Here is a 144,179-nt window from a genome sequence, read left to right on the forward strand (position 1 = left end):
TAAATACTTTAAGCTCTGAGTGGAGATGTGAAAAGCTTTATGGGGAAACAAAGCCCTGTTCCCGGATCATCAGCCCAGACTAGTGGAAGCTGTTCCAACATGCACAGAAGTCAGTTAAAAGGGAACACTGGTTTAGTTCACTCACTCAGCCTTATTTAGGTTTGTCTTACTTAGTGTGGTCATTTGAATTTTAGCAGGAGTCTTAAATAAAATGTTTTATGTGATGGAAACTGAAGGTCAACTAAAACATTTAAAGTGTAACTCAACCCCGAAACTACTTTTTAGGAAATGTGTTTCTTTGAGGCTTGTTTTGAAAATAAATCCTGTTGTTAGACAGGGCTAAAACAGGACTTACATATAAGCATGTTAGTCTGACTAAAACAGGACCTAAAAAATACATGGAAACATGTTAGTCTGACTAAAACAGGACTTACATGTAAACATGTTAGTCTGACTAAAACAGGACTTACATGTAAACATGTTAGTGTGACTAAAACAGGACTTACATGTAAACATGTTAGTCTGACTAAAACAGGACTTACATGTAAACATGTTAGTGTGACTAAAACAGGACTTACATGTAAACATGTTAGTCTGACTAAAACAGGACTTACATGTAAACATGTTAGTGTGACTAAAACAGGACTTACATGTAAACATGTTAGTCTGACTAAAACAGGACTTACATGTAAACATGTTAGTGTGACTAAGACAGGACTTACATGTAAACATGTTAGTTTGACTAAAACAGGACTTACATGTAAACATGTTAGTCAGACTAAAACATGACTTACATGTAAACATGTTAGTCTGACTAAAACAGGACTTACATGTAAACATGTTAGTCTGACTAAAACAGGACTTAGATGTAAACATGTTAGTCTGACTAAAGGAGGACTTACATGTAAACATGTTAGTCTGACTAAAACATGACTGTATCCTCCACATGAGGGTCTTGGGGCCGAGCTAGCTTTGACCTCTAATTTAGAGTGTCCAGTTAACCTCTGCATGTTTCTGACTACACCCTATCACCCTGTGATGGACTGGTGACCTGTCTGTCCAGGGTGCATCCCACCTTTCGTCCTATGTCAGCTGGGATTGGCACCAGCGCCCCTCATGTGGAGGATAAAGTGGTAGAAGATGGATGGATGGACTGTGGGAGAAAAGAACACAGGGTTATTATGGAAATATTTGTTTAAAATATGTTGCTTAACCCAGCTTTAGCTACCTACGTATGAGCCTAAACATCGTAAACATACTGCATTCGTTAAAAATTAAAAATAACTGCACATTGTACTCACTCTCACAGTCAGTTACAACAAACAGCTCATTTAACTTAACTTTTACAAGACTGCTGAAGAGGAATAGGTTGTTTATTCCTCAACCTGTTCAACAATAAACAAACAAGAGGTGTTTAGAGTTACCTCTAATTATTCCCGCTGAGTGTGAAATGCTGGCTAATAAAGTCAATGGTGGGATAATGTCACAGTCTTCATCTCTTTATTTTCTCTTGATTAAGTTTTCACTGGGAAATTTAGTGGATTTGCACTTTTACCTGAAGGGGAGGACAGAGTCATAGACAGAGACAAATTCTTACAAACTGTACCTTACGTTCTAATAAAAAGTCAAAACCTGCTGTTATTCTTTCCACCGCCTCTGAATAAGAAAGAGTGATTGGACCCAGCTGCTTTCCAAGAGCTGCAAGTCCCATGATTGCAGTGCTAACACACACAGATAAAGTGCAATTCACAGCCATTACAAAAAGAGCTGAGAGGCCAAAGACTGGAGGGTTTCTCCCAAACAAGTTACCAAGAGCCACTTGTAAACCAAAGCAGGAAACTGACCAAAAATAAAGGGGAGAAAAAAGTGAACCTAACTTCTGATGTACTTTTATACATTCCTGGAACAGATGCAAAGGGGGAAATTATAAAGGGGGCGCCGGCGTGCCATCGCAGCGAGAGGGAAACGATAAATCAATGTTATGAGGCTATGAAGACATGGTTTACTGGCTGTTTTATTTAGGCTGAGTTTGGAGGAGGCTGACAGTCGTTCACAGCTGAAGCCAGTTTTCTCCCCGATTGGAAACAGGAAGCGGGCAGCGCTAGCCTAATTACAGCCACGTGACCTTTGACCGCACTCATCAGAGGTAGACGAGGGGGCTGAGGGGATGGCGGCTCACGTAGAAGCAGATGAGGGGACGTTTGTGGAAAGAAAATAATAGAGTAGAGTTGAATATTATTGGGTATGACAGATGGTGCAAGCAATTGGCAATTTCTGGAAATCCCAAAATTACAAGTAGAAAACCCCATGACATGAATTGCTTAAGTCTACAGTTTCTAGATCTACAACTGCTGCACAAACAGAACAGAAAGAAAAGCACAGAGCTGACAATCTTCCTAATAACCTCCAAAGTAAGCAACTAAGGCTGACGAGTTAAAGTCTTTTCTGTGTCACTCTGTCTGCTGATGGTGACACGACTCTTTGTTTTTCTGTGGAAAGTGAGGGTTTCTTGTCACGTTGGGATTGTAACGGAGGATTTGGCCAAACGGCGGCTTTAAAGGGGTTTGTGTGTTCTTTGTTTATGAGATGAGTCCATCTGAACAGAGCAAGAATGCTCTGGGAAAACAAAAATCCCTTTGAGCCAACACAGTTTATAATATGGCTTTGTTAGTGTGACTGAGCAGTTTTACAATGACAAGAATGCAGGTCTTGCTTATTAAAGAGTGGGACTCTGGCAGAGGCAGAGAAGCTCCATATTCAGAACCATAAATGGTCTAGTGTGTAAGAATTAGTGATATCTAATAGTGAGACTGAAAAGGTGAGCTACAGTGACGTTTGCAAGGCAGAAATTATATTAAAACCAAATATTTTAAACTTACTTATCAGCAGTATGTTTAATGTTGCACACGTCTGCCTCCATCTTGTCCCGTCCCTTCTATTACACTAACTGTCCCCATGTTCTCCGTGAACCTTCTCGTGAACTCCATCATCAAAATCAGGTTAGTTATATATATATACTGTATATATATATATATAAACTTTATGCAAGAAGTTATCTTCATTTTATGGGTCAAATAGGTTTTTGCGTCTCCAGATTAATTATATTTGGGTGGAGAGAGGTCAAAAGTAGGCTCTTCTGATACTAGAGGTTGCAGACCTCTGCTGTAGGCTCAGCATTTAAATTAAACTCTGAATACTGCAGAACAATGTGAATTCCATAACATACATATACAGTGTTTCCATCATGGTATGGTTCGGTTTGGTCCAGTATGGTTTGATGATGACCCCGTCAGAGCGGTACGTAGCGTGACAAAAACGACAATTACGACATTGAACGCGACACAAGAGGCATATTCTCCTTCTCTTTCTTTTCTCTAAAATTGCTTTGACTTCCATGGGATGTTTTCACTGGAGGCAAAGGAGTGGCGTTTTTCCATCGCCATGGGTGGAGCCAGTCTAGCTCCACCCTGACCTCACTGTAGCATTTTATTCTGGTACTGCAAGGGAAGGGTGGCACAAAATTGAACGGTAGTGGGCTGGTTATTTTGTACAAAACTGAACGTTTGCACTCGATGGAGAATGCAAACCTTCTAACAAGGCCCCACTCAGTGACGCCGTTGAAGTAACATATGGACCCGGAGAGAAGAAAGGACTCAGTGATGCTTCAGCACAGGAGGAGCAGAAGGTGGGGTGTGGAGAACCTCTGCTGGTTGGTGTTTATGGATTATGGATGGATTTAGCCATAAAAGTGCTGTCCAACGCTGAGCCAAACACAGCTTCCATCAAAGTGTCTCTCTCTTGTCTGTCTTCATCACTCACTCCTTGGTGTTTCCCTCATAAAAGCTTCACCGCCTAATAATCGTGTAACGGCTCTGGAGGAAAAGGTCAGTGGTGCTGGGTGAATCAAACCAGAGGGTGGGGCCTGTTGTTGTTCCACGATCCATTGACTGTACTTTTTCCGAGCAATAAATGTCACGATTAGGATCAGATTCAGGTCTGTAAAAATGAGGAGAAATCTTGTCCTGTGCCAGCAGGGACGATGGAGAACAGCAGCAGTAAAATCTGCAGCCTGCTCATATTCATTATCAGTCCAAGTACTGGCTTTGTTTTGGAGGAATACAATGTGTGAATGGGATTTTCTGTTTTTCTTAAGTAAATTAACCTATGTGTGATTTATAATAAAGAGTGCAGGAATGACATTGAATGTCTCAACTCAGCAAATGTGTCAATTTACCTGACTTATACCTACATGAAAAACTGGCAGAGGCTGTTGGCACCCAACACGGTGCAGGAAAGTGAACGATGGGCTCCCACTGGGAGAACAGAACACTAACCTGAACAAATAATCAAACTGAGCAGAAAAACAACAAGACAGCAACAGAACAGAAGGGAACAGAACAGAACAGTAACTCCAACTAACCAGAACATCCAAACCCAACAGACAGGTGACACACATCAGGGTGGAACCAACAATCACAGGAGTGGGAAAAACTGAGGTAAAAACCAAAAAATATCCAAAATCCAGCGCCAGTAACGATCCAGGAGAAAGTCTATATGCAGACCATGGAACTGCCAACATTAAATTACACTGCTTCAGCTCCCAGACTGCATCTTACTCTGACAGACATGGGGAGAATAAAATTTTCATCACAAAAATATTGTTTTTAAAAGTGTAAAAGAGTCGTGGAATCTGAACAGTGCATTGTTGGAATTAAGGAAACTATATTTTTGTAACCCTGTTTCTTTTACTGTTCAGGATCTTTGCTAAATCTGATTTTGTTTTGAATTGCAGCACAACAAGGCCAAGGCTTTTGTGGAGAATGTTTCCTCTGGCAGATTTGTAGCCAGAAAACTAACTTTTCCACTGTGATTTATCTTTTCTTTTTTATCAGTGGCTTATTTAGTTGTTTGGTTTTCTGAGCCAGAGAATGCAGTTGACAGGGCAAACCTCAAGGAGATGGATTGGATTTCTCCTCTGATCCAGGCACTGATCTGCCCCAATGCACTTTCTGGGCTGGAGAACAAATTTCTGACAACTGAACATAGCGCCCCAAGACAGAATTCTTAATTCTGCTTTCTATACAGTGTGCAGTGAGCGAGTGAGTCGTTTATCTGGTCGATGCTTGTTGAAGAGTCTGTTTGTATAAATGTGTGTGCTCCAAGTGCAACAGCGTATGTGGGTCACCTGAGGATATTTATGCTTGTGTACTAATTAAGAGTCTCATTTGTCAATGGTGTTCTCCTTATAGTTGCATCCTCTGTCTATGTCTTGTGAAAGCAGCAGTGGAAATGACCGTCATGTGATCAGTGTGGAACTGCATTCAGAGAAGAAACGTTTCATGAGACCTCAGAATGAGGAGGTCTAACTCAGTCCTTCTAGTTTCTATACCCTCGATGCAGATCATGAAGGGTCATGAAGGCAAGAGACTTCTATGTTGCCCGAAGGTTTTCTGTCCGCGGAATCCCACACAGTATTTTGAGTTCCCCATCATGTTCTTGGCCGTCCCAACATTGCCTGAATTCCTCCACAGGAGAAAAGGAGGAGGTATATATTCATGAGTGTTCTCTATAGATGCCTGAGCTCCAAACCTTGGATAAATCAATACTTTCAAAACACAAATCTGTAAAACATGTCAAGGCGAGTTTAGCGGAAGATTGACAATCGACAATTCCATCTCCCCTCTTTGTGTACTTGATACCACTTTATGAATCGAGTTGCCTCTTGGAAAACAACTGCAGCCATAGATTTACATACATTTTCTACCAGTTTATCCTCCACATGAGGGTCGTGGGTGGGAGGCTGGAGCAAATCCCAGCTGACATAGGGGGATAGGCGGGGTCACACCCTGGACAGATAGCCGGTCCATTGCAGAGCCAAGATACAGATCATCACAATCTGTTACACCTACGATCAATTCAGGGTGTCTAATTAACCTAATCTGCATTTTATTTGAACTGCAGGAGGAAGAGAAGCCACAGAACCATCTGGCCACCCATAGATATGCCAAACAAAATTATATGCTGAAGCTTTGGTGGCCTTAAAATATGGTATTTGGGTCAGAAGTAGTTTAGAAAAATGGACACAACCGTCCCGTAGAATGGCTACCAATTATGATGCTGCCCCAGTTTGTATCAACTATAGCCAATATACAACCAGCACATGTTCTGTGTGAGAGGGGACTATGTTCCTTACCATCAGGTGGCAGTAGTTTGCATTTCAAATTGAAAATGTTGCCAGCAGAGAGCTCCTGTCAACACCAACACAAGCAAACAGTGCCACACACACACACACACGACAAAACAAGGATTATCGACAGTCGGCTGCCCAGCGGCCGTCCCTCGGGACAATGTGTCCCATGCTTGATGGGAAAAAGACTTTGTTGTCTCTCGATCACAGCTGAGTTTACAAGGATTTGTGGGTTGTGTGAAAATCAGGACAATTCAAGCTGCTGGTATCATCACAAAATGTTATGCGGCTATTTTTTGGGATTTTATTCTTTGAAAGACATTTTTATTTTGGGGAGGTCAAGTGAATGTTAAAGAAAACACTGAGTCATTCAAACAGAGCATTTTATAGTAACCAATAAAATATTGGCCGATTTTTAGATTAGCAAAACATTGGAAGCAGTCTTGCTGGGATTGGAACTCAATATCACATTAAGGAGCAGAACCAAGACTCATTTACTGAAGAGTGCAGTGAGGACAAAGTTGCGGAATCACCAAGGTCAACGGCAATAAATCAAACTATCAAAATATTTCAGTGTGGATCAAAGTGGGCGATGTACCAACCACAGACTGACAGCAGAACAGCTGTAGCGCATTGTTGCTAACATGGCTAATTACAATAGGCTTCCATGAACATTCCTGTTTTCACCATAATTACAACTTCTTAACTTGTCATTTGCTTCCTTGATAGTTTAAATCCCTTTGAGTTATATGTATGTATACTAAACTTGGCTTTATATGTTGAAATGTAAGTTTAAACTCTTTAGCTTACCCAGTTTAGCTTTGCCTCAACAACCAGCCTGTTGCAGCTACATCTCTTGGGCAGGATTAACTTCATACTTTCATACTTGCTCTGCCTGTGGAGCCACAGTCACACTATACCCTGCCCAGAGGTCCTACTGGTGCCGTTACCACCCACAGAAATGGCTCCCTCAGCAATAAACAGGGTTTTACACACATATACACACATACATAAACCTGCTGTTACTCACTCATACACACATTCATAGGTTATAAAAACAAAGTCATGGGCTGTCTGTTCTTTTTTTCTCTTCTTCTTTTTTGGTTGCAAATCACAGTGGTTGGGGGGGTGGCTTAGTAACCCACAGTGGTTTGCCCCAGTTAGCCTGAGGACACATCTCTCTGAGAAACACAGCTTGACTCAAAGAACTGTGCACAGACACACACCACACACAGTTTCCAAAACTGCAGAAGTGAGTACATTTCCTGCAGACTTACTCTAACCTTTACCATCATTACCACTGTCCTACTTCTAACTTTAATTCAATTCAAAACATATCTTCACCTTGAATGTAGTAATTTACGTAATGGGGACTTGATTTTTGTCCCCATAATGTGACTGTGTAAACAGATTTAGGTCCCCATAACGACAGTACATTGACTTACATTCATTTCCTGGAGACTTACTATAACCTTAAACATCATTGGCTACTGGCCTAATCCTAATCCTAACCCTAATTGTAACCAACCTCAACCTCAGTTTAACTTTAATTCAATTCAAATCAATTCAAAACATGTCTTCACCTTAAATGTAGTAATTTACATAATGGGGACTGATTTTTGTCCCCACAAGGAAAACAAGTCCCCATAATGTGACCGTGTGAACAGATTTAGGTCCCCATAACAGCAATCAGGAAATGCACAAACATGCACACACACTCATTAGAACATCCTAAGCAAAACCCTTATCCACAAACAATTAGTGCCAAATCTTAACCTTACACACAACCACTATTCAAATCTTAGCCCTAAACTTAACCACTTCTACAGAAATTAGGTTCTGCCTCATTAGGACCAGGTGTTTGGTCTCCATGAGGATCATACTGGTTGACAGCGTTTTTGTGCCAGAAAACATCCTAAAGAGGTATTCACACCCAAGCACACACATCAATACTCACTGTTATTCCATAGGAACAGAATATTGACTAAATACTCTGCAGAGGCAGAGATAATGAAACACAGGTGCAAATGGCACCGTCCCATGGCGTCTCAGTTTTGCACTGGAACTTCTACTGCTTTACCCTCCACATACATAGGGGCAAATCACATAGGGCCAAACAACCATTCCCTTTGTTCAGACCGGGTCTTGCTGCAAAGGCAACCGTGCTAACCACTACACCAACCATGTGGCCCCATCACCATGCGCCTCATCTCTGTAAATTATGACCATCATATCAATTTTAATGGCGTTCTTAGGTTGCATCCTGCGTAGTAAAACATGCCATCAGCTCTCACAGTTATTACCCCACAAAGAGAAAACTACAGTCTCAACACACAAAGCAGCACCTGGCTGAATGCTGAATGATGGATTATAAAGTCCTGCACTGATGAGGCTGCTTGACAGGGCTCCGCTCGGAGCTTTTCAAACTAAAGGGACTTCTATAAATCAAAGAAAGTAACTTGACTTTGATTTATGTAGCGCACACCATCCCTGACACAGTGTGTCAGTACACAGAGAGCTTCACAGTGTGTAACTGATGTCTTTTGACAAAGCTCCCCCCTGCGACCCTCGCAAGGGTTAGCATTATGGACAACATGTCTGATCAGACAGCAACATTAGCTTAAATTAACTACCAGGGTGTGAGTGGATGCATTTGTAATGTTATCACTGGAGAAGTGTTAAATAACTACCTTTTTTAATAACCGCGACAGTCCTGTGAGAAGGCGGCTTCGTCAGGAAAACTCACGTCACCTGTCCCGCTGAATCAATTTAAGATAGTAGCACTCACCCATTCTGTGTGTTTCTCCCCCTGGTTTACACAGCAGTTTGATTTTCATTCACCGTTTCATCTTCATCACAGAGAAGAACAACCATTCACTCTCACACTCACACTCGCACACCTGCGGGCAATTTAGTGCTCAGTTAGCCTCTTCATGTTTTTGGACATGTGGGAGGAGACTTAAGATGTGAGGCAACAGTGCCTGTCACATGCCCACAACTTGATTTGTTCTTTTGATATTTAGATTTCCTCTGTATTTTTTCTTCATGTAATTCTTAAAACCCTTAAACACGTTTGCGCAAGCGCACTTTGCATTGCAGTATTTGCACGACAGTTTGTGCTATCGGAAACATTCAAACTGTTGCTGGAAGCTGAGAAGTCGCACATTAAACCCTTAGTACACAGAGCTTTTAGGCTTTTTTCCATTACTATGTTTAAACATAGAGTATTTACAGAGTGTCTGATATCCTTTTTTTTTATCAGCAATCTTATCACCTGAGCAAAAAGTACTCAAAATGTTTAAAATACGATCGGATTTATGAAATTTGGAAATCCGTCACAGTTCAACATTCGCTTGGCTTGTTTTTATGAACAAAAATAAAAGAAATAACTGTAAATTTTGTGACTTCTGCACAACTAGTGGTACTTTATATCACGACTAAAAATATTGATATAAAATGAATCATATAAGTTGGACTCAACAACCCAGAAGAAGTCAAAAAAAAACAAACGCATTTTGTAAAGCCTGAATATGTGACCTATAAACACACACCACATGAGCGTCGTTGTTATTGTATGTTTTTATACTGTTCAAAATTCTAATTTAAATAAAATTAATTTTAAATTGTTAGTACGCTATTTTAACATTCAGCAAATTGTAATTAACTGCCAGATCTTGGAAGTTATTCTGGAAAAATGGACAAAAACACTTTTGTGGTTAAAATAAGACTTCCCGTCTTTGTCCAGCCTTAGTTTTACAACCAGCCGTGTGAATCACTACAAGTATACAGCATGTAAACAAGTAAATTGTCAGTTTACTGTAAATCTTTTTTTCACGAGTCACCAAAGTTATATTTAATTTAAAAAAAACAAACAACCGCTGGCTATCGTGAATATTCACAGTAACATTTCCTGACCATCTGCTGAGGAGCACAGCCATTGACTCTGCATTGGTTCTAGTTTTTCATGGCTGTGCAGACAGTAATATTCACATTTGCATGCATATGTACACTCTATGTGCACCGTTCTTGCAGCTGTGTGTTTGCGAGCATCTCCAGACATTCACAGACCTTTGTGTTCGTGGCTCATGTCTCAGCTTCAGACTCAGAAAATCAACAGCAGTGCATTCCTTGGTCAGTGAGTCTGTCACAGCCCAGTCCACTGTGGTTAATCTGGCTCTTAAACTGGACATTAAATGGATTCTCAGATGTGGCCTCCGTCTCCAACCAGCTGGATGTGGCATTGCTTCAAATGACACTTTGCGCTGTGAGCTTTCAAAAGATGGACTTTTCTGTTTGTATATATATATAGTTTTATGTTATTGTTCATTTTTATACACTACTGTATAACTGGCCAAAGTTTGGCTTAATGTCTGACCACACAGGCCTGTGGGGGGCAGTGTTCTGCCGTGCTTCAGTTGCTCAGGTTAGGTGCCAAGATAATGAGGTCAGCAGACGATGTATAAATATAGTGAAGGACCAGTTTTTTTGGGCATATTCCAGGACGACAATGCCAGGATCCCTTGGGCTAAAATTGTAAACGGGTGATTCAGGGAGCATGAGTCATCGTTTTCACACATGGATTGGTCTTATCAAAAAAAGTACCACACTTGGATGCATGTCATAATCAAAGCTAGAGTTGGACAGTAAAGATATTGGATGGCTGTACTCATAACAAAACAGAGACGATGTCAGTACAGGTTGGTTTCTCCTCTCCATATGGTTTTAATGATGTAAAAGTCTTGGTGCAGATGTGTTTCTGGAGGCTATTACACTTTAACAGTCACCTTGCGTCAGTATTTTACAACAGCTTTGGTGGTTATAAGTAAGGCTGGATTACCAGCGGCGGCTTCGAGGCACCGGATAAAAACAAAACCAAACCTGCGTTACCGTGCTGGTTCAGTGCATGTACCTTTGGTTTATAATTTCATTGAGTGGATTTGCATAATTGAGGAATAATAGGGGATGTGTGCGGTTCATTTACTGAGAGTCAGATTAGAAGTTGGTCTTGGACTGGCTCTTTCACCATCATTTAGTTCTTTAGAACACAAACACTTTAAATCCAGGAAGTCAGTGCTTCCAAAAATCCACCACATGAGCCCACAGAACTTCACCTCCTACACTTTATTTATGGATAGAAGATAACATGAACTAACCGTTCCTATGCTCCATATTTATTTATTGGACGGATGAGTTCTCATGAACGAATACATCATTTATATTGTGTATTTTTCAAAGTGTAGGACGACTTAGTGGCATCTAGGGGTGAAGTTGGATATTGCAACTTACTAAATCAATTCCAAAGCCCATTTTCCACTAGCATAGCACGCCTCGGCACACCTCGCCTCGCCTCGGCACTACATGTTTTTTTGGCTTTTCCACTAACATAGTACCTGGTACCTGGTACCTGGTACTTTTTTTAGTACCTGCTCTGGCGAGATCCCAAGCGAGGCCACCGATTGGTCAGAGTGCCGTCACAGGAAGAGTCATGAGCAAGATGTCCGACCCAAGAATCAAAGCCGAACAATGCCGAACTGTAAATCAGTTTAAAAGACTTAAAAATCCTAAAAAAACATGCATTAATCTCCAACATTTAGCACAGAAATGTCTAAAATCTCATCATTTAACAGAGGAGCCTGGTGTATATCATATATATATACAGTCTCATGGGTTTATTTTTTTAAATAATTCTGTTGAAGCATGGTTAAAAAGCAATGTCTGACTTTCATTGGTTAAATTTCATAGAATTTTTATTTATTATTACTTTTGTCAGATTCAAGTTATTTCTGTGGCCATTGTGAGTTTTTCTTTCATTAACCGAAGGGTACAAACAATTTTGTCCATAATATGTCATATATTATAGTTACCAACAGGGCATCAACAGGAACATGCACTTCTCTCCCATGTGAGTGTGTGTTGAGTGTCGCTCATAACTGTCCCTCTGAAACACCGACGGGTAGGAACTAAAGTTATCAGTCAAGCACGGCAAAAATAAAGTGAACTTAAATGCTGCGAACACAATAATAATAATAGTCATAATGACAAAATGAATATATTTATATCATATTAACCACAAGGAAATATTGACATATACAGTGACTAAGGTTCACATAACTATGGTGGCCTTACTGTAACAAAAAGACATGAAAAGCTTCCCCTTGTTGCCAGTGTTTGATTTTGTTTGATCACAACATCGACTCAAGGGTAAGAAAAATGACTCATTCTAATGTGTTTTTTTTTATTATTATTATTACTTTGGTAAGTGATAGACAGACATTATTTGTAATATTGTTTCATATTTCTGTTTATTGAACTAAAACCTGAAACTGGGCCTTTATTTATTTATGAATTGAACGTGTCTTACAGAGCGCTAACTTTATGTTTTGCTCACATTAAGCATACAATCGACTTACAATAAATCAGTCTATTTTGGTACCTTGAATCATTTTAAATGATGCTTTAAAATAAAGTTGTCTGATTTCAGCCTCTTCAGTGTGAATACTTGTTGTGCCTGAGAAAGTGATTATTAATTGACATTTTTAGACATTTTCTGAACGAAACAAGTCATCGATTAGTGGGAAAAAAATAAAAAACACATGACTCGAATCGTTAGTTGCAGCCCTGCAGCTACAGCCATGGACCAATTAGTTATTTCCCAACAAAGGAATGTGTGTTGGTTTGAAACAAGCGGTACTTTAAACCACCGACAGGTTCAATATGGGCCTAATAACACTTTTCTTTATTTTTTATTTTTCAAACCCAAGAGCCTCCTGATGGCTTAATTTGGCCGTGATTACCAGTCATCTGCTGAAACACAACACATGCTTGTAACAGAGGCGTGTACACCAGAGTTATGCTTTGTCATTATTTTTTTTTGTCGTTATTTGTGTTTGAAAGCAGGCAATTTGGTGTAATGTAATTCTTTCTCTTTCCATTAGGAGCCGTGAACATGCTGCTGAAAAAAAAAAAAAATCAATCCTGCATGCAGAGAGTGCTGTGTCCTAATGAGCAGCGAGGATGTGTGCTGCGGTGCTGCCCTCTAGTGAGACGAAGCGTGGATGATGATGCAAATCACCGCAATCCAGGCACCAACGAGGGGGGAAAAAAAACAAAAACATAGAAAAACACACAAAACCAGACATCACTGTTAAAATTTTAAAATTAATTTATTATATGTCTTTGTCATAGAACTCATTACTTTTTGTTCCTGGTTAACATACAGCCATTCATATAGAGAACAAATGATTTTTTAATTCACCATTTTTTTTTCTTTTAATTAACTTAGAAATTTACACTCTTCTTTGTGACCCCAGACATGGAGAAAAATATCCTTTTTTTTGTTTGTTCAAAAGTATCTTTTCTCATTTGTGTGTGTGTGTGTGTTTTTCCTATGCTTCCTCCTCCTCCTCATCATCATCATAATTTTTCCCGTTCCATCTCTCTTTCATTTGGATGAACAGATGTGGAGGCGAGGGAGCACCTGAACACACTGGCACAATGATGAACACGAGCAAAGGGCTGATGAAGAACACACTCGTCCAACAACTCTCACACACACTCATTCCCTAACAGTGCATACACACACACATTCAACAGGGACCCATTGAAACCGTTTCAAAATGACACAAAAAAAAAAAAAACACAAAATAAAAAAATAAACAACGCGCCCCCCCCCCCCCCCCCCAACAACGATATAAAAAAATAAAATTATGCCAACATATACAATCATCACCAGTGCACGGGGACAGAGAGGCAGGGGAAACAGGTTGTTTTTACAGGTCACACATGAACGTGTGTGTGTGTGTGTGTTCCACGTGTTTGCACAAACACGGACCAGTTTCTAAAAAAAACCTCCTTTCTCATTCAGGTTTGACAAAATAAAACACACAAAAAAAAGTGCCGCAATCTGCCCTCTGCTTAAAGCAAAAATAACGAAAAATAAAAACACCCCCAAAAACCACATCATCTCATTTGATCATCCCCCTCTTTACATTGTAAACCTTAATTTAATTATTATTTATTTGTTTTTCTGTCTCCCTCTCTTTTTTTTTATTTTCATCCTTCACCACAACAAAAAACGTCTGTCTGAAGAGTTTTGTGGGCTACATCTGGCAACCCAGCAGGGGGGGGGGGGGGGGATTAGGATGAATATGAACCTGGCAACCGGCCCCGATGGTTAATTGGCTGCAGACACTGTCCTGCCCCGAGGACACGAGAGCGGGTGGCAGTGGCTGGTGCCAGTCATGTGACACAACCGTATTGTGTGTGTGTGTGTGTGTGTGTGTGTGTGAGCAACATGGTGTCCTCTGTCAATTAGTTATTTGTCCCTTTTCAAGGACTGGACAGATGGAAGGCTGAGGACAAACTTGCTTCTGAGTGATGTGTGGAGGACGTCTCCTAGTGGTCACTGTGAGAACTGGCCAGTGTGTGTGTGTGTGTGTGTGTGTGTTTGAAGAGTGGGGCTTCATTAAAGCAGCAGCGATTTTAGCCACGAAGACATGACTACAGTCATTTTGAACATGAGTTTTGAGGTATGTGCTGTCCGTCCTGTTCTCATTCTGTCTTCCACGGTTTTAGTGTCATTTATTTTTTTTATTTTATTGGAATTGCTCTATCCTCTCCGGCTCAGTTCCTGTCGCTGCTTTTACGAAGCCAAACCACAACAAAACAAAAACACCAGTGACTGAAACAATTAAAATGAAAATGTGGCTCCATTAACAACCATGAAACCAAACGTTAAAAAAAAAAAAAAAAAAAACCCTGTTCAAGACACATGCTTGGCCTGACGAGCAAAGTTACATCCTTTTAAAGACAAAAAAGAAACATCTGTATATCTATGAATGCATAAAATAAAAGAAAACAAACAAACAAACATAAACCACATCCCTCCAGTAAGGTGCAATTCATAGTTTTACAGGCAGAAGTTATTTCTGCATTTCAGCATGCAACGCAAACAATAGTAATAAAAAAAAGCTTTCATCCAAAAGTCAACATTCATCTTTTTTCTTCTTGTTTTTTTGTTTGATTTTATTTTGGAGGCAAGGAAGCAGGACACACACAAACAAACATAAACCGATAAACACAAAACTCATCACTTTGCTGTTTGACAGACACAGAACAGTAAACAAAAGACGAGCGCAAGAATGGCTTCTTTTTTCTTTCTTTTTTTTTGCTTCCTGGGTTTCTATCTTGGGTTGCTTGGGGTTCTGGTCCAAACTGGTTCTGAGCGGCTGAGTGATGACAATTTTTTGTTTTTTTGGTCACACAATGGCAAGCCTTCATAGTGATCGCATAACAGCAAGGGCACAAACAGAGCAGCTACAGTAGTCTGACTGTTTCACCAGGAGAGGACACAGCCACAATCACACCACAGTTTAAAAAAAAACAAAAAAAACAGAGGCTGGACTGTGTGTGTGTCTGTGTGTGTGTGTGTGTCATGGTGTGCACCTATGTGTGATAAGCTGAAACGGGAAAATAAGTTAGGAATAAAAAAAAAAGCTCAACGTAAAAAACATCACACAAGCAGTGCTCGTGTGGTGCGTTTAAGGTCACGAGGAAAAGGCGGCGTCATCAAAACAACAGGACAGTCCACGAGGTGTAATCACACACACACACACACACACACACACACGTCACCTTAAAAAGACATTAAATATCAAGCTGCCAAGTGGATTAAGTTACAAAAAAAAGTACAAAACAAAGTTAAATAGAAAAACAGAGACACTCATCGACCCGCCCTCCCCCTCCCACTTCTCAGACGTCTGCTAGAAACAATATTAAAACTTTAAAAAGCAACAAAACCTTAGAGGGAAGGAAAGACAAGACATCGATTGACTTCACATAAAAGCAAAAAAAGTGCAAAACAAGACAAAAGAGGGGGGGATAGAGACGTGAGAAAGAAGAGGGGAACTTGGGATTGTAGGCATCAGTCACTCCCTCTCTGTCTTTGTTGATTGCAGGGAATTCAAACCCCCTCTGGAGGCTTGTTCTCGCACTCCTCCCCTCACTCTTCCTCCCTCCTTCCCTCCCTCCTTTCCTCCATTTGTCAGTTCCTAACCCCATCACCACCCCTCTCCTCCTCTCTCCCCATTGCTCTGCCTCCGTCTCATTTCAGGTCAGGCTGCTTGAAGTTGAATTACACACACACACACACACACACACACACACACACTCCCGATGCACACAAAATGGAGTAAACAGAGATTACATCATGACGAGCACATGTTTGCCAGAACACAACAACCAAACGTCTCCTTCCAGAACCATCATCTCTGAAAGCTTTTTGAAAAGTCTCTTCTTACAGTTACTGCTACAGACAGGTCTTCTATACATCCGTGCTACAATAAAGGCTTGGCAGTTTTTGGATCAGATTTTCTTCTCAGTTGGAGAGGATGCTGGACCACCCACGCACGCACTCATGGACTAAAATTGTCTGAGCATTAAAATGAAGGAAAAAAAAAAAAAAGGTTTATTTGCTTTCTTGCTTGAGAGTTATCTGAGAAAATTCACACACCACTCACCCCTGTCCAAATACAACAAATACCAGCACTGCGCACCACTTAAAGCTAAGGGTTTGTAATGCTTTGTTTCCATCAGGTTTAGTACGGTAAGGTTTTTGGAAGGATAAAGCCATGGGTTGGGCTTGCATTTCAACTGAGAAGAGTACTTGTTAGGCAGGGTGTGCTAGATTTAATGTCAGCGAGATACGTAGTGTGACATTGTACCAGTGCAACGACAACGAACGTCGACAACGAACGTCGTTGATGAGCACGTCAACGAACGTCATCAACGAACGTCTTCAACAAACGTTGTTGATGAGCCCCTACAACGAACGTCGTCAACGAACGTCCACAACGGACGTCTTCAACAAATGTTGTCAACAAGCGTCTTCAACGAACATTGTCAACGCGTGTCTTCAACGGACGTCTTCAACAAATGTTGTCAACAAGCGTCTTCAACGAACGTTGTCAACGGACGTCGCCAACAAGCATTGTCAACGAGTGTCTACAACGGACGTCGTCAACGAGCATTGTCAACGAGTGTCTTCAATGAGCGTCTTCAATGAGTGTCTTCAACGGACGTCGTCAACAAACGTTGTCAACAGACGTCTTCAATGAGCGTCTTCAACGGACGTCGTCAACGAGCATTGTCAACAGACGTCTTCAATGAGTGTCTTCAACGGACGTCGTCAACAAGCGTTGTCAACGAAGGTCAAACATCATCAACAAACTCTGTTTTCTCTGTTTTTCACAAATGTCTTCAACGGACGTCGTCAACGAAACAAAAGTCTTGGTTGACGAATGTCGACACAACAGACAACGATGGAGGACATCGAGCAGATTCACACCGCGTTTGTCTCAGCGAGAAACATGAAGCTTTGTATGAGAATAGACTGAAGGGCGGGAGTGACTTTCCTCTCAGCTCCCAATCAGCTGACTGTCGTGGGTGGAGCTAGATCTTTACCATACCACTCTACTCTGATACACAAGGTAAATTCTTAAAGGTGCGTCCCATTCTGTTTTCCCACCTTTACACTTTTGTAACTCACTCGCAAGATGGAAAAGGGCCAAAGGGTAAAAACGAGAAGTGGGTTTAGAGCTTGGCGTGAATGTAAATCCACGTTGACCCCGTTACAGTCAAGTGTCCTCCTCTAATGTCAGCTGGCTTTGGCTCCATGCGACTGTCAGAGGATAAGTGTTGGAGCTCATGTCTGAAACTGACCTCAAACCATAAGAAACAGCCACAACAGCCCACTCATGCTCGTCCCTTCCCTCCACTTTCTGGTGACATCTGATCGGCGGCCAGGTGTCCGGCCTGTTTATGTGACACCGCTTCCATCTGCCTCGGCCGTGCAACACTGACTTTCATCTTTTTGTTCCTCTGCGGCGTCACAACATATGGACTCCTGGACCAAAGTGGTCCCACGCCCAGCCCTGAGCCAACAATCTGCTCACGCACACATTCAGACGTGTGTGTTGACTCCTGATTTACAAACAGACTCTGTCTTCACAGAGGAGAGAAGAGTTCATGTTGAGTTTCAGGCTTCAAAAAAAACAACAACACATTTATTTCTCCTGTAACTGTGGGTTGTTTGTCCCTGCATATCATTTTAGTTTTTGCCTGGTGTCCTTTTTTTTAATATTTTGTGAAGGTATTTTGAAACCAAACAATCAAACAAAAAAGTAGGTTAAATCCTCGCTTTTGTTTGGGGCGAAGCTTGTGCTCAGTGACACCACACTCAAATTCACTGGTGACACATCGCTGCAGCTGTTGGGAGTTTGTGGAATGCGGACGCTTTCGACAGCTTGAACGAGGAGAAAAAACAACGTTCCGCGCGATTGTGATGCAACGTTCGATCCATAAATATGAGCCAGTGGGTCAACACTAAGAAAAAAAGGAAATTAAATAATCATAATAATTGAAAACAGCAGCAGAGTTAAAGAAGTGACCCTTTTTATTGACGCCTGCAATCCCCGCACCCTCCTCTCTCCTCGATTTCCTGCGCGCTGCTAATGTTTCTTGGAAAAGATCAATTGGTAGAAGCCACAGCTTTGGTGGCGCTTTGCCAGAGCTGTGGAGGCATGTAAGGCAGCAAGTCAGCTGTTCTCCCAGCACAGCAGCAGATGGGGGGGGGGGCGGGGCTAATGGTGGTGGAAACACGACCCTGCAGGAACACATCTGTACATGATTGGCACACGTGCGGGTGAGGTGAAAGGACTCCGAGGCTGATAATGATCATTTTAGCTAAATTGCTTCACTTCAAAGGTGATTTTTTTTTTAACGCATAACGTTCAGTTTAAAAGTGCTGGTTATTATAAACACAGCCTTGTTGTATAATTCCCTGTTAGGCAGGAGTTTTTCAGCTTTTTCCTGCAGGACGTCTTCGGCCTCTGCAACACCAATTTCAGCCATTATTTTTCCCATCCGTCTCTCGCGGGGCGGCCTGGCGTTTATGGAAGTGCGACACTAAATCACTGCAGTGACCCTTTAATCCTTCTGGTATTTAAATATTTGGGCATTTCCAGTGTACAAAGACAAAATGTGGCATTGAGGGTCCCAGTGTGTAAGAATGTGTGACGTCTGTGAGACCACACTGAGCTTTTTGGACTAAATCATAGCTTAATAATATGTCTTCTAAAGTCATAATCCACTGACGGATATTATCTCCCCCAATAAACTCTCCCAACAAAACAGGTCAGGGAACAACCACTTGTTTGGTGTCAATATTTCTTCACAAAACACCGTCGACCAAATGGCTCCAGCTTTATCTCCTGTTGCTAATATCAACAATCATCTTGTAACACAACTCCTAACCACCGCCTCAGTGACAGCTCTGGATTCATCCATGCATTCTACTTATTATTAACGGGCTAATAAGCTTTACTTCGACTACTTTTGCCACGTTATTGCCTTATTGATTCTGTGAACGATCAGGCGCCCGGGACCGCGGCTGCAATTACCGGCCTGTCCGGCAGCATGAATGTCGCAGCTTTAAGTGCGACCACACAAACTGCTGTAGTGTCCTTGAGGAAGACAATGCTCTCCACTTCCTCTTCCTCCCACGACGGCGAGGTGGCACAAACACCGCGTCAATCTGTCAACATCACAGCCTCGCTTTCGCTTTTCATCGACAAAGAAAGAAAGAAAGAAATGTCTCTCATTCATGTTTTACTCCTGGCATGTGCTCACACGCTGGCGGACAGCTGTGCGTCACTATTGTCACCTGGTTGTGGTCATTTCTGTCATTGCGCGCCCTCGTGTTGTCGCCCCGCGTCTGCTATGTCGGTGGATGACCTCAGACTGTTAGGGATCTCAGGAATTCATCCAGAGGACGGTTGCCATGGCGATAACGTGGCAACAGGCCCGAGTGAAGTAACCCTGAGTCGTTTTTCAGCGAGCCAGACACCCTTATCTGGCACGAGTCAGTCTTCCTCCCTCTCTCTCTTGGTCTCTCAATAACACACACACACACACACACTGAGTTTTAGTGTGTACCACATATGTACCGACACACACACACACACATGCTGAATGACCAGATGTGCAGGCTGACTGCAGCAGCTGAGCGCTGGAAGTAAACTGGAGCTAAACGCCTCTTGGCAGAGTGAAAACAGAAACACACACCCTGACTCTTGATGGGAGTGAACTCGCGCCCCCGCGGTCGGGACTCCAAGATTATGTTTGGCTGTAAAAGCATCGGCCTCAAGAGGAGCGGATGTGTTCATTTTTCATCTGACTGACGGACAAAGGGAGAGCGCGGAAGCCGTTGCAGGGCCTCAAAGTCAGAGGGAAGTAGAGTTAAGTGTTTTTCTTTCATCGATCAAACTGTAAACTCCAGGTGTTAAGTTTGGGAATCGATTAGTATCAACTTAGACAGCAGATACGTGTTCTTCAACAGTCTGAAACGCTCTAAAATACAGTTTTAATGTGTTAAAGCCGGGAGAGGTGTTTTTTTTTGCAGATATTGATCAATAATTCCATAATTATGATGTAAAAGCACCTCCTCAACGCAGTTTCCAGTCTTGTCCAAACAATCACTCCCACACTTAGCCACAGCTACAGGTCTGAGCCTGTCATAGATGAAAAGATTGCCTCGGGTCAAAGGTCACGTATGAAGTAGGAGTGTCTCCAGAAAACTGCAGATTTAACCCACGACTAAAACTGCCTTCATCCCATTTTCTGATTATTTACCAATGATTACCTTTTCAGAAGGAAAGGAACAACAAAGCGCCACGTCCTTCTCGCGCCTCCTTCTGTCAAATCCTATTTAAAGCTTGTCCCTCTGACGCCCCTCTGGGTTTGGACTTTGGCTCTCAGCACCAGAACCGAACCCCCCCCCCCGACAGCTGCCGTTAGCAGACTGCACTGGCACCGAGGCAGCAGTGCAGACCCCGCGCAACTGTCGCCTGCCTGTTTGGCTTATCTGATTTTCCCACCATAAGCCCGCGTGGCCACAGACCGAGGCGCACCAACGCCGATGCCAGATCTGCTCATTTTAAGTACTGATTCAATCATGATGCAGAGTTCTTACGCCGTCGACGCGGCGCTGTGCTGTGAAGGATTCTCCTCCTCCTCCACAGCGTCCACGGTCAGCGGACTCTGTGAGGCCCAGACAGACGTTAAAGAAGTGGATTGCAGATGCTTGTCAGTCAGCTGTCGGGAGAGACATCCTCGTGTTTACTGCTTCTGATCAGCACTTATCTGCTGTGTGTTCACTGGAAATATTGCTGCTGTGATTTCCTTGCCCTTGACAGGAATGCAACCCTGCTCCCCCCCCCCACACACACACACACACACACACACGATTGCCAAATCATGGACAGTTCCGGTTGTTTCCAGCCACATCGACTGCCGCCTTTCTTTTTTTTTTTTAACGACAGGGCGAAGACAAAAGGCAGGAGTGCTCATGCCTAAATGGTCAGACAATAGTGATCTGCGGGCATTGCCATGGCGACGGCAGCCCTGTCCTACAGTGACGGAGGGGAGAGAAACGAGGCAGGAGTGAGGATAAAAAAACACCCCCTTTTTGTTGAAATGGGGGTGGAAATTCTTGTGGGGATTAAGTGGAAATAGACACACACCCAAAGTGAAGTGTGAGAGCCAGTGTTTCTATATGTGTGTGTGTGTAGCGAAGGATGAGAAAATACAAAGTAGTGGAGAGAAAGAATGTGTGAAAAAAGACGAACTGAAGACAGGAGAATTAAGAGCAAACAAGCACACGAGGGACAAAATGAGGAAAAAGAAGCTCGGAAGTGTCTCTGAGTGAACGGGCCAATGACAGCGAGAGGAGGAATATTTAACCGGGGCGAGATAAAGTCAGGATTGACCTTATCTAAAAGCTGCAGCTTCACACCTGAACCCCACCCGTCTCTAACTATACTTTAGTTTCCAAGGAAACAAAGTCATTCCAGCTTCCAGACGGACAGTGAGACAAAACTGTAGCCGTGAAACAACATATGTTTTCTGAACGTCGACAAAGCTGCAAAAAACTGAACCGAGACAAAACTGAAGGCCGAAACTTCTCCGCAGCGAGTGTCGTGTGTCTCACATGACATTGACGGGGTATTATTTATTCAGAACTATCTATAAGCACTGAGGGAACACACACACACACACACACTCAATGCTGCAACATCCCTCATGCGTCAGCAGACGCCGCGGGGAAGGGAACGTCGAGAGCGTCTCCTTTTCATCCACGCTCTCTTCCTCCCTCATTATCCTCCTTTCTTTCCCGCTCCGACTCTTGCACAGTTTTTCCTCATCTCACATTCTTCCTTATCCCTCCCCGATGCTTCCGTTTCACTATTTATTTCCCCTGACTGGCTTTCTACTTCCCCTCCTTCACAACCCAATACCTCACAGTAATGACACACACACACACACACAAACACTCAGGCTGGTCTAAGGTGCATGTGTATGTATGAATACATGAATGAGCCCGAGCTCATTGCATCTCCACGGAGGAGTCACAACACTATCCTCTGGCGAAGGGGGAAATCCCTCAGGGTTTTTGTTTTTGTTATATTTAAATACAAAGATAATTACCGAGCGCTTGCCTGTGTCTGGAATGAGGTCACCGAGTATGACAGGAAGACATCTGAAGGTGGAGAGAGTGAAGTTCGTAAACTTTAGTAAACACAAGACAGGAAATAAAACAAAACTCTTAAGTTACTCCGCTCCACAGGTTCCAAAACGCCCCTTTTTCTCTTATATGGCGGGTGATTTCAATCAGATTGGGTGGGGGGGGGGGGTTGGGGTGGACTGATGGAAGAGACAAGGCGGGAGGGGGAACAGGGCTGGGGTGACAAAAAGAGAGATAGCTTGACTCCCTGCCCCCAAAAAAGGAGAGGAATGAGGAAATCTATAATTGTGTTTAATCCAGTGATTGTATCCTATAATATGCGTTCTCCATAAATCCATGGTGGATGTGATTCAGTGTTCCCTTTATGATCCAACAAAAAAAGATTTCGAGGAGATTTTAAATCCCTGCAACATCAGTGCTGCCTGGTGGAGATACCTGGAGCAGTATCTGTCCAATGAGAGAGTTCATCAGTACCATTCTGCTCACACCGCAACTTAGTGCTGAGAGGCCTCAAGTGGGGGGGCCCCCCCCCATCTGGTTATTTCACATGTTTGTTTGTTTTTTGGCCCAGCGGGCCCCTCCTAGTGCTCGATCAGTCTGGACGCTCTGCTGTACGGGTTCTCGAGGAGGTAGCGGAATCTGTCGTAGTGCTCCAGCATGTACTTGGGCGCGTACATGTGCTCTTTGGGGTCCACGGGAGGGTACTCTTGCAGGGAGCCGTCGAACCAGCCCCCCGTCCGGATCAGATCGCGGATGTAGTTGAGGTCCCGCTTGTCCTCATAGTCCCCCCAACGTGGGAAATCTCCGTTCTGCGCCGACACCAGCTTGAAGTGGATCCCCTCCGGACTGAAGCACCAGGAGCAGTGCCACCCGGCAAAGTGGAAGGGGCTGCCCACTGACCACTGCACCAGGATGTGGCCCGTGTCGTTCTCGTACTTGCGGAAACCTGGCATCGTGTAGTACTCGCGCCGGCGCAGCTTGATGCCGTCGCTGTCGTAGAGTTCTTGCAGCATCCTCACTGTGCAGCCGGAAACCACCTCCAGAGAGCCGAACTGCTTCCAGAAAAATCCGTACAGCGACTGGATATGGAGAGAGGTGGAAGAGAAGGAGTTAAGTCATGAAATGATATCCCCAAAAAATAAAACAAGCCGATGTACCTTTCGCATGTGGATGGCAAACGGTTCTGTCCAGCCGTCGTACAGCTTGAGGAAGAGGAGGCCCTCGTGTGCCGGGATTTCGTCGGCGTCGTTGATGACGAACACGTCGTCCGGCCTGATGCCGACCAGCCTGGACATGCCGTTGCGCGTCAAGAATGTGCGCAAGTAGTCGTCGGCGATCCAGCCGTCCTGCCGCCCGCCTTCTGGGAAGTGGTTGAGGAACACGTAGAGGATCTTGTGACGTATGTAGTCATACGTACCATTGAGGAGTCGCTGAAGAAAACTGGAAAAAGGTCAATAAACTTTAGTTTGTTGATCACTTTCAAAAGGACAATCCCAACGGTTTTACACATTTGACTTCCCACCATTGCCAATCATTGTGTAACACATGTTTTACAATAACTTTTCAAATCCAGTCTGAACTTGTGTTCAAAGCATAGAAAGACATTTCTGTAATAGGGGGCAAAGATGACAGGAGGGAGGCTTTTTATGTTGTTGTTTTTGCCAACTGATGGAAGGTGAAACCATGTTGTTTGTCATTTATAAGAAAAAAGTTGCATACTGTGTACATATGACCATAATAAGGAACTAAACAAGTTTATTTCATACAGTCTATGGTTAATTTAATTTCATCTGGAGGAATGTACCAAGTGCTAATGTTTTCAGAGAACCCCTATTTCACAGGTAACAGCTTGTCTTCAGAGGACACGCCCCGTGTTTTCAGTATTTTGGATTAGCCCAACCCACAAGGGACAGATAGATTAAAGAACGTCCGGTGGTTTTATTTAATGTTGAGCTACAGTCAGTCCTCCTCTAACCTCCTCTTTGGCTGTAATTGAGTGTTTCTGCCTCTTTTTCCAAGATAACTTTAACTTTCAACATCTGGCACCATTTAGGAATACGGTACTGAGAAGCTGACGCGCTGGTGAATCTAATCTGTGATTGGACGTCCTGAGGGGGCTACCGTAATGACAAGTACATGGGCGCAAAGCTCCATTTCTCTGCTTTCCGTTATCAATCCATCCATCCATCCATCTTCTACCGCTTTATCCTACACATGACGGTCGTGGGGGGTGTTGTGCCAATCTCAGGGGTCACACCGTGGACAGATCGCCAGTCCATAGTTTTTGAATGTTCTAGACATCACAAACGGTCTAAGAGTTACGGTAATGAGAGGATTGGTAACAGAAGAGTTAACTAGCAAATGTGGACACACAGTTTGGTTACTTTGTGACAGTGACATGCCAAGAAACATGCTGACGTACAAGCAGTGAGAGAAGAAGAATAAACAAATGCACAAATACAGACTTTCAAGTATCTAAAACACTGACGTATACTCGTCAGTGTGACATATTTGCTGAAACAGAACATGACAGGTAAAATGTAAACACAGCATGGTTCAACTCCATAATCATGGAACCGTCACAGGACTGGGCTGTAAACGGCCGTGGCGTCCACACTGTGCTACATCACATTGAACAACAGGTAACGACAGGCCTCCGTTTGACAAACGACGCCTTTCAGCGCCGAAAAACCACTGTCCATACACAACGGCGCCTGGAACACCAACTCAATTAACTTGTCGATATGCACGGCGAAAGGCATTGTTCCTCCAATGTAGCCGCTTTCATGCATTGTCACATCCCATGGTTGAACACACCAATCTCTCCCTTCAAGGCCGCACACGCGCTCAATTATGTCGCTCTTGTCATAATCGGCTGGAAAATTGCTCCTGAGGCATTTCATGTTATCGCCACAGGAAGTTCATTGTTAGTGACGTTCGGGCACAATGATGCTCAAAAAGCATAAAGGTTGGCAGTAAATAAACAAAAAAAAAAAAAATATGAGCTTTAAGCGGGGACTGCTCGCTGCAACAAGAAGTGTCACAGTTTGACAAAAAGGCAGAATGCAGCAAGTTTTAGTACCAGGATAAGTGTTTTTGTTTTCCCTCCAACAGTACTAAACTGGGCTGATTCCACACTGCTGCTCTGTAATCTGGTGCAGGTTAAGCAGCCGTCGCAGCACGACCAGCAGACCAGCATTTAATTACTTTTTGTATTTGTATTTTGGCCCGATTAGGATTTAAATGTCCAGTGTGTAAAATGTGGGTGATATTACAGTAACTCTCTCCTCCCTGGTCTTCAACTGGTCCAGAATCCAGCTGCCCGAAATCATCCCCAGAACCCCCTGATTCCGCCACATCAACCCCATCCTACAACATCTCCACTGGCTCCCGGTCAATCTCAGAATTCAATTCAGAATCCTCATGCATGCGCCTTCAAGGACATCCACAACCTCGCCCCTCTGTATCTCTCCTACCTTCTCCACATCACCACCTCCTCCTCTCTCTGACCTCTGACCTCACTGTGTCCTCCGCCCGCCTTTCAGCCACTCTGCTCCCCATCTCTGGAATTCACTCGCACCAGGCATCCGATACTCTGACTCAAAACCCACCTGTTTGTAATTCCTCTTAGGGCTGGGCGATATGGACCAAAACTGATATCGCGATATTTTTTGTTCGAATGGCGATATGCAATATCATAACGATATTTTGAACGAAACGGGTTAGCTCGCTAGCTCACCGGTTGGCCGCTCAGCTGACAGCTGAAACCCGGCGACCGGAGAGTACAACAGAAACCCGGAAACAGGAGACCAGAAACCCGGAGACCAGAGCCTCGGTGTCGGACACGGTAAACAACAAGCCGCTGGTGTGTTTTAAGTCCACTTGGAGCCGAAATCTGCGGCTAACAGTTGAGCGGCTAACAGCTGGTGTCGCTAAAAACTAGCGACAGGCATTAAGTCACCAGCTCAACTTTTATTTTGTATTCACGAGTAACGAAGATGGTTAAGAAAAATGTATCGGAGTAAAAGTGTCAGCTATGTTTTCGTTCAAATTTGTCTGTTGTGATGCGTAGCATGGGTGGGACAACACTATGTAGGGGGCGTGGCAGAGCAGCTGAACTAGGCTTGTAGGCTTTATTAAATAGCGTTCGCAAGGCAACATCATGTTTTTACAATCACCCACAATTGACAAAGTAACTGAAGACCACACAGGTTCTTCTTCTTCAATTGGAAGGGTGAGGGTGAGGGATGTTCGGTTGCGACATGCAACTTCACCGAGAAATGTTACTACATTTCTTTAGCTTGAGTAGCATTTATTGCATGTCGCACAAGTTTCCTCTCAGCCGCCTGACTCTGCCTCACTGTGTCTGTGCGATAAGGGCCACAGGTTTGAGACTTCTGCTCTAAACAGTGCACCCAGTCCCAAATTTGTGTTATACTCTTTAATCCAGTTTTAATTTTTCTGAATATACTCCTGTCGTGTCGCGTCGGGGCACGGGACTCATCTGCTGACACCACAGAGCAGCTCAGCTGAGGATTACACCTCTGCTTTAAGTACATTTCAACCCTAAGGGCACGGTTTGTATTAATTCAAACACACCCGTCCAGAAATGTGAGTCTTACCTCAAAGGCCGCTTCTCTCCGTAGGCAGTAAAGTTGGATTCACATATGAGAAACACGTCGACGGCGTGGGAAAGCTCGTGAAAGCGCGCATGCAGGAGGTCAAACTCGTGGTTGACGTTGATGGCGTTGATCACCCTCCGTGGCGTCTCTCTTGGCGTCAGCCTCTCCTTGGTTGGCAGGTTGGAGTGATACACCATGGTGGGCACTCCACAGTAAGGTCCGTGCCATCCAGGCCGACACACGCACTTAACCAACCGCTTCCCATTGCCTCTGGGCCTCATCTTGGCTTTGGGCGCTATAGTGGACGGCTGCTGCACCTCCAGAGTTTTCCGTTGCCCAACCCGAGAACCTTCCCCAACTCCATTGGCGACAATGCTCCCCGATCTTGCAGAGTACTCCTTTGGGGTCGCGACCTCTGTCCCCTGCCTGAAGCAAAGAGCTCCAGCTTTGGTTCGGACAAAGTAAGGGGTTTTGTCGTCTTGTAGCTGGTATGTGCGCGTGGAAAGATCTTCCACGAGTTCCAAAGGTTCCTGCAGCTGATCTTTGAGGAACACCGCCTTGTGTTGGCTTCTTTCCTTTAGGACCTGTGGGAGATCTAGCCTGGCAGCTTGAGTGTGATGGCTGGGGGCTCTCTCCTGGAAAGACAAACAAACAGGAAAAGGTTGAGGAAGCTTCATCTTCAAAACAAAAGCTACTATCAGTAATTTTCACAGGAAGAGATCGAGAAAATTTGACACCAAGAAAAACTTTGATATGAGAAGATTGTCATTCATCCAGAGTCATGATCGTATTTGAGATGATAGTTAGGTATATTCCAGGTTTTTTAACCATGTTCTTTCATTCCTTCTTTTTCTTTTCTTTCCTTTCATGAAAGTGTAGACCACAATACAGTACAGTGTTACATAAATCCTAATAACCAAGATAACACTTTTCATGATTGGAAAGGACAAGTGAAAAGAACACAATTCTTATTTATATCTGTCTCAAACATAAACTCAAAGAATCTTAGATGGTATGTCACTTACAGTTAGTTGCACCCTCATCCTCAAACAAACAAAACAACCCATAAGTGTTCATTTTAAAGACCAAAACATCTCAAAATTTAAACATCCAGTCAAATTTCCAATGCATAGTTATCATGTTATCATGCAAGAACATAATAACACTTTTTTTAATAGACATTGTTGATGATTCTCATTAAGAGTAAGCACTGACATTAATGTGTACGTTATAGAACGCATTACATCCATAATTTAAATGGTGATAAATGTGGCAGCCCTCTATTTTATTCTCTCCCCTTCAGATTATCTCGATCCAGCATTTCCCAAACTCCTCCTGGACGCCGCTGATTATTGCTTTCAGTGAGTTTCATCACTTAAACTTCTGCTCTCCGATCATATCACATTAACGGCTGCAGAGGAAAAAAAGGGGGTAGTAACACGTTACAAGGTGATAATGCTGCTGGCAGCACGGTGCTACAGCCACGCAACAGCAGTGGCTATTAGCCATCGACAATTCTAATACACTTAATGGGCTGCAAGGAGTTCGGTTTTGACACCAAAGTTACTTTCCTGGCAGTTGTTTTGCACAACACAGGTTACTGATATCAGGAACAACCGAGTGCTGAGTGGCAGCAACATGAATCAGCATTTATCACCTGAATCAGTCTTCATTATGGGTGTTTTATGCTGTGTTAAAGTGTATATTAATGTGCAGCGGAGCTTCAAATTGGGCGCATAATTGGATAAGATTGTTAGCTTTCAGGGCGCAGTTTCTGGGCTCGTCTCGTTGTCACATATCAGCAGGTTATACGGTGTTACCTTGTCAGCGGCATCAGGCGAGATTAAAGGTAAGCGCACGAAACGAGTGCAAACAGTCTGCAGTTATTGCTAAGTTGTTAAGAAATAAAAGTGCAGCTGCTGCATTCACAGCAACACCTCACCACGACAGCGTCAGTATGAAATACAGGATTTCTCCCACAAACTAATGACTTTTCATACAGTAATTCACAAGGCGACGACGTGACCTCTGAAGGCTCCGTGAAAGCGAACGCACGGAGGAGGAGAGCATTTGCAAAGTGATAAATCACACGTATGCAGAAGGCATGCAGTCACTAATGTGTGAGGTGCTATTACATTATGAAAATATCTCTAATAGCACAGTGCACAATAATACGTTTATAATTGTCTCTATTTCTCTTATCCATTTTATCCCCTCAGTAGAAAGGACACCAAGGATTGCTTTAGAAAATGGCCATAAACAAGTATTGTGTTTGAGACCTAATTATTCTGGAGGTTTGGACATTGAAAAGTGAGGTCCAGGATCAATTTCACGTCTATTTTGCTGCAAACTGCATGTGCAATATAGAGGAAATAGGTAAGTGCCCGACTTTCTAGAAGAGCAACATGGCTCACTGGCTTGAACATCTTGAAAACCAAGATGTTCTGCGCCACGCAAGTGTTTTTAACGGACCTCAGTTCAGTTTTACTCCTGAATTTCCTGGGCCTGGTTCAGGTCTGCTACCTGTTCATGTAGTGCAAGGACTGAGGTTCAGGTACAAAGGGGGGAATGAATCAGTCAGGCAACAAGTCAAGTCAACGACCCATTAAAATGATTTTGAAGGTGATATATTAAGGTAAAAACAACACAACTTGGTTGAGATCAAATTCAAGGACTTTGCAAGGACTTTCCAGGGCCAATTCCCTCAAATTCAAGGAGCAAAGATGGGAGGGCGACTTGTAAGAGCCGATTCACCCCATGGCGTCCACTTTTATTGATTTGCAGCACGCTCTGCATCTGGACAAGTGATTGTCCTTGGCATCTTGGTCAAAGTCAGTCTTTGTCGCTTTCTTTGTTGAGCCAGAGATGTTGGAATTTGCATTTCCCAGGCTTTCACGTTATTTGCTCTCTCTTTGCTTAACGTTACTCGCTCATTGTTCTGCACAGAATCTCACGTTGGCGGCAGAGAGAGAGAGAGAGAGAGAGAGAGAGAGAGAGAGAGAGAGAGAGACAGAGAGAGAGAGAGAGAGAGAGAGGGAGAGGGAGAGAGAGAGAGACAGAGAGAGTTGTTCTGCGTCAAGCATTGCAGGGAGCATGAAGCAGTAGGTCATGTCGTAACAAACAAGGGCATATCTGCGGTGGGAGACATCTAAATATTTACTTTACGTCCAATGACCTTTCAATGACCCGTGTCTATTTAAAGTGAGGGCCTTTCGAAAAGTTATCTTCAAATTCACAGACTTTCAAGGACCTGTTGGAATCAGGTCGCCTGGATTCATTTTAATTTCATGGCTGTAGCATTGTCAAAACATGTCCAATGACTGAGCACCTCTGCCCCTTTCTGCAACCTTCTTCCAAGATGATTTTCCACTTTCATTATCTGGCAGTTATCCAACCGTTTAGGAATCACAGTACTGAGAAGCTGACGTCACAAACGTGCGACATGCTGGTGAATCTTGGACAGTTGTTCCGCGGAAGTCCTCTATTTCTCTGCTTTCCATCCATCCATCTTCTACTGATTTGTCCTCCACAGGAGGGTCGCCATGACAACAACAACGACAAATCATTTTGATAACTTAATTACACCGCCTCACACTATCACTCTTTCATACCTGGTTTGGAGAGTCTCCCCGCTGGTTCTCTTTTGGTTCCTCCCAGGGGTGAGGAGGTGCAGGTTCCTCCCTCAGCCTGATCTCCAGTCCCGCTCTGCCAACAATCCCAGGACCTCCAACTACGACCCCGCCAAGCCCCATCCCTCCTCCGTCCCCTCCTCCACCCAAACCTTTATCTTTAGTGTCCGATTGACGGAGCACAGGTAAGGGTGGCGCCTCTTCGGGGGAGGCCGGGCTGAGCGGGGTGGTGCCCACGCCTTTCTCCCTCCAGAAGAAGCCCGTGACCATGATGAAGGACTTGATGTTGGGGTACGGGGCGGAGAGCTCACGCAGCAGGGAGACATAGTGGAGGGCCTTGTAGTAGTGGAGGAAGGAGATGACGCACAGGCCCACCGTGCAGAGCAAGAACACTCTGTGCCGCCGCATTTTCATCCTGGAATCAGAGGGAGGAGAAGGTAGGTGAGAGAAATGAAGAAACAAGATTAAAAAAAACCCGACTTCCTCTGAAGGAAATTTATCTTTAGTCTTTAGTATGACTTCAGGGATTGTTGCAAAAAAAGCTAAAAAAAAAATCTATTTTTGTCCAGACTTTTAATAAACTACCTACTATAGACTACTATAAACCTGGAATGCAAACACAAAACTGGAATTAACCAACTAAAAGTATACAATAATTCTTTTTTTTTTTTTAAATACTAACGATGCAAATTTATAGTCACTCACTGACAAAGCGTACAAGTTCTCAGTTAAATGAAATGAAATGAAAAGTTAAACAAACTGACAACCAGAGCTCAAACTGCACATTAGGGCTGAAACAATGACTCAATGAATCGATTATTAAGCGGTTACTAAGTTAATCATCAACTATTTTAGTACTCGATGAATCGCTTTGAAGCTTTTTTTCATGATTCAAACAAGATTTCTAACAAGATAGCTTTTATCTAAAGAACAAAACTGTTAATAAATGATATTGTAACAAGTGTCAAATCTTGCATTTGCCATCCGGCGTAACCCTGAACTGAGCTAACTTAACTTTGGTTCCTACAGTGAATTTTTCCTTTGTTGCAGATAAGAAATCATTCAAAGTGAATCATTTTGGTTTACTCGATTACTCAATTAATCGTGAGAATAATGGACAGATTCTTCGGTTATGAAAATAATCGACGATCTCCACACAGTCCGGAGATCGTCATAATCATAACATCTATTACATATAATAATATATTTATATAGAGCAATAGTTTTTAAAAGTTCTACAACTTTTAGAAGCGCAATCGTCCAAATATCACAAGGAAGACGCTGCATGACTCACTATTCAGTGCTTTTTCACTCACTTCTCGGCTAAGAATCAGTAAGTTGTGGCTTAGACACAAACTTGGATAAGAAGTTAATTCACAAACTTAAAAAAATAAAACAAAATAAACAAATGTTCCCGCAAAGCACAATTAGCCACACTGACATTGCAGAGCCTGTTCCGTGGCTGTGCTGTGACCTCTGTCTGCCCACTGAGCTGTCCATGATTTATTCCGATGATCACACTGATTCAATTATTTCATTTCATTCCCATCGTGTAGCTTTTTATTAAGGACGGGAAATACAGGAAAGAGTGAGACTGGAAGAGGCGGAGAGAATTGACATCGTCACCACGTTTTCACAAATGTAGCTCGACACTGACTAATTACAGAGCACCCTAAAACAGTTGTTCGCGCATTAAAAAAAAAACCAGGATTGAAATGACAAATTAGGCATAAAAGTGGATTCTAAGCGTTTGAATAAGAAGTGGGATTTCCCTTTTTTAACTAAATATACACTTAAACATCTCAAATATTATTTTTGCACTGTGTATGTCTTCAAAAATGCAGAATAATAACAACAATTTAAAAATCTATGGTTTGGAAATCACACAATCAGTTTTTGCCCTATAACGCAAACTTTCTCTGCTTCACACATTATACATGATACAAGAATTAAGGACTAATGACGGTCTTCTGTTCAGGAATTCCCCCCCTTTTTTCCACAGGAGCCAGAGCTAGCATAAGGTCAAGGTCGAGGTCAAAAAAACGCTTGTAAAAAAAAGAGCTTTACATGCTTAAACTAAGTTAAAAGAAATAAATAATCCATCCTTGGGTGTATAAACTCTGGAGAAAGTCTAACGCGTTAGAATAAGGTCAGCGAGCATTGGCGTCAGCATGACCAGCAGTACAGCCAAAGATTTGCGCTGTAACAGCCACGATATAGTTCTTCTGCAATGTGTTTTTCCTCGTCCATCTTCATTTAACACACGCAGCTTCTCGAAGCAGCAGTAAGAGTAATAAGCAGCAGTCACAGTGAGCAGCTGCATATCATGTTTCCTCTGTGAGGAGCAGCTGATTGGCCGAAAAAAAATCTCAAGCACTGGAATGTGATATTGCCACTCATGGCGATCAAATACAAAGTTTATGGTTTTAAGACCCACAATACTGTGATCTGAGGCATGCGGTGGCTTCTTTGAAAAAAAAAAACAAAAAAAAACTTTTTTCTTTGTTTATTCAGTGTCGGGTGACATAAATAACGAAGTAAAGTACATAGTAATGTGAAAATTCTACTCAAGTACAACACTGAGTCACAAAATGTGCAGTTTGGGTGACGATGGGATAGATCACGTCACCATACATCACGCCACCGCTCATTATCACCAGTTTAGCAGAAGTTCAGAATTCACAATTCACAACATTCAGCTAAATGAGGAACAGCCACATGGTGCAATGCTCAATTACTCAAAAACAAGAAGCAACATTCTACAGTAATAACCACATCTCTTCTCAGTACACTACAGAGGTTCCTTGTTTTTACTGATACAGTTTGCTTGAATCCGCATCAAATCTGACCAGTTGCGGGGAGGAACGGGGGATAAAGCAATAGCGCAGATTGCTTTCTAAAATTACACAAATTGTGTGAGAAGGATTTGTGTTTTTAAGAATCTTTAGTCTCTATTGTATTTGTATTATATTGTTATTGATGCTTTCTGCTCTTTTTTATTGTGTATATATGTATTGTATAACTGGCTTCTCTTGAGTGTGTATTTCCATTGTTCTGAGGAAGGATTAGTGCAATTGAGAAATATTTTTTCTCTATTTACTGTCATTTTGAGTTTAAATTATATTATTTTTTTCCTCACAGATCTTGTCATACTTGTTTATATTTAGCATATATATTTTAGACGTCCTTGTGGACATATAATAAAACATCACGTTTGCCTGGAGGAGACTGATTGTCATGGGTCAAGCCCACTCTGGTACCCCAAGGGAGGGGTACCAAGGGATGGAACAGTTGGGGCTGGTTAATTTGGTACTAAATCTAATGGAAACACAAAAAAATAGGGACAATACTGTTCCAAAACTGAACCATTCCACTCACTGGAAACTAAAAAAGCTACTGGTGCAACCACGGACTTCACCATAGAGGTACAATTTGTTTAAAAAAGTAGGTGATATCTGTCAAATTTGACATATTCTGAGCTGTAATAAAACCGTCATCAGAGTCAGAGGTGCTTGACATTTAAGGTGAAAGGAAGCTTGGTTTAAAAGCTGTTGCTGCTTCATCGACCACAGACAGAGTGCCCATTTTAGAAAAAAGAAACAGACGACTACCTGTCCAGAGTGTACCCTGCCTTTCTTTCACCCCGTGTCAGCTGGGATTGGCGGAGGATAAAGAGGTAGATAATGGACCGACGTATGGAAACAGATGCCTGAAAAAGCCCTTGAATTAAAAGTAGAAGCTATCTAAAAAACGCTGCTTCTGGGAAAAAAAAACCTTGCTTGTCCTCAATCATATTATCTCGTGATATACCGTCTCCTCACTGCTATGCTATGCTGCTGAACACAGTCACATTTGGAAGAAAAGAAGGATAAGAGAGGTCAGAGGAATAATGGGGGATGAGACGGAAGCTGGTGGTGCATCAATGACGCTTTGAGCCACTTCATCTCCCACCGTCACATCCTCCCTGCAAACTCTCGGTTCACTATCATCCGTCACGTCTAATTCCTCTTCACGCTCACTCCTTCACTGTGCTCTCCTCTGACTCACACACTCATCTCTCTTTCTACCCCGGAACAGAGAGAGAGACATGGAACCAAACTTGAAAGACGGGACACACTTATTTCAATCAACACTCAGAAGGACATGTCAGATTTGAGACGCCACAGTCTCCTGTGAGGTGTGCGTTGCTGTCACGCTCCTAAAACCTCAAGCCTTATTCAAGTCTCCACCACCAGCAGCGCTTAGATCAAGTCTAGTCCCCATTAACTGAATCTGAGTCATCAATGCTGAGTCTGGGTCAAGTTCCAAGATGGCCTCCAGTGCTTCGCTTAGAGCTGATATACAAATAAATAAAAGGTTTCACATGAAATGCTAATGACACATTTGTCACTATTTCACAGAGCTTATTAGTCTGATGGACAACACGGGCTCTTTAAATACCGTAACACTGTAGACTGAACATCGGTTCCTGCAGATTTAATGTCAAATATAAATGATATGAAGCCTATTTAACAAAGATTCCTCATCTTCATCTCCTGACTCTGAATGCAGTCAGTGTTCAAGTCTGAGTCAGAGTATGAATCATCAAAGATTTTATGAAAAAATAGGTTTTTAAAATCTGTTAGTTTCTTTTATGAAGGAAGAAATTGTTTGAATTGCAAAAAACTACTCAGTGAATTAGTAGTTTTATTGTAACATACTTTTACTTGAGTATATATTTGAAGAAAGAACGGTACTTTTACGCCGTTCCATTTGGCTAAGTTACGGTCGTTACTTAATTTTTTTATATATCTTTTTTTTTATTACATGCGCAATCTATTTCTCTCCCCAGGGGTCTATTCTGGGTCTCCTACTGTTCATCATACACATGTAACTTTGAACTTGGAATTCCACTGTCACGCTGATGATACGCAGCTGTTCCTGAGGGCTAAATAACGCGACTATTGAAATACGCTTTTTTTATTGCCACGTTTTTTGTTTTATTTTATTATTTATTTTAGGGGACGAGCACTTCTTCTTATTATTTTTCCTCAAAATGAATCGCATTTTTGAGAACCCGAACATACCCCAAAACTCACAGATTTTTGTGAGCGCATAAGTCCAGATTAAAATGTACGTGTGAACATCGCTCAGCAAAAAAAGTGTGGAAAATTGAAAGTGGGCGGGGCTATAAACTCACGCAAAAAAACTTCTATTTTAGTAGTATTATTTTGTTATAACAAAGGTCCTAATCGCTTCATTTTGAAAGGTGTTAAATAAATAATAATAACCATTGATGAAGTTAATTACATGTATATTATTATCGTTATTATCACCGCTCACGTCCTGAAGCCAGTTTGGCTTCTTGCATCTTCTCTTCAGTACGGCTGAAAATAAATTAAACCTGTTTACGGCGAGACAGGTTTTTACAGTGCAGTGAAGCGGGAGAAGTGAGAGAACCAGGGACTCAGGCAGACTCTGTGATAACATCATCAGCTGGTCGATCGATACAAGTTTCACACCTTGAATGTGGGGATCAAATGTAAGTGGAAAGTTTAGCTGCAGTAGGTTTGCCTTCTTCCACAGACACAGAAGAACCGGATAAGAAGGATCAATAGATATGTCTGAACATCAATATACATGACTTTGAAGTACTTCATGAATCTTCAAGTGATAAAAATGAGGAAAAAAATCCCAGAGAAGGTAAAAAGATGGAAAAAGTCAGCAAAGCCCATCTCCAACCCAGTCATCCCACCACCGATGCATATTCAAAAACACTTACAAACACAGGAACCTCAGGCATCGTGTGGGTGGGCCGGCAGCTCTAAGCCAAGGCATGACTGTAGAAACTATTCCAATGTGCTCACCAGTCCCTGCCAGTCTAATGTTGTGACCTCCGTCCTCGCTTAAGATGCTGCCTGTCAGACAATACACAGTTTCACAGGTCAACAGCAGTCGAATTCATCCAAATGTAAAAATCACTCCTCAGGTTATGTGGATTGTGGACAAGATTGAGGCAACAGTGATGCAGACACAGGAGAGATGAGACGAGAGACGGTAGCCGTGCACATCTGTCTTCCCAGCACGTCTTTCCCACTTGTCCTGACGTCCATTACTACGGTGATTCTGACCAGTAGCTGATAAGATGCCAACGCTGATACCAAACATTAATGGTAAACATCCTTCATACCAAACACACGCTGCAGCACAGTCGTCGGGAGCAACGTGGGGGTAAGTGTCTTGCCCAGAGAGACAGAGAATTACTGTCTCCATCACCTCTTCTCTTGGTCGGTTGGTTAGTTGGCCGATACCAACATAATCATGTTGTCACGGGACGGATAAAATTGTGCATATTTTAACGCGAGTAACTTATAAATGCTGTTGAGCTCTATCAAAACATACACTCCCATTTTTTTTTGTTATTCACTTTTAAATATTCACTAGTTTAAAGGACATATTTACAAAAGCGACAATAAATTGGAAAAATAATAATTCATCTAAATCCTTCGACTGTCGCTAAATACACCAGACTCCTCTGTTAAATATTGAGATTTTAGACATTTACCATTTAGACTAAATGTTGGATTGTAAAGTCTTTTTAACTGATCTACAGTTGGAAACACGCCATATGTCACTTAAGCCACTACAATAATAACAATAATAACAATAAGCACATTTTGCAGGATCAGAAGAAATCACACCGTTTGGTACTTTACTTGAATGCCTAATTGAATGTTTTTAATATTTTGTTCTTGAGTGAAATAAACAATTCGATTTGTGAAAAAATCGTGCCAGAGAATCGTGATCTCAATTCTAAGCAAAAAAAAAAAAATCCTAATCCACAGTTTTTCCAGAATGGTGCAGCCTTTATCTACCTGTGCATTGGCTAAAGTCTTGCTCATCATTCGGGAGTGCATCACCCTCCGCTCCGCTGGTGAGCCACTTTATCAAAACTGGGAATGTTTTCAGAGCCAGAAAGCTCTGGAGCGAGCCGGGACATTTTCCTCAATCTTCGCTTTTTTGATTCCGGCCGACAGGATTTCCTGTGTTTATAAAAGTCAAAGCTTATATTTGCTGACTGGCCTGATGTCAGAATAAAGGTGGAGAACAAAGATATGGCCACTCTCTCTCTGTTTATCTTATCAGACCGGTGTGACTCGTAGAGATCACTCTCTTTCCCTCTTTCGCTCCACACACACACCTCGGTCCGTCTCTGTGGGGATTTCTCTCCGGTTTGAGATCCGAACATGAACCCTCAGGAGAGCTGAGGAACAAAAAAAAAACCTGGCAAGAGGTTTAAATAACACAGACCACATATTTTGGTTTGGAGACGCTGAGGCTGATCCAAATGATAAACAACCACAGAGGGAGAGAGAGAGAGAGAGAGAAAGGAGGGGTCCTCCCAGCTCATAATTTCATCAGTGTGTGTGTGTGTGTGTTTATGCTGCCACTGCTGACCCACTGAGCCACTTTTATACCGGACTTAGTCTAAGTATTTAGGGCAGACAGTTAAAGGAGGGCTGTGGCTGCTGGGATCAGGAGGAGGCAATACTAAATATTTGAAAAGAAAAATACAAACAGTCACTGTGTCGTTGCTTTGTGTGCCGTGCAATACGACTCGAGTCATTCTGAAGGTATATTTAGGTTTAAACTCATTTAATCTGCAGCTGTTTTGATCATTGATTAACCCCGAGTGCTCACGAGCCACAGATCGGTGCCGCAGGTGCACCCTTGGTAAATTGTCGTGGGAATAATACACAACTCCTTAAATGGACATCCTGGGTGTGTGTGTGTGTGTGTGTTTATAGGTCACATATTCAGGCTTTTAAAAAAGAAGCCTTTTTTTCGTCTTCTTACGTGGTGCTGAGACAAAGTTATGATTCTTTTTCACAAAAAAGACAGTTTTTTTCTTTCATTTTTGTTCATAAAAACTGAAAAAGTGAACTTTAAAACTGTGACGTGTTTCCACATTTCACTAATTCAATCTGATTTTAAATGTCAAAAGAAATCATCAGAAAAAGGATATAAGACACGCTATATTGCACATTCTTACTTACATTTTTGAAAAAAAATAAAAGAACACAAGCTTTGTCAGACTTTTCACTTCAGCGTCTTGATTTGATTTTTCTTCCTGTGCGTGTAAAAGGAAATCATTATAAATGAATAATTTTGTTTTGTTGAGAAAACGCGACATATGAGAACAGCGATCAACGTTTTCCAACACTTTATGCTCCAAACAACTAATCGATAAATGGGAAAATAATAGAGGTTATTGAAGAGGTTGTCGGCTACAAAGCAAAAGGTACAAATTCATCAATAATGTATAACACTGTATGCATCCAAATGTGCAATAAAGCAATCAGTGGCCTGTCGTTAATGTCCTGAAACAGTTTAATGAAGCTGATATTTATTGTGTCGCTTCCTGAAAGATTTGCGACACCCCCCGCCCCGCCCCCCCCGTTTCCCCCGTCCCCCGTGCTCGCGAAACTTGACATTTTTATGTTTTTCATTTCATGTTCTATTACTTTTCATGTTGAAATGATGGCTGAAGCACTTCAGACTTCATAAAATGAGATCACTCTCTCAGAAATGCACATTTTTTTCTTTTTTTTAAATTATGGAAAGTAGTGTGTCGGACAGATTTAAAATGCTAATAATGTTTGTTCATACAGTCGTTTTTTTGTTTTTGTCTAATTGTGTCTAAAATTGAACACAACAGGAGCGAGATAGGTCTATCACGATGAACATGCAGTGTGTTATTTTTGTGTTTATAAATTAAATTAAATTAAATTAAATTAAATTAAATTAAATTAAATACACAAGATTTAAGGCTAAGCCGTGACATATTAGGCTTATTTTTATTTATCTATTTTTAAATAAATATAATTCAAACTGAATAACCTGCTACTGTAGTTTCCACAACACTTTGTTTATTACTAATTCACTTATCGGCCTCATAAAGTTGGATAACTTATTATGTCATCATGCGCGAATAAAACAGGCCAAAATGTTACCCAAAGTGTTGATTACAGTGACGAACAGTGAAAAGTCCTCACTTTTGGTAATGACTTCTTTTTCAGGTCTTTCTCTTCTGTGTGAGCAGACTGTGCGACACATGCTGAGATTTACCACTGAAAGAGGGCAACAGTGAGCTACTGAACCAAACACCTCCACGCAGACTGAAGGGTTAACACACACACACACACACACACACACACCGTCATGCAGAGCCAGTTATACAGGCAGAACTGTGTCAGTGCTTAAACAGGGGCGAGGTTCAATACACTGCCTCCAGAGCCAAATACACACACACACACACACAAGTCAGCACACGCAATCTCAAACTCTTGTGATTTATTTTTCTCATTTTGTTTTTTTGCCACGTCAGCTAAACTGTTTCATGGGTGGAATGATAAATGATGCATTGTCTCTCCAAAGTACTTTAAAGGCCTTTGTTTTTTAAGGCGCGGTGTGTGACGACGGCAGCCACCTCGTCTAAATCCGCCCTTTTCTTGTGTTTCAGCAGAAAGTAAACCCACACTCAGCTTCACAGGTATCCTCTCATCTGGACCACAAAAGCATCTCCAGCCTCGATCAGCGCCACCTTCAGTCTCCGGCCGGCCTGTTGCTCTGAGCTAATAAGCACCCGGTGGGGATATCCAAACAAAACAAAGCAACAGAGAACAACTGCAGACAAGAACATTGCAAACTCAGCAACAATCTGAGTCCGCCGGTTATGGCACCGAATGCTGTTGTTTCTTTAGAAAACCTCTTAAATGCAAAGTGTACGTTAAGGGGAAAATGGATAATAAAACTAAATAAATAAAACTACTGAAAACCGAAACACCAAAAGAAATTATTATGCCAATTCTGTATGATTGTTTTTATTAATCTAATTTTGTTGTTACGGCTGTGTACTTACCACACTAAAGTCAAGGCATTGCAATTATACAGATTATAATATTAACGTTTCAAAGAATAAATCATTTAAAGGAATACTTCACCGCTTCCCAGCATTTAATAGGCGCCGTGTGTGTACTCACAACTTCTCGGAACCGTTTTTATAGGTAAAATGCCTTTTTTTGGCCATTTTGGCCAAATAATAATTATTATCTTTATTATTAATCAACTGATTGTATGAATTCTTGCTTTTCATTACCCCTGACTGTGCCGTTTCTATTCATATCAGGAGCTGGGCCATTTCTGCCTCTGATATCTAAAAAAATATTACTTTTAATCTTTAACATCATTCTGCAACTCCGTCCCAAAATGGACGAGTTTCAGAATGAAGTGCTTCGGCCGTTAACTTTTATTGACTTGATCCACTGTATCGAGAGTAAATCTCTCCCCACTTACCCGCTGGCTGCTGCCTTTAAAGCTCGCTCAGCTCACTTTTCTTGTATACACAGTACAGTAGGAGGGTCCTCGGTCAGTGTCAACACAAAAGCTGTTTCACAGACAGATTGTGCGATGAAACCGCAGCCAGGTCGTTCATCCGGCACAAGAGACGGTCTCGTTTCCTCAAAACGCGCCCGATACATGCAAACGGCCGCCAAATCATGGCTTCACTTCCTGTGTTCCTCCCTAGGTATTACTAACAGACACATTTTTTTTTTAATTTGAATTAATGAATTATCTCTGCAAAAAAAAAGAAAAACACATCATATTTATGATTAATAATGTAAACTATGAACTTCTGAGAGACTTGTGCCTGGAGTCTGTCCAGGTCCATGTGGCAGACTGCCAGGCTTGACCGGTGGCTTTTGAGCAATACTGCTCTCACTGTATCACAATACAAGTGAAGCTTTGAGCAGCAGCTGCTGCTGCTTGGACAGACTCCAAATAACGTTTCTAGGTCTGAGTGCATCATATGACCTAAAGCTTTGGACGCACACCACAGAAACTTCTTGGCGGCTTTATTTCTTTATAACCTTTGATTTGTGGGATAAAAGCATCCGCGCTATCACAATCCAAGCTGGATTTCACTGGTATATTGGTGTTCACTGACACTTTTAGCACGGGGCTATTTTATTCTGAAGCTTATACTACCGAGAATCAAAAAAATATATGTCTGCTATGTCTTCCTCTGTCTTTCTTGAACATAAAATGGTGTTACACCAGTTATATTTGTCCAAATAGGTCTTAATTGGGACTTATTATTTTAATTTTTGAGTAATCCAATAAGTAAATAATAAGTTAAGTAAACGGAGTAATATTTACACATTACTTAGTTGATGTACAGGCTGTGTGTGTTCACTACGCAATCGCAGAGGAAGACAAGATATCACACGTATTAAGACCGGTGCAGACAGAAACAACGGCCACTGCACCGGTGGCTTAATTAATAGGTGCCGTGGCCCTTTAAGAGCGCCACCAGTGTGTGATGGAGTTGACGTGCTACGACAATGAACTGCGTCCCGTCCTCTTAAGACGGGGGACACGCTCCAAGATTGTTTTTCCCCGATTTTACCCATGATTCACAGTTGAGCGGAGTCTGTTCCGGTCAGCACTAGTTGGGACATTCAGCATGGCTTACATGGCGAGTTGGAACAGAAATCCTAGATAGTAGATAATAGAAAACTATTAACCAAGATGTAATATGGTTAAATATAACATTTATTTTACAAAACTGTTGACGGTAAATTCACAAAATAATCAGGCGCAACGGAAAATGGGCAGAGGATGATGAAAAACAACAGAAATAAAACTCCACTTGAATTTAACTTTAGAAAACCAAAAATGACAGGGTGGAACAGCATCGCTAGACACTCAGGTCGTGTGTCCTGATTACCGAGCATCCTGCAAACACACGTCGCCAACAGCCTATGAAAATGAGCAGGTGGGACACAGGAAACAGCTAGCTTCAGAAGACAAAGGCGACAGGAAGTCGCTTTAAACAACAATAAACTAGACATGGTCGCTCTCGCGGTGCACTGTGTCTATTAATACTACTCTCTACCTTAACTTGATTGACTTTGCTTTTGACGACTGGAAAAACACTCACAAACGGTCGCTATCCTAGCCTAGCGGGTATAGCTTAGCGGTGGCGGTTCAATCAGAGAGTTACACTGCAAATCCAATCACAGCCTGAATCAACCGCAAGCAGCCATACTTCCCACGGGAAAAATCCCTTGTGCACACAACGTGAGAAAAACACATCGCCGCGCTGCAAAGGTCAACAAGTGTGAGCGTAGCAGAGGAGACGGCAGTGAATAAACAGTGCGTCTGCAACTTCTGCAAGAGCGAGAAAAGCAGCGTAGGTGTTGTGACATTTGAGGTTTTTTTTTTTGTTTGTTTAATTTCTTTGGATAAATGTCAAAAACTGTCAATTCAGACAACGGACACAATCCTAGAAACATTCTTAATTTCAAGCTGGAGCGACTCACATCTTCATGGACACTGGCACAGACTAAATCTGTTGGGTACAGAGATGTGGGCAACAAAGCCTTATGGGCTAATGTGGGATAGCAGGCTGAAGTGACTTATGTTCAGCTTCTGAAATGTGATCATCACTTGGATCACAACAATGGAGGGAAGCTAAATATCACCCACACCTTCAGTTTTTAAATTTCCTCTGCGTTTCCATCCGTTTTCCTATATGCAGCGTGACATTGTACCCATGCAATGACAACAAACGACGACAGCGAACGCGACACAAAAGACAACAGTTGGACAACCAGCAGCTCTTTGTTTTCCTCTTGGGTTTGTGGCCGTTTGTCCCATAGAGACGTGAAGTGTTTGTATGAGAATGGACTGCAGGCATTGGCGAGAAAGGGTGGAGCTTGGACCGGACCGTACCATTTTACTCTGGTACCCCAAGGAAAGGGTGGTATCTTATCATTACTTTCATACCTTCTGTTAAGGACGCATGCAAAGAGGTATTTATTAATCTGAATGTAGTGTTCATTTCTCAGATGGGGCATTTAGGTGCAGATTTCCCATCCGTGTATGTGCTGAGACGGAACTGGAGTTTGGTGGATGTGTATATTGAGAAAGTTGCAGTTAGAATGTGTTCCGCCCTCTGAGAGGAATATTGTTTGGCTGTGTGGGAGCGAGAGAGTGAAAGAGAGAAAGAGAGGCAGAAGGACGGGAAAAGCCAGTGCTAAAGTGCTTCTACTGCTCGGGTCTCATCTATAATTTAGTTCTGTAGCGCTCCACGAGGTCCTCCTCTCATCCCCCGCCCCATTCTCTCACTGCAACCATGGAGGAGACAAGTGTACATTTCATTGTCTCTCCCCCAATCCATCCATCCCAATCTACTGGAACCTCTCTGGAGGCAGAGCATCTGTGAGCAGCAGCAGCAGCAGCAGCTATCTTTGTGCCATTTTGTGTTTTTTAAACATTTGAATATGCCACGTTGCTAACATAATAAGGTTTGAAAAGCCCTCCCATCACTCGATTCTTGCTTATGTTTGTCATCCATTTATTCTTCCACCTCGGAGGTGTGAACCCATTTCAATTTTTTACAACATCCTCTGCTGCTCGTATTCAATTATTGAGCGCTGATTATGCTGTTTGCTGCCGTGGCTCTGTTTCCTGTTGTGACCACTGCTTGGACACGTCAACTACAATTTCAAAAATATATATATTTAGAACAAGAAAGGCTGGCAGTGCCACAGACTCAGCTCTACTGCATCAGCTACCCAGCAACCAAACATCAAAATCAACTCTGTCATAAAAAACATGTTGTTGTTAGAAGCCTTTTTCAAAGAATCTGTATAATGATTCAGTAAAAAAAAAGTATATAGAATAGAATAGAACAGAAAGATTTGTATTATCATTGTATAAAATACAGAGGAGTTGCTTCAGATTAAGCCGACTGACACTCCTCAGGCAGGGAGTTCCGTCGCCGTGGACCTCTGACCGAAAAACACCCATTTCCCTTTCAGTGACCATGACCGTGGAGGGTCAGTCACGAGGCAGCAACTTCAAAACATATTGTTTCCATAACTTACAAAAGGCCAATTGAAACAATAAGTGGCTCCTGCAGTCTGAATGTCAAAGATGTCAACTTTGTCATTAAGCGGTTTGAGAGGTCGCTGAGACACAGCCCAGTAAATGCAAAACATTCAATACATTCTGACTTTGGCCCCTACAATAAAAATCACACTCCGCCAAAACCGGATCCTACGCACTTCCCATAATGCGACTCCATCACATCCTCTCTGTTGAGACTAATGTATCCTGATAAGTCCTCGGATCAATAAAGCTCCTTTACCCCTGGATTTCTTAACGACATCCGCCCTCCCAAGCAGAGCAACTTGAGTAACACTCTCACACTTGACAGAGAAACTAATACTACATACTTGAATATTGCCCAGTCAGTGCATGGGCCTCGTGGACAGTAAAGCCTGGCTCAGCTGAACTCTCTCTTTCTCTCCATCAAGGCTGATTCAGCCGTTCTCTCCATTCACTTCCTCCTGTCCTTCCTTCCTTCCTTTGATTCAGTCCAACTTTCTCATGCTGAAAAACCCTTTGGCACCAGCGGTTCACATGGGGGCAGCGGAGAGATCTGATCACGTTATTCATTGGATTTTCTTTGGCCTTTTGTTAAGTTTCCTTCAAAATAAAAGCTTGCATTTTTGCAGTGCTTTAAAGCATAGGCATAATGATATAATACAAGCTTAAAAGATTACATTTCAAATGGAATGAAGCAAATTAGACATCTGTGGCCTGCTGGAGAACATCAATGCACTACAAAGGCTTGATTGTTTATTTTATTTTCCCCCCCGTTTCCTACAATCTGTCAGCTCTCTTTAAAAGCAATCATCACTCCTCCAGTCGTTCGCAGCATCCGTCCACCTCCACTTCTGCTCGTTTGGAAGCCAAAATGGCTCCAATGGCTCGTTATTGCTCTGCGTGTGCGTGTGTGTGTGTGTGCGCGTGTGTGTGTGTGTGCGTGTGTGTGTGCGGCGGACAGAGCTGACTCATGGCCCGTGTTTGTGTAACCATCTGCGGTAATGACAGGGCTGCGCGGATCATTCTGACTGTAAACAAAGATGCTCTCCTTGTAGCAGCGTGTTCGCCAGGTGTATCATTATTCTCAGGACATAATGAAAACACACATTCACTCAAAGACACGAGGTCTTCCTCCTCTTCCTCCTCTACCTCTCTGACGCCTGATGAATTATTTGCTGCAAGGTCTACCCTCCCTCTGAAGTTTCCTTTTTTTCAGTTCGTGAGAGAGCGAGCTGGAGCGGTGACAGCGGTCGCTACACTGATGCCGTTTATACCCCGCTGTATTTGTACATGTGGGTGAAAGTGAAACAGCAGCAGAGAGCGCGTTTGCTGCCTGTCCACGTGTGAGCACACAGCCTCTGTGGAAAGCACACCTAGATTCCACACTTGTCACGTCTACTTTTTATTTTCAATCTGCCGCGTCCTCTCCAGCCCGTCCGCCAGTGATACGGTAACAATCACCAAGGTCAGGCCACAAACGTCCACTCAAAGCTGTTGACACGGAAATCACAATAACCCATTGTGACACCACCCACTGGTGTGAACGCCTTGTTGGAAACTGTGAGTTAACCACATTTGAGAGCGGTGAGAGAGCGTGGTGGAGCCTGACTCGACCACTTCTACAGAAACCTGGAACCTACACGTGGAGCGGTGCTAGCCCGGTTTAACACTGGTACTTTCACATTATACATGTATACGTGGGGTCGTCATAGCTCAGCTGCACAAAGCTGCCGCGACGGTGTTTTATAACAAAGCGACACAGACGCACACACTATCCACCCATCCTCCGCGGGAGGTGCGGCCAATCTCAGCTGATAAAGGGCGATAGGCGGGGTCACATCCTGGACAGATTACCAGTCCATCACAGGGACACACATAGAGACAAACAAACATTTAGAGCAGGGGCCTCAAACCTAAATGACCTGGGGGGCCACTGAGTGTCTAGTTTGGTCAGCAGGGGGCCGGTCAAGAGGAAAAAAAGTCTTTTTTTTTTAGAAAAAGCCATTGAAATAGTAATATTTATGATGATATTTCACATAATTTCAAAATAAAAGTGTTTGTTTTGATATGGAACGATACATAGTTCAAAATATAAAAAAATCTATCAAAACTAAAAACATATAGTAATTACTATAACGTGGTGGGTCACAAAAAATTGATTGGGGGGCCGCATGTTTGAGACTTCCAAATTACCTAACCCCCCCATACTGCATGTTTTTGGACAGTCCCGAGAAAACCCCACACACACACACACACACACAGGGAGAACATGCCAACTCCATGCAGCAAGGCCCTTGTTCTGACCGGGTAGCAAACAGAACATGGCGCAGTAAAACACTGTTCTAGGGGGCTGCCTTTTCACTGGAAACATGTGTTAAGAGCATCACTTAACTCGTGCTTAGAAATACAGTTGAATCCGGTGAAACTGTTCAAATTTGGAAAAATGTCCTGCACCTACTGCAATTATTTTTTTTATACACGGTTGACATGAGCAACACAAGAAAAACCGAGAGACACAAACGCACTCAAGGATTCACTGCAACACTCTCTTGTCGGTGTGGCTGCTAATTTTATTGCGGAAACAGGAAGATGGAAGCCATTCGGAAGGTCGGCTTTTTTTGCCACATGGTTTTTGCATTAGTGCACGCTCCTCGCAGGGATCGCTGAACGCGTACAATCAGACTTGAACGACCAGGGGAATGTGGTGCCATTGTGTCGAGGACTGTTGCTGTGTTATGCATAACAGGATATTCTATTCTATTCTATTCTATTCTATTCTATGCTATAGAATATAGACAGGACTACACCTGACTGGAACTTGTTTGGCTTCGGCAACTGTTTTTAATTACAGCTCGGCACTTGAGAATAGTTTTGCCCAAGACGGGGAGAAGAGTGCAGAGAGGGAAACTCAGGAATGAGCAAGCCAGTGGGAGAAACTGGGGTGACGAGGAGTTTAAAGTGGGATTGGGGCATGTGTGAGAGGAGAGGAGAGGGACAGTGGTGCAGCAGAGTAATGTGTGACTGAGGAAGGAGGGAAGGAGGGAGGAGGAGAGAAGAGTGTGTGTGTGACGCAGTAGAACATCGCTGAATACAGAAATAGCCGGAAGCTGCTTGTACGAGCGCGTGTGCGTGCGACATCGAGACGGAAGACGAGATCACAGCGAGGAGGAGAGCTGCGAGTTGAACAGGAAGAGATGAAACGTACGACACAAACATCTCCGCGGCAGGAGCGGAGACGCAGAACGAGGATAAACGTCGACATCCTCCGCAACTTTGAAACCTTTGAAACGAATACCAGGGTTCGGTTCAGGGCCAGGTTTTCCACTCGACTGAGACGCAGTATCGAGGCACGTGTCGGTCTTGGTTTGGTTTGGTCTGGTGCTTAAAGGGGTTTGTGCGTGTGTGTTCTTTGTTTGTTAGACACAAAGATGAATTAAAAGCAGTGCCATCTGCAAAGAGGAATGTTTTGTTTTTATCAAGAGTTAAAACCACCTGAAACATGCCGGTGTTGCAGCAGCAGCGCAGTTGACCTTCATCACTGGACGCATCTGTGTGTTGGACCAAGGTTTTGTGGAAAAAGCTTGAAAAAATAATAATAATAAAAAGAAAACTGATAAAAGCAACAATAAATCAACAACTAAATGAGTTTTTTTTCTTTTACAAATGATTAATTAGTTTCAGTATTTCTTTTTTAATTAAATGAATTAAAAAAAAACTCTGATTTCAGCTTCTGAAGTGTGAATATTGTCTGATTTATTTGCTCCTTCAGAACAGTTAACTGGATTTTGAGAACGCTTGGATAATAAAGTAATGATAAGAACCACATAACTTTAATAAGGATCCTTTTGTTTGCCAAACTGAATATTAAAACTAGAAAAATGACGTGCCAAGAAGCACATGCCGGCCGTGTGGATGCAGACACTGGATTGCATGTGGGTTCATATGAAACAGTGTTATGTGGACAAACACATTTTAAAGGTTAAAGATATAAATATAGGATCGTAACGATTCAGCTTATTCACAACTGCTATAATAACCAAATAAAATAAGTTCATCCCGACTTTCAAAGACATTTGAGAGCAAAACAACGACTCACTCTCATGATTGTCTTTGCTATATACCAAAACACGCTATTTTCACCAGAACAAAACCACTTCTAATGCAGAACTACACTTCCCAGCATGCTTTGGGGCCTGTTCCTGGTCTGGATGGTGAGGTGAAGGGAGCTACATGAGTTTATAAGCTCCTAATACACATTTTTAAAGGTGATATTTATTTTAAAATGCAATATTTCTTTGGGCGAGGGACAAAAATCCTTCATTCATGGCGTTGTCCCATCTGCATTTACTCTGGCACAGTGAAACTAAGTGTTATCTTTATTTTGATACCAGGATAATTCCTGCAGAGATAGACTCTATTTAGTTTGATCATGTCATTTTTGAGCAGGGACCCTAAAAAGAAGGTTTTTTTCTCTCCAGAGAAGGAAATCAGTATAAGCTGCATTAGGTGCCAAGAGGAATTGGAGTAATCCAGCTGGGTTAATCGAGTTCTGCCTCCGCGATTACAACCCTAATGCGGGCGAGATAACTCTAAAGGGGTTTACCCGACATTTGCAATATTACCCTGCTGGCTCCGATGAAATTATTAGAGTGCACATAAACACAGATAGATGGAGAGAGAGAGAGGGAGAAGGGGGCGGAGGCGAGTGAAGCTGAGGAGAAAATGTAGACGCAGAGATGAAAGAATTCCCGTCAGCAATGTGATCTTGCAAAAGCTCCAAAAGTGCCTCCTCCGCTTCGCCTGGCTCCGTTCTTCTTTACTCTTTCTTCACCCGCTCAAAAGCATGAAAGGTTTTTGGCAAACACGCTACAAGTCTCTCTATCCTCTCTATCCTCCGTCATCCTCCTGCTCCACAACTTTAGTAGATCAGCACCTTCAGAAGGAAACTGAGACCCAAAATCTGCTGCGTCGGTGAGCGATCACACAGCGTCACAACTGAAGAAGGATTTCTCTATTTATTCACAACATGGAGAGCAAAGTGCAGCGTGGATGGAGCATCACTTAACGTAGCTTTCTCCGCCATAACTTTCCTTCATTTGTTCGAGCAGCGCCACCGTGAGGCGACATGAAGCAGCGACGCCAGGCTGGTGAAATCAGCAAGTAATCCTTTACTTTACTTTAAATATTAAGAGCCCCAATGATGATTATTTTCACAATTAATCGCGTAATCGTTTGGTCCATAAAAATATTGACAAAACCTGGAAATGATGACGTTCTCAAATGTTCTTGTTTTGTCCACAAACTATCAGAAATCCATCAGAAATCTTGTTTTAAATCATGAAAATAAGCTTCAAACCTGGCAGGTTGGCATGACTGGCAGGTGTCCTTATTGTGTTTTTATTTATTCGATCTTTCTGTATTAAAATAGGCCATTGACAAACAGGTGAAATGCTTCAGGTTAAGAAACCGCTGAGATCAAATATGGAAGAGCAGCGTCTTAAAATGACTTTTCCTCAAGTCTCCAGTCCATTGTCCAAAAAAATAAAGAGTATAACTCATCTTTAGTTTACTCCAATTAAAACACTTGCAGTGTGATCTTGTTCTGCTTTACATGGGGGGGGGGGGGCATTCTCTTGGTGTCCGGGGGAACAACGCTCCACTAACAACGCTTGATTGTTGCAGACCATGCAGAGCAATAATTGGAGTTAATGTGGCTTTAAGGTAGTGGCACAAAACCAATACAGATCTGTCAGTGTTCAACATTTGGCAACGAGGGAACGGTTTGGCTTTTTCTCAGCAAAGAGAATCTTTTATTTTTTTTTATATGTTTAGGTTCAAGCTCATTAGCTCATGATTGAAATTTAAAAAAAAATTAATTTGCCCGTCTCATTTTCCCTTTTGGCTCATCTGTAATTTGATCTCTTTGAACTTATCAGTCTCGTAAAACGATCTGACCATACTGTCATACACTTTGGATGGCATTACCGTGGCTTCCAATTCCACCGACAGGATCCTCGGGGAGTTATTTTTGGACCAGGACGCGTCATTGATTCACAGAAGAGCCTTCATCCACCAAATTTGAAACATTCTGTCCCCTTGAAGGATGCTGAAAAAAGCAGCCCAATGCGTTTTGTCTCCATCTACAACCTCGTTACACACATTAAAACTCCTCCTGACTCACAGCATCACCACATAACCCCCACACCTCGACTCACCTCAGACAAAAACATGGCACAGAAAGACGTTCACACCAAACAAACAAACATTTCCTGTCCCACATTGCGACAGACTGATCAGCAGCTGCTGTGGCACACGCGAGAGCCACAAAGTCCGATCAGGTTTGGCAACATTCGAGACCAGCGGTGCTGTCTAGACTCGCAATGAGCCCGGTGCCAACCGCAATCACGCGGCTTGTCTCTGCACTTCACAGCTCACTTATCTGTTACCAGCACAGTTCAGGAGGCACCGTGCATGCTGGGAATTCAGAAGTCGCTGGCACCGAGCGTGCATTTATGAAGCAGAAAATGGTCTACGGGTGTAAAAGAGACTGGAAAACAAGTCTCGGGTGTGCAGTTTTATTGCACAAGTGGAGACACGTTGAGAGAGACACTCGTGTAGAACATGCCTGCATACCACGCCCCAACTCACACGTTCAAACTTGACAGAAAGTTCATTTTAGCAAGAGCACAGATGACTATAAACAGATGGAAAGCAAATAAAATCATACAGGCCCAGAATTTTAAATAACAAATGCCAGGAAATAGATCTTTGTAAAAAGCAAACGTGACTCCCTTTTCCATGATTCATGGCTCAAACCCTCCTTTAACCTCTCCGTGACCCATAGGGAGATAAAAATAGATTTTAAAGACATCTGCTTTGGGAACTGGCTCAGGGCCACTCGAGTGTTTTTATGTGACTTCCAACAGCAACACAACACACACCATGAGGCGTCCCACTGGGCTCTAAATGTCCAAGAATCAACAGTGGTCCAGCAGGTTTGTGGAAAACGCTCTGAACGCTCTCCAACTTCCTGTCAAATGAATGTCGCGAATGTTTCTAATCAGGCAGAGTTCAGTTCACAGGACGTTAACACACACAGAGGTGGATGGAATGCAAGGAAGGTCAATCTGCATCCTGGAAAACAGTCCGATTAAGGTCTTTTTTGCCCCCGTCAGAATGCTATTACGGACAAACTGGCACGCTTTATTTGCAAAGACATGAGGCCGATGAACATCTCGCAAGGGGTCCGCTTTCAAAGACTTCGTCCAAGAGCTTGAGCATTTCAAAGACGCTCAGACGCGGCCCAAACTCGGGAGAGTAGAACGTGAGTCAGTGCTCATCTCCATCACCATCACCACGGACGACCACGCGGCTAATTATATTAACGCCGTCATTGGGCACCTGCGCACCGCCAGTGGACAGAACGTGTAACAACCACACGATATTAAGTTCAAATGTATTCAAATTTAAATAAAAATATTCAAATATAATTCATTACATATAAAAAATAAGGTTTAATTCTCCTACTTTGTGCTTTGACATGCAAAAAACTATGTTTGTCTGAAGAGAGGTGCAGAAACAGAACATTATCCACCGCGGTTGTGTAACTTCAAGTGTCACTGACTGACTGTGCCTCACATCTGCTTCAGGCATTTCCACACAAGCCAGACATTCAAAGCAGCTGATAAAAATTAGTATTAGTATGTCACGTTATCGTCACATCGTCTTTTCTCTGGATTTCACTTGCTGGTGAACAGGAAACGGCTCGACCCGAGTTCAGTTCAGGGGGTGACAGACGATGAAGAGCAAGAGCTGGAGATAATTGCAAAGCAGAGCTGAGGGAGAAAAGAAAAGAAAGAAGAAAAAAGAAAAAAGCTGCTGTCCTTGACCTCAGCGCCATTACATAATAAAGCAAAGAGGCCGACGTGACAGACCGAGGAAGATAATTACTGTGGCTGAACCGTACATGCACGATCTCAGAGGTAAAGTAACATCTGTGTGCATTTCCGTCAACTAAAGACGTAGATTTTGTTCAGTGGTTTTAATAAAGGGGAAGTAGGGACGATGAAAGAGACACGTAAGGGGAAAGATGAAAGGCTAAAACAGTGCAGACGGAGTATGAGACACTTTGAGACGAGGCGAACTCTATTATCCTCTCGGCTGACAGAGCACATGCTGGCTGCAGTCTGTCTCGCCTGCACCAGTCGCTGTCAGAGTGAGACTTTATTCAGCCGGAGATAGTGGCATTACCGCGATAAGACCATTGAAGGAGAGTGCAGGAGACAGACTGATTGATACCAGTGTTAGGGTTTTCCCGCTGCCACTTCAGAGGCTGCCGCGTGGAAAGGCCTCTCTTACGAGTATCAGGGAGGTTTCCTTTATTATCTCTACCGAGGGGCGGTTATGTTTTGAGTGTTGTATCATCTCCGTCTGTCTATCAGCAGGATTACTTAAAAGCTACCGGACGTCTGTGGAGCGTGCGTTCCAAAAAACAGCACCAGTTCAGTTTTGGAGTTGATCTGATCCACACAGAAACGGAAACAATCTTTTTCCTTGTTGTTTTTGGAAATGTTTCCCACAAAACCACTTGTCAGGCCTGCAATGGCGCGTTAAAAAGACTTAACAATCCTAAACAAAATGTTGGTTCATCTCCAACATTTACCAGGGAAATGTCTAAAATCTCAACATTTAACAGAGGAGTCTGGTGTTTTTAGCGACAGTGCAATAATTAACTGATTCTAATGATTTAATTACACTGAAAACAACAACTTTACTTTAAGTCACTGGTCACAGAAGCCAGGGGGATATAAAGAAAGAAAACAAGTCATCGTAAAGCAGTCATGTCAAAGTCAAATACACGGGGGGCCAAAATAAAAAAAAATGGTACAAGTGGAGGGCCGGGCTGGTTCAATGTTTATTAAAACTCACAATTATTGCACATATTGAACCAATACCAATAACACAGCCTATATTGCACTTAACATTAATCATTAAATTAAATTAAATTAAATTAAATTAAATTAAATTAAATTAAATTAAATTAAATTAAATTAAATTAAATTAAATTAAATTAAATTAAGCAAAACATAAATAAAATCAGTTGCAATATTTTCTCAAGGCTCTTTCAGTAACAAATTGAAAACGTTTTTTCTTCTTCTTCTTTTTAACAGGTAAACAGCAAAATGTAATTGTCCTTCAAAGCTCAATGGCGAGATAAATGCAAAAATGAAACAGCATGCATTAAAAACAAATCAGTGTGCTGCTCTGATCCTCACCAATGACTGTCTTTTATAATAAAATTAGAAAAGTTAGTGCAAACTTGGAAAAAGTGCAAAACAGTTGCATTCATTTCTTAGGCAAGATTTGTCTTTCTGTGCGTCTGTGTGTTTCGTTGTTTCATAGTGCCTTCTTAAGTTATATTCTTTCATAACAGACACGCTGTCTCCACACACAAGACACACAGGCTTTCCTTTTACTTCGGTGAACATGTATTCTGTCTCCCACCTGTCTTGAAACCCCCTGTGTTCAGCGTCTACCTTCTACCTTGCCATTTTGGGGGAGAGGGAGATGAAAATTGACGGCGATGTTTAGTCCTCCACTGTGACTGTGCTGCTGCTCATGAAGAGAAGACGCGGGATCGCGCTCGCTTGCGGGCACTCGCCAATGCACTCGCAATGCATCTTGGGATTTGTAGTATTATGGTGCTGCGGGCACATAATACTGCGGGCCAGTTTTAATAGTAATTAAATATCATCCCGCGGGCCAGAGACAACTCATTCACGGGCCGGATCCGGCCCGCGGGCCTTGACTCTGACATATGTGTCGTAAAGCATAAAGCTCCTTTTCATTGACAGTAGTTGGCAATCAACCTCCAAACACAAGAGTATGATGACCACGACAACGACGATAGGGAGAATGAAGGCCAGCGCAAGAGATAGAGGGGGGACTATGATGTCATCATCTTCCCAAAGTAGTGTATTTGTTGTCAACATGATGACGTAAGGTACCCGTGTTCAAAAAACACAATTTCAGGTCTCCCAAAACGCCTGTTTTCATGTGCACGAAAGGGCAATCTATGTATATTCACCTACACTTGTTTCCGCAGGTTATCCTATTGACAACATGTGTGTCTTCGTCCTCTCATCAGCTCCACCCCCAAGTCATTATCTGAAGGGAAACCATGACTCTCTATTGTGGTGTACGCTTCCAAACAGCTTCTATGACTTAATTCATTGATCATAATCAGGACATGAAAATAAAGGAAGCCACTTTTTTTGACTTACAAAAGGAATTAGTTGACTCATTCCGTTGGTCATTTTCTGCCGTGCACATACTGTTGTTTTGTTTGCAGTTGGGTGCTGGGTAGGAGGTGTAAAGTGGGCGTAGCACAAATTTAGCTGCTATTAGGAACAAGTCTGGTAAGAGCGTCGAGAGCGAGAACACGCTCAAGTTCTCTTCAGCTCCACAGACGCCGATTGGAAAATAGCCACTGGTGCAGCTTAAAAAACACAAAATAAACAACCGAACATGCGTCTCCAAAAACAAATTGCCCCCATAACTCTTGATAATCCACTTATCTCAGGGGAAGCAGTTTTATTGGAAATTATTTCAAAGTGTGTGAGTAAAAAAATAGTTCCAAGGCCTACATTTACATAACTTTCTTTCATTACTGATTCTGTTGATTATTGTCTTGATTATTCTAATCGTTTTTGGTAAATTCATCCAATACTTGATTACGGCTCGATTATCTCTTTGCAACCTGAACTTTTAACCTCTATATTTTTGGGTTTGGCAGCATTGGACTGCCAACTGCACTGTCATTGTTTTATTAGACTTAATGATAATAATAATAATGATGACGAATCAGCATTAAACTCAGCCCGCCCCACACTAGAGGATAATTGGCCAGATTTCAGTCCCGATTTTAGGCTGATTTGATTGGATTATCTCTGTTTCTGCTCCATGTTACTCTTTACATTTTTTAGTGGAAAAAAAAACAAAAAACTGGAGAAACAGACAGGACTGACGAGCCAACAGACCAAAACAAACCTGGAGAGCCAAAGCCTGAATACACTGAATATATTGGGAGGTAGGGACACTCAAACACAGGTGTAAAAAAACAAGAGACAGGTGAAACACATTAGCTCGGAGCAAATAATCAGGGAAGACAGGAAGCCAAACTACACACACACACACACACACAAGGTACACAGGAAAGAAAAACAGAGAAAACCAGAAACTCAAGCGACCTGGAAAATCCGGGGGTTGTGACAATATCTCCAAAGCTGCCCGGTGATTGGGTTCATTTGCATTCTATATTGACCCTAGCCATGTAGGGGCCACATCCAGTGTACTCCAGGAAGGGCATACACACAAGGGCATTAAAAACGCAGCAAAATCAAAATATGCCGACAAATGTTGCGACCCCTAGAGAGGGAGCAGCCGAAAAGGAAAACATCACCCTCTCTACAGAACCTTCAAAGGTCCGTGTGCAGCACATGAATGCTAATGTGATCAATCAATCCAGGGTGCTCTTTGTACAAGTCATCAGCTGCTGCTGCTGCTGCTGCTGCTCACACACAACCACCATCCAACTAAGACCCTGTAGCTCCACGTCAAGCTCGTGGAGTCCAGAGTCCACCTTGACCAGGTGGTAGCCCCCCCCCCGGGCTAACTGACTAGCACGTCGAGTGCTCCCGTCTGGGCAGAGCACGAGCTCCACCCTGCACTCTAAGTGCCGACTGCAAAAGGTCAGGAATGTAGACTCAAAAGAAACCTGGGGAGAAAATTGAAAAGGAAAATGTCAGGGACCCAGAGCTGCTTGTCAGCGGGGCGCGTGTTAGGGAGGCGAGGCGGCGTGCTAGCAAGCTCAATCCCTCTGAGAGCCGGGTAAATAACCCTGGGTTGTTTGCACATGTGCTCACACACACACACACACACACCTATTGTCACCATTTTCAATCCAATCCCCGCTGACACCTCATTTTCAGTCTTGATCCAGGTCTCCATTTTTTTTAGAAAGTTTTTAAAACACAGCGCCTCACGCCTTATTTTATTATTACAACACATCCACACAATCCATTATTACTGTAATTATGACACAGAGTCTCAGGAGACGGGGAGAGAGCGCGCGGTCGCGTTGTGGCGTCTGTTCAGGCGGGTCGGGTTCGTTCAAGGACGCGTTTGTGATTAAATGAGCGAGGTACAATTCGATTTATGGATTTTTAGTCATGAACTTGACACCACGCAAGAGATAATTCCATTAAGTCAAACGAGCTCGTCATAAATCCGTCCCAGCAGAAAAAACATTTGTTTCCAATTTAGTGTCGTTTTCCTGCAAATGAACCCACGGAAAAACACATCGAAAGAAAGTGAAAGTGCAGCACAGCGAGTGCACGCCTCTGCTTACTACAGTGCTATTCTAATCAGGTCTCCTTGGAGTCCGAGTGGATGTTTGTGCCCGGTGTAAATACATTTACTCAGGGTCAGGGGCGGGGGGTTAGGGGGCGGCTCAAGTCCCGGATGTTTTGGGAAAAGTGTTTTTCACTCAGGTGCCTTTTGTCTGCATGTAGACTTGCGACGCTGGCAATCAAACCCACAACCTTTGTCATTTTCAAACCACACTTTACTGGTTTATTCAACCTTTACTGCGGGACAATCAGGTTTTAATCAACTCTTAAGATAATAAGTAATAAACATGCTTTAAAAAAGGAAATTACAATATGCAAAGATGTTAACACTTAGACTTTAAAAAATGTGTTAAAAATAGAATGTAGAATATACTTTATAAACACAGTATGGGCTTGATATTTACAGTATAAATGTGTGTATAGGTAAGAATTTTGGCCTTTCCACTCAGTCCTAATAATGTTGTATAATTAGGGATGCACGATATATCGGCATTAATATTGGTATCGGCCGATGTTCGTCATTTTTTAACATATCGGCATCGGTCCAATGAGTAAAACTGCGCCGATTTTTAACAACCGATGTTAATACCCGTCTATTTGCTGTTTGTGTATGTGTGTCGGGAAGGGGAGGCCATGCTGCATTTGTTTGAGCATGTGACAAGGTGTGTGTGTGTGTGTGTGTGTGTTGAGGAGAGATAATGTCAGCGGTGTGGCCGTTTTTTCAGAGTGTCGATAGAAGATAAAGTCGAGGTAATGCGAGGAGGGTTCCGCGTCAAGTCATTCAATACCACAAATTTGATTATGTCATTTGAAAAACCGCCACCCAGAAGTACACAAACAACCAGCCCTCTTCCATAGTGAAGGACCGAGGGTTCCGACGGCTGATAGAGCATATTGAACCCCGCAACAACCTGCCTTTTCTAATGTTTTGCAATTTAATAAATATCTGGTTGCCATGAATACTGGCAAGTTTGATAAAGTAATGTTACATATTTTTTTTTTTATTATGGCAGCTTGTCAGGTATTGTTTCTCATATCTGTTGTGTAGTTTTATTGTTGTTGTTGTTGCCGGGAGGAAGGGTTGTTGACTTTATTTACGTACCCAGTATAGACGCCCTTATCTCGGTTACAGTAACTTTGGCAGGGTATTATTTTTATTTATGTTCATGTTTGTAATTTATGATCCAAACTTTCTCACAGGAGTTTAGTGAGTTGAGGGAGTTAAACTGTACTTTAATTTAGTTACACACTATTGCTACAAGTGCTAAAGGATTCTAAAAACCTTTACTTGTGTCTTATGGTCGCACTGTAACCTTGTTATTTGGAGGTAAAACATGTTTTGAAAATAACGGAAGACATTCAAAAATTCAGCTTGCATGATTTTCAGTCTGTACAAACTTTTATCATCTCAGAAACCTTTTTTTTTTTTTAAAAAACATATATCGATATCGGTAGATATCGGTTATCGGCCATAGCAGCAATAGTAATATCGATATTGGCGGAAATATTCATATCGGTGCATCCCTATGTATAACGTTTGAATGGGACAGGTTTAAGTGAGTGTTTTTGTGACATATTATTTGGAGATGAGTAAAGATTGCTTGCTGCAAACCTGCTGGAATAAATAAACAACCCTTCTTCGCACACGGCGTCACGTGAGCACTAACGTGAGTGACACCGAGATGAATTAGAGCGTTTTGTTCCTCCAAAAAAATTCATAAAATAGCAAACGAGGGAACGTCGGGGAGCCTCATTAAACCCCGACAGACAACTTGTAATTGATGTTAGCGGCGGAGGAGTGCGACACGCGGCTTACCCTTGCCATGATGATACAAGGCGACAGAAAGGTGAATTAATTACAAAGAAAATATAGACAAACGCGGATTGGAAGAAGGAAGTCATTTTCCTAACACGGCTCCTTGAGAAAATCGTTCAGTTACACGTCTAATGCTGCGCCGTCATTCAATAAATGTGGAATAAAGACGTTTTTAAACCACAGTTACCTGCTTTCTACTTGCACTCAGGAGAAGGAAAAAAAAAAAAAATCAATCTTTAATTATCGGACGTTTATCTCGACGACCACCGACACACTGCAGAGGGATTTTAAAAGCGATGATTGTGATTTGTTATCGCATTTTTTGGGCCATCCATACATGCAACACTGTATAATTCACATCGAGCTGTGACGTCTAATTGATTTCCTGGGAATTCAGCAACATCTGTCCTCATCTCGATTGTTCTGCATTCAATCAGCCACACACACACACACACACACACACACGCATGCACGTACAGAAGGGCCATTAGTGCTGTTAACACTTCCTCCATGTGACGGCAGGATGAGCATGTTTGAGTGATGGCTGCTGTAGATTTTTGCCTCTCTCTGATTTGCATTCGGCTTCAAGTGGACCCGGGAGAATTACATGGAGTTCAGTGAACTATAAATTGCTGCAATATAAGCTCCAGTGAAGACTTTTACAAGGTGTTCATGATGTCAAACTAATGTAAACGTGTGATAAGTTGGGGGTTTAAAAGAGTGGATGACAATTACGTTTGCTTTAGTTTAGGTGGACTTTGAAAGAATGTGAGTATTTAAGTATTTCCACTGCTTATTCAATTGCTTTCGTTTTACTTTTTACTTTTTTCCCCCCTTCTTCCGTAAAACTTCGTTTCCTGGCTGACTTTGGTTTAAATCAACCCAAAAAAACAACACCGCCGCGATCTAAACAGAGACGGCTTTAAGTCGAAGTCACGAGGATTTCTACGCGGAGGTAATTAGCATGAGCAGGAGGAGGAGGAGGTGACATGAGGTTTTTAATCATCCTCTCAAGGTCAACTCAACACCGTTGTTTACTTCCACTGTGTCCCATTCACGGTTGTGTTGTTGTTCATTGTTTTCTCTCGGCCGCTGCAAATGAAGTTTCCCGTCCCGCACAAAGAAAGTCTTGGGAAAAACTAATTTACGATAATAGCCGAGGGTGTCGAAGCAGTCCATCTGGTTAAATCGTGGTACAAGTCGCTCACAGACAACTGTTGTTGGCTCAAATAGATAAAGTGGATCATTGAGACGCGCAAAACAACCCCTCGCCTGTTTGCCTCAAAACAGTGAGGGTCACAGAAGCACGGGGGGGGGGGGATTTGCTGCGTCAGTGAGTCTCTGAGAGCAAATCATGGACGTCTCAGTGTGTGGATACATCACACACACACACACACACACACACACACACACACACACACACACACTTCCTGCTTCACACCCAGTCTTGTTTCTCAAAGAAAAACTTGTAATAGGAAGTTTTGTGAATTTGTGAAAGGAGCATTTTCAGCAGCCAACTGTCCAGCAAAAACTCACAGCGAGTACAAAGACGTCATTTTAACACAGCAGTTGATTAAACTGTCAGGAAACTGGACAGAGTGTTGTTTATTTGGTCATTTTGCTGGTTTTTCAGCTTCATGCGGCACAATAACTATCACTGCGTTCTTGACATGCCTACATTTAAAAGTACACAAAGGATTCGACTACTTATTCTAAATAAAGTCATTCCGATTGTGACGCTCTGTCCCATCTATGTAGAGCTGCGACTAACGATTATGTTCACGAATAATCGAGCAATCGTTCGGTCCGTAAAACGTCCGTTGATCAGTGTTTGTCGAACCCTGAAATGACGACGTCTTGTTTTGATTCCGTTTTTAATGATTTTTTTGTTTTATGGAGCAAAGAAACAAAGAAAATATTCAAAATAGTTAATCCAGTAATTGTTTATTTCCACTACTATATCCAATAGGACATTTTAGTCTTATTCAGACTATGACATGTCTACATAATCAATAGAAATGACAAAAAGTGCCCAATACTCTATAAAAAGCACTTCATATTGACATATAAATGTGCAAAACTGATGTATGCTTCAGTAACTGCATGGGGGGAGTATGGGTAGAGCAGCAGCGGTGTTAAAAATTAAAAATAAAACACATAAATATGTAATTATAACACAGATGGAAGATTGGAACCGATGTGACAGTCGTCACCAAGAAGCAGAATACTCTGCACATCTTAATCTGATTACTGCTTATTCTTAGCGTTGCGCTTGAAATAATAAAAGAAAAAAATGTTGTTTACCTGTTGTACTCACACTATTGTCTTAATCTGATTCAAATCTGAATACTGTTGTGCTGAAAAACCTCGGTTCAAGAGCCTCGGAGCACACTCACTTATTAATAGATCCTCCTCTCAACAGCCCTAACGACAGGAGACCTGCAGCGAGCCAGCGTGACGCTTTACAAGAGCAAGACAGAAGGAGAAGGCGACAGGAATAGACAGACATGTGTGTGTGTGTCGGGGGTAGAGAGACGGGTAATGAGGAAAATAATGGGATTCTGCGCGACTTTTTTCAATAAGACGGTGGATGATTGAAAGGCGATACTGAATACATGCTATAAAATGACCATGTCATCAAAGATTAAGGAAACGTGTTGGATTGGAACGCTGGCATCACTGATAACGACGGGGCAGTGCGTCGTTTTTTTCTCTCTACAGAGCTCCCCCTACAGTTTTGGAGGGTGTAAACACGACACTCCCCTTTCCAACCATTCAAAAAATCCAAATCAATTTCAACTGTGGCTCATTTATCGCTGTGTGAGAAAATCAGAAAAATTGAATCACAGAGAACAATCTTGCCGAGTCATTGTGGTAGTTTCACATGCGAGTTGTCGTCGTGGCAAAAGTGAGGCTTCGATAAAGGGGAAGTTACAACACACTGTACGTCAGAGCTTCTGATTTAGAAAACAGTCACTCCGTTTACATGGACACTAATAAGAATAATAACTTTATGCTGATTTAAACGTTATTCAGTTGAATGTTTACACAAGTTTCCTCTTCCATTTATACATGTGACAGAGCATAATCTGATCCACACTAATGTCCACATCGACAACTATTCGGTTTGAAGCTTTTTTCATGATTAAAATAAGGTTTCCAATTGTTTAAGCTTCTTAAATGTGAATATTTTCTACAAAGAAATCATCAAAAGTGCATCATTTTGGTTTGTGGACAAAACAAGACATTTGAGAACATCATCATTTCCAGGTTTGACGAACACCGATCAACATTTTTTAAAAGTTTTCTGATATTTTATGAACCAAACGATGAATCGAGAAAATAATCGACAGATTAATCGATTATGAAAATAAGCTCTACTTAGATTAAGCGATTACTAAATGCTGGTCGAGTGTTGCTTTAATCTGGTGACGAGAACGCTGCAGCCGTTCATGTAAAACAGACTCGTCCCACGACTGTAACGGCACACCATGCCAGCGTGTGTGATCTCTGCACAGGCAGATTACGTGTCGTCTAATTGCAGTCGGCATGAATTCTTCAGGCGTCTCTCTCCCGCTGGCTGATTTATACTTAAGGGGGCGGTTCTACTGTGTGTTTACATACAGTACGTGCACATCATAAACTACATGTTTACAGCGTGTGTTTTTTTTCAAATCAAGGCTCTGCACGCAGTCAGAGAGACAAAGAGGAAGCATGTTTTTTTGTTTTTTGTGTGTGTGTGTGTGTGTGTGTGTGTGTGCCGCAGTGTCAGTGTGGGAAACTATATTTTAGCCAAAGGTCATCAACTACTTTAGTAAAGTTTCACATATTCATCTTTTCTGGCTATTTTTTTTTTAACTGATTTACTGATTTACTGTAGCTGTCATGGTTGAAGTAATAAAAGTCTCGGGGTAGCTTTCTCACTTTAAATAAAATGTTTTCTTCATTCTTGTGTAAATACAATCAAAACCTCTTTACACAAGAAAGGGGTATATTCCGGACTAGGCTAATTTATACTAATTTATACTTAAAGCGGACTAGGCCATAATATACCCGGGGTATAATCTAGCATAGGCAACATCAAAGTCACTTCCTTCAAAGAAAATAAAAGCCCTACACTGCTCTACTTAGTCTTCATTTGACCAAGTGGGGGGAAAAATGGGCGAAACAGCCCTTTATAAGGGATAATAACAGTGATTTTAGTTGTTTAAAACCTGGTCCTAATGAGGCAGGAACTGTGTCATGTTAATGTTAAGAGTTAGGATTGTGGTTAAGGTAAGGATTAATGCTCAGGATTAGGTTTCGGTTAGGCTGTCTGAATGAATGGGAGTCAGTGCTGAGTCCTTACAAGAATAGCTGTGCAAACCTGTGTGTGTTCAAAAGGGAGGATTGATACATCAGATTTGTGCACGTATATTATCAATATCGCAAATACTGTGTGTACTTGTATTGGTTGCACTTTTTCCGGCATAAACACTGACCTTGGCTAAGGCTTGCAGTGTAAAACTGTTAGGTTAGGGTAAGGCATTAACTTATTATGGAGAGGGTTAGGGATGATACTTTGTCTGGGCTGTGTCCAAATGAATGGAAGTAATGTAGTGTCCAAAGAAGAATAGCTGCGCTGTGTGTGTGTGTGTGTGTGTGTGTGTCCTGGCTCGCCAGTCTGTCTCCAAGATAGTGCTGTTAAAACACAATGAAGCCCATTCAACTCTGTACCACCTCCTGTCTCTAGAATAGTGCTGATGAGGTGGTGTTGGTGTGTGTGTATGTGTAACACGCATGCCAACTCACATCCTCATGATCCTCAATAAAGCCATCTCTGAATTGTCATGAAGCTGATTGAATGCCGTCACCAGCAGGTTAGCGTGTGAATAATAACGACAACAACACGCCTTTATCATATTATGTCGGCGCACTGGACCGTGCTGTATGAAAGCGATTCATCATGTCACACGCTACACTCGACAGAGGACAAGTTAACGGCCTTTAAAGCTTAGCGGCGCTTAATAATAATAATACATAGATTCATATTTTCAAAACACAATATAGATTTTTTTTTTAAAAACACGGCTGACCACTGAGTGTTAGAGCTGTAATCTCCTGTGACAGCGTGATATATAGATATATGGAATGGTTCTTTTCTATCTATGAATATAAAATGTACAGATGTCAGTTTTCATCAACGATGTTACGCAAATGATGGAGGAGGGTGACATCATGTAATGATGAAGCCTACGCTACAATAAATGCTGCGGTGACCCACTGTGTGGATCTATACACAGCTGCCACTGTACCAGGTGGTGGGTTAACATTTTTTTCAGTTTTGTTCTATGAAAATTAAAAGATAATCCACTTGGAATGCAACATTTGGTCGGTAATTCAATCATCACACGTCTCCATCCAGGATTTCTTTCGGGCAAGTGTGAATGTCGCAGTAACAGTATCGGAAATGCTTTACGATACTGTCAGAAATGCTGTATAGAGCTCCACATGATGAACTGCCACATCGGCCAAAAACTAACACAACCAATGTTGGATTCAACCCGTGAAGAGTTCACTGCACACTTGAAATCCACGGAAATCGACCGATATATCGCAAAGCTTGACAGACGGATAATTATATATCTAATCCTTACAACTTCCCGTCATCTTACTCCAGAGAGTCGCAAAATGGCTTTGTGACAAACAGCTAAACACAGCATTGTTGTCACGCAATGGGCAGTTTAATGTAAAATAATTGCTGTGTCAATGTTGCCGTGCAGACGTGGGTGTGAGGCCATTATTTACCAAGAGTTAACCACAAAATAACCGTCGCCCTGTTAGCTCCCAACGCTCCGTCTTCTTCTGCTTAAACTACATACTCATACAAAACCACATATTTTAAGTATAACATTTCTGCACAGGTAAAACTAATGCAAACGACATACTTGCATGCAGTCACACCGCGTCAGCACTCGGCCGTCCTCCAGGTATCGAAAACACACAACAACGGGGCCTGCACCGGTGAGATCGGTGTGGCCTTACACGTGGAACAATGGAGCACCAGTGTGGTGAAACATCATATGCCGAGAGGGCGCCGAGGCGTATGAGCTCTTTTTGTGGCAGTTACTGTTACACTGACATCACGCAGGATGTGTGAGAACGTTATACCCTATGAGGTAGTTGACTTTTGACAAAAATCTGGTGCACAGCCGTGGGAAATGGAAAAGAAAATGGGACCAATGGATCCAAGCGTACCGACAACAATCGGAGGTTTCACGACCATTTGATGTTTCTCGTCTAAACGGTCCATGGTTTTTCACTTTCGCACCCATTAAAATGGACCGGTTTGGTTTTGGTTGCCATAGTTTCACTCCGCACATTACATTACGTTACATGTCATTTAGCAGACGCTTTAAATCGGACATGGAGAGATTTGATGCGACTGACGAAACACACCTCACCTTTTACCATGTGAATTTCTATACTACAGCGTAAATAAATAAGAAATTAGGGCTGAACAATGCATTGTTTCCAAATTTAACCACAACTCTCCACAACTTGGAATGTATCAGTTTGTAATGCAGTTATTTATCTCATGTGGCAATACTCTGTCATATAATCTGTAACAAACAAACTTGATAATACTAAGAAAACCAAACCTTAACTATGTTTTAAAGCTGGGGGAGGCAACCTATTTTTGGTGTTACTGATTAAAAATGTCATATTCACCTTTCAGTATAATGTAAATTTAGAAAAAAAACAACTGATCTGAGAGAGAAACAGACTTCTTCACCTCCAGTAGACTCTGAATTCCAGCTTTGAGGAATCTAGCGATGGAAGATGATAGATAATCAGAAAACAGAACAAGGGAGCGCTCCTGTTGTCTGTTCCAGCATTAGCAACCGCTTCTATGGCCAATACAGATACCAAACGTGAGAAATACGTAGAAAATAGGCCCAATTAACAAGTCCAAACAATACGTGTACTAGGTCAAATACTGGCCCAACCTTTAACCAGTCAACATCCCTCTATAAAAACAGCAATGAAGGTTACTGTAGCACCCACACTGACAACAATCATATGTCAATAGGGGTGGAGCCTTTGGGAAATAAAAAGATGACTCCTAATCACCTGCCACGTATTGAGTGCGTCAATGATTAAACTCTTTGTCCCGGTGATTCTCCTATAATTCAAGAATACGAGATTAACTGAATATCTTTCAAAATAAGAGCATCGCTGGGAACAAGTGAACGTAAACGAACATAAGCGACAAAACAGCCGTGTAACATACTGCCTCAGGTGTTAATGTTGCATAAGAGGAGCCATAAACAACACAACACACACACACACAAACAAATATGAACTCTGTTCGTCTTATCAAACAAGCTTTGAATGGTTTGCACTGTTGCAAATAGGCTTTTATTATTGTGATCAAATGTATAATTTGACAAACTCCCATTTTTGATTCACTTCCACTAGTTTCTGCATTGTTTTTACTTTAAAATGTGCGTAAAGAACCCAAAGCGATGTTCATACGTGCAAGTCAAACCACTTGTAGTCATTACTTTTCATCCACATCAGGACATAATCGTGTATAGAATGTGTGAGGGAGAACAGAACAAGTATGATTCACAGATAAATACAGATTACTGCTGTCTGATAAGGACTGAGATGGTGTACAGCTGCACATACCGGTGCCACTTAATAACACCGCACACGTGCTATATATAAATAGCAGCAGTGAACGCTGTAGCTGATAGCGGTATCCATACGTACTGTACACATATGATTAATGGTGTGTTTGAATACTGCATAACTTTACTGACAAGTGTGTCAGTGACGAAAAGAGAACCAAGTACAGTACATGTGATTTTTTGGGGTTTTTTTTCTTCTTAATTCGATAAAAAATGCTAGTGCTGATGTTTTTCCCTAAACAATTGATTTAAATTGAATAGAAAATCCTGGCAGTGTATCAGATTAAGACACCATCTGTGCAAGGACTTTGCTCTCTCTCTCTCTCCCCCTCATTTGATGTTAACACTTTTCAATAAAAGCAGAAACTGCTATAAAAGATTAATTTAACAACATTTTTTTACGACTGTTTAACTAATCTAACACTGATTAATGTAATGTAATTCATTTGGCATCATTACCTGATTAAAAGAACTAAGACAGCAAATATAAGCTCTCTCTTCTCTCTCTGCAGATATATAATGTATCCCATTGCTTCGATGGAGAGACAAGTAACTTCATCTCAGCTACTGGATGTAACGTCATTATATTTATTTCATCTCACTCTTCTGACTGACTGCTGTATGTCATTAATACTTTAACACTAACAGTACTGTTAATATAAGAATTACTAAAATTGTTCAGAAAGTAAAAATTAATTTGAACATTTGTGGATCATTATACTTTTATTTGAACGTAACTTTTGGGGAAAAAGTGGCAGCCCCAAACGTTTGACCATGTTTTGTAGAAACGGGGAGAACAGGTTACAACTTTCTATCAGAGCTCACATCCTTAAAGCCATAAACAAACATGGTTATCTCCCCAAAAGATCCATAATAAACACAAGCCATTTCATTCACACATGGAATGATCGGTTGACGCCACAGCTCCGCGACAGACAATGGCTTCCAGTGTTTTAGGGGTGGGGCTTAGCCAGTGAGAGTGGGAGGGGGAAGCATTTTCTGTCAGAATGTAGCGTGTATCAAATGTCTGTTGCATTCAAATCGTCGTCAAGGGAGTTCACACTGACACTGCTGATGAAGTCTTTCAGCTCCACACGACGCTCTCTCTCTCTCTCTCTCTGTGTTTCTCAGTATAGTGGTGTTTAGATCTCATGTCACCTGGCAACACTTAAGCGCTGCACACAGGAAGTCATTTGTTTCACGTCCTGACAGACGGAGGACAGTGAAGTGAGATGACTGCAAACTGCGAAAAGTTTATATACTCGCGCGTTGGTATACTCGCGCGTCAGGGTAACTGTAGTAATCCCACTTCACCATCGGGTGGCGGTACAAGTCTGGATGCAGGGAATAGGACACATTCCTACCAAAGAAAGAAGACAATGATGCTACAGCTCCCTCGGTCACGTCTGGTTTGCGGGGCTTCTTGTAACCCGCCCCCACCCCTTGCGCTGTTGCTGCTTTCACACGATTGTTCCGTAAGTCAGGCCTGATAGTATTGCTTGACACTAGTGTGACAGAGCCTGTTTATGCACTGCACTGCAGCTTTAAAAATGTATGTAATGTAGCCTACTATTGTTGGCTTTCCCAGACTTACAGACCCTAACCTTAGACCTGTAAACAACGATACAGTCGCCGTGTCCAACTGCAGCTGTGAGAGTTTGGGGACCCATGATGAATAAACAGTTATAATCAAACTGGGAGGGGAAAAAAATCCACTGAGAATCAACAAGGACGTCAAGCTGCTGGGACAAACAAATCAACAGACTCCACAACATCATATGCTAAGATCCAGCAGCAGGGTCTGACAGTGGCCACGGTGTACTGTAGAAGAAGTGAGAGGCTTTAGTGGGCAACCTGAGGTGAAGCAGAGCTCTTCCAGATTTCACGGCCTCCTGCCGCAGAGTGTATTAGTGTTTTGAGTGTGTGTATTTGTGCTCCAGTGTGTGTTCGGCGGGCACTCCGCCACTTTCCCAAATGAGATTCTGCAGGATAATCCTGATGAAAATGTCTTTCCTCTTCCTCTTCCTCTCTCTCTCTCTGTGTGCATCCACAGACAAACAGCTGGCTTTTCCTCCCTCACTCTTCCTCCCTCACTCTTCCTCTCCCACCTCGCCGCACTACCTCTGCTCTGACTCCTCGCTGACGCACGCTCTCTCCCAATGAATGAAAAGCAACGTGAGGCCCTAACGTCACCGTTTTTTTTTTTCTTTCATACAGATACAAACATAACAGTGAAATCAAGCGGTCTTCTTTGTATATGACAAATCATATTCAGGCTGTAAACCTCCTCCTCCTCCTCCTCCTCCTCCCCCTGTAGCGACCTTGGCCTCCATTGTACTCGTTCTAACTCACACTTTTTCTTCCCCTATCACATAACAAATCACATTAACATGCTGTTAAGCACAGACGGGTTGTGTAAAGATGACATCCGTCACAAATCCACCCTCTGCAGCACCAGCATCTAAAAGTACAGTAGTTTATTGACAACTGGTTGGCTTTGACAAGTAGAACAGAATGTCTTCACATTTGTTTTCAGTAAAACAATACCATCATGGTCTACTTTACGTATGGCTCCATACAGTATCTGTGGCCACTTATATGAAATATCACAACCTTGACGGAGATCAGTCCATCGCAGTCTTACCGCGTAACAACATTCGAGCTGACGCATTTACCAACTGCAGCTTTAAGCAGCCATTTCAGAAACAGAATGCTCCCAAGTTCGTGGAAGACATTTGAAGACATTAACCAGGATTCCCACACCCACTTGGTTGAAAATCAAGGTCTTTTCAAGGGCTTTCCAGGGCCAATCCCCCCCAAATTCAAGGACCGAATTTCCTGACACAGCTTAAGACGGCAGGGCAACTTGTAAGAGCCGCTTCACCCCTGGGCGTCCACTTTTTTATTGATTTTCCCGCACGTTCTGCATCTGGACAAGTGGCTGTTCTTGGGATCATGGTCAAAGTCAGTCTTTGTAATTTTCCCCCGTGAGCCAGAGATCTTGGAATTTGCATTTCCCCAGGCATCACGTAAATGTACCCTCTCTTGCTTTTTGTTCCTCGCTCATTGTCCTCACAATGTCACAGGGTCCACAAACAAGGGCACATCCGCGGTGGGAGACATTTACCGAAATATCAACTTAACTTCTTTCTAGCACCAAATTCAAGCACTTTCAATGACCCATGTTTTCAAGGTCGCTTTTCAAACCCGTTTTCTTTTTCAAAATCACAAACTTTCAATGATATGATGAGCATATTTTTATGGGTCACATCAGATTTGACATTTTATCATCTTTTTTCTCATATCTGATCCTGTCATTTTTGTATCGTACTGACACCAATGCAGAGTAAGTCAAGCTACGGCTGACAACGCTCTTTAAAGCTGTGTGGAACGAGTGGTTCATTAGGAAGAACCAAAACAACCAGCATTTACTGTTCCATTTTTTGGCACCCTTCCCTTGGGGTACCAGAGTAAAATGGTACAGTATGGTAAGGTCAGGGTGGAGCTAACCAAACCGAACCATGATTAAAACACAGCATAATAGGACTACTGTCCTTGTCCAAGTATAAAACTAGGAACTTATTTATTGAATAATGTCTGCCTCTTCTGTATTAGGTGTTTCCCAGGTAACCTACAGTATTATGCCACTCATGATAACAACTTTAGCTACCAGCTAGTCATTAGCATGGCAAATTCAGGTCTTTCTACCATTCATTATCTTCAACATATCCAAGTCTTTAACCTGACAGAGCATAAACTCAGTCTAAAAGTCTACCAGAACACACAGACCACTTCAAGTCCAAGTGCACATGTACATACAGAAGTATTTCGACTTCCAATGGCATTATCCGTTTGCCTGACTTCAGTCTTAGTCAGACTAAGATGATATTTAGCTTTTTTTCTAATGCCATGTCAACATACAGAGTGTGTTACATACAAGCGACTAAGCTCTGAGTTTCCGCTTTGCAGAGGAAACAGCTGGGGCAACACGACTGCTGCCCAGGCACCACAGGGAAAAAACAAGTTTCATCCACTTCTTTCATAAAAGCTGTGTCATCTAAAGGGTACACCATTTGAAAAAGGCACCTTTTATGTACCTTGCACTTCCTGAAGACATCGACTGGGGAGTAGCAGTGGTAGTAGCAAGGTGCCAGTATGGAAACAGGTACTTTTCCTCAAAGGCTGGTGTCCAGATTTTTACTGGCTGATCCTTTCAGCTCAATACTCCCTTCTGGAAGGGGCAAACAGAACAAGTACGGCGGGTACAACTCGACTGTCTTTGTGAAGGTTTATTTCACACACACAGTTAGCGGTAGCTAGACAACAGTTAAACTCGTCAGTTAGGTTGTAAAACCGACGAGTCGTGCAGGTAAATAGAACAATAGCTTTGCCTGCTAGAAAGTTCTACAGCTGGTGTCATCATTAGCACAGTGAGTGAAAAATACCATAGATAATGAATGAACCCTATTCTCTTCACTGTTTTGGTCACAAAATACTAATCGGTGTGTTTGTTACTTTGGTAAATCTGAACTAATTCTTCTCAACAAATCCCAAAGCATCACTTTAAAGAGGTTTTTCAGTGTCACTGGGAGGCAGTGAAGATAAGCGAGTTCATCGACATCATTTGCACAAATGATACACAGGTAAATAACCTGCTTAGCCGACTAGTTTCCCACCAGGCTACTGTATGTCCTGCTGCGCCCTCTGCAATTTTCAGCCATAAATTCATTTAAAGCATCACCAGCGTTGGCTTTGAATGCCAAGTGCTGATAACTCTGTTCAGCAACCCTGATGTACAGCGTGTCATTACCAAATCCTTAACAGATTTGTTAGTGCAATATAAAGGTCGAAACTGTATCCGTATTTTCCTAACTTAACTTAAACTTTATTTACACAAACATGGAAATGTCCCAAATGTGTTCCTTAGCCCCTCAGTATATGCATCATCGCTTCCAATGGAATTATCCATATTTAGCCTAATTAAAGGTTAACCAATCTAGGTTTTTAAAAATAATAACTGTTTATTATTACTACATTACACAACAGTGCAATGGTTTGTGTATGGAAATATTAAAAGTGATATGAAAGCTGTCTGCAGACAGCAGGGCTTTTTAAATCCCGCTTTCTAAATGACGCCGCGTCACACAGAGGAAACTACTAGAGGGAAAATCCTCACAGATATTTTTCTCATTAATCTCAAACATGCACTTGATACAAGATTTGAAAACAATGGCACACTCATCACACACTACAGGATACTGTATTATTGAGATTAAAAAGGAGGCACCGCCTCAGGTCGCGTGTGTGCGTGACCTTGTGGGGAAGTGAGGAGATTGGTGTTGTGCAAATAAATAAAAGCAGATAACAAGGAGCCTGGATGAGGAAAACATGCTGCCAACCAGTGGTCGGAGGCTTAAATGCAACACAAATACACATTCATTATTCCACTGTCTAGAATATCCCCATATTGATACCGCACTACACACTGGCATGGAACACTTCTTCTTTCTTTCTTTCTTGTATGATGTTCTTTTGTTCCCACTCTACAGGCTACTCATTTATTAAATGCTGAGTGAGCATAAACACCACTAACACAAACCATGCAGTATTGTAGCACAGACTAAACAAATATGTGCGATTTTCATCTCGTCTCGTGGCACATTTCCAGCCTCCCCCAAAAAAGTGGGGCAGCAACACACACACATATGCTGGGTCGAGCACAGGTCAGCCACATATTCTCTCTCTGCTAGACTGCGTCCCCTGAGGTGTTGACATCAGGACATGACTGTAAGGTGATACTAAGGTGACCAAGAAGGGGGAAAAAGAGAGAGGAAGAAGGTGAGGGAGAGAGAATGCAGGGTACTAGGGAGGGAGAGAGAGAGCGAAAGAGACATCCTCAAGGACAGACTTCTATTTCGGTCTGGTGGTGAACTTGGCTTTGGCCGCCTGACAAGACCACGACACAGTGCCTTATTTAGAAAAAGGGGAGCACCCTCCAAACAGCGAGGACGGGGGGGGGGAGGGATGCGAATGAAGACAGCAAAACAGAGGGATGTAGGTCCATTCAAACAATGGCCCCCCACTGCAGAGAGCTCTTCATCCACTCCCACATAAAAAACCCAGCCCCACTCAGTTTGACCTCCCACAGTAGAAATCCATACTTCATCATCACAACGGCTGCCCTCTCAAGACCCTGAGAAAGGGAGAGAGCCCGAGTGGGAACATGTAAGGCGTCTATGAGACTGGAGCTGTTACTGAATGGCAAAATAACACTGCACTGCAATGCAAGATTCAGAAAGAGCTCGACAGGGCCAGTATCTCGCAGTATAACACTGGATTGTTAGCGCCGTCACACAATAACTGCAAAAATGAAGCGCCATGGTGGGAGCGAGGCCACTGCCAACAATGGCAACAGCACAGGTCCTGGGGCCCTGTAAGAGCAGCAGTGAGTGACAAACCGACGTTTGGCGACAATTTAGGATTGTGTCACTTCCTGTTTTACTGGTGTTGCGCTGCATTTACTACAGCTAGAATATCCATCCATCCATGGTCCTGGTGCCAATCCCAGTCGCAGGTAGGAGAACATACAAACTACGGACGTGAACCAGCAACCTTCTTGCTGTGAGTGCTAGCTAATTGACCTATTTTCTCAATTCATTGAACATAATATTTACAGAGGTCTACCAATGCTTTTTCAGTGTTACGCAAATTTGATTTCGCAGACCCTCCCATCCGGGCTTGCTATGGCCCTCCAATAACTGAGTGATAGTTAGATTTTAGAGTGTCCAATTTACCCAATCAGTGAGGAGCAATTGGATTAGGTGCCTTGCTCAGAGGTGCCCCAGCCCCTGACCTGTCAGGACGTTCCCTTTCCACTAGGCCATGAGCTGCCCATACATTACATAAACATTATATTAGAAGGTACCCAATCTCCATTGCTCCCCATTGATTGAGTCAAATGGACACTCTAAATTGACCGCAGCCACAGGGTGGGAATCACAGGGTACCTCACAATCCAAAAGGATACAATACACAACACAATACCAATAATATCACACTACGACAATTCTCTGATAGTCAATATATTGCTAGACAATCATAAGATCATATAGCTAAACATCGGAAAAGTGTGAAACCTAGCTTTCGCCACCATTATCCCGCAGTAAACTCCCTCTTCTTCAGCCTAAGTGTCTCCATCATTCATTGGAGCAGCGCTGCCGCGAGGAGACATCCGGTGAAACTGGCAGGGACAGTTTACTTCAGAACGCCTTAATTTGTTAATTAATATATCAATATTTATACTGTAATTTAAAGTAATATCAATATTTGCCCTAGCGAGAGGGAGACGACAAAAGAAAAAGATAAACTTGAATCATGAATGACTTTGACGTAGAGTTTGGGAACTTGTTAAACAATTAAATAGAGTATTGCTAAGAATGAGGCCAAATTTAAAACTATTGCTGTTATTGAGGATGAATTTGACAGCAAAGAAAATACCAACACTGTACAAAAATGTAAAAGAATGATTATAAGTCTTGCTTCAGTTAAGTTGGATCATGAATTGTTTATTCATTACACAATTCATGGCATAATAACTTTTTCAAATTATATTATAAGCATTTTAAGTTTAAATAATATTTAAAATGCTTTCAATATTCATAATACATTTTTATGAATTGGTTTGTTGAATTTTCACTCTAAAACAGTGCTGGGAGAAAGACAATTAGGAAAAAATTGATAGATCAGGATTTAAAAAGATAAAGAAAATCTATTTCAATCACACTTCCCCCAGCAGCATTTTATTTTTATTTAGTTTGTGAATAGTGAAATAGCAAAACTACAAACACTCGTAAAAACATGCCAACATCACGTTCAGTTTAGACTAAAAATGTCAGACTGACTGACATGTGATGTGCTTTTATTTTGAAAAGATGCCCTGTGGGATTATTGCCTCAAGAAATGTATTAGCATGTTTCCACTAGCGACAGTACCTGGTACCTGGTCGATACTATGTGTGACGTCACCAGACAGAGTCACAAGCAAGACATCCGACACAAGCCGAACAATGCCGAACTGTAGATCAGTTAAAAAGACTTAACAATCCTAAAAAAATGTGCTTTAATCTCCAACAATTACCAGGGAAATGTCTAAAATCTCAATATTTAACAGAGGAGTCTGGCGTATTTAGCGACAGCACTGCTGATCACTGTATTGTCAGACGGAGTCTGTGCTCCCGTCATGGAGGAAGTACTGAACAAAATATTTGTAATTACCTGATTCTAATGATTCAGTTCCACTGAAAACAACTGCTTTACAAGTCACTAGTTTGTGTGTCGTGTGTGAAACAAAGTCACGGCAGTTTCATGCAGTCGTGCAAGTGAGGAGTTATTATTTGTAGTGGAAAATCAACCTAAACCGTGCCGAGGCGAGCTGGGACCATAGGAGGAAAAGGTTCTTAGCATTCAACTTTGGTTAAAGGAAGAAAAAAAGATTATTGAAACTCATGATTTGCAATAATCAAAATTGTGTCAGTCAGCCATACTTTCAAAATGTTTGTTAATTCGCGCAGACATAAATCACTCATCATCAGTGCATCGATAGATGACAATCTATAAATATCTACGAAGTGTCTGGGTGGTACACAGCTGCAGGCGCCCACCGTGTCATCATGTATCAACACTTCTTTCATCAGCTCGGCCTGTCGTCAATCAAAAAAGAAGAGAAAAAAATAATAATAATAATAACAGCGATTGAACTTTCTTAACCCTGAAATCTGGTTTGTATTAAACAGCTCTGCTGTCAAAATAACTGAAGCCTCCCGTCACCGCGACACCATCAGGGAAAACGCTTCAGACGGCTGTTTCGTTGTCTTCGCGTTGCGTCCCGCGCTCAGCTTCGCGATCTGCACTAACACGTGAGCTTTCACAGTCAAAATGGAACGTCGGAGTGCTACCTTTCATGTGCCGAGCTCAGGGGGGGGGAAACAATATTTTTGTCTCGGGCTGCTTGTCAAGCGACAGCAGGTTACTGAGTGGGAAAAGTCGGGACTTGTTCATGCGCGGTGCCATCAAACGCCCCCGACCGGCTAATGAGGGCTCTGAACCACAAGAGCAAGACAGTGCGGCGGCGGGAAACGTGCATGATCTCAAAGTGCTTTCCTTCCTTTCTTCCTTTCTTTCTTTCCCCCCCAAACCTTCATCCTACACTGTGCTTTCTTGGGAACACAACACAGCGACTGCAGCGTGCGTGGGCAGAGGTTTGCTTTTAATACAGGTACATGTCAAATGTGTGGGCCAATATATATATATACGCTGCAAGAAAAAGATGCATAGGTGTTACTGACTCTGTCTCTCTCTCTCTCCAGGAAGAGTGTGAACACAGCCTGGATCCTCACACTGTGTGTGTGTGTGTGTTCATGCGGGTGTGTCCACAGATGAAAGATCAGAGGTGGAACACCGCTTAATTCCCTCAGCAGCAGCAGGCTGTGCTCAGCCGTACGTAAAAACCGGTTGTCGGGGTTAGCGCGTGCTGCAGTTTTGGACATCCTGGAGACCGGGGTGTCCCTGTCTGCACTGCAGAGATTAACACACAGAGTGGTAATGATGCACGTGGAGAGTGGCTGCACTGCATGATCCAGGTCAATGGAAAATGCTGAAAAACAGACCTCTCCCTGTATCTTGTGTTGCTGTTTTGCTTCTTTCTTTCTTCTTTTTTATTTTTTTTTTATCTTGTAATTACTGCAGCACTCGCCAGGAGTTTCGCCTCCTTGTCTCTGCAGTGAAAACATCTCCTTCTGCTCGCTGATTTCCATGAAAATAAAAAAGCATATTAATACCGAGGACCTTTGTGGTGCTGCTGGGACAAACACGGCCTCACACCTCTTTCGGTTTCACCCCAGGTACATTATAATTACTGGTACCATGAGGCATCAAACCTTTTTTTTTTGTCTGGTCTCAGTCTATAGCTGCTGCTGAGTGAGACCACAACCTTTCAACATCAAGAACCAACAGGAAGCAAACTATGACTTTCAGTAAGTCTTTCATATAGCAACAATTAGCCAGTCAACAACTAGTGCTTGCATTTCTGCTGCAGTTTTATACGTTCAACAATCCCGGCATGTTAAAAGCCCCAACGTGGAGCCTCTATCACCCCCTATGGACGTCTGAGGAATTACCAAAACACTGTAGTCTCTCGATGGCAGTACAGAAGTAGTACTTTGCAAGACAAGAGACTTTTTCCCGTAATTAAAATATGAATATATGTTGATTGTTGATGGCATACCACTGTTGTGCGTCTGATACAGATACTGATATCACAAACTCGAGTATCTGCCGATACCGATATGGTCATTTTTGGACGTTTTAAACCATGAAGCTGTTAGTTGAAACATTTTTACTGTCTGCAATATATAGGATTTTTCGGATTGTATCGGATTTTACATTTTTGTCCGCCTGACAACGGATCTAGTTATTTGGATCAGTATCTGACGGATACCAATACTGAATCATATCCTGTGATTGGCCAAAATCTCCCATCAAAAGTCAGATTTTCCGAAAGAAAAGAAATAAAACCCCCCCAAACCTGTGCTACGTGTGAGCACAGGTTTTCTCAAGTCCAAAAACGTGCAGAGGTGAATTGGACACTCTAAATTAACCCTCGGTGTCAAAGTGAGACTGGTTGTTCATCTCTCTATGTCTGCCCAGCAGAATGGCGACCTGTCCATGGTTGTACAACGCATTTCACCCTATGTCAACTGGAATTGGCTCTTGCATCCCCCCCGTCGTGACCGTCATGTGGACGATAAAGCGGTAGATGAGGAGCAGAGGTCTAGTTTCTCTCCAAGATTCCTTGATTTACATAATAGCAAAAGTTTATTATTGAATTACTGATTACATCGCCAAAAATATGCTGCCCACCCCAGCGTTTGGACAATACAATTATTGTATTTCTTTCTAGTTTGATCCCACTTTTCTAAATCACTTTGTGTAAAAAGACAAATAATAAACTATCCAAATATAACATTTTAAACTATGCCGTCTGTGACCTGTTAATGGGGTTACGGTTTATTTATTTTGTGGGGTTTTGCATTTGGCTTACTACACAAACTCTGTACCAAACCACGGCGTAAAAACACAAGTCTGATTCTCAGGTATTGCTTTTTTCAATCTGATAGATACATTTACATTGGCTATGCAAAAAATGTTTTTTCTCTCTCTCGTCTTGGCCGTCCTGCAGTGGTGTCTACACACACACACACACACACACACACACACGTACTGCAGGATATCAGATGCCGGTATCCATCTGCTTATCACAACAAGCTTGGTTTGTGGTCATTTCCTGCAGACTTTTGCACATTCTCACTTCTACGCTGGAGTCAGACAAGACTTCGGGCAAACACAATTTTCACCTACTGAGAGCAAAAGTTTGCTTTATTCGGCAGTCGGCGAATAAGCAAAAACAAATCTTGATCTAAAAAAACAGCCCCGTGCGTTTGAAATCAGTGTGTTTGACTCGCAAAGAAGGGAGGGTGGGAAAAGTCTACAAAACAGGACGCTGTGGAAGAGGAAGCAGCAGTGAAAAGAGTAAGAGAAAGACAGGAGGGAAAGAAAAAGGCGCAGAGCTGCATGTGACAGGTTATAATGAGATAACAGTGGTACGGGGAAACGTATTAAGTATCGCAATCGTCATCTTATTATGGTTCACAAGATATTTTCTGGACTTGCACCACGTGAGTAAAAGTGCAAACACGTTCTACAGATTGACAGATTGGTGATCGAAAACATCCTTTCTCCGAAGACGGACAGATACTGAAGCCGTACTGCACTTCCTTTATGTAGAACTACACGATTATATCAGACAAACTCATATCTGTGCAGTAAACACGCAAATATGAGTCTTAAAAGTATTGTTTTTAAACCCCAGATCATTTCTTTGCTAGGACTCCAGAAGGTCACAGGCCCTGGACAAGGTACCTAAAGTCTGGACCGATTAAAGACGAGGTCATAACCATCCTCCAGACACGAGTGACTTTCACAGCTTGCCGACAATTGGATGGCACACGATTCTCAAATAAAACTCTTCAAAAACACGGAGAGGCGGACTCAACTCAAGCCAACGGCAGCCAGGAACGCAGGGAAATGCATTACTTCTCATGTGCTAGTGGTGGAATATTGTGTAGTGCTCGAACCCCTGCTCCTGAGGCCATTCTCAAACAAAGCTTGACGTCTTGACAAACAGCCACAAACAGGAAGAGCAGGAAAAAAGTTCTTGAGGCACGTTTGTTGTCGTTGCACCGGCTACGAAGTCACGCTATGTAGCCATCGGGCACAGCCCACACCCCGCCTACCAAGTTTCTCAGCTGAAAACACAAGCCTGACCCAGGTCTAGTTTCTCTCCAAGACTCCTGGATTTACATAATAGCAAAAGTTTATTATTGAATTACTGATTACATCGCCAAAAATATGCTGCCCACACCAGCGTTTGGACAATACAATTGTTGTATTTCTTTCTTTCTTTTTTTTAAGTCCCTAGTTTGATCCCGCTTCATTTCTAAATCACTTTGTATAAAAAGACAAATAATAAACTGACGGAAACACCAGCGCAAGACGCTCTACCTTTTGCAAAACAGACGCATTCATGTGTTTGTATGAGTGAGAGAAGAGTGGAAATCACAGGAGTGTGTTATTCATCAAATCTGGCAAAAAAGAAGGGAGCATCAGCTGTGGGGCTCAGGTCGATCTCCTGAATCCACACACACACACACACACACACACTAACTATGACTGGAGGGGGGCATTCAGGTTCAAAACATGACACCAAAGCATGTGAAAAGCAGCATCAGGAAGCACTTTGGGATCCTACATTACAGAAAACCAACCTGCAAACTCATCCGTTAGCTTAGCAGTTAGCTCCACCCAAGCGATGGAGTGGTTCGTGCATCATGTAATATTCATTCAAACTTGATTTCTGGTGGTTCGAAAAGAAAAAAAGAAAAAGTGACAGCACTAATGTACGTGAAGGTTTGAACGCTGCGTGAACTCAGTGTGTGCGGCCGTCCGAAAAACCATCTTCGTGAGTACACCTTTTCAAACCTGAGGGAGGGAGAGAACGAGCATGCTCATCAGCGATTGCCCCGCTTTCACACACTCGCACCTGGGAACTGGCCGGGAGCAGCTACAGTTGCACCACTGAGCCGCTCTAATGGAGTTATGGCTGATTAATTGCCCTACTCCAGGGCAACATGTCAGGGGAGACGCAGAGGCTTGTGTTTACTGTCCACAGACAGATTTTTCTTAAGTGTTTATCCACAGTCACAATCTTAATGTGTTTCTCTACAACCACCCCCCCACCTCCACCCCCCATTCATTTGCACTTAACTGCCCATCAATGACCAGCTTACTCAATCCCTCATACTCTCAAACCCATCTGGAGTTCAGGATCAATACCTGACCCTATAGCAGCGGGTCCAGCCGCGGCCAGGCCACACTCTCGTGGGAAATCAGAAAATGGATTCTGCAGGCAGTTGGTGCCGGGTTTTGGTTCGACTGTATAGACGGGAGTGGAAAAATGGGTTCGGTCAGTGAGGCTTGCAGCCGCCGCATACAGAAGACAATCGCCTGAGGCAGGGTGATTCAGATGCAGCGAGGTGACGAGCGGCTGGACTTTTCCTCCGGACTGCAAGATGTGACAAGGCAGCTTTCAGCTCAGGTGCCGAGGGCGGAGGCGTGAAAACAGAGGCTGTGTCGCACGCTCGACATGAACAGATGCTCCCATGGAACTTGGATTACCACACATTCACTCAAGGATGGGGCAGAAGAAACGAAACCTGGAATCCTGAATCCTGTTACTGCTACATTAAAATAGCATAGGCCAGGTTGAGTCTTTGGCAAAAAGACGACCAGCGTGGTTTGTGTCAAATACCATTATCACCACTGTATATTCTTACCCATATCAGTCCAATTCAGTGTTTCTCCACAAAACAAACATGCTCCAATTGCGTAAACTGGCAGACATTTTCGCGGCCCTAACTTGTGTCGTGGTCACATGACAATAGTGGCGAACATCTCTGTTTACAGCATGTTACCTGTACGACCATCAAAAAGGGGCAAAAGGTCACCAGTCCAGCAAGGTCAACATTTGGAGACAAACAACCATTGACTCACATTCACACCTATGGTCAATTTAAACATGTTTTGGGGACCGAGGGAGGAAAACAACACGCACATGGTGAACACGCAAAACGCCGTACAGAAAGACCCTTGTTCCAACGGGGTCATGAACCCCCCCTGTTGGAGCGCTAACCAATGCTATTCAAGTCATATTCAGGGTTTAAAGATCTTTTTAAGATGTCTGATCCAATGATTTTTTCATCTCTACTAGTGATACGGTATGTTGTACCATGACGGGATCTAAATGTGGTCGTCGTGACAGTCTCGCGACCAAAGACATGGATTTAGGACGATCAACTCGCCGTATCTTCTTCGCTCACTTGTTCCGTAGCCCGCGATTTAATGGCCGTCATCATCTTACACACTTACACCCCACTTGATATCATGGCCTCAAGTTTATCAGACCAATGTTGGGGACAGTGTGATGTTGTAACGTTCTCATAACACTGTGCTGGTGTCTGTCAGAGGCCTTGTGGAACACAGCTGAACTGTAAGATGAGAGGACCTAAACTACACATACACACACTTAATATGTCATCAACTGACCAGTAGCAAGAGGCCATCTGTTCATTTAAACCCATCTGCTTTGAAGAGCAACTTCATCAGCATCATCCTCATCACACACACACACACCCTTGCATTGCGATTGTATACCACAAGTGCAATGGCAAGGGTCCTTCCTGCTCTCCTTTACTCCTCCCTCACCTCCATATCCCGGAATAGGAGAAAAATAGAAACACACACACACACACACAGGAGCATCTCCTCTTACCCATCTGTGCTTGTGTGAGATATTTTCAGAGGTTCATGGTGGATGAGAGCTGATCCGCTGGGTCTGAGTCTGGGTCTGGTGCAGGAGTCCTTATGCCATCGCGTTGGTGATGCTGGTGATTCGGTAATAACCGGTCTCCCCCTCACTCAGTCATCTTGTAGTGTTTGCCTTCTCCTTCACCTCCTCCTCTACCTCCTCCTCCTCCTCTTTTCATCAGATGCGCCGATGATCGTCCCGACGACTGCTGGAGCCTCCCTCTCTTCACGGAGGATCCTGTCCTCCTCCTCCTGTTTAATTCTGCAGTTTGTCAACAAAGCAATTCAAACACGGAGCCGCTCCGGTGCGCAAAAGAAAAAAAAAGACGGGAGCGAGGGGAGGATGGAGATGGAGAGACCCGGAGGTGGCGGCGGCGGCGAGGGCTGGTGGGTGGGGGGTTGATCGCCGCTGTCTGACGTCCAACTCGTCGTTCCCCGTCGTGTTTATAACCCGTTGTCGCCTCCTATGCCTCCTCCTCCCTCAGCCTTCTCGCTCTCTCTCTCTCTCCGTCCCGGTGATGCGTCTCTTCCTCTCCTCCGTCCTGCGGTGTGACGCCTTCTCCATTCGCTGGGAATTCAAATAAGACACTCTTGCCCTTTATTTCTACTCCTTTTTCATCCTTCTTCTCTCGCGCTCTCGACCAGGCAAGGCTGCACGAAGGAGTAGGAGGTGGACACGAGCGTGTGTGTGTGTGTGTGTGTGTGTTGGGGGGGCAAATGAGAGAGGACGGAGGGGTTGGTGGGAGGAGCCCCGGGAGAAGAGAGCTCCTCCCCGTTATGTTGCTTATCAGAGGCGGAATCAGAGGGGGGTGCGGTGGTTGGAGGGTGAGGGGGGGGGGGGGGATCACAGGGGGGAAATATAAAGGAGGAAATTTGAGAGAAAAGGGAGTGAAGGGAGGGGAGAGCTGGTGAACTCCAGCGCAGGCTCATATACAAAGAGAGGACTGGTGTTATTATTACTGCCACTTCACTCACATGCTGCTTCCCCCCCCCTGCACACAGAACCTCAGCGCTGGAGCTCCACGCTAAATTTATCCAAACCCTGTTGTGCAGAAGTGAAAAACATGCCAAATGCAGCCACAACAGAACAGAGCCCCCGTGAGGCTGTGGAGCTCACTGCACGCGACAGAAGAAGAAGAAGAAGAAAAAGAGTGCATGGATTAAACACAAACAGAGAAGTGGCACTTGGAAATAAGCCAGGCAGCAATTAAAGGACCAGTGTATGCACCATTCAAGAGGGGTTAGCACCAGACCATTGAATATACTACTGTTAAGTAGGTGTGTGTGTGTGTGTGTGTGTATAAGGGAACTACAGTCTTGCATACCAGGTTCTTCTTTATTTGCATAGTGAGCTGTCACATCAGAACGCTAGCTCTCTGTCCATACTTGCTGCTGTAGAAAGAAGGAGGCACAAGTGCAACAGAAACCAAGAGGAGTATAAATCCAATTGTTTTTGCAGCCGTTTTGTATGTGCATTTGGCAAAAAGTCATGCTTTATGAACTCCATGCTTTCTAGAGCAGGTTGGAGCTAACTACACAAACTAAAAAAGACCAGATCCACCAACGTAACCGGCGTAACCTTTTGTTTGGGAAGGCCACCCTACAGTACGTAGCTCTCTGAAGTGTTCCATTTGTAGTCGGAACTCGGAATTCCAAGGTCACAGGGCGTTCCTCAGAGTTCAAACTCACCTCACACACCCCAGATTAGGATTGCCATTATTAGCACCTCAGTCATACACGTGGTCCCTACGCTGTTTGTGTGCATCAAATATCGCGGAGAGCTTCGTTATCGACTGGTGTTGCCAACAATGGCCCAGGATACATTTGCATCCATGGAGGTCAAGTCACTCCCAGCTCCTACTTCCGAGTTCCGAGTGGAGGAGTCCACTCCATTTCTTGCAATCTACAGCTTCACCATTAGATGTAATTAATTCTTACACACTGGACCTTAAAAATCCTTAAAAACAAAACAAAGCAGCTTGTGTGCTGTGAACTGGGTGTGGCTTGTGGTAAAAAAAGAAAAGAAAAAACAGACCATAACTCTATTCTAAGGGCTGTGTGGTTGCTCTAATCTGTTAAGCGAGATGTTTCATCCAGTGTGGCTCCAGGCTAAGTTTGGTGAGCAGGAAGGAACAAGAAATTAAATACTCAAGTATTGCTTCAGATAGTTGAGAAATGTGCATACAAAGGCCGACTGTGTTCACTACCTTCACAAGTGCTGCAGTGAAAACATTAGCGCCTCTGACATGAACTAAATGGAAATTATGACGCCGCAGAAGAGAGTGGTCAGCCGAGTGTTATTAGCTTAGTTAATGATGTTAAATGAGTGTCTGTGAAGAGATTCAGCCTGTGGGGGCAGTGTTATGATCTGGGGTTGCTTCAGTTGATCAGTTCAAGGTTTTAGCAACACTAAGTGCCCCCAAAAAATTAGTTCATAAAAGATAAAAACAATGTTTTCCCTGACATGACTAACCGGAAATGTACCATGTGAAAGTCATCGGATATGATCACACAAAGAATAACACAGATGGTTTTAATCCACCCGATTGTCAGACTTGGTTTAACGTTCCTCAATCTTTCTAACACAACACATGATACTGATTTAAAGCCTGGCTTAGATCTGTTAAATAAGGAGGAATTATCAGACAGTTAATTGTTTAAGGTCATTAAGACCTAACCAAGGGTGGCAGTGGTGGTGTAGTGGTTCTCGATCAGCTTTTTGGGCTTTTCTGTGTGGAGTTTGCATGTTTCATGACATTTCTCTGTAAAGGTGTAAATGTGAGAATGAATAGTTGAGTGTAGTGACCAACTGTGATCCCTAAAATCTGACATGAGGCTTATTTCATGGTCAAATCCTCAGTGAGACATGAAAATACATGCACATGCGAATACAACACAAATTCCATGAAGAGGAAATGGTACAAAGTGTGAACATTTGTGTTGTTTTGACAACCAAGACACTGTCACACCACGACTAGAACCAGGGCGGATGATACTGTATTGCACAAGAATCAAAACTGCTTTTAAAGGTTAGAAAAATGTGGTAATGTTGACGTTTGTGGGATCAAATTATGTTTCCAGAAGTTAAAAGGTACAGCGTTACAATTTCATTTGGCAGAAGTTGAGGATTAGTGATTCCTGATTGCATGAATTGTTGAATTTCAACACCACGCTTGGTGACGTCGTATCAGGTTGTTGGTGCTGACTGCTTGTTATTAGCAATTTGAGCACCATTCCAGTCTTCCTACCATCCATGAACTGTAAAATATTCAATTCTTTCAGCTCACAGAGCATAAAATCGGTCTCCTCATCAGTCAACTGGCCTGAATTTCACCATGCTTTTGTCTTATTGTTGCCTTATTCTTCTGTGTACCCGCTTCTTGCATTGGTGGGTTCAAGCCAGAATTGAGAACTGTGGTGCACGGTCAGGGATTGAGAGATATGCACTGAAAAATATCTAGCAGTTTGGTGGATGTGTCTGTTTTAGAATCTGTACTAAGTTTGGTGTAATACAGTTTCTGACCAGCAGGTCACGCTACGTTACGTTAGGTTACGTTGTCTTACTGTTTGCATCTATAGATCGTCATTCACAACCTGGAACATCAAGGGAATATTTCTGTGTGTTGTTGATCCTAAAGAAGCTTGTGGATCGAAATGTAACTTGGATGTATGGCAAGTGGAAATAAATGTGCAAACCCTTCATGCAACTCTTTCTTGCATTGGTGATTGATGAATTAAAACAGTACCTACGAGTCAAGCCCATAGGAACCTGCCTACAGCTAACGACTATTCAGTGGCTTTGGAATTAAGTGTACCTTCGCCACTACAACAAGTCAAAAAAAACTCACATCGGTTTGGATCTGGGTGCGGACACGATCACCCAAGAAGGACTATATTTCCAGGATAAGTTGGGATCCACTGAGTTTAACTCCTTGACAGGCATTACCTTACTGTTACTGAAACTTTGAAGCCAGCATTGGCAGATTCGCTAAGCGGTGATGAGGGAGGTTCATCAGAAAAGGCCCAGAAGAACCAAGAACAAAGTTAAGATTGCCAACTACAAAATCGCCAAGTTGTGTCCGGCACCTTATGGTGTTGTGAAACTACACTTCTCTGCAGTTTCCACAGGAGATAATGTGTCGTACAGCCCCGAATGGCAAGTGGGTGACGTCATTAGGAGCGAGAATCTTAACACTGATCTCATCAGTACACCAACGGCGTCCTGACACGAAAATCGCGTCTGTGAATTGACTTTGTATAGTTGTAAATCACTCATATACCTTCATCCAGTGTAGCCTCAGGCTAAGTTTGTTGAGCAGGAAGGAACAAGAAATTAAAGACTAAAGCATTGCTTCAGATAGTTGAGTAATGTGCATACAAAGGCCAACTGTGTTCACTACCTTCATAAGTGCTGCAGTGAAAACATTGACATGAACTAAATGGAAATTAGGACACTGCAGAAGAGCGTGGTTAGCCTAGCATTATTAGCTTAATGTTAAATTAGTGTATATGAAGAGATGGCTTGAATAAGAGTGTGGGGCTGCTTTAAACAGACATTTCCATTTAGCCTGTGGGGGGCAATGTTATGATCTGGGGTTGCTTCAGTTGATCAGGTCTAGGTTGAGCAACAAGCCGACTACCTACTTATACTGAATGACCCATTTTTCACTTTGCGTCCAGTGTGAACACAGCATTATGGAACATCGTACCTTTGAATAAAACCCCGTGACTGGACCTGTAACTGTGATTAAAAACACACAGTATGACTCTCATAGTGACATGCTTCCTTTTTCGCACATACAGATTTCAATACAAACCACGGCTGACAATAAAAAACACAAAATATAAAAAAGAAACACTCATGTGCACTCACAAAATATAACAAAGCCTCGAAGAGATGAACAGACGCAATGAAAACGAAAAAAGTAAAAATAACACATCTGACTTTCACAATAAAAGTCATTTTGGCTTGATAACAGAGATTTATTTTATAATGCACACCCACTAGCTGCCTGCCCGCGTTTGGTTAATTTTCACATTTCTGAACACATTAATTCATCATGAATATTTTTTCACCTGTTACACATCCTTTTTTGAAATCACCTGGGCATTTTTGACAAATTCCATTTGGTACAACAACAGTCGGACTGTCTGACAATCTTTTTGTTTTTTACTTATATGAGATAATACCACACGCAGTATTCTTGTAGCTTGTGGAATAACTACAGTCTCTTGAGAAATCATAGACACTTTGAATGAGCTGTACGTGTCTGGACAAGCTTGAATACACTACAAGCACCCATTTCCTCACATTTCTGCATGAGCACCTTTTTTTTTTTTTTTTTTTTGCATTTAAAGCTGCAGTGTGTAAATGTTATATATTATAACATTTTATATATATATATATATATATATATTATAAGCCAATGTTTGTTCCATTCAAACCATAAAATGCAGATTAAGCCTATCAGCTATCAGTAGTACAGTAGTTCACGTTGGATTGTTTTTTAAGATGGTCAAGGTTCAAGGTTCAAGGTTTTTATTAGTTTTTATAGTCATCAAAGTTTGAGTTCTTGTAGCACCCAATGTGTCTCCAATAAATGTAGACACTAGGACATTATGAGTGTTATAAGTTGTGTAACTGTTTTCTGTATTCATTTGAGATCTTTTCATTTCTTTTTTGCTGCACCAAGGAGATTATATTTTTGGTGTCAATCCCGTTTGTCGTCTATTAGCCGAGTAACTCAAAAAACTAATCATGAAAAAAAACGGGACTGTTGATACAGTATATGCAATAGTTTTTGTTGACACAAGTGTAATGAATTCTGGGAGCAAAAAAAATAGTTTTTTAACATTTTATATGCCCATTAAAATTTTACATTTTATCAATTTTATCTTTTAGATGTAAGCGATACTTTCTCAGGAAAAGAACACAGAACTGAGCCCGACTTCATAACTACAATGTCCACATTATAACGTGGGGTGCCAAAACCTGACTTTGTGCTCTTGTGTGGATAGTCTCAGGGAACACCGCCCTGCAGGTTTTACATGTTGCCCTGCTCCAACACAGCTGATTCAGATGAACAGCTTGTTATCTACAGAGCTTGATGGCGAGCTGACATTTTCATATAACAATACAATATTTGCCTGAATAAATGCTGGCGTGACACAAGGTTGTTTGAAATAACTGGAAATACTGTATGACACGAGTATTGAGCCTTCAGTAGCAACCTGCGTGACGCTTGTGCTCAGTGCTAAAGGGGGAAAGCTAACATGCTAAAAATGGCAACGCTAACATGGCAATTTTGAGGATATTCACCTTTGTTTTGAATGTTAGCATGCAAACATTTGCTTATTAGCATTAACTAATTAACTAATAACTAATGAATTAGTAAGTAATTCATTAATTAAAAGTGTAGCTGAGGCTTAGTGGGACATTTTCAGGTCATTTTCTTGAGACAGACGCAAAGCAAACAATTACAATGCTAACACATCAATGTTTAGCATTGCACGCTCTCTTTCTCATGGTCACATCTTATCTTAGAATGTTGCCATTATGCTAATATTTGCTAATTAGCTCCCATAGTCATTCTTTTTTCTGATATTTTGTCATAAAATGAATTTATTTCGTAGATGTGACTAGAAAAACACTGGCAAAAACGTTTACACGTTAATTGAAAAGCGTATATATTCAGTTGCATACGGAATCGTCTCACAGCTGGATCCTTCCCACTGTGCTCTGGCACTCTGGTTCCAGCCTTTGACAGTTTGCAGAGACAAACTTAAGTTGTCCAGTGTAACGTTTGTTATCATTTGTACTGAAAATAGGCTGCTTTGTTTTAACAGTGCAGCCCTTTGTGTTCACATTTTTCAGTGGGTGATGAATGAACACTCAATACTGAAATGTGTGTCTGTTTTTTTTGGCACATATTTAGTTTCAAGACAAGTTTTTCTCACATTCGGGGCTGCACAGAGATTATAATGTACAAATAGTGAATATGAAATCCAGGTTTTCACAATAACAGCTGTGATACTGTTCAGACTCAAAAGCCCTCATGACCAGGTTACTTTTTAACACGTCAGTGTCCATGCAACAAGACAAAGAAATTGGACACCTCAGCTGGCTAGTTATATAATAAATCCAGCTGAATATGTGGCCTCAAGGAGTGTAACGCCGCCCGCCGCTTCTGCCTTTTACGGGATAGTGATACCAGCCTGTCAGCATTGTCAAATGGGCCACATCTTTCTTCCAGTCCAAGGTTATGAAGTTAGTTTTAATGACCGTTAAAGCAGAACAAGGCAGCACAACACAGCTTGTGTTTCTCCCAGCTCCGGCCAGGAGAGGGTAAGGGGCAGGTGTCAGCAAGACATCGGGCGGATGGATGTTTGCGGTGGTGTCGTAATATGTAGTCCGAAACTAGGGCCAAACAATTTTTTTCAAATCACAAGAGGCGCAATACTTTTTTTTAAAGCCAAAACCTGTCAAAATATAATTTTTGATTAATTATTGTCTTGATCTATACAAATCTTATTCTACAGACTGAAGAGAACATCTTCGTTTTTCACACCTCTGCACAAATATCTCACAGTTTTTGAATTAAAATGATTATAATGATGTAAAAATGACCATTCTCTCTGATATCGCAATCGCAATTCCTGTCAAAATAATCGCAATTGGATATTTATTCAAAATCGTTCAGCCCTATCCAACACTACAGGTGGAGCTCCGTGGAGAAAAAGGCAAAAAAAAAAAGCGACCAGACATGCAAAGTTCCACTTAGATTAACATCAATTAATCCCAATCATCATGGGAATAAAACACACTGAAGAAAATTACAGGTCCCGAAAACAACTCACTGTACGTTTAACGGATGGCGAAAATAACTGTCCAAAGTCATAGGTAAATAAAGGATTTAGATACGTGATTTTTTTGCAAACATTCAAGTTTCATTCATTCTTTTTAAGTCTCAGTACAATAATACAACTCCAGCTAGACAAAGAGAACATACCAATTATTTGAGCAATTATTCAACATATTAAACAAACAATAATAATAATATATCATATTCAAAATAAATGGAAAACTCTGCAGATCCTCAACAAGGATCTCATTTTCCTTTATGCACAGGAAGCGCAGAATGTGAAATATTCAGGGGAGAAAAAAAAAGGGCCTTCTCAGATGACACTGGAGATATAAAAGGTTACACTGGACTTTGATTCGAGTCCAAACTGAATCAGGGCTCCGGCGACTCACTTTACCTCTGCGACCACTGAGTTGCCTCGCAGATAAAATTCTTCACTGACAGACGGAAATATGGGCGCTGGAGGCGGGCGGTGCAACTGAACTCCAGGTTAGAGGGAGGAAAGACAGAAGGGACACAATGTAAGACGACCACCTTCCCGTCCATTGAAAACGCTGCTCACCACAGTTATTTTTCTAAAAGTATGTGAACTGTCAAGCAGAGAAATCCCAATTGTTTGGAAACAAATACAAAAGGTTTCCATTTAAAATACATGTTATGTATATTATGCACACGTGTTACTGCTGTACAGAGAATATTGTGTTTGAGTTAAATCACAGAGAAAAGCAGCAGGTGGAGTCTGAGCATTATTTACCACTGTTATAATGGAAGAGGATTAGGGCCAAATGTAAAAAAAAAAATACATGGAAAACAAAAGAAAAAAAATCTGACTTTTTTCTCAAAATTCTGGCTTATTTGTCATTCTTTTTTATTTTGTTTCCAAAAAAAGTCACATGTGGCCATAATCCTCGTCCGTACTTTTATGTAATACTATGCAAAATGTGTTCATCAATAACCTAAAGCAAACAAAACGGAGGTGGGAAATACACGAGGAAACGTTTTGCAGTGTTGCACGAAAACAACGGCAGTGTCACACACTGTACATGTATGTATAGAAGGCCGGAGCAGAAAAGGGAAATGGCTCGATGAGCTATGGCAACAAAACACAACAAAACTGCAGAAAAACTCTCTCCCTCTGAGGATTTGTGAAGCAATGAAACATGGTTTGATATTGATCTTCTCAATGGCACATATTTAAACTGCTGTATTGGTGTATTCAATAATTTGCCACTTGGAAAAAAAAAGGTCAGGCGGATCCTCCATCTGGCAACGTGCTTCAAAATTGTTTTGTATGAAATGGCAAATTAATACTACAACACAAAACAATCGTTGATCAACTTTGAATCTGTTTTGCTGGAAGTTAGTTACGGGCAGATAAACTGAAAACTAACTTTCTTTAAGATATTCATGGAGTTTTATTCTGAGGAACAAGGAGCCACCTGAACATTTCTCCACTACAACTTTGCTCTGCTCCACTTTTGAGGTAATATTCAGACGCTGTGCTGTGGCCAACTGAGAGTGTGTGTGGTTTACAGCCCTGTGTGGCTCCCAAACCCTTTTAAATGGGGACCCACTATAACCTCTTTTTTAACTAGTATTTGAATAGGTAAACTAGACAGTTCCAAGAAATGCCATTGATAAGATGTACATTATTAAGACATTTAAATTCAAATCTTCAGAAAAATCTATTTAACCATCAAAACTATTTATGAGGGGATACATTAAAGGTTTAAAATTGTGTTATTGTGCTTATTTTTTCTCACTTTTTTTCAAAGATCTCACATTATACCTTTAAATGAATACAAAGAACATTCAGACAGACCTTGAAACTGCAGAAAACAAACACCCTGTTCATCTCAGATGTGAACGGGGTTCCAATTTCCTCACAAAAGTGCACAACTTCATTACAGCTACAGTGAAAATTAACAGAAACTTTAACAGATTAAAGGTCTCAACTGCGCTAATCTGTCAACTCCCAGAATATCAGTGTCGTGCCTCCCACACACAGAGCTCTGTGTGTGTAAAAATGACAAGACTGCCATTGTATTTACCTCTCTCATGTCCTTCTGCGCCGTGGTTTTGTTTTAATTCCTTGTGATGTGCAGGATTCAGCAGGTCCAGCTCTATACGTCCCGCCTGCCCTGTCTGTAGTCTGGATGGTGCTCCTGCTCCCAGGTGTCACTAACAAGCTCTACCATCAGAGGTGAGAAGAATCAGGTGAGCATGGGCAGCAAGAAAAAACACACACACACACACACACTGAATGTGTCCAATTTCCTTGGTGGCAAACTGAACCTGCCTCACCGGTTGTGTGCAACCGTGAACACGCCCACAAAGCAAGAGGCAGTGCTGCCGTGTAGCTTGTAACCTTGTATCTACAGAGCAGAAAATAGTTTTTAAAAGAAAGATAATAGAGTAACTTTGACTTTGTTATCTCAATCTCATAGTGCACTCATCGCAGCTTTATCGCACATGCGTCTGTCAGCATGTTTTTATCTTTAAAGCTGCAGTTGTGAGTGTGAGTTTCATGTGCAGGTTATAAAAAAAAAATGTAAAAAAAAAGTGACAAACTGATTCATTCAGATTCAAGAAGGTCCAGTGTAGGTTCTCCGCTGATTTTATTCCTTCCTGGTCTCTCCAAATGAGTTCAGGAGACGCTTTATCAAATAAAACATGATCACTTTCTGATATATTATCGTGCACTTAAACTCCCGCAGATGAAACAGCACAGTAGAATAATACAATTAGCTTCACTGATAAAAAACACACAAAAAAAACCACAGTAATGCATCAGTAAGTGAGTAGAAACCAGCAGCAGGGACCTCTCTGTTGTCTAATGGATACTTTTGTCTCTGATCATTTAAAGCACACTTCGCCTGCTGATGAGAAAGCAACGTGAACGCAGTTCTATTTACACACTACCACACTATCCCTGTTCTGTCAGTCTGAACATGTTTTCAGTGAATTCACTCTCTGGCAGAAGAACAAGAATTGGCGGCTTGACAGTTGACGCATAATCACATAAAGCAAGGTTTAAATCACCTGCCTGCACCCGCAAATCTGGATTTCTCAGAGACAGAGAAGCCGCTGGTCCTACCGCTGTCTTCTTTATGAGATCAGTGAAGTCCCACCTCATGTTAAAATACAGTGGCGTAAAAAGGCCGGGCAAAGTCCGATTACGTACCCTGGTATATACAGTAGAACAGTAGTCCTGATTTTCCTCCAAGTACCACGAGAGGAAAATTGTAATTCAAACACCAACGTCGCAAAATAACACATTTAATAAAATCAAAATGACACCAACTTCACTTGCCATACTCATAAGATACAGTATCACTGAGTGAGTTTGGTGTAAGGACTCCACTCACCTTTACCAAGGACCTGTGGTGGCTTTGCATACCACAAAGGATTTAAACACTCCTTGTCAAGTCACTCTCTCGTCTCCTCCTTCCTCTTCCTTGCCTTCAGGTTTATTTTTGGCTGAGCTATATTTTTATTTACATAGTAGCTTTGTGCTTCAAAGCCCTTGTCTAAAGTACTTAAGTACATTTACTATAAAGGGTTTATACTTAAACCTAAACCTGTTTTTCTTGGTTTCATTCAACAATTCAAAAATCAGAACTGGAATCAGTTGACAAACTCTATCCAACACTTTGCCCAAAGCTAAGTTTCAAAACTAACTGTACTGTACGTGTTAAATCACTGCACTGGAACTGTCATCCAGCCTCACACCCGTAGACCATCCATCACAACAACAAACATACCCACCCCCCCCCCTCCCCCGGGATGGTAAGAGCAGTGAGTGAGTGAGTCAGCCGTGTTTTCCATGGTGTGATGACAAAAGGAGGTGACATTTCAGAGCTGTAATCGCGGAACAATGACACCGTGATACCTTGGTATTTATCACGTCAGCCCTTAAAGAATATACAAACAGCTTGACGGATCATTTTGTGTGTGTGTGTGTGTGTGGTTTCTACAAATAGGTAATAAAGCGGGTGCAAAATAGCAACTTGATTCAGCCTAGGGTCAAATGGTGGCAGTGATTGTGCTAGACTTTTAGACCACCTTAAGTTTTCAGGCACAGGATCATATTCAATGCTGTGACTGAAAGCTGAAACCGTGCTCCGCTGCCACACTGGAGACTGGAATCACCAGAGGGAAGCGATCGCAGACTCTCCGAACGGGAGATTTCCCCCCGTCCTGCAAGTGCCTCGCTTCATCGGGAAAGAAATCCCTCAGCATCTGCTCCTTCTGTACCAGCAGCAGAGCTACACTGACACGGACGCGCTCCGAGGCCTCCAGTCCGCAGCTCTTCACTGCGCTGATGTCCAAATGCTCCGAGGGGAATAATCTTGGGGAATCTCCCAATCTGTGTGGAGATCGGATGTCCCCGTGTGTGTCCGGGTACTCTGAATGTGACACTGAAGGATTGTTTGTTTCTGTGCGTTTGCACTGCAGTGCACTGGCAACCCGTCCAGGGTGTGACACCCACCTTTCGCCCCCTAGGTCAGCCGGGATTGACTCCAGCTCCCGGTGACCCTCATGTGGAGAAAAAAGCGATGAATGAATGAACGAATGAATGAATGAATTATTCATGAGTCTCTCTTCATTTGCCTTTTTTGTGTGTGTTGATTTTCTTCAATTTTCGAGAAGGAACAATCAAGGTACTGAAACCCACTTTTCAAGAAGTACAGGTCTAAGCAGTGGGGGAGGGGGCAATTAGCAGCATTCCCTGTGTCTGCTTTTGGGCTGTCACTGTGATGGGAATGTTCCCCGCAGTGAGCTAAAGTGGATTAATGGAGAAATGTGTGGTATCTTTGCACACACACCCACTATTATGCAAAATGTACGTTTTTAAAGTTCCGGTTAGAATTATCACCTCTGTATGTCTGTAAAATGGTAAATCTCTGTATTTATATAGCACTTTTCTCGTCTTCTTGTGATACACTACAGTTTCGCCATTCATCCATTCACTCGGTGCATTTTCTATCACTCATCTTTCATACTCCCATTCACACGCCGCCAGGACAGCCGTCAGGAGCAACATGGGGTTAAGTGTCTTGCCCAAGGACACATCGGCATGTAGATTAGCAGCGAAGCCGGGAACAGTACCCACAACCTTCAAGTTGAAAGACATTACATTTATGTATAGATCAGTATGTATAGACATTTATCATATACACTAGACCAAAGGGCCACAAAAAGAAAGTAAAAAAAAAAAAATAATAATCTAACATTACCGATATTAATAATAAACATGCATTTTTAAAAGTAAAATGCTGTAAAAAAAAACCAGCATTTTATACTAAAATGTCACTGATACATGCCCTATCCTGTGACTATTTCAAAATAAAAGTCTGGATCTTTTTGGTTTTTTTAAGAGTTAAATGCCATTAATGTGAAGGAGCAAAACTGATGTTTGGTCTGTATTTTCAGTAACTTTGTATAGCTTCACAGATTCACAGATCCTGAGAATATATTGCTAAATCGCAACATTCCGAGGTAACTTTTTTTATTGTTTCCGAGCGCTCATCAAATCTCCATTTCTGTTATCACAATGTTGATTTTTCACTGGAGTTGAGCAACTTGAGGTAACCTGAGGGGACGTCGTGGGCCAGATAATGCTGGTTTGCGGGCCACATCTGGCCCCAGGGCCTTATGTTGCCCATGTATGATACAGACATTTATGTTTTTCATGATGCACCTGGTTGGAAAACCAAATTTTGTAGAATTTCATTAGTCATAACTTTTAATATCTCTAAATAAATGATATCTAATCTCACCAAAACTGTTCCGTGACCTGATGCTGGAGGGAGTTTTTTGATGGACGAACAAAGGACACAACGATCAGGTGACCTATGAGGAAGCAGGAACTTACACTTTAGTCCACTTTAGTGAAGCCAGGTTCCCCTAGTTGGAATAATGACTGGACGCTGCATGACTAACATTGTCAATACCCATATCACTACCAGGATGTTTGTCGTGGCACTAGCTGTGTTCACATGAACACAAGTAATCGCGATAAAGGGTTAGAACAGAATGAAAATATGACATGTAAACATGCCGATCTGAAAACTCTGATCTAATACAGCACGACACATAAAAAGACGACGGAACAAATTTTGCACAGTGTCACACACAAGATATGCTCGTTACTACTGTTGATTTAGGTTTTAAAAGTCATAATAACATATTCTGCCTTGATGCTAAGAAGCTCTGTTACAATAACGCTTTGACCGGCGATTTAAGGGTTTAATGTACCATTTATTTTCTTTCTTTGTTTGTTTGTTTCTAGTCACTTCCCTGATTTCATGATAGTGCGTAACTTAGGGGATAAGATTAAATCCCTACTTTAACGGATCTTTACTGCAATAGGTTTAATTAAAAATATCTTTTTGTTACCAAAGATAGACATAGTAACAAAAGGCAGACAACGCACGCATTAACAAAGGTAAAATTCTAAAATAAATATCAGCAATATCTCAAGGAGAGATCCCTTCAAATTGTGCACAAGCATTCTTCTCTTAGACTGAAGGACGTCGACTGAGTACAATTTAGAGGCCAAAGGACAAAGGTGAAGGTGACTGTGACTCCACAAAGCACATTTACTGGCTTGGGAATTACCCTAAGGTCACAGTGATGTTGACTTGAGAAAAACTTCCTAACATCTAGCACACGTTCACTTGGACTTCTTAGAATCTTCTAAAGACCTCGGGAGAATCCATATTTTAGTGCAAATGTTAACTCCCCACTGAACTGTTGTGATATGGAATAAAACCACTGGATAATTCTAGGTTACATCCATCCGCTTGAATGAATATGAGGTATTTTTATGACCACAAATACACCACACGCTGACATCCAGGAGTTGGGTGACTATGTTCTAACTTTTGCGTTGGCGATTCTGAAATCGCGACAGCACGCGGGACAGGAAACCCCAGAGCGTGATGACCGAGTTTTGACTTTGACGGATTGCTTCATTTGCTCCAACAATCCAGTCCTCCCACACCCTCACCCACCACATGATACCCAATTATAGTTTTTCTTGTCTGTATTATGAACACAATCTGTTGGAGCTCAAGTCCTCACACTGCCCATCTGTCAATACCGTGCCACTGTGGTGTCAACCAAAGTTCTCCTCCATGGTTCTTTCTTGTCATTTACAGCCATTTTCCTATTTAGCTTCCAGATTCTTATTATTCAGTAACACATGTTTCAGTGAGATGACATGGAATAATATATTGTTGCGGATTAGTTGTTAGGATTAGAGTTTTATTGCCATCTCGTTGTTGTTTTTTGTGTTAAAATAATGAAATAAAATGGTACGGAAATACAGCTGGATCATTCTTAAGCCTCAGGAAGACATTGGGAATGTTGTATGTGGACAAAGCGGAACGATGTGCTTTAAATAACTAATAAAGCAAGGTTTGTTTTAGTGTTTCCTCCTCTAGATAAAACTGAATATTAGGTGTTTTTGCTCTTCTCTTTACAGATTACTTTTATACTAATCTACTAATCTGCTTGTTCATGACATGTTTTCTTCATACTTTATATTTGAATGGTTTGCCATTGAAAGCAAATGGAGATGCAATAGCACACACATTTGACATTTATCCGTATGTGATTATCTTACATACCGCGAGGCGACAAATAGTGAAACTTGTCTTGACAAACAGGAAGTCAATGAGATAACGTCTGCCGAATCCAGTATCTAAGTGTGGACTATTAAAATCCCTAATGACATGCTCAGCCACTACCCTTTGGACTTCAGGAGGCATGAGCTGTTTGGAAGGCAAATAGGTAGTTTGTTTCCAAGGAAAGGACGAGGCCTTCACACGTTTAGTCAAATTTAAGTGAGTCATTGAAACAGGTGAAGTCCACAGACTGCATATAGAAGTGGACATAGTCTTTCAGAAACTAACCAATTTTCTACTTGACCAGCTCCTAGTCAAAACGTCCCAGGCACGTGAAACCAGGCACCCGTTGGACTATATTGCATTAGCTGTCAATACAGTGCCGTGATTTACTGTCTATTTTCTTCTAAATAGGACATCATTTATACAACGGACATCATATTCGATTGAAGAAGACCTGAAACTAGTGATTGAGACCATGAACCCCCTCAGGAAAATAATAATAATAATAATAATAATAATAATAAATCAAGTGGGGAAGTAAAGTGAACACCTGTGTATAGTCTACGTGAAAAAATCGAGCAATTGTGGGGGTAGTAAAGAGTAAATAGTCCAATTATCCAGGGATGAGATACATTCAGTGACCGTTCATACCACCTGCCGCAAAATACGCTTGCGTTTCTGATCATTGCCGATCGAGCACAAAAAGAAAAAACCTCTGTAGGGTCGTGATGGAAATGAGATTCTTGACACATTTCGCCCACTTAGCTTAGCAAAAACCCGTAAGGCGAGTCAAGTTAGAGTGGAATTGGCCCTAACTTGATGGTTCACATTATTGCCAACAAACTTTAAAGCCACGCCATTCCTCTCAAAGAAAACAGTAGAAATACTCAGCATTCCCTGGAATGTCTCTTAATGTGAAACAAATAATGACAGGGTGATTTGCTGCTGCTGTGGCTCCACAGGCACAATGACCTGCGTCATTGAGACTGAAACTAGAATTTGTACACGTGCAATTAAAATACATCTTACATGACCACCTGTCGTCAGCGTTCACGTCAAAGATCGCAGCCTTGTTTCGTCAAATAAAAACAAGTCCAGAGTTAACCGAGTCGATTCAGCGATATATTTCATTACATATAAAAAATACTTTCAAACACATTATTTTATCCCATCACATGGCCTTACAGGATGTCATTTTCCTCACCTCTACAAATTCTTGATCTTGATGAGATTCCTACATATATATAATTATTATTTTTTTTACATGTGACAGAAAAAGAGCTACAGTCAGGATTACATATATTCACAACCACCAGCATTTATTACAGAAGATCATTTTGTGGCAAGTAGCGACAGCCTTTTCTCTTTTAGGAGAGAAAGAACGTTTGATTTCACAATGGTGCTGTCCCACTCTCCACGTGTCCTTTGGGTCACTAAGCTCTAGTTATGATACATGAAAACGCCCAACCACCTCTTATAGTCTCTGCTCCATCACAGTCCACATGCCTCCTTGCTGCCAGAACACCCTCTTCCTCCTCATCACTGGGGTCCCAGTCCTCCCTGGGTGCTCTGGCCGTCACAGTGGTCATTGCTCCACAGCTCGTAAAACTGAGTGAAGTCCACATAGGGTGGAACTCTGCCCGTCTCATCGGGCTGAGCTGCCTGACTGCCTCTCTGGCGGAACAGGCTTCCATCTCCCGAGCTGGAGCTGGAGCTCTGCGTCTGGGTGTTGGTGGACTGGAGTGTCGCTGTCGGGCTCTGACTGCTGGGGAGAGTGGAGGAGTAGAAGGTGGAGGAGAAAGGCGGGTGGTTGGGGAGGGTGGAGGGCGGGGAGGAGACGGGTATGAGGGTCGGAATTGAGGATGAAGAAGTGGCGGCGGGGCAGATGTCCGCATTGTGGGCAGACAGGCAGAGGAGAGAGGTGGAGAACGGGAGAGGACGTGGAGGAGCAGGGGTGGTAGAGAGGGCGAAGAGGGAGGTGGAGAGGGAGAGAGGAGGAAGGGGGGAGAGAGGAAGAAGAGGGGAAAAAGGGAGTTCAATGATGGGCTGCAGGATGTCACCGGAGGTTTGGAAGGAAGCAGGCTGATACATGCTAAAGGAGCAGCGAGAGGAGAGACAGGAAGACAGCGTAGGACACAGGATGGATATTGGCAAGTCGGGGACCATGAGGAAGAGAAATGAAGATTTGAGTCTGACAGTGAGTGACAGACAGACACAGAGTGACAGAGTCCTTCAGGGAGACGAGATAGTGAAAGTAATCCTTGCAGACTGAGCGTGGGGGACAACTAAGGTGGAGGGGAATGTGCACATGCAGCAAAACCTCAATCTGCAGCTACGAATTATGTCACTTTACGTTAATCTTGCTCAGTCATATTACTATCACACTACAGCAGATTACCGCTGTTCCGTGGCACTTTGGGCTGTGTGTAAACACTCATAAATTTCATTTCTATTCATGAGAATAAAAAGGGTTTTATTGAGTATAACTGTTAAGAATGACCACGGGAAAAGAGAGTCAGGAAGCGCCGAGTGAACAAAAGCACTACTCGTGCTGCTGTAACATGAAATAAAAATACTTATATCACAATATGAGTAGTGCTTGGACTGATAACCGATACGATATATGTACATTTTTCCCCTGTGCCCAACTGCAGAGGTCATTTAGTGTCTCTTCTGCAGTGAAACTGACATAGTATTTTGGAGAGGGTGCTAGCATAAAAGTCAAGAAGGTAGCAGCCTGTGATCAGCTTTGGGTGTGTTCAGACCTGTCTGCATGTAACTGGATCACTTAGGAAGGATTTGTATGCCATGTGTGAATGGGGTCATGGACTTCTTACCATTACCACAACCCTCTCTGAATAAAATGAAGTAGGTGAGGTCAGGTGTAACATTTCATAACACCTGGCTGTGATGTACAATAGTACGACAGCTGCCTGTGCAGGCAAGAAAATGGGGCTATTTATTCTTTTAACGTAGATGTTGAAGCAAGAATGCGTTTCCGGTGTTATTTGTTTCGGCCGAACACAGTAAACCACAGTAAAATGATGCAGCTGTAATTACATCTCCATACAGCCACAAATGGATATGATATACATACTGTGCTTAAGGGTAAAATTCAATACTGACATACTTTTCTTAGCTGAACTAGATCAATTGTCTCCGTCAACACTGTGAAATGAATCCACACTTCATGTGCAGAACTCGTGGTCGAACAATGGGAGAGTAAGAAAAAAAACAAAGCTCAGGGGAGGCACACAGGGAAGTGAAAAATCAAATAAACATAAAACAAATAGCAAGCGTGGGATGGGAGCACTATCAAAAATACCCCCGACAATATCGACAATAGCTTATCAGTAAGGGCGGAAAGAACTGAGGCAGAATAAATACAACAGGAGCAGGACGTGCAACATGTACACTACACGGACAAAAGTATTCGGACGCCTGACCATTACAACAACAGAGACTGTAATGATGTATACATATACATATAATATGGAGTTAGCAGCTATAACAGCTTCCACACTTATTGGAAGACTTTCCTCAAGAAGTGTTTCTATAGAAATGTGTGTCCATTCATTCTGTAGAGCCTGATTGCAACACCTGAATTCAATACTTAACAGGTGTGGTGGCCAAATACTTCTGTCCATATATTGTGTGATCAGAGGCGGGGCATGGAAGAGTGAAATCTTTAAAGTCGATGATTCAAAAACATAAATGTTATCCAGGGACGACAAAGAAAAAAAATCCGGCTCATTCAAACATGCAAAGGAGATCAGACTGAGAAACAAACAATAACTGGAAAGGCGAGAGGAAAACAAACATCGTGAACAAACAAATCAAACTCACCCTGGTGTGGGAGTGCCTTCCTCTAAGGTGGAGGCAGTGTTGGTTCCATTGGTGAGCGTACCTTGGGAGGGCATGACCAGTGAGAGGGTGACACTGGTTTTACTGGTGCTCTGGCTGTTGGAGTAGGGCACAGACACAGGGTAGATACGACCACCTGAGAGAAAAAAAATGTATTTATAAAAGGTATACAAAAGTGCTCTTGTATTTGCTCTCTGTACAGTTTACCTTACTTAATCAAAAATTGTATTTAACTGTGATCAAAAAAGTACATGTACCTTTAAGTATAAATGTCAAACCCCTGATTCTCTCAAATGTTTCAGTTCATGAAAAAATTAAATGTGGCCAAAGACCGCCTCAAATGTTTAAATACTGCTTACTTTTAAATCAGTGGTCAGAATTTCAACCAGAATTCAGTCTTTATTCTGGAAAAAAATATGAACTGATTCAAAGAGATTGTGTTCACCGACATATGGTTTGGTTTGAAAAACACAAATAATGACACTGCTGCTATAATGGATAAAGATACAGTAAATGTCCATAAAATAACATAATAATTAGCATATGTTAGGCTCAAAGAGGACGCATTCATTGTCAAAATTGAATGATGCCCAGTGATTATTAACAGTACGAAAAGGAATTTGTTGATGAGAGCATTTTGTTGGACCTTTTTTCCTTAGCATTTGTGTCCTTAAAAGAGTCTTCGTAACAAGTTGGTGATTAAAGAATGTTCACATTATCACCAGGTGACTATTATTAGCTTAAGACAGCTCCTAGATGTGGGTTTTTGTCTCTGAGTGAAGACATTTTTTTAAGGCGAGCTAGCGGTTGACTTTCTTCTAAAAGGTTACGAGCCGGAAACCAAATAAGACGTTTTATAAAGTCATAAATGAATGAGGAGCACTGGTGTTGGTGTAGTCGTTATGGAGGTCAGTCCATATATGTGTGATGCGTGAGCTGATTTTACCCTGTGTGGGCGTCAGCGCTCCGTCAGCCAGCGGGTAGTTGAGTGTGCGGATGAGCAGAGTCATGTCCTCGTGCCGGGAACAGTAGGTCGCCCTCTGACGGCCGGACACGTAGACGTCGTGGTGCAGCCTCTTGACGCGCTCCACCACCGACTGAGCCACTGCCTCCAGGCTGGTCTGCTGGGCCAGCTCTGCTGCTACCATGGCAACTATTTCCTACAGTGACAGACGAGGAGGCGAGGAGTCAGAGGAAGCTATACTGATGTCGGCGGCGAGAGGAAGAATGATGAAGAGGACGGGGGGGGGGGGAACAGACAGACATCCAGACTGATGTGGATAGAGAAGAGTAACAGATGGATGACATCAACAAAAAGGAGGAAAATGATAAATAAAACAGATGCAGTAAGTAGTTAATAAAATAGAAAAATAGGTGCAGACATAAAATAAAACGACCAGGGTCAAGTGTTGCATAATGATGATTCCTCTTTAAACCATTAAAGAAGAGGTGTCTTTCCCCGATTCTCTATTATTGATTAATGACAGGATATTCTCATTTATCCTTATACTCGTGTTATACTCTAGTGAAAATAACACTGACGGAGAAACCGTTGAAGCCATATTAAGAGCTGTGATGTCTCTTTTGTAAAATATGTATGGATTTAAGTAAACCAATACTTCTGTGAATCATAACTTCAACTGGAAACATTACTACTTGTGTAGATTTATACTTTTCTGCATGTAATAGCAAGTAAGGAGGGGGGGGGAGATTCGTTTTTTTGGCTCCTTACCAGCTGTAAATGTCAAAATGTTGTGTTTGGGGTGGGTCAAAATATCGATTTGGTGACATATCGTCGTCCTTCCTTGTGCAATGGGGCTCTAAAGTAAACAGTCCCTGTCAGTTTCACTCTCAAATGAATGAGGGAAACTTGGGCAGAAGTTACCTGGCTGAAGAAGAGGGGAGTTTACAGCAGTATAATGGCAAAATGGAAAGTTGTGCGAAGAGATGCTCCACCCACATTAAATACATAGACTTTATGCACTTTGTTCTCTATGTTGTGAATAAATAGAGAGATCCTGCACTTGTAAATTTTCTGGCAATATACTGATGATCACAGAACCGTCGTATTGTGATATTATTGGTATCGTGGACCATGTATCGTGAGGCACCCAGTGATTCCCACCCCTACTTTGTTTGGTGCATATTGTTTTTAACTTTCTGTAACTGGTATTTATGATCGTCTGCCTCATATGTGAGAAAGTAACAATGTGGTTTGGCCTGGATGAATGTGGGCTAACCTGATTGGCCTGTTCGGGGCCGTGGGCGGACTCCAGGGCATTGATGAGACCTTCTGACATGAGCAACAGAAAGCCCGACACACTGTCCAAAGAATGGCTGCCATGAATCTCCGGCTCTGCGATGATTGGCTTAGCCTTGGCCGCACTGATGGTGGAGGAAGACAAGACGAGACGATTAGACGAGTAGATAAATGAAGGAAGTGGTAAAGACAGTGTGGAGGAGACAAGACAGCGAGAGAAGAACAGAGACATGCTCTTACTTCACCTGACATGAATTGAATACATCTGGTTATGCTCATGGATCTGCAGCATTGCTCAATGTGGCAAATTTCCTCCACTCTCTTTGATGGCATTAAGGATGAAATTGTATATATTCTACAGTATTGTGTTTCATTAAGCATCTTCCCAATGAGGAATGTCTATTAGATATATGAGATGAATGCACTTGGCTTAAACAACAGACAGGAAATGAAGACATTTGAGAGAGGGGAGGGGGCGGGTCCTAGGATTTCATGAGACTCAGCTGTGGTTAATGTGAGAGCTGGAACAGAGTCACATCTGATATTAAAGCCTGCATTGTCCCTGGGCACACACACATACACACACATACACACACATACACACACAGACACACACAGACAAACATACACAGGTCTAGAGAGATTTGTAATAAATGTGTTTCATTAGCTGCCCCTGAAATACTGCAACCTTAAAGCTGCAGTATGCGGGAACGCTCGGCTAACACTTGATCGTTGAGTTTCATCCCCAAGTTGCTTTGGAATCAATGGTGCGTTCCATTTACATTGGAAGTCGGAGGTTGGAACTAAGAGACATGGACACAAATCTATGTCGGTCGAGTCATTGTTCGAAATACCATAATAACACGACACTTTTGCACACAGTTACAGTGTAGCAACATGTCCACTAGGGGGTGTGTATAGCGATATATTCGATATAGCGAAATATTAAGACACCAGGTATCGATTTTTAGCACAATTTTTTAACTGATTTCACAAATAAATATTACCTTTTTTTATATTAGAATAAAAACATAAATTGAGGTTTCAGCACACGACATGGTGCCAAATAATGCTCAGTTTACATTTTAAAAGCTATATTAAATTCTCCTTGCTGAAAGAGCTGCAAAACTTGTAGCACTGTTTAAAGGGTCCATTCAGTAAAAATGCAAAATGAAGGCTGAAATACAAATGGAAACGGTTAGGTGAAAATGATGATTATATTGGCATGACTAGTTTGACTTTGTGTTATCTGTCTGTGTTCTATTTTGTTAAAATAAAAATGTTTATAGTGGGGGTGAATAGTTCTTTTATTTTATTGGATGAAACAGATGCTGACAAAGACACTATACGATATCGCAATATCCTGATAATATCGTATCGTGATGACATTGTATCTCTGGTGATTCCCACCCCTAATGTCCACAGATAAAATACAGGAGGAGATTGGGATATTGGGGGAGTGTCTATACGATGCTTATTTGTGGCATCCGTGTGAACTGTGGCTTCACCTGAGCAGGTCGATTTCATTGTAGTTCAATTTGACCCGGTAGTCCCCCAGTCTCCTGGTGCTACTCTGTCCCACAATCTGTCCCGCCTGCCTCACACGCGCCGAATCCACACCTAGAGAGGAGGGGAGACAATGGAAAATGGAATGAAATTCAAACAACCCTTTTCTTTGTGGGTTTGAAAATCCATAAACACGTTTTAAGAAGTTCTTCAACCACAGAAAACGCCCCCAAAAGCAACTCCAAATGCTGCAGTACAGGCCTGAACGTAGTGTTGTACTAATTTTTAATACAAATAAAGCTTTATTCGAATACATTTACAAAAGCCAGGGCAACTAAGGAAAGAAAATACAAGTTAACATAAAGCCAACAAACCAAATGATCTCCAGAGGAACAAGACATATGCAATGAGTAGAAGCAGGAGGCGGAGGGGTGGGGGGGTGAATGTGTCTGTGTGCGGGCGGATGAAAATATGGGGGGACAGGTCACCTTCTGCTCGGTTAATGGAATGACTTCCATTTCATTTAAATCATTCAGAGAGAGAGAGGGAGAGAGAGGCCTGAAAAACAGAGCAATTACGTGACTCCCAACTGGCAGAGATGGAGAGAAGGAGCAAGAGAACAAACAGTGACGGAGCTCTGCCTCCTCGTCTAATGGTGCGGCATCAAAGTTTGGTAAAAAAAAAACAATGCAGCCGATTCCACATTATATTTATTGCAGGTGCCAGGCTGCAAAGCGATGCTTCTTCTGCAGGGGCTAATCACAATGTATGTATTTTCTGTGACGTAGGCCACCCTTCATTACTGGACCATTAGCTCGGCTATTTACCATGGACGAATGACCCAGAGAGAGAGAGACAGAGTGTGTGTCTCTGTGCCAGCTAATCTGCACTAATGGCCGTCTCTGTCTGTTGCCAGGTATAAGGTGTGTCTAAATGTACTTAAAGTTGTCTACTTTAATAAATGGATTTGTACCGGTGCAACTGAGATACGTGTATATTTATCAGTTAGATTTAGGGCCGTGCATTGGCAAGAAGAATGTGGAACAGGCCAGCTGACAGTCTTGGCTATGCTCAGGACGAGATAATCTTAGATGGGCCCCCCCAACCTGCGGCATGCTGAGACGAGCAGGAAATTAATATATAGCATTTAAAAACAGGGCTGATAGTGTGTTCTGTCTCCTCCTCCTCCTTTCTCCTTCCCTCTCCTTGTATGCCCCCCCCCCCTTCTCCTCATGCTCTCCTTCTCTGTACATCCCATCTCTGGAATTTATTGCACAAGTTGACTTTTTCCTCTACGTCATAGGAGAAAAGCACTAAGTGCATAAATATAAGAGTAAGCAAAACAACCTTTTTTGGAGCTGCTATATATTATCATCCAGTTCCTATCGTTTTGAGAGTGATAGGTTCATTCGATCATTTTAGTTTTAGTTCCACGCACTGGACTTTCTGACGGGCAAAATTAACTCAAACAAAGTCAAAAGCTGTGTCAGTGGAACAAACCATTTTTGTGTTGGGGGTGGGGGTGTTCTTGACCACTATTTCAAGGACAAAAAGGGGGAGAAAAAGAGTTTTATGAAACTCAAGTATTACATATGTTTTTCCACAAATAGGCCTATTTTGAACAATTATTAATGGCGTTAATTGATTGGTTGGAGGGCCCTTTACCATGGGCCTGGGACAATTAACCCGTTTGTCCTCGTCGCCGGGCGTGATATTGTACAAAGACTCTCATAGTAAAAATGGTTACATTATACACATTCACATTATGCAGTTTTCTTCCATGTTTAATATCAGAAATATAAGAATGTAAATGAATATGGTTGTCTGATTATGGCAACTGTCCACTAACGGGAGCTTTGTGGTCTAAGTTATTTTAAAAAAATGATGTCCTAATACTTCTGTAAAATTAATCAATGTATTTTTGGTTGTTTAATATTTATAAACATGTATCTGCGTCTCACCCAGAGCGGCCAGTCTCTGCAGCTCATCCTCGTTGTCGGTGCTGTGCGGTCGGCCGATCTGGAGAACCTGGTTCTGGCCATCGCTGCTGGATTTGCACAGCAGCACCCTGTTAGTACCTGGAACCACAGGGAACATGGAGCATGAGCGTAAAGGTTTCCACAAAAATCTGTAACAGCATTTACCCTTAAATTACCCTTAAAATAATTGAAGAATTGTGTTGGTTTAAAAGACTGTTACTAGTGCCTTTGACTCAGTTAATCTTTTTTCAGAATAAAAGAATTTTGCTTGACTTTGTTGTTTTTGTGAAGATAAGCAAATTATCTTGAGTGTTTTTTAAACTGATTTTTGAATTCATCTACAGGGCCGGATATAAATGCCGGCAGACCAGTTTTGGCCCACAGGCCACCAGTTGCTGACCTCTAGTTTAAGGAGTTGTACATCTGTCATTCATGTGGGGGTAACAAGCATTATTATTATTTTTATGACAAGAACTAATGGAATCCTATTTTATTGTGAAAAGCTGCATAACTTAGGACTTAAAAAACCATAAGCTCAACTCGACTCTAACCCTAAAACCAAGTCTCGCCACGTAAAACAGCTGTTTGAAGCTCAGAGGACGAGCCATGATGTCATCTCAGTGAGGGTTTTAAAGCCAAATTGGTCCTGATAACTGCAGGAAGACACACACACACACACAGCATATCAAATTATGGGTCATACGACCTTAACTGTCAAATCCATTTCACATCAGCACGCAGCTGCCAGTGCATTTTAGAGCACACTTATGCTGATGTTTAAACCTCTGTGGGATTCATGTTCTGTCAACTTTGAACTCTTGACCCCCTCACAGAGTGTGGAGAACAGTCCCGCTTTCTACCCAGTACTAATTGCTTCATCCCCCCCCCCAAACCCTGTTTTATCTCCGTGCCATGTCCTTGGAAATGAAAAGAGTGAGTTTAACAAAATACTACCTCACATGTGGAGCATGTGGATTTAGGAAATACAGCTACACTGCAACTACTAGAAAACAAGCCATATATTCTTAAATTTATGTAAATGTTCTTGTTTTAAGAAAAAAGAATCTGAGAAATGGGGGTAATGGGGGTTTTGCTTGGCTAGAATTCTTAAAACTATCCTGTAAAGAAGGTTGCGCCTATCACAAGCAAGGGAATTTACTTAAAATAAGTCTTCCCTTACTTGATTAAGCTGATTTTAATCATTTATATCATAGAATTTCTTAAATTTGCACACACACCAACCAGTGATGGGGAATCTCACTTCTGTATTATATATCCTAAGGAGCAGGAGGAACATAAACCATTGTTTTAGTGAATTTGTTACTGGTAATTATATCTTAAAGTAAGCTGTAATATCTTAGTTAGATAATTTTTACTTTCCTGACAATGTCTGCAGCGAGAGTGCAGGACTAGGAAGAAAAAAAATCATTGCCAAGTTACATCTTACAAGCGTCATCTCATCTACAGCAGCTGCAGTCCGGTCAACTTTGATGATTCCTAAGAAGAGATGCCTAAAAAGGACTGTGGCTCCTGGGGGTTTTCTGTGAGTATCTGTCTCCCACACTCTCATTTCATGTTCCTCATTTGAATTGTCCTAGGTGTGAAGGCTGCCGCGTGAAATTATAAACGACAGATGCCTCTTTTCCATTTCAAGTGGGAATGTAAAACATGATATACATATTTTTCCACACTAATATTTAGTGGGTTTACATGGGATTAACGGGGTGAACCTGCCAAAAGAATACAACATTTCCTGTTGTGAGTGGTTGTTCTGCTGTCATTAAAGCAGGACTATGCAGTTTTTTTACCCTAATTTAACAGCTTCAGAATCACTGTGATGGTTAAATGTCTTGTTGCGGGGAGATTGGGGGATGTATCCACTACCCCTAACGTCTGTTAGTGGAAAAAACGTAAATTCAGGAATCTCACGGCACTACACACACACATGCCCCCTAGCCAGATACGAGCTATTAGATCGATGCAGCGAAAGCATTATTTTAGAAAAGAAGCAGAAGAGAAAACCAGAGGAAGCAAGGAAGAGGAAACCGAGCGGAGGCCACATCAGACCGGCTTTTTTTTTTTTTTTGAATGCAGACAATTAAAAAAAAAAGAAAGAAGAAGTGAAAACGAATGCACATGGCCAGAAGACGGGAAGGAAGGAGGGAACAATCAGCAGAGAGTTTCTACAACAGTGAGGGTAAAGCGGTAGACAATGAATGAATGGATGTTTATGGTGGTTGTTGATGTCAGGATAATTTGTATCAACAATCTCTACTGCTGCTTGTATAAATAACATTGTAGTTCTATTCTATTGTCCTGTCTAAACATATCACTTGATACAATTATTGTATATCTGCCTTGAGATGATGTATGTTGTGATTCAGCGCTATACAAATAAAATTGAATTGAATTGTAAAAAAAAACAGCAACAGTGATATCCCTATAGCTGTAAAAAGCAAAGTTCACAACAGATACTCATTTAAATGCCGGAAGATGAATGTGCCCGATGTGGAAATGATCCAGGAATTTGCATTTCTGCCAAAGAATTCAACAACAATGAAATTAGTGTGCTGTTCACCAACGCTGAACCTGTTTTAACACAGGTTTTTATATGGAGTATTACACAAACATACACTCGGCGCGAGTCATCGCACCACCACCCCTGCAGCTGTTGTTTGCGAGGGTCAAAAACAATGACTAATGCTGTAGGTTTGTTTTGAATCAACAGTCAAAAATAGTTCCAACATCTGTCCGAAAGCCTCAGCCTCTTTTATGGAAACAAACTTTCTGCACAGGGGATGTAAAACATGTGTTTTCTGGCTGGGCATTTCATCGTGTGACACTCCCACTCATTTTGGTTCAGGCTCTACATCTGAACCATGGCTAATCCTCATTTTGTGGTCATGTGTGGCAAAATAACTTAGATTATGGTGCATGTTTTTTGTATTATTTGTATTGAGCTGAATAACACTGTCTAGACAAGTCACTCCCAGAAACTGAACCCAAACACATTATTATTACATATTAAATATTTATTTTTTCCATTTATTTCTTATGACTAAAGGCTGCCCCAGAGTTATAGCAGACGCAATCAGAGTCTCTCCTACTTCAACTTGTGAGCATTAAACATGTTGGACAGGGAAACGGACGTTGAGTACTTTAGTTTAGAAACCGTAACTTGTACAAGCTACAGCTCCTCAGCCACGACTTCATCCACAGTTTCTCAACACAAAACAACACCTACTAACTCACGGCGATGTCTGTTTATGCTCTGAAGTCATATTAAATCAGGCCAGTTTTGTCAAGTCTGTGCCTTCTCAGGATTAAAACACCGAAAACCGGTTTCGAAGTTCATTGTGTCTGTCGTCTCCCACTATTTAAAATAAAGTCAGATTTGAAAATCCTGGTCTTATGAGTCACATTATTGTCATGCTCTTTAAATCATTAAATCCGTCCATTTGTCTGATCACGATATTGCTCATTTTGGTCCGACACTTTTACAAATTGTACTAATTATACTAATTTCTTCTCATCATAAAAACATTATCTCTAAAATAGGAATAGAGGTAGCGGTCGCTTTGTCTTTGCATGGCTTCACCAAATGACCCCGTGTAATCCACCCTTGGGGATGTGACCTTGAGCAACACACCGACACTCTATCACCAACAGCACAATGAGCATTGTTCTGTAGCTGTTGTTGCCCTCCTTTTTAGTAAATGACTCTGTGACATAGAAGACCTTTAATTGTGTTTTAAAAGTTTTAGAAAGTTATCTATATCAAGGGCCAGATGAGTAGATGTATCAGTTTCTAAAGGATTCTCCCACTATCAGAAATTAGACATAAATATACAACAAAAATATCGATAGAAATCATGAATATATGTGTTTTTAAGATCAATGTCAGTGCTTGCTAACTGGAAGATCACAGCCATGTTGATCTGTAATTAACGTGGTTCATGATATAACTTTGGTGAACAGCATTTAGTCATAATAATAACAATCATAACACTAATGAAATATATAATATACAACTGTGTAGCACCTTTCATACATGAAATGAGCTCAAATGGCTTGACAGTGAAATATTTACAGACATGAAGTGCATGATTAGGAATAATAAGGCAAGTAAAGTGAATTAAAAACATGAAGGACAAAAAAGAATCAGCACAACCATCCAACAAATGCATGTACTACACACACACACACACACACACACAGGGATCTCCTCAAGAAATGAGATAATCCATATGAATGAGGTTTGGCCCAATGCCCCTTAGTTTCTTTTGTGTTCACCTCGACTTGATTTAATGAACTGAATTTGAAATAATATTGTGAAAAGCCTGTGTGAACTCAACCACAAGGCTTAAGCCGTGTCTGTGGCCTCTGCTCCTGCTCATATGAATTCATCCTGGCTTGAAAGAGAGAGCAAACAACAAATCCAACTCTATTTAAAGCCTGCCATCTGCTGGCTTAAAGCAAGTACTGAAATTAGAGCGCTTAAGGCTGAGGAAGTGTCATGTAAATCTCATTATTAAGTCTACCAATAAGAGACTGGGTATTTTGGCGACTCTGTGTGACCTGGTGTGTGTTTTCATACCTAGATTGGCAATGTAGAGCTTGTTGTTAAGGATGAGCGCCACCGCAGCCGTTGCTCCTCCCGACACCTCCAGCTCCAGCTCCTTCAGCCGCTCCTGGAGGAGGGAAGGGGAGGAGAAAGTGGGAGTAAGGTGAGTAAGGTTAGACAAGAACATGAAGTGGATGAGGAGGAAGGAGAAAGGAGGAGGAGGAGACAAAAAAGGGCAACAAACTCAATCGGAGGAGGGAAAGGAAATGAGAGAAAAGATAAAAGAGGAGATGTGAAAGAAAAGAGGGTTGAGCGCGAGGATGAGATGAAAGGCAAGTGGAAAGAAGAGGAAACGGGGGGAGAAGGAAAAAAGGAAACAAGCAGGAGGTGAGATGAAAAAGGATAAGAGATGAGTGAGATAGTGGAGATGAAAGAAATAGGTAAACAAAACCAGAGAAAGTGTGCAAAGAGAGGGAAATGCGTTCCTAATGAATCCTCCTTTTTCCTTATAGAGAGACTTGTTTTTGGCAGTGCACCACGATATCAACACCATCCGCTAGAACACTGGGGAGGAAAAGATGGAGGGAGGAAGAAAGAAAGAAGAGAGCTGGATCCAGCGAAGGGAAAAGTGACAGAAGCTTATCTAATGAAACAGGCTCATGGAACCATATGAACCACTTTGAATATAACAAGCTCGTTCTCCGGTGGTTAAGAATTAGCTCACGCTGATGCCCAAATCTACAGTTGCTATGGAAACCAGCAGAGAAATCCCCGTCTTAATTTTCAGCTTAACCCGTCAACATGCTTTGCAAAGTTAAGTGTGTGTGTGTGTGTGTGTGTGTGTTTACCTCATTATGCGGCAGGACGTAGTTGGACAGGTGAGCCTTTTCTGCCAGAGTGTCATCTATTGTCTCAAAGTAACTCTTCTCCACCACATCGAAGGCCTGCGACAACAATAACATGTATTAGTGCCAAGGCTGGTAATTGATTAAAAAAATTTCCGATACGGAACTGATATCTAGACTTTGAAACCAATAGAACAACTTTGTGTTCTCATATTTGTTGTTTGCACAATCAAGTGTTTATTTTAAATTTGTTGTGTCTTTTTTGATCCTCTTGACAGACCCTCTCACTAACTATCATATCTGCCAAACCACTTTGGGAAGTGGTCTCCGCTCCACCTACAACAACTACGTGAGTGGAAATACGTCGATTTTCCACTTCTTCCCTTGCTTCAATAAGCAAAAACAAGTCCATACGCTAACATTTTATTGTTGTTGTTGACATGGCGACACACAGGATGCGACGCTGTAGTCAGCTGCTGGAAATCTTTGCACAACAGGAGGAGGAGGTGATGTAAGGGGGGTATGACCGTGATCGGATAGCAACCGGATTTTGATGTGGACACCGGAGACACGTGTTAATACCAGGTGTAAATGCATGTAAACACATTCTAATGCCAGGTGTAAAGGGGGCCATGGAGAAGAGAAGACTCCTGCTGTGAGGCTGCAGGTACCACTGATAGAGAAAGAGGGAGGCAGAGTGCAGGACTATAGCTAAAGGTGTTTGTGTCATTAAACTGCAAATAAAATGGTGAAGGTGTCACATTGTTACATGTTTGTAGAACAGGAAGTTCTGTATAAGAAACATAGCACAGTATTTTTCAAAATTTCGACGGTTTCACTGCATACAACAGTATAACATCCAGAATAGATGCTTTGCTTTGCTGTCAATCCATACATTTTCGACCGCATATGGTTGTTTTTTTATCATTAAGCATAAATATAAAATAAATGCAGACCTGAGTAAGGATCTTTCGGACATCATTGTCTGTGTGGCTGGATTTCAGCTGTCCCAGCAGCAGTTCAGCTGTCAGACACTGGGAGGCAAAGCTGGCCACTCTGCTGCCATCGTAACCGTTAAAAACTCCGTACAGGAAACAGCCGTCCTCACTTCTGTTTGGTGGGAAAAACACAACAGAGATCGGGCTTTTTCAGGGTTTCACTTCAAGACGGAACAACAGTGAGAAAACGCGGTTCGGAACATTGGCATAAAGAAGCGTGTTGTTTTAGAACAACTACATGGGTCACAGGAGAAAGTAACAGGACAATAAATGAATTAAACTAATAAGTAAACGTAAAACCTTCAAATTTGAGCTGTGTACTTTCTTCAAACACTGCCACATGTACAGTATGTGTGCTCCAACTCGAGTGTTAGTCATAATGAATGGAATGAATGTCTGCCTTTACCTGAGCTGTACCTGCAGCAACATGACTGGATATGTCAGTCAAACATCTGACATTAGAATGGCCTCCACATAAGGATAATATATATTTTACATAGGTGGGCTATGACACATGGACTGATAAATGAGATGCAGCTGTTGATAATAAGTCACTGTTCTCATTTACGGCTCACCTGAACCTGAGGTGAGCATCCTCATTGGGATGACCCTGGGTTCCTTTACCATCAGGGCTGTACACACAGTTGGGGGCTGTGCCAACCCCACACATCTGGCACAGTGGCAGGTCATCTGTCCAACTCTGATGCTGTCAGGGTGAGAAACATAGGGGCGATTAGGGAGGAAAATCCTTAGTCCAACACATAAGTAGTGATCTGTGCAGCCTATCTGGTGTAACTAGTACAACTAGTAGGCCTGGGTGTTTCTTACAACACTTTTCACTTCACGGAAGCAGGTTCTTTGAGTAATCACCATAAAGAATTTACTACAAAAGCTGCTTTCTTAACCTCTAACAGCAAGGGAATTGCATGTTCTTTGAGATATGCACCAGTTATCAATTGACCTCTGCTGCCACCAATTGGCTATATTCCACACTGCACCCTAGGTGATGTCAATTCTGAATTGATACAAGCATTGGTAAGTTGTACCCCATGACTAGTGCACGATTAACATATTTATTCATTTACTTATGCTTCCACCAAATCATCATGCTCAAATTAAGACCATATTTAAGAATTAATTGTTTTACAATATGGTCTTCTAGGTATTTCATTCATCAAACTACAATTATTTTTAACAGTGAGATAGGAAACGGGTATAATTTCACACTCCAAATATCTCACCCTCAAAAGTCTCTTGTGAACTGTGAACAAATGCAAATTGTCCAATAGAAAAATAAAAAGACAAAATCAGCCACAGGATAGATAGTTAAATGTATTCACATATAAATAATACCATCAAATAAGCAATTATTTTGCTTGAAGAATGAAGATGTGTATTAATTTACCACATTGCTGTTACATATAGACTGACCATGCAGTAGAAGTATACTGCTGCTTTAGATTGTATATTATTTTACTATGTGTTGCTTTGCATTGGCATGCATCATCATATGACAGCTCCTTGATTCTTTTTTGCCTTTGCCTGGATGTCATTCCCAGAACTGTGAGCAAATATTTGGAATAAGTACTGTAGACTTGTTGTCTAAAAGTATCTGGGAAAAAAACACACATAAATAATAACATTATTGATTATTCACATCTCCCCAGGTTGTGGCAACAAAACAACATACAGTCAGCCTAATTAATATCAAACTTCTCCCTTAAACTACTGAAATAAGCACAAATAACAATTCAAAGGAACAATTTAGGGGAAACACAACACCATCTCAATACTTCTCAAAGTCTGAGCCAGAGATATTGCAGATAGGCCTAAGACAAGGACATAAAACTGCTCCTATTTCATTTATTAATTTTAATATTTGCCATTTGTTAAGAGAAAAATATATGTCTCATATCACATTTTAATGATAAATGTTGTCTTCATATGGAACTAATTGGTAATTATAACTTTTTTGAGATAATGATGATTTATAAGCAATAAGTGCAACATCATTTTGTATTCAATGTTATGAATCTTTTTTAACATTCTTGCTTATAAACGAAGATGCATGTGGGGCTCGGAAGTGTTGAATTTCAGGGATTAAAAACCTCTAAAGTTTGGGAAGCTGAGCTTGAATTAAAAAACTTCATCATATGCAACCACTGTGTTTGTTTACTATGTGGCTAGTTAGCTAAGTTACACACTCACACTAACGCACCCATGGCTCATACCAGGTGCCAAAGACATGCCGGTGAGTGTAAGATGGGTGCTGACCACGCTCTCCATTTATTTTGTTAAATAATATCTGCTTAATTTGAGAGATAAATCACTGATAAATGGCATCACTTTGACAGAGCTAACAGCTAGCATTCCTATTCACAAGCTCCACCAAAATTAGCTTGCAGTGGCATCACAGAACGACACGAAACAATAAGTGAAATAAAATAAAACAACATCGACAAACAAGAACGAAGATGAAGAAAACAATGACACGCACTGGTTATTGTTTAATTATAACGTAACATGTTAATAAAAGTGATCAATTGTTGAGTTTTCACTTACGCTCTGCATTAAATTTCTGCGCTGCGCCGCCATGTTGGACGGGTGCTGTTGCGTTCACGGACTCATCGCAAAGTCCATCTTCGTACCTGCTCTCTGAAAATTCGTTGTTACTCGGGTCAATTTAATGAACACAACTCGATAATTAGGAAGTTGTTTTATCTTTAATAAAAGCTGTCATACAAACGTATTATCTACTAATGTTCTGTGGCGTAGATCTACAGATGAACCAAAGTGCTCAATTAAGTTTCCTACAGTACTTGAAGGCAGCGTCCATACTTTTTTTTTGCAGCGAATGTAGATTTATTTCACCGAAAGTCAACAAATATTTGTTCAATTTATTATTAAAGAGATTTATTATTATTAATTAATTAGTTTTTATATACACACCATGATTCACAAAGCGTAAATGAAAGAAAAATAACAACACTTCCGGTGTTTTGCTACGCTGTCTTTCCAATGGATAACAATACCGCCACCCTATGGATTTACTGTGAACTACAAATACAAGCTGCAAAAAGACATCCAATCATCACTGTCATCACTTCGTAGTTTATAAATCTGTAGTTTACTGTTTTTCTGATACTGACAAATGTTTTTCTGAAAGCTAGTGTATTTACAAAGAAGAAGAAAAAACAAAACAGAGCAATTTTAACTTTACCAGTAGTTTCTTTATTTTTTTATTGGTTAAAATCAAACACATCAAAAACATACATTTGTACACAATCTTATCGTTGAACGTTACCATAACGTTTGAAAAACATATATCACAGAACACACACGTGTCTACGGCTACACTGTATAAAGTATATATGTGCATATATACTTTGATATTTTGGTCACAATTTTTGTTGCTGTATTTTTTTTTCTTTAAATAGTAGGTATTATTATTCCAAAATAAAAACATCTCCTGAACCTGAAAGCAACATAAAGGATGAGGCGTGGACGACCTCACCGTAGATCTTATCACAATAACACTTAAACAGACCATAGATTTTCTTTCTTTCTTTTGTCTTTGCCTTTTTTTTGTTTTTATACAGAACTGGCATAATGCCCTAAAATAAAGCATAATCCTTTGTTTAACACTATAATATACTGAATTATAGATTTACATATATTTATAGAGCAATAGATATAATTTACTCTTTAAGAAAATGGAGCGACACGTTCTTCGATGCCTAATATGTAAAATGAATGAAATAAGTTGGGAAAACAACAATAGATAAATAAACTGGTTTGTTGGTGAAGTAGTTTGACCGTCAACTGGAATGCTCTGTTTTACGATGTCAAATGCTTGGTTTTTAACGTGCTGCGGGACCAAAACGAACAAAAAAATTCAATTTCTGTGACCCTGTGTGTGTTGGGTAGACATTTTGCCCTGTGTTCATTGGATTTCGCTTGGCAGTCAGCACTAAGGCAACATTTGAGGAAAGAAAACAAAGGTGGTGGTGGGGGTGGGGGGGGGTTCTTCGGGAAAACACAGACTTCCACGCAGCAATAAAAGCAAAAAAAAAACAGGAAGAGAAGACATTTTGTTTTTAACACATACAAACACACTCCCATTTCACAGTCGAGGGGATGAGTTGCCCGTTGTAATGCAATACTGGAATCCTTTAATGCACCTCTAAGGGATTTCGTCAGCAAAAACTTGCGTCTTGTATCAATCGATATGCTCTGGACCTGTGTTTGCATGTGTGTCTGATCGTTTCTCTGACTGACACTGAGGACCTGCATCTGCTGCCCTGTGACCAACACCTGACAGCACCACTTCTTTCTAAACACCTCCATAAGATCCCTAATCGAAACCCAGTTTCTCCGCCATCCAACAACCTCTTCCCTGACTTCCCCTTCCACTGACTCACACATAAACCTGCGCTTTTCTTTTACCCGTCTCTAACCAAAAAAATCTGGAAAGCTGCCTGACCTGAATTCTGTTGTTTGCCCTGCATGTTTTAGATGTTTCGCTTGAATCAGGGGTGTTGGAGCAGGGAAACATCTAAAACATGCAGGGCAGTAGGCTCCCTGGGATCAGGATTGGGAACCCCTGGTCTACACTTGGTAAAGGGCATCTGTTAAATGCATAATTCCCTGCATGTAGAAAATAACATATCTGGGTCAAAACTGACACAGTACTGCTCTGTTTTAACCCAATGTTAGGCTGTGTTAGCTCCAGTTAGTATTGTATTGTTAGATATGATGTATCTTGATTTATCTCCTGTAGGGATAACATTGTCCTCCAGAAAGAAATCATCAGATTATGGGTCACTTCAGCCTTATAATCTGAATGTAGCCATATAGTGTCATTTCCTTCTTACCTTAAAGCGGCACAATGTAGGATTTCAACCTTCAAATAATGTCTCTGAGATTATTTTTGATGATACATCAACTAACGACAGGGTTATTGGCACCACTGTCAAAGCCTGTGCAGACCTGCATGGCCTGTATTGGCACGATGTAACTTCTTGTTTCGGGTCTATGCCACAAAAAGAACTACATTCTTCTTTAAATGGTTGTTTGTACATTAGACGTTCACCAGTATCGTTGAGCAAACCTACATTGTGTTTCTTTAAGTAGAACAGTGTAAAGATCTCATTTAAACTTACATTGATGTGTACCCTTTGCTGTTTTGAATTGATAGACAAGTTTTTAATGATCCATTAGTAACCGTTTTGTAACTGTAACCGTTTTGTAACTGCTCTAAATGAAAAACTTTAGGCAACATCATCCAGAACCTTTCCCAATAGAGATTTATAACCCCTTCCGACATCTCAGTAGTCCTGGCGCTGGTAGCCGCCAGTGCCGTCGAAGGCACCATCGCTGTTGGCCTGGCCTCCTCCTCCTCCTCCTCCTCCTCCTCCTGGGCTTTCCAGGTCATCCCCACCAAAGGAGGTGTAGGGAGCTCCAGCTGCATCCTGGCTGGGGTCCATGTATTCTTGGGAGAAAAGGGCTGAGTCGGCCCCCAGCTTGTACCTCTGGAAGGCCAGGAAGGACTGGCCCGCCTTGGATAGATAATCAGGGATGGAGGAGGATGGGAAAGCAAAAAAAAAAAAAAAGGTGCATAGATGTTGATGGAAAAAGTGGAGATGTAGTGTTGTTAAAGCAGGTTGAGAGAAGGGAAAAGAGAAGACAGAGACACAGGGAAACATTGATTAGTCAGTTGGAAAGCACCTGAAGCATATTAGGTAGCCAAAGTGAGTCACTTAGTCAGAGCAGGTTAGTTCTTTAGAAAGCAGTGCAATAATATAGGCTATTTATCATCGTTCAGCTCCAGAGTGAGGGACGACACTCTATCACTAATCCATTAACTGCTGAAAAACACAACAGAGCTCGCTTTGTTCAGTAATTATTACCTCTGCTAACAAGGTGATGCTTTCACCATCATCTGAAGTTTCACAAGGACATTTTATTTAGAGCTTTGACTCTGCTGCTGATCAGCTGTTGCAGACAAATGGACAGATCTACCTGAAGATGCACTCAGACTGGTTTTACGTAATGAATATTGTGTGTGGACGAGGACGCTGCACACTTTCAAGCCATAAAAATACAATAAACAGGTCAATCTCCAAAAACTATAAAGAAACAATCAATTTAGTGATTTAACTTCATAATATAATAAAGGTAGGGCATTGCTGTAAATTAATAGTTGGGTATTTTAGTAAAATACTTTTTGTTTTTTTCGCTTTTGAGTATATAGCTTTAATGGTATAGTTCAAATTTAGCCTTGTGTAGCATAATGACACGGGGAAATAAAGCTTTTTTCAAAGCAGCTTGCTTTAAGCTATAAATCATATCAATCACACAACAAAACTCTGTCTGCCTGTTATTCCTAAGATCCTGTCATATATACTGTACATGTAGAACCAGAACTCATTGGGTTCATAGCCGTTTTCCAGTTGTTTGGCTAAGCTATGCTATGCTAAGAGATGCTAACCAGCTTTTCTGGCTTAATATAATAAAGAAATCCTTAACTATATCGTGACCACGTTTTATGCAACACACTTAGATAAATCAATAAATACTCTGTGTACACATCTGATAAGTCACCAGGTATTTAAACTACATTCAAACAGAGACATCCCAATAAATATGAGCCACAAAGACCAACTGCGGTGTAAACCTTCACATTAATAAACGTGGTAGCACGTCATGTAAATTGTGACTGTACTCGTTAAAGGGTCATGAATTGGCGGGAAAACCCTGAAATGTAAGAAACAAATATTAATGCACCAAATGTTTTATTTTTCCTATCCAAAAAGAAAAGGCATTTCATCCACTAAACAGGAATGCAGCAATCAGCCCTCCTGGGTGTCAGTAAGAAAAGTTGTTCAATCACGGTTATTACTAAGCAGCATATTACCGGCAAAGGTGCTCAACTGTTCTTCTAACTGCTGGGTTATGAATGCACACTGGTAGTATTTGATGCTATATGGGTGTAATCACAGTGATCAGGTGTCTAGGACCAGCTGTGGAGGTCTGAAGACAACAGGGGGCGATAAGACAGAGCAGAGTCAGACAAAAGGTTGATGAGGCTGTGGGGGAAACAGCTTGATGTATTCCTCTTCAAATGACACATTCTTAAACTTCTCCATAGAGAAGAGAGCCAGGGCGGCCTGTTGGAACAACACCCACACACTTCATGAGTTCACATGTGCACACAACTGCATCCATCTACTGACAGATGTTACGCCACCACTCTGGTACAATGTAGACAAATGAGGAGGGGGAAAAAGTCTTACCCAGGTGAAGATGGAGAAGAAGGAGAAGGTGATGGCCGCCCGGGCAGCGTCGCCTCCCTCCCTCAGTGGGTTCTCCTCATGATTGGTCACCTGCCACTGGTTGGCCAGGAAGCAGAATCCCACAAACCACATGAAAGCCCAGAAGGCTGGAGACAAAATATCCAGGAATCATGTTAAAATAATGGCAGCAACGTAACAAGTTTACACCAAGAAAAGCCCTTCACCTTTGCCTTCAGTTTTAGGGAATTGGGGCATTTACAATGTCTCTAAATTGGGCATTACAGCATGTACACTGTATGAATTATTAAGCACAGTGAGGTAATATTGATGTTGGGCTAAAGGATAGGACAAGATAGAACAAGATATCTGGGACTGGAGACAATTCATTCAAAATAACAAGGGACCAAGGATTGACCCCTGTGGAACACCACATGTAAAATGATTAGGCTGTAACGACATCCCCATCACTAAATTCTCCATTTCTAAGTTTCTACATTTAAAACCCAATGTGCTATCTTAGTGCAACATTAGTGTTAATCCTAATGATAAATTGTAATCATGAAATTATGACAAAAAAGTAACTTGCCCGCTTAAATGTAGAATACCTATGTGCTTACTTACTTACTTTACTAAAAATAATTATGGTAATAAACTCTTGAAGCGGAAATATTCAGGATTTATACTCTAATTTAACAGCATCAGAGTCATTGTGATGGTTAAATGTCTTGTAACTCCCCCTACCATCGTTTAGCGGAAAACCAGCTTTGCAGGTCCACGGCTGCCGGGTACGATTTCTCAGAAACAGGATGTTGTTTAAGCACTTAAATGTATTTCAGACATCTACCTGCTTCAGAAGCTGGTCAATTTAGGTTTTAGTGAGTTATTTCTTTTAAATCTTTCGGAAAACCCTCAGGATTTAGGAGGTTGTTGAGTCTTAAAAGGGGCCGCAAGATGAGAGAGGCATTAACAAATTCAAACATGATGCAACTGCAGTATCACATGTGGCATCACGGAGGAAACAGACACAGCTTAGTCAGAAGCAACCAGGTCTGATCGTGAACCAGTTGCTCGCATGCTTCATTAAAGTGCAAAACACTGATGTTGTTGTAGAAAAAGCAAAGCTACAGGAGGTACGAAAGACTGAAGGAGAGTCTTGTCGGGCCTCATTAAATGGCTCGACATTTGAGTGTCTTGTCGCTATTATGTCTTGAGTTCACTGCAGTAGCAATGCAGTACTGTCAAAAGAGACACCAAAGCAGTCTCTCATCGCCTTGTTAGCCTTAGAAGAGTCCTCCTCTGCTTATTATCCCTCTCACCTTCTTTTGTTGAGATGGTAACCTAATGATGTACTGTCATTCCACACAGACTGAAAAATAGAGTGTATTAGAGGCTTTGGATCAGCGTGACATCCTGTACAGGATTCAGGGAATAGAAATACTCTCATTTAAACTTCCCCAGGAACAAAGGGTAGGTAAAGATCGTGGGAGTTACCCGACACCCCGATGTCAGCGAGCACAGCCCTCTTGCGGTCTTTGACGCTGCTGATCTGGGGGAAGTAGACGTCCAGAGCCAGGAAGGCCATGCAGCAGAGGAAGGCCATGGAGCCCATGAAGACGCCATAGTTGCAGGCGTTCTGGTTGCTGTTGAAGATGCAGAACTCCTCCTTTCCACTGGGCCGGTTGATGTAGCCCTCGTTGGCGATGCAGCCGAAGATCACGATGGAGAAGAGCTGAAGGCGAGAAGAAAATAATGGATGGTGTGAGGGAGGAATGAAGGCAGACCATTGCCATTGGTCACCATAGATTACAGTTAAATTTTGTAGAAAAATAATTCCAGGGCTGCAACTATTATGTTCATCATCTATTAATGTGTTGATTATGTTCTTGATTGATCAATCGTTTCCCAAACCTCCAAACGACAATGTAGAGAAACCAAAACTATTCAGTTTTAATGATTTCTTTGATATATTGAGCAAAAAAAACAGAAAATAAAGTCTGAGAATTTGATTTAATGACTAAAAAAAATACTAAAATAATTGGAGATTCCTCTAGTAATTGACTAATTATCAATTTGTCGTTGTAGCTATAGATAATTCACCCTCATTACGTGTATTTATCTTTTGTCAACAGTCGGTGGCGCCAAAGCGCCACTCATGACTTAGCCAGGAGGACATAATTACACGACAGAGAGAAAGTTCAGTGGTAATAGTGACAAAAATGACATTGCCGCCTCATCCGGCTAATTTATCTGAATTTAATGAAGACAAATATGACAATTATGCAAAAAAATAATTGAATTAGAACAAATGACTGCGATCTAAGGACAATGTAATAAACGTGACAGGCCTAGTTGTCAGTCAAAACAGGCACCTGCTGCTTAAGGCATTTGCACCACCCATGTAATATTCATTACATCACGTCACGTCATGTTAAGTCATTTGGCAGATGCTTTCATCCAAAGCGATCAACATATTAAGGTTACAGTGTAATAGAAAGTGTTCAGTGATAATAGGAATTAAAAAAAAACATTAAAAACTACAACACAACCAGAGGTAAGTTCAAGAAGGGGGTAGAGAGTGCTCAAGGCAAGTTAGGGTGAGTCAGTCCTGTGTACTGCTCGACTGTTCATCTCCTTTCTGTAAATCAGTGATTTACAGTGTGGGCCGTGACGGTACTGCAGGTGGGCGGTGAAAGGTCATTAAATGTAAATAAATAAATCTTTTAGTTTTGTAATTAAGTTTCCTTTATCTGACCTAGTATACCAGGTAATACTGTATATACATGGCAATATTCTGACATTTTATGTGTAAATATCCAGTGTCAGCCAGTCAGCATACAGGCCCAACATTTAAAAAATTGCACTCAATGTTAATTTGTTAATTTTAATTTGTAAATGTATTATTTATTTATGTTGATGGATAATTACGTGCTCGGAAACCCAGTATTAAAATTTTTGTATCACATATTCATATAAAAACAATAATAACATATATGGGAATTATTGATCCTGGTCTTGTGTGTTGATCAGAGTCGTGATTTTGTGAAGGTTTGGGTGTGGACCTCAGAGGATTCTCAGATTTCTAAGCAGGCCCCTGATACTCTTAAGTCTGGGAATGGGTAAATGATAGCCATTGCATTAAAACTTGCATTGTTTGTGATTTAATAACAGGTGTTCCTTATGAGTAAGTGACTACTTTCATGTGACCGAGGCTTCTAAAACAACAAGGAGTGAAATCAAGTTGTTTTTTTCAATAATTAAAACAAACTTTCTGATTTTTTTAGCTTCTCAAATGTGAATATTTTCTGGTTTCTTTACTCCATATAACAAAGAAATCATTAAAACGGAATCCTTTTGATTTGCATACAAAACAAGACATTCGAGAACATCGTCATTTCCAGGTTTGGTGACCACTAAACAACGTTTTCCACATTTTACGGACCAAACAAGAACCGACAGCTGAATCAATTCTGAAAACAATCTTTAGTTGCAGCCATACTCCACCTTGGATGTTTTTATAATAATTCAGCACCTCCTGCTGCAGTCTGATGGTATATTTAGACCGAGGTGGGTGATTTATGAATAAGAAAACACTTCAGCGGCCCGAAATGTCACGTCCAACCCTGCAGGCAAGTTTTTTGAATAATCCCTCATGTCTTTTTCAAACACTCTGACCCAGTGTGCCTTCTGGGAGAAAATTATCCTGTGAAAAAAAAAACACCCTGCTGGCTACAATGTAATGTAATATCATCTACAGGTTGGTGCTGCAGTCAGTGACTGTGCCTCGTCCATGTGAGACGCTGGAGATTCTGTCCTTGCAGGTGGTCTGTCTTCAGTGAAAGAGTCAGTGACAGACAGATGCTAACATCATAGCGTGTATCTGTCTCTTCTTTAATGCTCTGTATTCCCCTCTTTTCATCCTGTGTCCTTTCTTTATCATGCCATCATGGAGGAGTGAAGACAGGACGGGCTACAAAATGGAGTCAATAAAAGGAGCAGGTTTACTAAAGCCCCTTTTCCACCTATGGTCCCAGCTCGCCTTGGCAAGGTACAGGTTAGTACTACCTACTCAACGTGGGCGGAGTCAACACTGCACTAAATATTGATATTTTAGACATTTCCCTGGTAATTGTTGGAGATTAACCCACGTTTTTAGGAAGTCTTTTTTTAACTGATCTACAGTTCGCCATTGTTTGGCTTGATTCTTGTGTCGGACGTCTCCTCCTGTGACGGCACTCTGACCAATCCGTTGCCGGCAGTGTGGTGGCGTCACGCATAGTATCACCTCAGCTAAAAAAAAGTACCTGGTACCAGGTACTATGCTAGTGGAATAGCAACTTAACCGTGCCGTGCCAAGAAGAGGCGAGGCAAGTCAAGTCAGTGGAAACGTGCCATAAGATCCCCTCTTCCTCTCCTCTTCTGAGGTCATATCCACACATACATCCACTGATAGTGTGGGAGTCCACCCTGCAGTGCAGCCGATCACATGACTCCATTCAACTGACAAACCCTCGGACAAACCTCCCGGGAGTCGCTCTGTCAGGATAAGGCCGAGGCGGGAGTGTGTTTATGTTTGTTTGTGCTCGGATGCTGCGGCGCTGAGTGACGGATTACGAACACGCGTGTGTCGACGCACTTGAGAGAGGGGAGGCTATTAGTAGCCTTGGGGCTGGTGGAGAGTTTATGCAGCTGCTGTCTTTATTTGTGTGACAAACGACAGCCAGACAAAGGGAAAACACACAACACTGTAGGTTGGTACTTCCACTGACAGCGCAGACGACTACCGGGCCAGGCTGAGACAGAAGCGTCAGTCATGAGGACGGCAGCGCGGCGTGGATTTCCTTCTTTATTTACTTCCAAGCTCTTCAGTGTCTTCCCACTGGCTGCTCCACACTTTTTCATTGCTCTTAAAGTGAGAGCTCAGCATCGCAGAAGATGCCGGATTGATGCAGACTTTATTTCAAGTCTGGGATTTTGAGATTGTGGGGGTGATTTGTTTATTTTTTCCTCCAAACATTTGATAAAATATAACTGTTTAATTAATGATAACAAAAAACAACTAACTAGTAACTAGTTATTGAACAACGCCAATGTTCTGTCTCTATGATCTATAGTTTACTTGCGTTGTAATAAACAATCGGTCAATTCCCATGATTAAATAATAAAGGCAAATATCTCTCTTCCTCTCTCGAGACGACGCCACAAGCAATTTTAGGAAAAGGCAAATTTAATATTTGACTTTAAGCTTATGGCGTGAATCAATAGTTCTGTGATAACCCTTTTACACAGTATGTTGCAGTGGTTAGCATTGTTGCCTCACTGCAAGAAGGTTACCGGTTCGCTTCCTGGTTCAACTGAGGGTTCTTCTTTAGTTTTGTCTCTGTGTCCTGGCCCTGCGATGGACTGCCAACCTGGCCTTTCCCCCTATGTCAGCTGGGATTGGCTCCAACCCTCATGTGGAGGATAAAGAGCTAGAAAATGGATTGATGGGTGACAGAAGTAGGTTTCTGCACCTCCGCTTTTACACGTCAGTCAGACAACGCAATACAATGTGTGCATATGGGCTTTCAGAGATTAAGAGATTACCTCAGGTCTTTTGTTTAGGAGACTGTGCTTGCATGTGTGTATCCATGCTCATCTGATTGGAGGCACTCAGGACAGAGAACCTCCATCCCAAAATGTTAGTGGGCTATAATGAAGACAGTTTTGTAGGGATACCACCTTGTGTTTTTTGTTAGTAGAGAAAAAGGCGAAAATCAACGAGACTTAGAAAGTTCCTCTTCAGCGCTAAGAGTTGGAAAACAAAGTGGGAGCTGTATAATGTTTGACAGGAACCCTCAAGAACTGGCTCCGAGGAAAAGAACCTACATCCTTCCCAGCGTTTTTGCTACTACAGCGTCTTTACAAAAATATTACCACCAGCAATGAGACATGAAAGTTATTCTCATTATTAATAACTTATTAACTTGTATTAGTCCGCAATAACACATTTAGAATCCATGCTTTTAGATTTGTTTCCCCTGAGTCAAGATCTTTATCCACTGAAACACGTGTTGACATTTAAAGTCTGCGTCTTGATGATGAACTGGAACACCAGCCCTTATGTCTTCCCTCCGTCTTCTTCTTCTTCTTACGTTAACCACTCCTCTCTCCACAGGCAGATAGTAACACCTGCACTCTTTTTCATTAATGTGGGAGATGATGAAGAGATGGAGGGATGGCAGAGGGGATGAGCAGAGCAAAGTGTTGGGGGCAGAAGGGGAATGGAGGCGGTGCTATTTTTAAACCGCCTGCATCATCGCCTGCTCTTTCGTTCCCTCTCTCCCTCCCCTCGTCTTCTCCCATCTCCCCTCATTACCGGCCCTGCCTCTGCCCACGAGTGTTCTTGAGAAAAATGAGTGTACTCTGACACTACACACACACACAGAGTCATCCTCATACAGCTAAAGCACATGAACACACCCATACTTGGTCGACTGCTTCGCAGTGCAAGGCTCGCTTCAAGATTCAGGTCAGAAAACACAGTGTCTCACACACACAACGGTCAATCACATGATGTGGGTGGGATGTCAGGACGTTCTGCCGGCTCACAACAGTCATATAATGAAGCAATGCGAAACACACATACAGTGCACTGAAAGGAAAAGTGGCCTGAGGGCTTATAGCTAATAATCCTTCCTCTTTCGAAAACACTCCGATTTTCTTATTTAATTTCATACTTCCAGATGTTCTGGACATGTAGTTCTGTTATATAGACCACATATAAAAATTGGATGGTGTCTTCAATTTGCCAGTTGAGGATTTTTAATGAAAATAATGAATAACCACAAGGAGGCGACTCCAATAGTTGCAAACATAGATAACTCATAAGGAATGGGTGTAGGTGTTCCGATTTGCTGGTTTAAGCTAAACAGCAAGTTAAGATATATTCAATAGCCACCAGGGGGAGACTATGCTGTTTGCAATGAGAACTTAAGCTTGCTTCTCACTTGACAACATTTAGAGGGAAATAGATAAATTACACCAGTGCAAATGACTGCTGATATCATAGAAAAGAAGCCTGATTGCAAGAGACGAAACCTCAACATGGTCAAAATGCTCATCTCAAGGCTTCAACATGGGAGTTCATGGGTGACATCCCCACTGGTTTCCTCTCATATCCACAACTACATTTACATTTAAGCAATAAGCAGACGCTTTAATCCAAAGCAGTTTACAAAAGAGGAATAAGCTACATAGAAGAAGTATTGTGGATTCAAGTGCAAGGACAGAAGATGCTCTTGGAAGAGCTGGGTCTTCAAGAGCTTCAAGGAACACCCCTTGTTCTGGTAACGCTCGGAAGGGTCATTCCACCAAACGACACACAAAAAGAGTCTGGATTGTCTTGTGCGGGGTTTTGGCCCCGCCAGACGACAATCGTTTGATGAGCGGAGTAGTCGAGGGGTAACATAAGCCTTTATGAGAGCATTTAAATGGGTGGGGGCAGACCCATGGAGACCCATGTAGGCTAACATCAGTGATTTGAATTTGATGCAGGCAGCTAAGGGTAGCCAGTGCGAGTTCTGGACCTTCTGTAGTGGTTTCACAGCACAGGTCGGGAGGCCTGTTAGCAGGGCACTGCAATAGTTGATGACCAAAGCATGTACTAGGAGTTGGGTAACCTGTTGGGTTAGGTACAGCAGGTTTACCTGTCTCTTAGCAGTTAGAGAAAGCTAGGCAGAAACCTCTGCCACACCTGTGCCATCCTGCCAAAGATGGGACAATCTTCAGACATGGTAACAGCAGATGTACATGTAGACATGTGTCCCTCAATGAGTTGAATTTGGATCCACAAGGCACACTGGTAGATTCTGCAACAAGGACAGCAGGACCTGCAGGGTGACTAGTTTTAAGTGGTGTGACATACTTTGGTTTTGTCATTCTCCCCTGAGAAAGTCTACTGGGAAATAAACTCACCGCTGGGGACTCTCTCCCTCTACGGTCTGTGCCTCTAATTTCCCATCACTCTGTCTTTTTCTCCGCTTGCTTCGGTCACACAAACACCACGCACACAAACATCTGCACTTGAAATAAGGATTGGTTTTGCCATGACCTAGTTCATTACGTTTGAGAGCAAACATCGTCTTCAGGGTCAGAATGATTGCTGTCACAAGGCATGGGGGGCAGATTGAATTACTGAGTTTTTTTTCCAGTCGGGTTTGTGATGGCTCGAGGAGGAACAGGATGCTGGTCCTTCACATGCACATCAGTGGAATATATATTGTGCATAGGTGCAACAGTCCTTGATCAAGAATCAAGAAAAATACCAAAGCACACACAGAAAACTGGTGAACTCTTAAACCCATTGCACCTAAACATTCCTCACTTGCTTATCAGAGCCATGAAAAGTGAGGCATGTGATATGTTTCACTTATGAGCCGGCTTCACACTCCCCCCACTCTGTCGGTACATATGACTTCTTTGTGTGTGTGTGTGGTGTGTGTGTTCACCCCTCACCCTGGGATCTGCAGACAGATCACAAGGTTTCCAGAGGTGATGAAAGCCAGCCCTGTGATGAACACCACACGGGTTTCTGATCTTGTGATCGTCAGAGGGTCACTTACAAATTCCACGTTTAAAAAAGGCAATTGCCAGAATTGTGTTGCGTGTGTGTGAAACTCTCTTCATCCATGTGTACAAACATATGCTTTGTCTCTGGGACCCATAGATGAGTCGCAAGCTGTCGGTCAAGATTTATGCATTTGTGTTTTAAATAACGTGCATTAAATGAAGATTTATATTTGGATTTGGGTCATGTTTGCCATCAAAAATGGGTCCCCATGGAGAAAGTTTGGGAAACACTGTACTGTGCTCTACACCAAAGGACCTGAGGCCACATGAGCTTCAAGTTTGGTCAGGGGGGCCCGGTTGGGGGAACCAACAACGTAAAATCGTGAATGTTGCTTCAGGTAGTTGTCTGCTTTGCCTAACTTTTTGCGACACACCTGAAAACTCATGCACAGCAAACAGCCACTATACTGTAGGTAAGTCAAAATCATATCACTCCAATCTGGCTCTTTGTGAATGATTAAGTACGACTGTTGAATTGTCTGTAAAGACTTTTGGATCCATTGAAAAGATCAAGACAATTGAGCCGGGTCTCATATCACCCCAGTATTCACGCAGCCACTGATCCCATACATACACTCACTGCCAATTGTCCTACGTAGGTAACTGCAGCCTTTATCAGAGAGCATTCACAACTCCACAATAGAGACATTTCCAACAATGGAATCTTTGAGGGATGGTTGTATGGGTTGTATGTGTGTAGCTACTGACGCTTGTATAACCTAGAGCAAGGGTCCATGGTTACCTTCTTCCTTGTTGTCTCTTCTGACAACAAGTGTGCTCCACAAATTAGCAAATGGGAGCATGTGCAGTCAACTCTCGTACAGTCTGCGTCGGTCGCAAAATGTGTAGGTTGCTCGAATGAATCTACAAAAGGTCCACACGGACTGCCACACCCACGGACGGGTGACGGCACTGATGTCAAAAGCAGACACGGAAAATATAACATGGGACAAACAACCTTTGAGTCAAAGAGGGAGAGAGAATGATTGGTGAGACAGAGAAAAGTGATGTTCAATATAAGTCACCAGTGAGTTAACTGGACTTCTTAATAATACAAGACCACTGTGTCTATGTGTGTGTCTGCTGCAGAGCTCTGGCCTAGACTGGGGATACCTGATTGCTACTGTCACCATGGCAGCAGCTGCTCATGTAATAAGTGCGAGAGAGAGAAAGAGAGAGATCTTGATCTTTTCGAATAATACATTTCAAGGAGAGACATTGCAGCACCAAGGGTATTAAAATAGTGACCTTGAAAACAGAAATGACAATAATATTGTGTCCCTGTTGCTGTGTATGCAGGCCAATCAGAGGAAAGGAATATCTGCCATTATAGCCAGAATGTGATTGAGTTTCAGGGCTTAATCTAGGCTAGACTTTCTTAAATATTTAGTGCAGATGTATAGATACTGTAAAGATGCCTGACATATAGTATAAGAGATGTGCTCACAACCAGAGCACGTGAGTAAGAAAAGAAAAGAGTCAGTCAGTTTCCTCTGTGGTCAGGGTGCAATGGATTTTCAAAGGCTGATAGATAATGATAGTTTGAAGCATCATAAAGCTAATTTACTGGCAAATAGCCATGGGAAACAATCAATGTCATGATCTGGTAACAATTTATTTTGGTATTCCATTGTTGACTATTTGTAATCAACAGGTATTCAGCATCATATTCAGTAAGAGTATGTGTGGGCCCTCATCCTCTTCCTCATCCATCCTCTTCATCACACATGTTTCAGACGTGACAACTGTGTCGGCAAAATTGGAGCGAGACAGAGATAATGTACCGCTCCACCACGGTCTGGCCCAAATCATTCACTCCCGCTCACATACCCCGACGACCACAAGCACACAAAAGCTGCATGAGGCTGAAAATAGCAGGCAAACTACGTCTGAATTCTGACATGTAGGCCCGAACACACTTTTACTCTACTCTGTGTGTGTGTGTTTGTGTTTCACACGAAGATGACAGAATGTGCCCCCACTGCAATCTGTGTGTTTATGTTGCTCATATCAAATAGTTACATTCCAGCGACAAACTCTCCCGACCCCTTAAATGCTAATCACCATCATCACAGCTGACTTTAATACGGTGACCTACATTACTTGTATAAGAGCATTTAAGTGGGAGAGAAAATAGCAGCGTTTTTCTTCAGCAGTTCGCAGAAAGATCTCATGACTTGAGACAAATCTTCTTCTCACTATGCACATGCACCGTAGAGGTGGGTGTTTCAGACTGAAGCCATTCAGAAAGTGCGAAAATGTGTGATTTAACATTTTAACAACTTTTTGCATTACAGCAGAGACAACTTTGGAGAGCACGCAGACACACTGGTATCCAAAAGTAAAATTTAGGGCTGCAATAATACTGAAGGAATCCTTCCTTTTATCCTTAAATCACATTCTGTGATTTTTTTTCATTGAAATGTAATTATTTTCTGGTTTCTCAGCAAAAGTATCGTATAGTATAGTATAGTATAGTATAATATAATATAGTATAGTATAGTGTAATATATTATAATGTAGTATAGTATATTGTAATATATTATAATGTAGTATAGTATAATATAGTATAGTATAGTGTAATATATTATAATGTAGTATAGTATAGTGTAATATATTATAATATAGTATAGTATAGTGTAATATATTATAATGTAGTATAGTATAATATAGTATAGTATAGTATAGTATCATATAGTACAGTATAATATATTATAATATAGTATAGTATATTATAGTATAGTATAATATAATATAATATAGTATAGTATAGTATAGTATAATATAATATAGTATAATATAGTATAGTATAATATAATATAGTATAGTATAGTATAATAAAGTACAGTATAGTATAGTATAATATAATATAGTATAGTATAGTATAGTATAATATAGTACAGTATAATATAGTATAATATAATATAATATAATATAGTATAGTATAGTATAATATAATATAGTACAGTATAGTATAGTATAATATAGTATAGTATATTAATAATATAAATTATCAGAGAATGATATTGGTATTGTGGACCATGTATCACGTATTGTATCATGTCGTGAGTTACCCTGTGATTCACACCCCTAATAGTATCACACCTGAAGTTCAATCTCCCCATCTGTTACTATTGTCACTGTTATGCTCTCCTCTGTGTAACACACACACACACACATGCACACACGCACACGTTCATTATCACTTCGACCTACAGCCCTCCCTCAGAGGAAGTGGTAGCTGGAGAGTGAGAACCTTCCACCACCATTCAGAAACTATTATCTCTCTCTCTCTCTTTCCAAGAATGGCCATGAAATAATGTCTGTCTCTCCCTTTCTAACACACACACACACATACAGAGGGAGAGCAAGAGAGAGAGAGAGAGCAGAGTATTAGCACCATCACACAAAACATCACAACTCGGGCTGTGGCTGTTACTATGGAGACATGTTGTTGCTCTGGTGACACCAAAAGGGCAGAGCATCTGACAAGGGCCCATAAAGACTCATACATACCTGTAAGTGTGTGTGTGTGTGTGTGTGTGTGTGTGGTCACTTTATAGAAGGTATATTCCTATAAAAGTCTGACTTTGTATAAAATGAAAAACCTGTGATGTTTGCGGTGACAGGCAAAACATAAACGCTGACTCATCAAGGAAGAAGACTTAATATTTGATGGCCTCAGATTAAGAACTGTTTAACCCAAAAATAGTATGTTCATTTCTCTAAATCCATGGTTCTTAAACTGTGGTGTGTGTCCCATCAGTGGTACACGAGCTTCCTCTGGTGGTACTTGGAGGAGCTGAGGATTTGTTGGCACCATGGCACCAATCAGATTGAGATACTCCAGATCACGTCACGCACTCCAGGCCAGGCCAGGATTTGCCGGAGTCATACCAACTGCAGGTGTTTGGTCCCAGCTGTGGAGCTTGTCTGCTTGTCACGCAAAGGTATCCCTGGAAGTGGTTCTCATTCATACGGAGCTCCCAAAGTAAACAGCGAAAGTAGCCAGGTTGTGTCCGGCTCCAGAGGATGTTGTGAAACCACAGACTTTTCCACAAGAGAGTGGAACAATGCGTCTGATATTAGCCACGGTTGAGAGTGAAAAGGTTACTTCTGTCTTCTCTTACAGCCAAAATACACCGACCTCCGGCATTTGCGTCATTGGTGATGCAAAACTCTCTGTGTTCCAGGAACATCTGTGTTCTCTGAGCACGTGTTCTCATCCATGGGTAATATTGTGATATTGACAGTTGCATGCAATCCCGATCGGGTTGACAGACTTGTGTTTATGGCAAATAATATTACATTATAGTTCAAAGCTGTCGGAGCTTTCTCCTGTTGTCAGTGATTTCCCGTTCAGGGAGTGTACAGTATATTCAACCCTACTAATGCAAGCAGCACTGTTAATTAAGAAAACAATTTTTAAAGATGTTGATAAAGTAGGAACAAATTACGGGTGATTATACAGTTGTTCACACGAGATGTTTGTTCCTCCAACAGAATAACATAACGTCAGGAGTCAGGAATCTACCTCCAGCTCATGACTATGAAGTCTTTCATGGTTCATCGACTGACCACATGACTTGTTCTAAGAACAGCTACAGAGCGGGGGGGGGGTTGAACACATTCACTCACTGTCTGCGTCGCTTGTTTCTGTGGTTATGATTTGAATGAGGCAGTGCAGTTTTTTAAGGTTTTGATATTACGTTCAGTACTTGTCATACTTTGCATTACAGCGTCATTTTTTTTACTGATTTTACTGAAGCTTACTACAAACGCCGTCTTTACCGCCAAATAGTAAATGTTTATTCATTAGCAATGACTTTAAATGCAGTGTCAAAGACCTTCCTGGCCATGTTTTTTACCATTATGGGATGCCAGTAAGGCTTCCCAGTTCAACCAGGGTGGTTATGTGAATCCACCGGCCTCTTAATCTGCTCTGCTCACTTGAGAAGGCTCTGTGTGTTATTCGGGGACACACACACACATGCACAGACACAGATAATCCCAGTTGTACAATTTTCTGTTAAATTGGGGAACGTAAAGTCCAATTTTCCTTTTGATATTTAACAATTTGAGTTATAGAATAAGGTTTTTAGCAGGATTCCAAAGAGATCTGGGTGATTTCCAGCTAACTTAACATTGACTAAATATGCACACAACATGTGACTACGGTGTACACAGAGGTGATCACATCATGGATCACCATTAGATTTTAATTAAAAAGTTAACATTACTTTGTGACATTTGAGAAGACAGAAGTAAAAATGTGTGAATTTGATCTGCTTCCTTGTCATAAATTCACTTCATCGTCTGCAGATAAACAGGAAATTAGCTTATTTTATTTTGACAAATGCTTTATTTATTTATCATTATTTATTTGGGGATGTATATGAATAAAAGAGGAGAAAAGATGGCTCCAATTCTCCATACTTGTCTCTGCTCCTTACTTAATTTACTATCTCTTTTTTATTCAATATTTGTGTTCATCTTTGTTTATTAATCACCGACCACTGCTGTTTCTTCTTTTTGAGGCGTTATTAATAAATTATGAAAGGATTTGCCGTGACATCCTTTGTTTGTGTCTATTATGTCTATTATGATGCTCATGAGAAAACATTAGTGGATAATTAAAACATAGACAGTTATTTATTAGGGCCACGGCTGGGTAATGATTCAATAATCACGGCACAATTTTCTTCAAATGTTAAATATAAATCCTGTAAGTGTTTGCAGTTTTGTGTCCATAATTCAACAGTTAAAAACTTTGACTCAGGAGTATTAATGTATCTTTAATAATCTGAAATGTATTGTGATCATAACAGATATGGATATCTACTGACTTGAAAACCTATATCCGGTTATAAATTGGGATAAGTCGATACAAAAGTGTAGGTATTGATCCGCTCCTGGTCAAAATCCCTTCACACATGAAATCTGATATAATCCAAAGACCCTAGATTTCACTTGACTGCTTCACTAGAGCAGAGATTGTAAAATGTGGGCTGTCCAGAATATCTGTTACACAGTTGGAACATTGTGGAAATGTGTCGTCAGGGCCAGGTCTACGTGTCTCCTAGGGTTCCACCAATTTTTGCACGAACCGCACGCAGATGAACGTGATTGTGCGGGCCTACATGACGGCTGCGCATGCTCGCTTTAACAAAACACTTTCCAGTCCAGTTAGTGGCAACTGGCCCTTGTTTTGGTCAAATGAGACAAAAGAAGAAGACGGTAGCCATGGAAACTTGGAGGTTGATGTGATGTGAGATGATCGTAACAGCGTAAAAGCAACTGTATCATCACATATTAGCTACAGTAGAAACTCAAAATTGTGAATTGTGAGTGGTATTGGTATCAGACAGGAAAAAGTGTTTTCCTTTAATTGTTACTTAGGGCCCTTCTGATGGGGCCCCTCTCTATGGGCCTCCATCAGTTCACTGTGTAAAAACACTATTAAGCAGCAGAAAAGCACACAAAGAGTGTTTACAAGCATACAACACATTAAATTACATTCTCAAATGAGTTGTATGTAGTTTCGAGACACAAACCCATAGAATTTCTAATTCCTTGTAATGATATGGAGCCTCTAAGGGCCCTTGACAGATAATTCCACACACTGTATGCAGTCAGTAATAATATTTGACAATATTGGTCACTTGTGTGTCACTGCACTGGAGGAGTCACTCACCCAAGACACTATGCGGAGAATGGTCTGAGGCTGCTGGAAGAAGGTGACGGGGTCGAAGGCTCCCCCGGCTTTCCCGGCCCCGTATGCCTGCATCCCCTCCATGGTCCTCCTCCTTCTCCTCTCTGGTCCTCCTCTCCTCTCTGCTGCTGCTGTGGCTGCTGTTGAGGCACAGGCTCCGGATCTGCCTCCTCCTGCTGCTGCTGGTGCTGCTGCTGCACCGATGGATGTCTCTGTAGGCTAGTCTCCCTCCTGGTTCTGCTGGTTTCAATTTAACCTCCAAATCCCCTCTCGTCCTCTTCGCGGTCCGGGCCGAGGAAGCAGCTCGACAGTGTTTTGGTGATGCCTTCTCCAGCGCAGTAGCCGGCGGTGGCGAACACGTGAACGCGCCTCTGTTGTCACGCCTCAGAGTGAGAGATTTACACACACACACAGGAAAAAACACGGAGCGGGGGCGCGCACGCTTAACTAGAGGGCACGCGCTTGTGTATGGACGTAGTCACGCGCTTGACAAAGAGCAGGCAGAAAAAATCACGAAAATAAACTGCTAAAAAAACATGATTTTTTTCCTAAAAGGGCATACTAGCGACAAGGTGGGTCTGAAACCACCGTAATAATCGGATTACACGTTCAAAAAGCCACACAACAACGTTAAAACGCCACAAAAATGTCATTCAAACGTGTGACTTGAGCAGCTTTTGAGATGCTAAGAGAAGAAATTCCGCCCTCTGGTGGTATCACCAGGTTGAACCCTCTGTATTGTAATTTACCACATGGTCCGGTTTATTATTATTTAATACGCCTCACAAAACTGCGTTACGGTTGTATATTTTGTGAGCTGCCGTTCAAATTTGAATTCTACGTGTTATTTTTCCAACAATTTCCACAGGCTAAACTATTCAGACGGTGCCTGTCAGACAAACTGCAGGGGAAAAAAAACCTTTGACGCACTCTGTTTACGTCATGTCTAACAGCCAATGGCAGTCCAGCTCCGCGCGATACGTCCGCGCTGATTGGCCCAATGATACGCCTCTGCGGCTGGTTGCTAGGAGACGCGATGTGTCCAGGTTGCTGAGGTTCTGAAGAAGAAGCTTGTTTTGGAGCGTATTTAGCGTCATTATTGGAACATGCGAATTCACGTGTAGTGTGTGGAAGTTTACCGGCTGTAATGGTGAAGCTGAGGGCGAGGTGTCTGCTCGTCGGTGAGATTTGTTTCTGTTTAAATTTAAATTTCTCCCTTATGCCACTTGAGGCTAACAGTAACAGGGGCTAATGCTAACACTTCTGCTACTTCTGTACAGCTGTCGTGACAACTTCATGTTAGTTTACTTTTACGTATCGCGAGATTTCATAATACTCATTATTACACATTATACTGCTGTATGTGCTGGCTCTTTGTAGCTTAGTTTCACACCAAACTAATGCTTGTAAATAACGCCGGTGGTAACAGATTATTTATTTTTAACAACGTTCTACCACTATCACTACTCGAAGTGATAATGTAAAGAAATTAAGTGATCACTCTGTAAAGAAAAATATATTATAATATATTACAAAATATTACAAGTGATTAGATTGACTGTGACTTCATGTATTTATTGACCTTATTTAAAATTAGTCATTTTACAGATTATGAAGGTTCCATGAGCTACTATTCATGCATATTCCTGTTTACATGTTGCAGAGCATCATCTAATCATGTTTACATTGTTGCATATCCTGACTCTTTATGGTCATATAATCAAGAAATTCAAGAAAAGAAAAAAGTAATTCTCCACAAATAGGGCTGGGTGATAGGGCCATACACATTATCGTATATTAATTTTATATACGATAAATATTGTGATACAACCTCACCTGACAAAAAGTGAAAGTTGTAGAAACCAGTTTATTTGTGGTTTTATTTTATTATTATTTTTAAATAGACTGAAAACAGCAAACGGAGACAAACATCATTTATTTATTGTGTGTCAGTGAGTTTGCACAGTGCATAAACACTTTTTATTTCACTTTTAGATTTATATTGGTATTAGTCTTAATTTGGAATATTGCTGCTAGTGTAAATGCAGTCATATCAAGCACAGTATGAATATGGAATTGTCTCTTCCTGTTTTTATATTTTTGTTATTTGTGTGTATGTGTGTGTGTAGGAGATGCTGCAGTGGGGAAAAGTGCTCTCTCTCATGTGTTCCACAGTGACGGCACTCTCTTCCAGAAGAACTACAGCATGGTGAGACGGAGCACATTAACACTCTGGTGTAATGCAGGGACATGCAATCCCAAATACACTGATGTGTATGCGGAACAGCCAGTATACAATTGTACCACTCCTTGTAATAAAACCGTCCAGAGTCACATCACACGATCATAACAGCGTCAGAGTGAAACACCTGGTTGTGAGGTTTGGTCTGTGCTCAGTTGCAGAGAGTAGCCACAGGCTTATACAGTATTTGTACATTCAGGTGGGAGTAACTGAGGACTGGGATTTAAGGGGCAACTCCTGAAGCTTAAATCTGGCTCACAGCCTGCCTGGAATACATAGCAGCATGTTGGGAAAACCTTGATGAACTTGCTGTGCAGCGTTTATCCAGTATTCAGCTGATCATCCACAGCAACACGTAAATCAGCAAAATATGCTGCCTCACTTTGCACATTTCTACCCACTTAGTATTCAGTATTTCAATTACAGCAGACCCCCAGAGAACTCCAAGCACTCGGGAGCTTTAGCAGGTTCTATATACTGTATCTTTACGAATAACGCAGTGCTTTAAAGTAGTCCTGGATCAAGGTATCACAATTTTGAAATGAAAACAATAATTGGAATAGAATTAGGTAGCCATTAAAACAAATGAGCTCATTTAAAGCAGCACTGTGTAACTTTTGGTGATTGTTGACATTGTTATTCTGCCTCTGTTTTGTCTTATATCACATGTATTGTTTATTTTGTATGCTGTGTTTTTCATTAAGGGAGCGTTTGTGTGTATACAGCTGTAGTGCAGGGGTGGGCGGGTGCAAGAAGCACCAGCAAACAGTGCTTTTTGATCAGTAGAATTGTCTGAAATTGTCCAACCTGTTTTCCGTCACCTGCGCTTTACGAGCAAAATGTCGCCATTGTCTGTCTTGACGTTGAATAAATCACTTCCTGTGTGCAGCAGGACACTTAAGCTGATAACAGCCTTATGTGAACTAATTTGACTCATTTTGTTTGCATTTAAAAATTATATATTAGGGCAGCCCATAGCCAAGTGGAAAGAGAACCTGGCTTGTGACTGAAAGGTTGCCGGTTTGAGTCCCTGCCAGGTCGAGGGCTGGGCTACCCCTGAGCAGGAAACCTAATTTAGAGTGTCCAATTGTAAACTGGACATCCAGTGTACTCCTTGTGTTGGTCCCAAGCCCGGATGGTTGTGTCAGGAAGGGCATGTGGAGAGGGAGAAGCCAAAAGACATTAAAAAATAAATAGAAATTACAAACTACAGCTTTAAAATAATCTTCCCGAGGTCATGACTTTTAGTTTATTCAAGATTTTAAGTATGCATTAGCTGTTAATCATCACCGATATCAGTCGCTGAATGTCACGATCGTGCGGCGTAGCTTCTGCGGGGACTTCCTTGCAAGTCTTCTCAAGGACCCGCAGAGGTCTCGTCAATCTACCACAGGAATCACCGAAGTGCAAAACAGCAGAACGTACCAATTAATGCTGATGCAGAGGAGGCTAATCTGCATTATTTATGCTAATCTGCATTAGGGAGGGAACCGTGTCATTAACCTGACTCTATGATGTATAGGCTTGTGGCTGCTCGCTGATTCCCTCTGTCAATGGGCGGGGATACACTTGCTGACTGTACGCATGCACGCGCGAGTGAATGCATTCATTTGTGAGGATCAATATATGGACTCGAGCAGCTTGTTTGTTTGTTACATGTACTCTGTTTACTATAAAGCCTTGCAGCTGGTTAGAGTACAGCACCGGCTGCGGTGAGTACATTGCTGGACAGGAGCCAAGTGTGTGTCCGTGTGTGTCCGTGAGTGTGTGTGTGTGTGTGTTTGTTGTTCTGCTCCCGCTGTGTCAGCAGTATCGGGGCTTCTGAGGTGACAGCAATGTCGATAATTAATACAGCAGGATTCTGGAAAGCCACCAGAACAGGTACTTAACAAGTGCACCAGTTTCCACACACTGTCTAAACCCCACACTCATATGTTTGGGATGATGTGCGTGTCTGTTCACGTCGGGACCTCTGGAGTATTCGCGCGATGCTGGGAAAGCACTGCATTTTTAATCTGCATGGGCTTCATTTATGTGCGCTCTCTGAACTGGAGCCAAGTCTAAAAACATATGCTACTACGTAAGCGTAAGAAAATGTTCAAAAATTGAAATAGTGCCCGTGAGATTAATGTTATTATTAACAGCAGGAAAATGGCAAAGCGATGTCACCGCTGAAAGTGAGTGTGGAGGCCTGTGCACCTGTAGATCATGGCTCTGTGTCCACCAGACACCGCTTTATTAACTGACTGCACTGAAAGGGAAGCTCATTGGAAAGCGCTGGTCATGGTCTCTGCTGTTGCTAGGCAACCGTTAACACACCTACTTGCAGCTTGCTTCATATTAGCCAAAATATTCCTCCTTTATAGCTCAGTTGACTCACAAGTATAGTGGTGATAGTTCACTTGATACTATTTTAAATTTATTCTACTTTGTTTTTTTTATTTGTCTTTTAACCTACTTTCTAAAGCAGGTAGACTATTCCTGTCTCTCCAACCTTTTTTATTATTGCTGTCTTGAAGCTTCTTTGCCATCTTTTTTTTTTTTAAACCAAAAGAGAGCTTATTTGTTTATTATTGTTGAGTATTTTTTTTTTTATCGCACTGATCTGAATCGCCCCTTCTTTTAAATGGTGTCATAATTTACAAAATGGTCACGTTGTAATGTTTTATCAACATTGCTGATTGTATGTGGTGATTTGAATTGCACACCACCTGACTTTTTTTTGGGAAGTTTGCCCTCTGCTGGCCGTTCAAGAGAATACAAGTTAAAGGCACTTTAGCAGTGGCTTCATTTTGCAAACCTGTGCCCATTACTTCTGTAAGAGGTTTATCTATGGCCCATTGCAATGCTGATCTTTAGAAAGCCGATATATTTTTTATATTAAGAAATGATAATCAATATTGTTTAACTTAAATTTTACATTCTCCATTTTGATGGTCAAAAATTGTCAAAATCTAAAAAAAAATAAGGATTTATTTACTTTGCAGATTGTAGATTTATCAGGTTTCCTAGAACACAAGTGTGTGATCTGTAATGCATTCCCAATTAAATGATTAAATGTTTCTGATCATTATTATTATTATTATTATTATAATAATAATAATAATTATTATTATTATTATGGTTTGGTTTGGTGCTGTACAGTATGGTCTAGGATGGTGTAGGCTGTGCCGGATGGCTGTGCACCCAAAGCTATTATATTATTGTGAAGTAGCCTTTAATAGAGCACACTTTGACACTTGTAAATTATAAATATTGTAAATATTGGATCATTTAGGCTGAATTTCAGTTCAGGCGGAAACGGCAAACGGCTGCGTCAAAGAAAGTCGCACCGTGAAGAGTTACAGTCTTTGTGCAGCGACGCCCAAGTCGCTCCTGATGTTCTTCAACTTTTGATTTTGAAGGCTCTGGCGGAGGCTGTCGGCTATTCCGCTCACGTTCTCCTTTGAAAATGTCAGACGGCCCGTTAGCAATATTCCAAGCTTATTTGTAACTAATAGGCCCTCATTGACATTCCAGCGAGAGGCTTCCTATGCATCACACCAGCTCATTAGGCTGCTCCTGAGCGAGACCAGCGCAGCATCCACGTGTTTGTGTGCATGCGACTAAATCCTTGTTTGTGAAGTGCTTGTTGAAGTGTGTGTGTGTTTAAAATTCATAGAAGCAGTTTGTGTGTTCTCAAGGTTTTCGTCTCTGGCATTTGACATGCTCACTTTAGTGTGAGCTCGGGAGATCAGATCAATTTAGAGTTTGCTGCTGATGCCAAGAGTCCTTCCCCCCCCCCCCCTCGCCTCTTCAAGGTCACCACTGATCTTGTACCAGTGGGTGCACGGTGGCTAAAGGCAGCAGACTGCAACCGCCCCGTCCACTTAGGACGTCTTAGGATCTCATACTTTGTGGAGAAGGTGCATCTGTGACAAGGCCAGATTTAAGCCGTCCTCCTTGCACTCTCCTGCCTGACGTCTATCTCCTCTGTTTACCCTTTACTAACAACTCGGCTAAACTTGCTGTATGTCTGCAGCCTCAGATAACCGCTCTTGCACGAATGGCCGTGGTTATTTGACTTCCAGCATGGACTGTTATAGAAAGAATGGATGTCTTCTCCAGGCCAATGTTGGTGTCTGAAATCCGTAATCTCGAGAATGACCACCAGGGGACGACTTGATGAGCAAGTGAGCCTCCATCTCAGGATGGAGGATGTCCCGATCCGATATTGATATCGGATATCGCTCCGATATCAGCCAATATCGGACTGCCACTAAAATCTCCGATATAAGCGCTCCGATACAACAGTCCATTCCTCTCCAGCACTTCTATCTAGCAGCGCCGTTAGCCATTAGCTCATCCTGAGGTGAGCTGCTTAAACAACAATATTTCATAAACCAGCGCCACCTGTCGACTTTCAACAGCCTCCGTTTGTTAATTATACCCCAAAAACCAGCCATGCCAAGAGCTTTGAGTGTTTTAAATGTGTCCTGAAGCTCCACACACGGAGCTCAGTACGTCTGCGGGGCCGGTCCCCGGACTCCGTGTTTACCTGCGGGAGTCACTCACCCTGTGTGGGTTGGGCTAATCCAAAATAGTGAAAACAAGGGCGGGTGTTCTCTGAAGACACGCTGTTACCTGTGAAACATGGGTGCTCTGAAAACACCCCCTTAGCACTTGGTACTTTCCGCCTGATTAAATTAACTATAGACAGTATGAAATTAACATGGCAAAAAATCTAATATTCTTATGTTGACGGTTAAAATTGATGTAACCATTGCTGAATAATAAATGGTTGAGTTTTTCCTCGTACCTACTGTTACTGACTGTTCAGAATCAGAATCAGAACAACTCGCATTGCACAACGAAATTTAAAGTGTCCACATTCAGTGCTGGTATGGAAAAACACGTATAAAAGTAGGAAAAGTAAAAATAAATAAAATATAAGAGAAATGTAAAAAATAAAAATAAAATGTAGCAAAAAAATATAAATACAAATACAATAATGTTACCTACTATGCTGTGAGAATGAAATGGACTTGTTCTCTGTTTAAGTAATATTACTTGATCAAGCCTATTTCTAACATTCCACACTACAAAATATGTGTGTTTCGTGCTGATATCGTGTCGGATCAATATCGGTATCATCCAATACTCAAGGCTGCAATATCGGTGTCATATCGGAAGTGAAAAAGTTGTATCGGGACATCCCTAGTTTATGCTCTCACTAGTTTCGGATCTTCGTCAATAGAGCAGGATGTTCACTTTGTCGACAGACGTCCCAGCAGGTAGTAATAAAAAAGTACCAGGTACTATCGCTAATGGAAACGCAAACTAACCGCACCGCTAGTGGAAGCACGCCGTCAGACTGCCCCCCTTTTCACCTCAAATTTTTTATTTCTCGCCATCAGTGTACCCCGAAATCATAACATCCATTTGTCTTTGTTTGGCAGACGACTGGAGTGGAGCTGCTGTTGAAATGTGTGAACATCCCAGAGACCAACGACAGCGTGGTGAGTCCACGTTGCCATGTTGAATGTAGGATAAATGATCCTGAACGTCTGCGGGTATTTTTTTAAGCAACCAACCGCGGTGTGCGATTTACTAAATCTACAAGAGCTGGAGGTGAGAAATGGACATTGAAGCTCAGTGTGGAAGAAGTCTTCACATTTAATAGTGTTAGCGTCTCATCTGTGCAGTATTGTATGAGGAGCGTTCCTGGTGTTCTCTAAAGAAAGTTTTAAACCTGTAACTGGACCAAATCTCCATGTGTGACACCGCTTCTCTTCCCCGTCTCTCGTCCCCTTTTCCCCTCAGGAGCTCTACATCATTGACTCTGCAGGGAAGGAGACATTAGTGGAGGCCTGCGAGAAAATGGTGAGACGAGTGAATTTCCACCGTCCAGGGCTCCGTCCTCGCACATTTTAAAGTGCAAACGCAGGGGATTTGCTGATGTAATAGGAAGTTTTGTCAAAAGAAGTAAAAATA

At 41.9% G+C, this 144,179-nt stretch overlaps 4 protein-coding genes across 9 annotated transcripts in view; 1 reads left to right on the forward strand and 3 right to left on the reverse strand.

Moving 5' to 3' along the window:
• Window positions 1-21,326: 21,326 nt before the first annotated feature.
• Window positions 21,327-91,955, reverse strand: mgat3b (beta-1,4-mannosyl-glycoprotein 4-beta-N-acetylglucosaminyltransferase b). Of its 4 annotated transcripts, none has more exons than XM_058639848.1 (6): window positions 91,749-91,955; window positions 36,779-36,914; window positions 31,000-31,432; window positions 27,389-28,023; window positions 23,924-24,206; window positions 21,327-23,845 (listed from the first exon to the last, which is right to left on the reverse strand). In XM_058639848.1, exons 2-6 carry the CDS (start codon window positions 36,832-36,834, stop codon window positions 23,348-23,350), a joined length of 1,905 nt encoding a protein of 634 aa, XP_058495831.1. In that variant the 5' UTR covers window positions 36,835-36,914; window positions 91,749-91,955; the 3' UTR covers window positions 21,327-23,347. The 4 variants fall into 4 exon arrangements, with proteins under 4 accessions (XP_058495831.1, XP_058495830.1, XP_058495833.1 ...); XM_058639847.1 differs by lacking the exon at window positions 91,749-91,955 and adding an exon at window positions 81,801-82,540; XM_058639850.1 differs by lacking the exon at window positions 36,779-36,914.
• Window positions 91,956-98,442: 6,487 nt separating this feature from the next.
• tab1 (TGF-beta activated kinase 1/MAP3K7 binding protein 1) lies at window positions 98,443-116,045 on the reverse strand. Of its 2 annotated transcripts, none has more exons than XM_058640484.1 (11): window positions 115,913-116,045; window positions 113,926-114,056; window positions 113,309-113,462; window positions 112,356-112,451; window positions 111,541-111,634; window positions 106,926-107,042; window positions 104,967-105,078; window positions 103,439-103,583; window positions 102,145-102,358; window positions 101,181-101,334; window positions 98,443-99,096 (listed from the first exon to the last, which is right to left on the reverse strand). In XM_058640484.1, the coding sequence occupies exons 1-11, from the start codon at window positions 115,943-115,945 to the stop codon at window positions 98,874-98,876; spliced, it is 1,473 nt and encodes a 490-aa protein (XP_058496467.1). In that variant the 5' UTR covers window positions 115,946-116,045; the 3' UTR covers window positions 98,443-98,873. The 2 variants fall into 2 exon arrangements, with proteins under 2 accessions (XP_058496467.1, XP_058496466.1); XM_058640483.1 differs by having other exon boundaries at window positions 98,443-99,099.
• Window positions 116,046-116,555: 510 nt separating this feature from the next.
• On the reverse strand, window positions 116,556-136,477 carry LOC131466899 (synaptogyrin-1-like). 2 transcript variants are annotated; one of them, XM_058640485.1, is made up of 4 exons: window positions 135,947-136,474; window positions 122,137-122,374; window positions 120,646-120,791; window positions 116,556-118,908 (listed from the first exon to the last, which is right to left on the reverse strand). In XM_058640485.1, exons 1-4 carry the CDS (start codon window positions 136,046-136,048, stop codon window positions 118,678-118,680), a joined length of 717 nt encoding a protein of 238 aa, XP_058496468.1. In that variant the 5' UTR covers window positions 136,049-136,474; the 3' UTR covers window positions 116,556-118,677. The 2 variants fall into 2 exon arrangements, with proteins under 2 accessions (XP_058496468.1, XP_058496469.1); XM_058640486.1 differs by lacking the exon at window positions 116,556-118,908 and adding an exon at window positions 118,916-120,519 and having other exon boundaries at window positions 135,947-136,477.
• Window positions 136,478-136,970: 493 nt separating this feature from the next.
• ift27 (intraflagellar transport 27 homolog (Chlamydomonas)) overlaps window positions 136,971-144,179 on the forward strand; it is a 9,768-nt gene continuing 2,559 nt past the window's right edge. The window contains exons 1-4 of the mRNA XM_058639639.1: window positions 136,971-137,145; window positions 138,094-138,173; window positions 143,645-143,704; window positions 144,009-144,068. Coding sequence (XP_058495622.1) covers window positions 137,112-137,145; window positions 138,094-138,173; window positions 143,645-143,704; window positions 144,009-144,068 — 234 coding nt within the window. The 5' untranslated portion in view covers window positions 136,971-137,111. The remainder of the gene's footprint in view (window positions 137,146-138,093; window positions 138,174-143,644; window positions 143,705-144,008; window positions 144,069-144,179) is intronic.

Source organism: Solea solea, chromosome 10, assembly GCF_958295425.1.
Source record: "Solea solea chromosome 10, fSolSol10.1, whole genome shotgun sequence".
Taxonomy (NCBI): domain Eukaryota; kingdom Metazoa; phylum Chordata; class Actinopteri; order Pleuronectiformes; family Soleidae; genus Solea; species Solea solea.

Excerpts from the sequence above, each read along its gene's own strand:
- mgat3b (XM_058639847.1), bottom strand. Across the intron at positions 31,433-36,778 it reads TGCCTGAGGTTCCTGTGTTT|GATGAAAATGCGGCGGCACA; the intron begins GTAAGTGTTTTT and ends CTCTGATTCCAG. Across the intron at positions 23,846-23,923 it reads TTGCCATCCACATGCGAAAG|TCGCTGTACGGATTTTTCTG; the intron begins GTACATCGGCTT and ends CTCCATATCCAG.
- tab1 (XM_058640483.1), bottom strand. The coding sequence starts at position 115,945 with ATGGCGGCGCAGCGCAGAAATTTAATGCAGAGC. Across the intron at positions 114,057-115,912 it reads GCAGAAATTTAATGCAGAGC|CATCAGAGTTGGACAGATGA; the intron begins GTAAGTGAAAAC and ends TCACCCTGACAG. Across the intron at positions 107,043-111,540 it reads GCTCTACATTGCCAATCTAG|GTACTAACAGGGTGCTGCTG; the intron begins GTATGAAAACAC and ends CTGTGGTTCCAG.
- LOC131466899 (XM_058640485.1), bottom strand. The coding sequence starts at position 136,048 with ATGGAGGGGATGCAGGCATACGGGGCCGGGAAAGCCGGGGGAGCCTTC. Across the intron at positions 122,375-135,946 it reads TTCTCCGCATAGTGTCTTGG|CTCTTCTCCATCGTGATCTT; the intron begins GTGAGTGACTCC and ends TCTCGCCTTCAG. Across the intron at positions 120,792-122,136 it reads CGCTGACATCGGGGTGTCGG|CCTTCTGGGCTTTCATGTGG; the intron begins GTAACTCCCACG and ends TTTTGTCTCCAG.